The sequence below is a fragment of the Melanerpes formicivorus genome, unplaced genomic scaffold (genome assembly GCF_026170545.1).
Source record: "Melanerpes formicivorus ecotype bairdi unplaced genomic scaffold, bMelFor1.0.p_v2 SCAF_40, whole genome shotgun sequence".
Taxonomy (NCBI): domain Eukaryota; kingdom Metazoa; phylum Chordata; class Aves; order Piciformes; family Picidae; genus Melanerpes; species Melanerpes formicivorus.
The window spans coordinates 1,204,833-1,322,599 of NW_027142392.1; the positions used below are offsets into that span (position 1 = coordinate 1,204,833).

Below are 117,767 nucleotides of genomic sequence, written 5' to 3' on the forward strand. Positions count from 1 at the left end.
GCAATCTCTCAGGTGGAGGTAACACTGTGTAGTAGTTTGGCAAAAATACAAACAAAACTCTACAGGGATGATTTGCTTCATAAAATAAACACAAATACAGAATACAGCATGACACAAAAGTGACTACAAACTATTGTGCCTGAAAATATAAGCTGTAATTTACACAAATAACTCTGTTCATTATTTTGTTCTCACTTGTCTTACTTTGATTTGAAATTCTTTTACTTATACGGTCAGAATATAACACTGTTTCACCAACATAGTTGCCATCAGTTCCCAGGTGTTGCAGAAACCAGTCGTCTGAATGGAAGGGGAAATGAACACAACACCATGACATCTGGGGAGCTATCTCAATTTCCAGTCTGGTTTTAGAAACTCTGAACAATCAAGTGCTCTTGGTTACCTTGCCCTGCTTTTTAACTCCACTCTTCATGCATTAAGAGGAGAGGAATGGCATTTGTTTGTGTCTCATAGCTGGAATGGGGCTGGGCAAGACTTAGAATATTCTTTCTTTAAAAGAAAAGAGTTCTGGAAACATTGTTGATTTGTTCATGTTTCCATCATCTATTATCTCTACTACGACAAAGGAACAAAGAGTGAGCAGACAAGTTTAACACACTTCTGTAATCCAGTGCTATCATACCACCTGGTAGCATTCTACCTCAGTCTGCAGCATCTATTTCCAAAACACTCTTTCACAATTAGAGAATAGTATTCATCATATCATACCTCACATTCCTCAGGGTGAAAGACATAACCTGCATAACCTGTAATTTAAAAAACCCCAAGCTGTTAAGCACTGGGTGAAAATTACCTGTAATGAAAGTACCTAAGTAAGAAATGCAAGTCACTAACATGATACCTAGAGAAACTGCATGCCTTATATTTTACTAGTGCTAACAGTCAGAACTGATGGTTTTCTATCTGTGCTAACAATTGTGTTCCCTGTTTCATATGCAGGCCTGTTGGACTTCACAAGCTCAGCAGCCCAGCCCCAGAGAAATGCTAAGAACACCCTGCCAGTGCAGAAACTCACGCAAAGCGCAGCACTTTCAGCTGTTCCCATTAAATACATGGCTTGAAGAGAAATGAATGCTGCCAGACTTCTGCTCTACCCTAGAAGTTTCCTCTAGGGAGCAGGACATCTGGACTATCCAGATGAAGTTCACATTTTCCATAACAGTATCTTAACCACCAGAAAAATAAGGCTAGGGCATTCTTCGGGGGGGGTGGGTACCAACACCTAAAACAACAACCCTAAACAAACAACCCAACCCAACAAAAACAAACCACACCAACAAACAAGCAAACAAACCCCAAACAAGACAGATATGGTTATCAGCCTCTGTTCTCATGATTATATGAAGGTTTTGTTCAGTAATGGCTTGATTTAAAATATATGAAATACCCTTAAGAGCAAGGACTGGGGACTGGCATAAATTCTTGCTCCAATATGTACCCTAGCATTAATGCATTAATACTCCTTCCTGCAGCCCAGTTTCCTCAGCTAAAAATCCAAAACCTGATGAATTTTACTGCTTTCAGTAACTTACCCAAAATACCTGTGGAGGAATTAGAATGGGTGTTTCTACGCTGCGCTGCACTTAACTTACCAGAGTGCAAGTCACACCATTCAGTTTTAAGGACAAAGGCATTATGACTATTTCTACTTACCCAAGCCTACTTCTGCACTGGGTGGAGTTTTGGTAGAAAAGAGAATCTGAGCCACATTGTCATGGTATCAAGTGTTACTCTAATAACAAGTGACTTATTTTTAAAACTTTTTTTAGGGAGAAAGCAAATTACACTACTCACAGTGCAAGAAAAACAAAGAAATACATCTGAAATCTTTGATGCTAAGGTGCATGATTTAACCACGACAGTTCTGCTCTTTTTACATTAAACAATAGTAATGACCATCTGCCAAATACAGGGCTACTGGAGAGAGTGAGGGGAAGCCACCTCCAATCTCAGCAGAAGTGAATGTCTTCTGATCTTACATTCTTTTTTCTCTCAGAGTGAATAACATCACATGCCTATCCGTCATGCTTTGGATCTCAGTATGCAAAACCACTTGTCTCACCTTGAAATATTTTGAACACTAAACACTCAAACTAGGTAATTATAATTTTCAGAATGTGACCAATATATTTACCCTAATGACTGTACTCTCTGGAGCAAAGTGTGGTGAGAGAGGTATCCTGCAGAGGCTAAAGTAACTGGATCTACTTCCTATGAGTAAAACTAGCGCCATCTTTTCTGTGTCGCCACTAACTGACCCAATTACCCTCACAACAGCACAAATTTTACACTACAACTTCACTGTCTTGAAAGAAGTTTGTCTTCATTTAAGTTTAATCTGAGGAGTGTTTGGCTTCAGTAGCATGAATTCTTCATCCACATAAAAATCAGTTTGAATGTTAAGCAATTTGCCTTTGTCTCTTTTAAAAGAAAAAATAATCATCATCATCTTTTAGCACTGAAGGAAAGTCAAGGAGTTCACTCACTGTGATTATCCAACTAACAGACTGCTTTCTGGACCCTTTACTCAAATGTTTGTTTCTTGGTTTCTCTTTTTTTCTGTTTCCCACTGTTTTACTGGAGGGAAATTCAAAGCACTGAACAAAAAAGTTGTATTTTTCAGGCTTAAGGTCTCAGACATATTTTTGAACACTTGGCTGAAGTTCTCCAGGGTTGTAATAAGCATTACAGTAGTTTATAAAAAGGGAGAACAGTGAAAGAACTTGAGGTGATTATTCACCATCAATTAAGACAAGTCATGAACTATAGTACTGGGATATACTTTATATGAGATGCACTCAAACTTCCAGTCTTCAGTTTCTCTTTCAAGACGTTGATGAGCTTTTGCAAGTGGAAATGATTTTGAGCTTTGAAGACAGTACTTGCTCCAAAGCTCAAATGAGTACAGAAAGACAATAAGCATTGAAAGAAATCCCTCAAAAATTACTCCTAATAAGGTAAGATTGTGAGTAGGTGTTTTGGTTTGGTCTGGTTATTTTTTCAAGGATGGGAGGGTTGAGGGTTTTTTGTTTGGTTGGTTTGGTATTGCTCAGTTGAGGTTTGTTGTTGTATTTTACCTCTTAAAAAGAAAGACAAAATCTGGACATCTCTTGCCTTCCAAGTTAGTACCTGAGCAGAAATAGTAAAACTCAGTCATCTTGTTAATGTGTGTCCCACAGCACCTTTCCCAAGTACAGTATTTCCCTTTCCTACCTCAGATTCCAGACCCATCCATTTCCCCCACCACTCTGACCAAGAGCAAGCTAGCATGCAGCTGGTTGAGTCAGAACTGTGGACAAACTGATAAGTATTCACAGACTTCTTGTTTGACTGATACTATGATTTCACTTTGATAGACGAAGATTAACATCTACTTTCAATGTCAGCAGGAACATCAATTCAGATCTCTTATTTTGGGAGAAATTTTTGTAAAAGTTGGCTAAACTGAAAAATAAAAATAAATTAGGGTGAACCAAAGGCAGGTAACATGACTGCATAAGCCTGGTTTTAGTAATAAGTCAGGCTAAAAGCATTATCACTTTGTTAATCCAAGCAACTTTGTTCTGTTCCACTGAGTCACATTTGTAGTGGGTAGTTTAAAGTACTGCAAACCTATAGAAATCCTGAATAAGCATGTACTGCAGATCACATAAAAGACTGTTAAATATCCTCAGGAAATGAATTGCATCTTCTGGCTCTGTGAAGACTCCGCACAATGCTTTAAAAGCTTAATGCAATGCTCTATGTAACTTTGACCTTAAATGAAAGCAGAACAACGGAAATGCTACGTTTGCAGTATTACCTATTTGACCTGAGAATGCTTTGGGATTTATTGTAAATTTGAAAGCTTCAGAGCTCTAGAAGCAGCTATTAGTAGTTTACTAATTTGCTGTCTTTGGACATATCCGGAAAGGTAGAGATACTCTCTTTTTATTTTATTGCTCAGTCTTGGACTCTCATGTTTACATTGGCAAATTCAAAACCATTTAGGAGGAGAATAAAGAACAACTTTCCAAGAAATTAGTGATGAAGCTCACAAAAGAAAGGGCTAGAGGATTTACCTATGAAGGACTGCATGTAGGATTATTATTTAATTTCCCAGTGAGTGCTCTCTTGAAGAAAAAAAACCAAAAATAGAGTAACATACATGAAGAAATTTTAAGTGTGTGGAGAAAGGAATACTGAAGAACAGCTACCCTTACATACAGTAACACCCACCATCCATAGCTGCTGGTCACAGATGTGAGCTGGTACTTATTTCCCACAGGAACTATTACCATCACTCTCTATCAATTCAGTTCTAGGCTTGAGAATACTTGAACTTTGTATCTAACTCTAGGAGATTATCTCATCCTGGTCTGAACTTTTTGCCATCTAGTTTTGATATATATACTAAATACCTTAACTCCAGTGTGAGAGTTTTAAATATCCCTTTTCTTGTAACAGCAACTCCTACTGTTAGAAAAATCTGCAGCTACCTTACAGTAACTGCTTGCTAAGCGGTTAAGAGGTGTGGATGTGAGTATAAAGACTCGAGTCTCTACATGACAGCTTGGAGTTGCCTCCCAATCTCACTGACAGAAAAATGAGATATATGGTTGTCCATAGAATTGAGTGATCCTACTTTCAACTGTCCTCCTCGTGTAGCAATCACTCATTTTGTACAGGTTATAAGTCAAGACACAAACCTGATCCACAGAACCACAAGTAGCGTTCCTAAAAATAAAAGCACCTTTTTAAGATTCAGTCTGCCTCCTGCTCTGTTCTTGAGAAAATTCTTCCTTCACTGAAAGAGTGGTTCCTGTCAGATCCAATATGTACTTTTCAGAAAAAAAAACTTCACTTTTGTTGAAGGAACATATTCTGGGGGGCGAAATAGTGGAATATTTTCTAGTCAAAAGGCCTAACTTATTCCCTTCAAGGATATAATGACTTAAAGTTACAATATTCATTCCAGCTATGCTTCCACTGTAACTTCAACCTGGAGAAGCTGCTGTTTCAAAAGCGTGATCCTGGGTGACCAAAATTGCTGCCCCAGAGAGAGTTTGCCCATCAAAAAGCCTGTTAAAGCTGCAGCTCCCACCCTCCCTTTATTAAAATGCCTGGTTTTGAAGCTGACGTGAGCAGCAGCCACAGAAGCTGGTTGACACAGAAAAAGTTTTTAAGTGCTCACAGATCTCAGGTATGAGGCATATCCTTCAGTGCCACCTCCTGCCAGACCACACCTTCCTGGTTGCACAGAACTCAGGGTCTCAGGGTAGCTGCCCCTGCCCTCCACAGTGCAGAGCAATAGCAATGGGGCTAATGAGAGCAGGCATAGCCTGTTGCTGTATGTCCCAGCTGCAATACCTGTTTCCATCTAACACAGCTATCCCATAGATCTGAGGGAAATCACAGCAGGGAGGGCTTCCTGCTCTCCCACTGCTTGAGGCAGCTTTCCTTGTCTGCTGCCAGACAAGACACTGAAAAGACCCCACAGAGCCTGCTTCTCTCATCCATAGCTAAGTCTGATTCTGTGCAATTACAAGCTCTTACAGGTTTGTCTTACCTCTATACTCTAGGAAATCTACATGGTTCTATGTGAGGTGCAGACAGAAAACAGCTAGGCTTTCTCTTCAGGTTTATGGCATGGCTATAAGAGTTCTATAAGATACTTGTTCAAAAACCCTATTTTTTGTTTCCCATTGAAAAGTCTCAACTGACTAGTGTGAAGCTGAGCAGAGACATAGCATCACTCAAGTTCAGTCAAAAAAAAAACCAAAACAGAAATGCAGCATACATGTGCAGCATTCTATCACTTTGCATAGCAGGAGATGTAAAACTGCTGCAAATATAGCACTCAGTATATATGGTATAAGCATTACAATGCCATGTAAAAGATATTTATGTGACAGTGGCCTTACTGATAAATAAAATAGACTTGACAAGGACAGGCTTAATGATGTGGCACTCTCATTTGAGCTGCTATTCTGTCTCAGGAAAGTGGGTAGGAATTCATCCATTCTTATATGGGTTCCTCTAGTAAGAGCTCCCATTAACCTCTTGTAGCCTTTTATAAACTGAGGAGCATTAAAAATTGTTCTAAGCCAGCAAACGGTGAAAGTCTGAAACAAATGTTGCAGAAACAAAAATCTTCTGGGATTTACTGCTCAAAATCATTTACCTTGCATGGATTCAGAGACAAGGACTTTCTTTCCTTCATAGTGGAGATCATTTAAGTGACTGATTGCATGGCTGAAAATTGAATTTAATATTATTGAAATATGCTTTAAGAACTCAATATATTTGATCCTCCTTTTGTTTACGGCTCAGTAAGTGCTCCACTAGCTTGCTTTCAAAGATGCAATTTTCCCCCCCTCTGTTCATTGTCAATTTCTCCCTAAAATTATGTATTCAGTTTAATTATTTTTTCCATCTCTTTCAAGAGCTGTAAAATGTTTTCTTTCAAATAAACAAGCCTATATGAAGAAATACTTATTAACACTCCTAGTCAAAGACAAATTCTCATCACAGACTCAGTCCAGTCCATGATTCACAAAGCCTATGGACCTATCACAAAGCATTAAAGATACATACACAGAGATATAATTGTTGTCAGTGAAACTAGTGTTAAAGGAAACTGCAGAGAGCAGAGATCACTCTATACAAGGATGTGACTCCAAGGTCTATGGCTTCATAGAATACTGCTGAGTCAGAGAAACAAAGAAACATTTTATTTCCTTAATTTGTTTTTATTCCCAGGAAGACACTTACTGAACAATTAAACAAACAAATCTGCAAACAGTGGAAAAACCCATTCACTAAGGCTCTAACACACAATAGAAATGGAAGTGCAGTCTTTAAACAGAAGACATATTCCAGGATTGAGATGTCACCGTAAGCAGCTGAGAAGGTGAGAAAGTTTGGGGGTTTTCGCCCCATTTTTCTGACTGGTAGTTTGGGACACGCTGAATTCATTGTGACTGTGATATCAAGTCACGTTTCCTTGTTTGTCTTGATGTGCAGCCTTGTATAAACATTGTGTGCTCTATAGAAAATTCTCCCCTCACAGAATATCCCCTATTCTTATTGCATGCACCCAGTAACTGTCTGGTACCTGGAGCACATAATTTAATTGAATGTATCTAGCATCCAAAGTCAGCAACTGTTGTAAGAGTTTCACACCTACATCTTTTCTCCAAAGAGGGTACACACAAAACCCATCAACAAACCTCAACCCCACCCCCCCTCCATATTATTCTTTGAGCTATCTTTACACAGGTAAACAAATAAAACATAGAATGGCAGCCATATTGTACATGTAAGGATGGCAGAGAACTCAGCTACAAATGATCCTGAGAACAGAACACGATGACTCAGTCCAGAAGACAGAAGAGCTGTGCATCTTCCAAAGTGGGAAGGAAATGTGGAAGAACGTTCCCATCCCTGGGTACTACTGCAATATCATGCCTTCTGTGCATGACTTATTATAGAGTTAACATGCACCACTGAACAAAATTTGCCCATCTGTTAGAGAACTCCTGATATGCACATCCTTGTGGCGTTGTAACAAGTCCTCGAAAAGAGGATGTCAAGTAACTTTGTCTACAGGCACTCAGAGAAAATGCCCAACTCAAGAATTCATTTGTCTTTATTATTGTTTAATGTTGTGGGAATGGAGATGTAAGTCAGCCTAATCTCCCTTCAAGATGTCTACTGCTCCCCCCTCCAGACAGTTGGGATGAATCTGTCTCTGCACTCAGCTCCCCAGTGGTACTAGTCGAAGACACAGCGAAGAAATGATAAACAAATACACTACAGGTTACTTGACAACACCGTGTCTGAGTTTTTAAATACAGTGATAATTGTCAAAAGAATCCACTTCCAAATTGTCATTTTCAAATTCATTGGGCAGGTGTGCAACAGAGTGAAAAGGAGAGCAAATAAAATACACAGCGGAATTAAGAAACAATTAACACACCACAAAGAGTTGTCAAGGAAGTGACTGATGATTTGGAGCCTGCTATTTGTTAAAGGCTAAAGCATAGCAGGTACCTGAGGTTATTGTATTTTTCTGTCAGTGAAATCTGGTTTCTTGGCAGATGAAAAGACAATTTTAGGCTACTGAATCCAGTGAGAATGCACAAACTCTTCCATATAGTTCATCCCATAGGACATATTCATCTCATGTTACTGTGCTACAGAGCAGCAGAGGAAAATATGCTTGATTCTAACAAAACAAAAAAGGCTGGAAGAAACTAATCTCTGTTTAAAAGCTTGTATATTCCACCATGAACTGTTTATCTCATTTAGAAGTGGCAAGATAGAATTTTCAGTCTACATGAAAAGAGACTGAAAAGACATGACCTGATCTTACCAAACAGGCTGCTCCTGTGAGCTCAAGACTATCTGCACACTTCAGAAATATTTGTTACTATTTTCATGATCACCAATACAGCTGAGCGTAGGAAGGTTACATTTTTGTCCAGCTGACAGTGCCGCAATTATCTGACAATTTCTCCATCACTGATGCTTGAGGGCACCACTAAAGAAGACATAGTACTGAAAGCAGAGCTTGATAATTTGTGAGAAATTACAGGACATGTCAGTAGTTTACCTGCAGCCTGTGCACGTTTTCAGAGCAACCTTGGGATAAAGAGATCTCTAGCCAAAAGTTTGACGAATGTTTAAGATTAAGTTTGATTAATTTCCAGAGGACCATAAACACATCTCCCAACTGCAACAGTGAAGCAAGACCTGATGACACAAGAGTCCTCTTCTTGAACAATGTTATCTCCTCAAATAAATTAATACATGAACATTTTAAAGTACTCTCCCAGCAGGAGAATAGACACTGCAGCAGGAAGCTCTAGTTCTAATTTAATTGCAAATTCACCAGGCCTGGCTGCTAAGCATTCAGGATTACAATCACAAAAGTATTTGTGCACCTTATACCAAAATGGTCATTTAGTATTTGTTGACTTTAAAGGGAGGTAAGTAATGAAACAGCTTTGTAGATCTACCACTTAGATGCTACCAAAGGCTTGCAATTTACTGGTATGAAAGAGGATGCTACAAATCTAGTCTTCTATTGAGGCTTTAATATTAGATTCAAAAATGATCCATGTATGTACTGATAGATACTCTTCAGCTCATTACTTTTGATCAGTAAGCAGAAAAACAACACCTAGTGAACCACTGTTGTCTCTTGTTGGCCTAAATTGTGATTTGTTTTGTACATTAGAAGTGTAAGAAGCTTTACTGACCATTAAAGGTTGGCAGGGTACTAGCTATTAGAGCACCAACTGAGACTCAAAAAAAAGCATCACCATCAGCTTGTACAGGCTGTATTCTTTATGACAGATATGGCAGAGCAAAAGAAACTACAGATGCTTAATAGACAATTATTCAAGAAGCAGGTGAAGGAGATCTGCTATCAGATCTGCCCTGATGATGAAGATGCAATGTGGGAGCAGACCAGAGCAGCAAGAGAAGTCTAGTGGTCTCAATGATACTGGATCTTGGGATGCTCTAGTGTTGGCATGGTAGGAATAAAGATAAAGCACCTAAGAGAGTATAATACTCAGTGCTTGTAGATGAGATGAAGAAAAATAGAAATATTTAAGAGCCATTTTGCAGAATGAGGAAGAAGGGAATCTTGGAGCGTGTCCAGAGAAGGGCCACAAGGATGATCAGAGGGCTGGAGCACCTCTCCTGTGAGGACAGACTGAAGGAGTTGGGGCTGTTCAGTCTGCAGAAGAGAAGGCTCCGAGGTGACCTCATTGTGGCCTTCCAGTATCTGAAGGGGGCCTACAGGAAGGCTGGGGAAAGACTTCTCAGGATCTCAGGTAGTGATAGGACTAGGGGGAATGGAATGAAGCTGGAGGTGGGGAGATTCAGGCTAGATGTGAGGAAGAGGTTCTTCACCATGAGAGTGGTGAAGCCCTGGAATGGGTTGTCCAGGGAGGTGGTCGAGGCCCCATCCCTGGAGGTGTTTAAGAGCAGGCTGGATGAGGCTCTGGGCAGCCTGATCTAGTGTGGGGTGTCCCTGCCCATGGCAGGGGGGTTGGAGCTAGATGATCCTTGTGGTCCCTTCCAACCCTGACTGATACTATGATACTATGAATGATTACACAACTAAAAATTAATACCTATACAATTGATAGGAAGATAATGGAATTTCCAGAGCAAGTTTTGCTAGCTTAAAGGCATTTATTTCTCACAATATACAGGGGCTGAGGATGTAAACGACCAGTTTAACTGGAGGTACAAGTTGATTCCATCCTCCATGTTCACACATGTGCACATAGAATGGGATTATCCAGGATCTCACCGTGCAGATGCCCTTAAAAGTAAGGGGTCTTTGCCAAAAGCCAGACAGCTATGTACAAATAAACAGAAAGGTTATAACTAAGAACTTCTCTAGGATTTCATCTGAAGGAAAACTGACTACTGGTCTTCTGCTTTACAACTCTGGGGGGAAAAAAGAAACCACCCATAAATTTAAAGAGACATAAATCTCTCCTTTTCCCTGGTAAAATTTACTGCTCTTCATAAACCGCTTAATCACAGACTTACTAGTGCTTTTGATTAATGACTGGGCAAAGAAAAAAAAGCCATATTTTATCTGAATAAGAAATGGCTGTTTCGTAGCAGTGAAAGCCATAACCAAGCCAAGTCTATAACAAAAGGGAAATGGCTTCTTTCCAGTTTTCACAGCACAGATAGAGCTTTTAAATGCTAAATAAATCTCTTCTCCCACACTGATAAAAGTTGCATTGTTCCAAACCTAAGCAAAGTCTAATAAACGAGGGGGAAGAAGTTTTTACTTTAGTCTCTTCTTTAAACTTTCCAGATGTGCTGTGGGTTTTTACCCCTCTGTCAATGGAGCTAGACTTCCAGCCCTACTGACCTTTAAGAGAAAATATTCTCTTGTACCTTACCACCAAACACCTATCTAGGTCTATAATGAGTCAGCAGTGTGCCCAGATGGCCAAGAAAGCCAATGGCATCCTGGCTTATATTAGAAACACTATGGCCAGCTGGAACAGGGAGGTGATCATCCTCTGTACTCAGGACCAGTGAGGACACACCTCAAATATTATGTTCAGTTCTGGGCCCCACACTACAGGAAGGACATTGAGGAGCTGGAGAATGCCCAGAGAAGTGCAGCAAGGCTCTTCAAGGGCCTGAAGCACATAGCCTATGAAGAGTGCCTGAAGAACCTAGGGTTGTTCAGTCTGGAAAAGAGGAGGCTGAGAGGAGACCTCATTGCTCTCTACAGCTACCTGAAGGGAGGTTGAAGGGGGCCAACCTCTTCTCCTTGGTGTCAAGAGACAGGGCTATTAGGAAATACTTCTTCACTGAAAGGGTTATTTAACATTAGAATGGTCTGCTCAAGGCACTGGTGGAGACACCATCCCTGCGGGTGCTCAAGCTGCATGTGGACCTGGCACTTAGGAACATGGTTTAGTGTTGACCCTTTAGTGCTGGATCAACGGTTAAATGATCTGCTTGGAAGAGACCTCACAGATAAATTCTGTGCTTCTCTGTTCTCCAGCATACAGTGCTTCAGAATCCAAAACACTCAAGCATAACACCTAACACTTAAGAAAAAAAGGCTTCCAAACACTTACTGATATGGTAAACTTTTAACAGGAATAATTCCATCAGATAATAATTCCATTTCTTTCCCCTCACAATTTCAGTGAGGGAATTTCCCTTTTATGAAGGTAGGAATCTCAGCCAACCCAGAATCACAGGGCAGGACAGCTGATGGCAAGTAGAAGAATCACTGGTGTAAGTAACTGGTGTAAGTAACTGGTGTAAGTAACTGGTGTAAGTAACTGGTGTAAGTAACTGGTGTAAGTAACTGGTGTAAGTAACTGGTGTAAGTAACTGGTGTAAGTAACTGGTGTAAGTAACTGGTGTAAGTAACTGTCTTGCACAATTGTTGTATGTGTATATACAGGAATCACTCCATTTGTGTGGGGACACAGGAAATAAACTGGTATTGAGCCACAGAAAGTTAACTTACCCTTCTTAAGTGTAGGGTACTGTACCTGGGGAGGAATAACCCTATGCAGTACAGGTGAGGGCTTGACCTGTTGGAAAGTAGTCCTGCTGTGGAATTAGGAGTGCTGATGAACAACATGTTCACTATGAATCATCAATGTGTCCTCATGGTCAGAAGGCCAACGGTATCCTGGCGTACATTAAGGTCCAGGGTGGTTCTGCTCTCTCCCCACTGCCCCAGTGAGGCCACATCTAAAGTATTGCGCCCAGCTGTGGGCTTCCCAGTTCAAGAGGGACCAGAAACTAATGGAGAGAGTCCAGCGGCTACAAAAGATGAGGGGATTGGTCTATCCTTTATAATAAGAAGCTGAAAGACTTAGGAATGTTCGACCTGAAGAGAAGATAGAGGGGACCTTATCAATGTTTAGGAATATTTAAAAGGCAAGTTAGGAGAAAGGGCAGTCTCTTTTCAGTGGTGCACAATGATACGATATGGGGCACAAGCACAAACTAGAACACAGAAGTTCCACAAACCTAAAGGAAAACTTCTTGTGAAGATGATGGAGCACTGTAACAGGCTGCCCAGAGACATTGTAGAGTCTTTTCTAGACACTTTCAAAAGCCACCCAGATGCATTTCTATGCAACTTGATCCAGGTGAATTTATTTTATCAGGGGTTTTAAACTAGATCTCCAGAGGTCCCTTCCAACCCTGTCCATTTTGTGATTCTGTGTAATAGTGCTGCTCATCTACACAAAAGGTCATTATAATACAGAGAAAAATGGGAGCTGTGATTGTGAATTCCTTTTTCTCAGAGGTCAGAACTGAAACCAGGTCCTGTATTTGACTTTAGGCTAGAGCCCACCAGAGAGTCTCATGGAAATATTCTCACTACTCTTTCATAGGTCGTTGGGGTACCATCTCTGGAGGTGTTTAAGAGCAGGAAGGATGAGGCTCTGGCCAGCCTGATCTAGTGTGGGGTGTCCCTGCCCATGGCAGGGGGGTTGGAACTAGATGATCCTTGTGGTCCCTTCCAACCCTGAATGATACTATGATGAAAGACAAGAAAAGAAAGAAGCCAGTACAGCACTCTGAAGAAGTTAATCATGCTAGATACTACTTCTTGTGTGAGTAGCCTGGTTCACAAAAGTAAATGTTTGCCTAACATCTGGGTTTGTTGTTCTAATACACTATCTCAGAGTGAACTAGCTTGTTAATTTGCATTAGAAGTGCCATTAGTTGCTTTCCCTTTCTCCAGAGGTTGCCCCATCCACACAACCAATTTGGCATTCATTACAACTGCAAAACCATTTAAAAAAAAGCAAGCTAGAATCAAATAGATTGGTCTCAAACCATGCATGGCAGGGATGACTCCTCAGGCAGCAATTACAAATCTACCTTTGAGTAGAGAAAAAAACAAACAGGGAAACTGTAGATGGTGACAGACTGGTCGAAACTGGGGCTAGTCCCAGTTCAGCACTATCAACTGTGCTTTTCTATTCAGTGCTTTTTCAAATGAGCTCCATATTTAAAGTGGATTTTTAAGAGTTTGGCTTTTTCTTCACCAAGACATTGTTTTCACAGTGCTCAGTTCTCCGTTGCTATGTTGTTGTCTAGATTAGGTAGGTTGTGTTGGTGGCATGCTTTAAATATTTGTTAGAAAAACGGAGGCTAAACATTGCTGCAGTCAGAAGCTGATGCTCTGAGGACAGGCTGAAAATATGATGGCTTTAGGGGAATACATTACATGCTTCATTCTTTGCCTAAATTTTAAATTTCATCTTCCCAGGAGAGATGCAATTTGTAACCAGATTTCTAGTTCCATTTCCTTCTGACAGAAGTGTTAACATTATACAAGAGTTAAACATTACTGGAAGTAAATGCCTTAAAGGCATCACTCCTTCTTCCTCTGCTCTCCACAAGCATCATGCTTACAGGAGCGTATAGGAAAGCAGTGGTCACAGTGCCATGGGTTAGCTGTTTGGGTGGGTTGGATTGGTTGATGGGTTGGACACGATGATCTTGAAGGTCTCTTCCAACCTGGTTTGGTTTATTCTAATAAAGGTGTTTGTCTTTCATGCTTATTTCTGCATCCCCACAGATGCCTGCCTCACACCTCTGGGTCTTTTTCCTCTTCCAAAGCAAGCCATGTGTTCAAGTCCCCAGTTTCTCTTCAAGAAAATATGTCAAGCTTTTATAGCTAAAATAATTAAAAAGTAAGACAGTGTGAGGAAAAAACCCAATAAAATAAAAGGACATTTGATTCTATTTCTTAAACTTCTCAATTTTTAAAAGGAAGCTTCAAAGCCTGCAAATATTGGCAACAAAAACCTATCTCTGTCTTGATCATGCTCAGATTTTTTGGTGTAAATTTCCTCCTAAAACTCTTTTCCTCCACCCTCATTCCTGCAAGAGAATATAATTGAGGAATGTTGAGAGGATATTGGTCAGGCACCAAGAATGAGATTATATATTGAACGCATTCTGAACAAGAGATATCATTTTAAATGGGTTTGAGTTCCAGAATAGAACAGGTTGTAGACCTCAATGTTCCCAAAATTTGAGCTTCAGTCATGGTTCAAGAATTTATCCACTTTTAATATACATTGAATTTTCCTGAAGTGCTCACACATGAAAGTTGAACTGTAAGCAAACAGGTGAGTTTTATTTGAGAATTAAATTCTTTCCCTCCACTCCATAAAGATAAATACTACCACCCTCCATGGGTGTTCTACAAAACAGAAACGATGAGTAGCTGTTTAAAAAGTCAGGCATAACCAGTGAGTCATGTGTGAAATCACATGGAAGTGACGAGAAAGTAACTTACATCCTAGCTTTGAGCATAAAGTTATATGGAAAACAGTGGTTCTGAAATGGAATGGGCTGCCCGGGGAGGTGGTGGAGTCGCCCTCATTGAAGGTGTTCAGGAGGAGACTTGATGGGGTACTTGGTGCCATGGTTAGCTGTTTGGGTGGGTTAGATTGGTTGATGGGTTGGACACGATGATCTTGAAGGTCTCTTCCAACCTGGTTTGGTTTATTCTAATAAAGGTTTATTCTAATTTTTATGTTATAGAGAGGCTAGAAAACAAAGCATCAGAGCTAAGTCTTCAATTCAAGGATTTGGGGTCTTGGAATTTTACCGACCTTTTGGCAGCCTAAGATTTCAGGGTGTGCTTGCATGATTCAAACAAGATTTTACTGATCCTACATTTGAAGGGGAGGAGCGAATTTTACTGAAATGACTTACTTTTCAACCTCTTGATTGTAAAGAGCCTTCAGGTAGGAAAAAGCCTAACTTGTCCAGTGGTTTTCAACAAAAATATGGTGCACAGTCAGCCCATGCAGCTCCACACTGTACCAGCCCTTTCAAATACAAAGGCTGTCTGCCCTCCCTGCGACTTCCTACTGAACACATTCAGCAGAGGAGCCTTGCCAGCTTCCCTACTGTGAACAGCTACAGTCCTCATTCACAAAAATCTAGCAGTACAAAACGATGCTTGAGTTCATCTCATATTCTAGGAAACTAGCACTTGAACTTCATATGTGAACAATTCCATTTTCCTTAAAAGTGGTTCATGTACACAGAGGGCTTCCCATGGGAAATACCCAGCAGACCACATACAGGCAATTTCCCAGCTGAAGTATATGGCAGACAACCTATTCCCTTCTGTAGTAATCTATTCTTCTCCATAGAGACACATGAAAAAAATGGGAAGAGAAGGTGCACTATGACCTCAGCAATATAAGACTACTAAATGACTAAACGTGGCATGAGAGAACTGCTTCTTAAGTTGTTTTTCTTACAAGAATAACCTCTTATACATTCCAAATCAATACTGCTTACCAACTAAGGTAGTTAGGAGACCCTAAATTGCCAGTTTGAGATTATCTGGTTTTTCAGAAGACCTGCAGGAGCCCCAATTCTTGCAGTGATCTAGCCCCTGTGTGACACTCCTTCAGGGATATCTCACAACCACCTTTCTTGAGGGTTTGTTCCTTTATTCTTCTAGGTCTAAAGACTTATTTTGGGTATTCATTTCAGTGAGAGAGAGACAGAGACTTTGAGCACTACAATAGATGATACAGCTTTCTATGTGATGAGTCACATGAGCAGTAACATACTGCTACTAAAAGAAATCCTGCCCGAAAGGACACACAAGAAATCCAAGTAAAAATGCCTAGTGGTAGTATCTTTGTCCTGTGAAGAAGGCATACCTAGCTTTCTCCCACCTCCCCCTCTGAGGGAAGTGTACTTTCTACTAGTAGAGAAGTTTGCCCCATATTATTATCCTGTAGACCATGGCAAAATTAAACATAAATGGGCTTATACTTTTCTTCCTTCTTATGCCCCCTTCCTTTGGTTCACATGTTACTTTCAAACCAGGTCACTAGCAAGAGACAGCATCAGCCATCACCATTTTGGCAGGCTGACAGTCAATTTTATCACCTTCTCCAACCCACCCATCACATTATGGCCTGATGATAGTATCACACTCGCAGCTAGCCAAAATCTGGCGATGAGTCCAGAAAAGGAGTGTTTAGGATATGACTCCTGCCTTAACTAAGTAATTCTATATAGAGGAATGTGAGAAGGAATAGGAAATATCAGCACCCTGTCTTTTCCAGCCTATTGCCACAGAAGTGTTCCCATCTGGCTTTTATGTAAGCTGAACAAATCCTGTTTATTGCAATTGACATATAAAACTGAATTTGAAAGGAAAAATTAAGTCTGTATTCCTTGAAGGCAAAACCAATCAAGATTACTTATTTACAGATTTTTCCAGACTGACTTGACAGGGTGCTTGGTTGCATGGGTTAGTTGATTAGGTGGTGTTGGATGATAGGTTGGATGCGGTGATCTTGAAGGTCTCTTCCAAATCTGGTTTATTCTATTCTAATAATAGGATGCAGAGGCTCATTCTGGTACGTTTGTGCCAGTATATAAAAGTGCAACAGAAGAAAACCTTATGAATAAGTACAGAATTAGCTAAATAGAAATAGCGAGAATCATTGTTTCAGTAGTGTCTGTTATTACTGAAAATACCTCACTGAATGCTAAGTTATAATGCATCTGACCATGGCTGCTTAAGGACATATCTTCCCATTACTTAAATATAGCTTTAAATGGGATGTTGGCAAAGAGTCCTGCCAATCATTTCCACTGCAATTACAAATCAAGTGAACATAAGGCATTTAGACTACTTCTGTTTCTACAGACACCTGCTGCATTTCATGAAGAATAATCTCTTGTGCAAGTTTAAAGCATAAGACACACTCTGCAAGTGCTTTGTTTCAAATTCACTTTTGAGTAAACTGAAAATCCCTCAAAGAACATGTTATCTAAAGTTTCCTTCAAGAGGAGGAAAAAAAAGACAAGTGCTACATCAAAAAGTCCAGGTTGCACCCTCAACTGTTTCTACAGAACATATGAGACAGGCTTGAAATCCCTGTACCTTAAAGCCCTCTAGGGTTTACCATAAATACAGCATATAGTAAGTGCCGGTCAAAGCCAACCTAGCTAAGAAGCTAACTGGATACAGGCTATCTGCTTTGCTGCTGCACTCCTAATCTTCTTACTTAAGAGTGCATCATTATATTCAATTAACCAAAGTGCCTTTTGCATGTTCAGAGCCCGATAAAAATAACTACAACGCCATAGAACATGGAGGAGAAGTGAAATACTGAAGCAGATTAATCATCTTACCAGGGTCAGGACATAAACTTGTGCCTCTGTTGGCATCAAAATATTAGCTTTGCTTTGGTCTGCTTATTATTTACAAAAGCACACCATATGAAAAAGTTTCAAGCATTTAATTAGTCACAGATTAAACCAATAAAACATTGATTAACTGCAGATGTCCATAGTTATTAACAGGTTCTTTATCATAATAAGAACCAGTTGCTCTCAATAAGGCAGTCTGCAGGTAGTTTGTATGTGGCAATTGATATTAGCCAATTTAATCCACTAAACTTTAACCAAGAACTTGTTTTCTATGATTTCTTCTGAGATTTTTCTATTATAAGCTAATGTAAAAAGAGCATGGAGGAAGATTTTCACATCAAAAAGCAGCTATTATCCAGGCCTCTTAAAAATTAATATTTAATTGCTTTCACTTATTTATAATTTAGTTATTCATACACTAAGCTCAATCACAGAGTGAAGCACTAGCAAGAACTGCATTGCTTTTAATGTAAAGCAAAATGCAGACCTTAATAAAAAGAGAGGTTCCAAGCTCTTGCTATGAAAATCATGCATGGGGGAGGAGGGCTCCCCAAGTACAAAGCTTAAGTCCAGGAAGCTATTATAAGGCCTGACTCGTAAATGTCAGTGCAGAAAAAAAGGATTTGCAAAGTGGGGAGAATTCTGGGTTCATTTTCACAGTTACCATCACAGTAGAGTAAGAATTCAAACCCATTCTTGCCAGACACTGGAAGCCCCAGGGAAGCAGCCACAGAGACATTTCTAATGCTTCCATATAAGTGCTAAATGCATAATTACGGTGAGAAAAAAAGGAATAGCTTTGTGTATTTCTTGATAGCCAGCATAAATCAATTAAGTTGTTAGTTTAAATGCAGATTTTTGCAGTGAAGGCATAGATTTGTAATAGCACAGAATTAAGGACAAGAGAGAAGTGAAGATTGATGCTAAGGACAGTTGAAGCAACATGGTGCCAAAGGTATCTGAAACTGGAGTCTTAACTATAAGTAAAACTATGCTTGATTTTATACAGATCTATATAGGACAATTCAAAGCCCATAGAATCTCAACTCTTATGTCCTACTTATAAACACTTTGAGGGAAATCTTTTCAATGTAATTCACTCAAAAAAAACCAAACCCCAAAATAAAAACCAAATGAACAAACAAAACCCCATAATACACACAACCCAAACAAAACAGCAACACTTTAAAGATTTCAATATTGCAAAGAAAATGAACCTCTTGATCTCATGTAATATACTGAATAACTGGTGATTATTGGTCAACTAATCCTTTCATTTTCCTGGTTGAACTACAGATGTCTTCAGGGCTTAGTTTCACTTCTAAATATAAACTAAATGCTTAATATCCAGTACATAAAAGATTAGACACTGACTTTTCCTGACCAGGAACCATTCACAGTGCACAAAGAGTTGAGTTTGTATGTAGTGTGATCATCAAAACTAGAAATAACTTTGCTTACAACATAAACCAAAAGTACTCATGGTGAGAAAAAGCCCTCAGTGAAACTAACTGTGCAAGAAATTTCCTTTAAGGCATTAATCAGACCTAAATCTGATTAGGTGTCTAATTGGCTTGATTACTGATGGCAAGAAAGCATGTGCTATATTTGTGTTCATGGTAAAAGAGTTAAGACACTGCAGGAAGAGCTGAATGAGTACAATGTTTAAAAAAGTAAAAATACTGTTTTCTAGAGCAAAATTAGCACCTGAACAAGTAGACTGCAAGAATCAAGATGATCCTCCACCATCCAAAGCATCTACAGGACAGGTATGATCTTTATTCTTTAGTATAGGCTCAGTAGTACTAGCCTAAGATGGCATTCACTTACATAAATACTAAAGGTTCTTTTCAAACTGTGCATTGTATCAAGCTTTATTTGGCAAATAAATGCTTTTATTCCCCTTCTCTTTCCCACCTTTTCTTTACATAAGACAAAAAGGAAATCCTCATTTTGCAAGTTGCTTTTCAAAATAAAGCTAAGCTGAAAGTACAAAGTTATGAGATCTTGATCAACACTGCAAATGTAGAATTGCAAATATTGGTATAGCTGCTTTTGATGTGTTGATGTATTCATCTTGCTCCCCGCTGGAGGAAAACATCAGAAGCAAAATATCCTTTCCTAATAGTGGGATGGCATAGAGGGATATATGAGCCTGCTTCTAAGCATCTGTTGGAAAGGTAGAGTAATTGAGTATTTCTAAGAACTATTTTATTTGCTTCAGTTTTGCCAATATAATTCCTGTTTGAAAAGAAATGCTATTTTGTGCATCCCTTTTAATCTATATATGTATTAGAAATTAAGCATGAAATTCTCTGAATAAAAGCAGACAGGAAAAAAAGTACGTTGAGAAAAAGGCAAACCCCAAATTCATCTCAAATTCAAGGAGAAAAAAAAAAGAGAAGGAAGTATGCATGAAGACCTGGAATCTCCTAAACAGAAATAATTTTCTATATGCTTATACCATTATCTTTCCCTGCTAATCAGCATGATAAACACCAGGCAGGGTCATTCTCTCTGGGATAACAAATGCTCATGAGCTTGTTTAGCACTATGCTGCTACACAGTATTGTGCACCTAAGGCTTCCCATGCACTTAGCACTCCCTCCTTCAAGGCTCACTGTCAAAGCCAAGACAAATCAAAGTACAGGTACGTGACACATTGGTTACTGAAGCTAAGCTAGCGGGAGTGGGAGGAAGTTCATTTTTTGCAGTGAAAGTTGACACTGTCTCTGGATTTTGTAGACTAAGATTTGTCACCATGGTTAAGGTAGCTCAAAACATAACAGGTCAGTAAGCCCAGCGGAAGGTCTAGACAGGACTAAATCAGAAATGCAGACTGGCTTGTGAGTGGCAGCACTGAACAAGTCAGCCCTGACAACATGAGAGGGAGACTGCAAACACACAGCAGCAGAACTCCAGGCTAAGTAACTGTGTTTGCACAGCAGATACGAAGACATCCGTGTTTTATTTCGGTATCTAAGTCCTTTTGTCAACCTATCTAGAAAGCCTTGTCCAAAAACACAAAGAGAACATCCAGAAACAAAGCTTGGTGCGAATCAATGTGATTAATCAAACTCTTAGAACAGTGTTGCAGAGCAGACATTGAGCCAGACTTATTTTCAGCAGCAAGCAGACAGTTTCTAATCCTATTCATATTTTTTTAAGGGTGAAAATAAAAACACAGATGAACCACAGAAGGCAGAAGCCAATAATAAAGCAGAACCAGCCCCAAAGCAGCAAGGTCAGTAATAAGCTATGAGTATTCCATGTTTATCTGGATAAAATATATGCACAGTATATAGGGCTGTGAATAAAATTGTTCTTCCTCCAAATGCTGATCTTGTTTTACAGTTACAGAAGAAATTAAGAACTCCAAATTCTCATTGAGGCCAAGCCAATTATTTGTTACAGAAACAGGAGCACTATCCAATAAAAATAAACGGCAACGAGCTTTCAAACACATAATCCCTTCTGTAGGAATAAGCCAACAATGGAAAAAATACCAAATCTGCTGTTTCATGGCTTTTTAGCAACATTAAATCACAGCTGCTATCCCATGAGAAGGTGAAGTTATTGTCAAAAATGGGGTAGTTTCCATCCAAAATCTGATCTAATTTTACATATTAATGTAATTTTAGTCTGTTTTGGGATACTAAGCTACTAAAGTTGGTTTTTTCCCCCTTGTAAAATATAAAATAAATAGAGGTTGTATAGAAGTAACAACCTCATCAATTACTTTAGAAAAAGTATTACACCCTAAGCTACATTGGTTGATTGGGTGTTTTTTTAATATGAAGTTTTCTGGAAGGTGATTCAAGTTTCCTTTTCAAACAGCCACAAGAAATTCCGCTTTTCCATACGGATATGAGATAGACAACAGCTAACCAAGCCACCAAACCAGAGAACTTACACAGGCAGAAAATGCTGATAAATTCCAGCACCCTGTATGCAAGCCATCACCATGCAAGCTAAATAAGGAACTCATCTCTGAGCAGAAAAAGTAAAGCTGCTCTCAAGCAGTCCGCAGGAAAGTCTAGATAAAGAATCCTGCAAAACCTGGTGGTCTTTCTAGCTGATCTAAAATCATGTAGTCAGCTGCTAGAAGAAGAAAATAAGAACATCTGTGGGTAACCAAAGAACAAGAGACCAAAGAAAGCTTTTTGCAGTGCACATACATTTAGAGAAAATTATTAGAAGCACTGCCAGGGCTCAACCAACACTAGTTAAGGGAAATCCTGGAACACAGGAAGTCCCACCATAAGTCAACATAAGGAAAAACTTCTTACTGTGAGGGTGATGAAGTACTGGAACAGGCTGACCAGAGAGGTGGTGAACTCCTTGTCTAGAGACTTTCAAAACCTGTCTGCATGTGTTCCTGTGTGGCCTGCCCTAGGTGATCCTGCTTTAGCAGGGGGGTTGGATTAGATGATCTCCAGAGGTCCATTCCAACCCTTACCATCTTATGATTCTAGTACTAAAATGAAGTCAGAAACTAGTTAGAAAAAAAAACATTTCCAATATTTCTCATTATTTTCTTTGGAATAATCAGAATAAAATAGATCTGTAAAGCCTCTAATCATAGTCCCATTTTGCAGCTCTATAGTCCTGAAAAACAAACCAACAGACAGCGCACAGCTTATTTTCAGCCCCATACGGCCAAATCCAGCCACTTCCTTCTCCCTTTCTCCTAGCACCTCCCAAGGCAGTATGTCATTCTCAGCACAGATGAAAACTCATCAGGAAGCACAGTTGGAGTCCCTTTGGTTAAAACTTGGCAACTTGCACTACTCAGCAACATCGGGTTCTGGCATTTTTGTTGGCTACTCATGACTTCACCTCCACTTCCTCAGTTGCCCTCTCTCATTAACTTGCTCTGTTCTCTGCATAATTAGTTCATTCTCTAATCAATTCTCTGTGCTTAGTTTGCTCCATAATGGATTAATCTTTTAATTTATGCCCTGCATTCCTTCATGTAAAGTGTGATTCACCTACACAACATCATAGAGAACATGTGTTTATCCAACTGCTAAAATTTATCTGCATACTTAGCACTTTTCATAACTGCCTGGCTATAAAAATGCTTGGTTTGTTCTGTGCACTGTTCAGTAGCTCTTTTGATTGCTATACTGTTTAGAAGGACACATCCAACACCCACCTGCTAGCTGGTGTCCACATTGCTATCATCCATATCACAATTTCTTTCATCCTTCTAGAAGATCTTGCCGATGTGGTAATTTCAAACTCATCTCCTGCCATGCTTCCTTCTTTCTCTAAATACTCTTAGCACTACATTCAACTACTACCCTTCTGAAGTTCATCCTTATCCCCTTCCCACTTTTCCCTCACTGGAAACTAACCCCATTTCAATATTCTGGGTTTTGTTCTTCCCACTTCTACTAAACCAATAATCATCTCAAAGATTTTTGCTGGATTCATGCACATAGTTTCACAGTCCATAGTGTCATCACTTCATTCTTGGTAGGACCTGAATAAGCAAGCTAGACTAAAACTACCTACAATTGCACCTCTTGGTCAGAAACTAGGCTGAACTTCCCACCTGGGAGTCCACCATGTTAATTTTCAGTGATATTTAATCTGTCCAGTGCCTAAGTGCTTTGGAAAGAACACAAAATAGAAAAGGTGATTTACATGGATTAAATGGAAGTGCCATTCTCTAGCACCAGAGATTTAAGTACTTTTTTACAGAGGAGGATCACAAAATTTCACAAAACCAAAGAATTTTAATCATCTCCAAATGTGTAGCACCTCAAAGGAGGGGAAGCTCAAAGGTAACTTCATTTCACTACAAACTTGCTACCAGTGACCACACTTTTGTTTAGGAACTTTCACTTTCCCCACTAAAAGGTCTAAAATATCAAAGCAGCAGAAGATGCTGATAGCAGCCACCTTTCCCATATCAGCCTATCTACTTTCATAGAAGGGGAATTCAAACTCCTGTCACATTTCATTAGTTTTTCCAACCACCCACAGAAAGTCTAGACTAGGGAGATGTAAGAGGAAATTCTGTGACCTTCCTAATTGCTGGGCTGTCATGCAGAGAAGAATGCAAAAATGTGTGGTCTGAGAAGATAAAGTACAACATGGAGCCTGGAACTAACCTAGCAGTTAATTGAAACACTAAGCTTGGAGGAGGAATGAAGAACTTTGATGTCAGTGGGCATTTGCACAATCCTGAATATTCTAGAAAAGGGAAAATTCTCACAATAGAGGCTGATCATATTGCAAATAAACAAGGCCCAGAGACAAAATAGCCTCTTCCCAGAGGAAAGCTTTGGTCACTGGCTTTACACAGAAGACAGTCACTCTTACCTCCTATAGGTAGAAATATCTTGAGTGTGCCAAGCTCCTGTTGCTGGGAAATCTCTGCTAATTAGGGTCCAACTAATTCTACCTGGGCTACCACTGAGTTAAAAGCACCTAGAAAGACAGATTTGCATTAAGCATGACATTTTTTGCTGCTGAAACTTGCTTTTGGCCTCTTAGGAATCTGACTCTTAAGCTGCTTAAGAAAACTTGTCCCCTAGAACCTCAAAATCCAGGGTTAAATAAGTAGTTTGTGTTTCAAAAACACAGATCAAGTATTAGCATTTTGATAATGTGCTGCTGCTCAATGAACCAGACCTGTCAATGCAGACAGACTTAAAGAATATTCTTATTCCTTGTCTTATCCTTTATACTCTTCACTGGTACTCAGTCAACAGGCAGCCATTATTACCATAAAAAAGTATTTTTTAAAGCTTACCAAGAACTTGAATATGTTTAATGAGTTTGCATCCACTCCTGCTGATGTGAAATCTTTTAAATTCCTTGCAGATCTTCATTTCTCACATGAGTGACAGGGCTAAATGCTAGGAAAACAAGCCCAGCTTCTCCATACAAATCTTTCCTTACCCAGAAAATAAACTTTGCAATGCTTTTGTTAGGCACTGAAGACTAAAATGAGCATAGCTGCAATAAATGTGCTTTTATACAATCAGAAGCCCAGGGAAATATTTGCTTTTCATATAAGGGCTGTAAGTAACTGACCTTTAAAAGGTCTACCATGACATATATGCAACCAGTCCAGAAAAGGAGGGGAAGCAGAGATAAGATACTGGTCAGCCCTGTTAGTACAAGGCCATGGAGCTGGCTGGGAATTCTAGGGAAGTCCTTGCTTTCTGAAGCATGGCAAAGCAAAAGCATTTTTCCTGTTCTGCACACAGGAATAGATTTAACTGCCACTACATAGCTCCTGACATTGACATCTTTATGTTTAAAAACTAATCTACTTGACTTCTTTTGCATTAAGGATAATACATTTGTGATGCTGAAGGGCAATTACAAAGGCTGTGGAATGTGTACATGGAAAAAATTGATCCAAGAAACAGAACTTTTAAAGCCAGCCTAGTCACTGAGAGATTATTTTTTTTATTAGTTCCTGGAAGAAAGTCCCTTCAGATTGTCTGACCACCCCAGAGGCACACCTCTCCCTGCTGATAACCACTAAGGTTGGTGGTCTTCACAGCACAAAGTGCTTTCTTTCCTGCCCCCAAACTTCCTGCCGCTGTTCAAACGAACACAAGTAAGGGTCAGATAGGAGAAAAAACCTTGTTTGCTCAAGCAATCTCTTCTTTTGTTCTGAACAGCAGACAAGCAGCTCAGCACCTCAGTCTCTATGATGACTTGACACACAGCTAGAAGTGGTGCTAGGCCACAGCAACCTAATGCAAATGAGCCCTGTGCTGGTCATGGAGATTTATGAACTCTAAAAAACTTACAAAGGTTTGGAATATTCACAGGATTACAGTGTTTTCCATCAGTCTGTGTCCAGTCACCATTTAATGGTTGACATGGGTTCAGACCTCAGGTTGAATACCTTGAGAGTATCCTAGCAGGCTGAGAAGCCATTATCCTTCTGCAAGGGGATGCTCATGTGCAAGCACCTTATTTTTTGTACTTTGTGGTCTTCCCTTCCCATACACATTTGCACTCCAGAGACAGGTTTTCTGCACCGGCACTTGATTTCAGATGAAGAATGTCCTTGTGAAATAAATCTGATTGTCCCCTACTGTGCTCTGTTTCTTCTTCTTTTTTCCCCCCACAAAAATCCTCTAGGAATGGATGACTGGATTTCTTTACAATAAAACTAAGCCGGAATTAACACACTGAGTCAATCTATTTTACTCACACTGCTGATAATCATTCACTTCAGAGTATCACAATAGACTTGGCTTGAAATCCCGTTGCCTTCAGCACCATTTCACTGTTTTGATTATTCCTATCAGGTTGCATTCTCTGCTAGCACACATGTAACTAGGGGCAATTATTATAAAAAAGAGATTTTCCCAAGTGAGATAATTACAGAAATGTTGAGATTAACCTTGCTGTCACTCTTGAGTACATGGCAATCTGGCTGTGGGAATCAGGGCAGGGGGAACTATAGAATAAAAAGACAGTAGAAACTGCAACAAGAGGTGATATTTTTGGCTGGTGCACCCTTTCTCTGTCACCACAAGAGGATTCTGTGCCAAGGAAAGCACAGTCAGTAGCATCATTGGTAAAGATCCACTGGGGTAAGAGTTAAATAGAATTTTAACAGGTTAAGATTCAGTAGCAATACCCACAAAACAGTCAGTTATATATATAGGACCAAAACTCCCTTATTTTCTGCAACTGCAGCTCCTCTGCTATTTTCTTACAGAGGATGAAATTCCTAGGAAAAATTAATTATTCCACTGTGTGAATGTATTCACTGTGCTAGAAGCCTGAACCCATTTTAAAATTCCTCCTTCATATAAAAGCCTTTTTGACAGGAACTTGCAGAAAAGCATTTTGAACTCTTGTAACCAAATGGTAAGAAATGCTTCCATCCTTTTCTGAACCTTCCTGGGATCAGCAACAACAACAGTCCTCTTTGGAGTCCTCACTTTCCAGAATGCTTGCTATCCCACACTTTGAATATTACCTGACAGATCTTCTGGTAAAATGGAACATTCCCTAGTGTTGTATTCTCAACAGACTTTTCCTCAGGATGGTACTGCAATACTAAGTGCAGCAAAAAGAAAATCTGCCTTTGCATTAAACAATCAAGGCACTGTTATCAATTTGAGCCATAAATCCAAGTGAAAAATCAGTGTTTTAAATGAAATTCCTCATGAAAGTTTTCCCAGATTATAGGTGGTGTGCAGTACAAATCCTGCACCCTGTCTCTCCATACTCAATAGCACGTTTCTACAAAAGGCTGTTAGAAAATTACACCCTAAACTTGCAAAGTCAAAACTCAGGTTCTGACCAGCACATTTGGGAACATCAATTTATTCACCTTTTCTTCAGTTCCTTGTCTGACTCTGGCTTGAGTATTTCTGGTATTCACAGATACCTCTTGTCTAGGTCTTGTCTTAGATCCTATTTAAGAAATTATTTCCTCCACAGCAGGGCTCATACAGTGCTTCAGGTTTAGGCTGGAGGTTAGGAAGAAATTCTACACAGAGAGAGTGATTGCCCATTGGAATGGGCTGCCCAGGGAGGTGGTGGGGTCACCATCATTGGAGGTGATCAAGAAACGACTTAATAGGGTGCTTGGTTGCATGGTTTAGTTGATTAGGTGGGTTGGATGATAGGTTGGACACAACAATCTCAAAGGTCTCTTCCAACCTGGTTTATTCTATTCTATTAATCTAAATACTACAAAAAAGATGCTGGAAATATTCTTCTGGTCCAGTAATCAATTCTCTATCCAGTAAAAGTGTGAAAGTCAGCTCAAGAAACTTAGTGTCTGTTCTTAATAGATGAGCTCTGTACCAACCATTGTGGAGCTGGATAGATGAATCTAGTTTAAAAACCACAGAAGTGTTACATATTCTTTAGGGCATACTCATCATGAACATGCTCTATACAGCTGGCACTGAAACAGACTTATGCAGGAAATAATTCAAGGGACAGGTCTCAGAGTCAGTGCTGTGTAGGGCTTGCCTGATGAGGAAATGATGACACCCATGTTGTGATTCCTTCAAAAGTATTATCACAATCCTTTTAAAAGTGGTATTCAGAAACTAAAACGTTTTTCCCCCCTAGATACAGTACCAGCAAAAGCGCCTGAGCCTTCAAACACTGAAAAATCAACTGAACCAGCTAAGACAAAACAAGAGGAGCAGTGTCAGCTCAGTGATGGAAAACAAAATGCTGAGTGAGTAAATACAACTAAAAAGAAAATAAATAATAAAATTCTAAGGGTTTTTTTTTCCTGCCATAACATTTCTGTATGCCATATATCAGTTACTTAAAGTCCTTCCTGTCCTGCAAGGATCTGAAGAGATTTATTTCAATTCCAAGACAACCACATATAGGAGGTATTCATTTAGTATGTGGGCTTGCTAGTTTGTTGCATGCACCACTGTAAGTTTCAGGAACAAGGGAAAATATTTGCTCAGCTATACTTACATACTAATTGTAAACAATGACACTGATCAGCTATTGTTATTCTACTTTACCAAACCAGCAAGTCCCAGGACACTGCCCTGAAAAGCTAGAATGTTTGTCACATCATTCTGACTTAAGAGCTTTTTACCCTGCACATTTCTCTTGCTGAATTACACCATTAAATCAACATTAGTCTCTGCAACCAGAGGACTAGGTCTGTCTCTTCCTGAAAAGAAATAAGTTGAACAGTAACATTCATTCAGGAGAATACAATGTTATTCAACCCTTGAAAAAGACTTTGGTGACTATTTTGCTAGCATAGAACTAAACAGCAAGTCCAAAAACAGTAATCTTGGAATATTCTGCATTCATTGGAAAAGTATAGATTCAGAGATTGATATAACCATTTGGCCAGGAAGAGATCCTTCACAGACATCTAGTCCAACCCTCTTCCAATAAACAAGGACATCTTCTACCACATCAGGTTGCTCAAAGACCCATCCAACGTGACCTTGAGTGTTCCCAGGGATGGGACATCTACTGCTCCTCCAGGCAACTTGTTCCACCATCTTCATGACAAAAAAATTTCTTCCTTATACATAGGCTGAATCTGCTCTCCCAGTTTATCCTTTGGACACTATCCTTTGTCCTATTGCAACAAGCCCTGCTAAAAAGTTTGGTCCCACCTTTCTTATAAGACTCTTTTAAACACTCAACAGTCACAGTAAGGTCTTCCCAGAGTCTTCTCTTCTCCAGGCTGAACAACCCCTAGTCTCTCAGCCCTTCCTCATATATGAAGGAGAGATGTTCCAACTCTCATTATTCTTCTGGCCCTCATTTTATCCTGCTCCAATAGATCCTTGTCTTTCTCCTTATTGCAGACATGCCCCCAAAAGACAGCAACAGCTACCCAAAAGTGTGGTTCTATTGTAACCAGAACTACTCAGCGCTCCTTCTGACACAATAAAATTGCAAGTTCAGAAGCATGTCAGCAGTTTACTACTACACAACCAGCTGAGCTTTAACCCTGGGCTTCAACACATACACTTCCAAGAAAAATAAACCAAAATGTGAGTGCAGTCACTCACAAAGTGGAAACTTCAAACTCAAGGGTACCCAAAGTACGTACTCACCAAAGCAGGTGTGAGGACTCAGTCTGCAGAAGTATCCTTAGATGGCATCCTGATCTTAGGGGAGAAAACCAGACTATAAAACTGCTTGCTTTGAGAAAAAGCTTTGCAGCAGGACTCCTTTTATGCCCTAAGTCAAAAGTGCTCTGTGGTCAATTCTAATTAGATGGAGAGCCAAGCCCACACAGAAGCAGGATAAGAGCCTAGACCAGGAGGCACCAATTGTCTGGGAGGTACCCAGCTGATCTTTTATCAGCCTTTAGCAAGCCTGGGTGTTTTGTCAGGTGTCTGTCATACTGTAAGGTTTATGTCAAGGCACTATGTATGCCACACCCGTGCTGAGTACTCTAGAGCTGAATGCAGTACTCCAGGTGGGGTCTCACTAGAGAGGAGCAGAGAAGGAGAACCAACTCCTTCAACCTGCTGGCCACAATTGTTTTGATGCAGCCCAGGATATGGTTGGCTTTCTGGGCTGTGAGTGCCCACTGTCAGCTCATATCCATCTCTTCATCCACTAGAATCTTTCTCTGCAGGGCTGCTCTCAATCCCCCCATCCCTCAGCCTGTACTGATATGGGCATTGGGGTGGGTTGGGGTTGCAGGGGAAAGTTGCCAAGTAGCAGGTGCAAGACCTTGCACTTGACCTTGTTGAACCATATAAGGTCCATATGGGCCCACATCTTAAGATTGTCCTTATCCATAGTATCAAGTTCCTCCAGCGTGTCAGCTGCACAACTCAGCTTGGTGTCATATGCAAACATGCTGAGGCTGTATTTGATCCTACCATCTATGTCACTGACAAAGATATTGAAGAGTCACAGAGTAGCTCAGCTTGGAAATCCTGCTAAATGCACAACAAATTTAGCACTGCTCTCAGCCACCTGAACACTACCTCTGAAAGAGGAGGTACAAGAATGGCAGTGCCAAGGCGCTGAATTACAACTGAGTGACCGAAACTTTAGTATCTGTTTCCTAATGACTTAGATAGGATTGCCCATAGTCTGCCCTGTCTGCCAATATATTGTTTCTCCCCTCCATCCTTAATGATAACGTAAGAAAATGACAGGCAATTTCCATGAATAGCTATTTGCCAAGCAATAATAACTTCTGGAGGGAAGGGGTAAGACTAGAATGTATTTCACAGCAAGAAATGAGGGAACAGAACAACATTCAGGAGCTAATTTTCACTCTAATGGAAGACAGTGGAGTCTTATTAAAAGGTAACCAGCACCAAAAAAAACCCAACCTCAAAACAAACATCATTGTAGCCTTTATAATATAGCAAGGTTTCTTTCTGTTGGAGAAGATTCATAAAAGCATGTCTGTGTGAACACAGTCCTGCACTTGTTTAAAACATGATGGAAGCATTTTGCATGAGGTTCTGCCCAGGACTTCAACAAATGCAGTGCATTACCCACAAGCTGCAAGGACCAGCACTTGCCTGAGGGACAGGGAGCTGCTCAGCCCTGAGCCAAGTTGTAGCATCCAAGGCCAACCCAGAGACCACATCACCAGTCAAGTCTGTGTGACAAAGCAGGTCCAGGTCCAGGATGGGAAGGCAGTCAACCAGTCAGTGCCCAGTGAGGGGAACTGGGATCAGCACAGCCCCAAGACAGCCAGACAGGGCTGGCCTCAGCCAGATGGGATGTCAGGCTGCAGGTGTGGGTCAGGATCAGTGGGACCCATATCAGGTCCCATCTGCCACTCAGATGGGTCAAACACTACAGCCACCATCTACCCACAGAAAAGGTCTCCAGACCTCTGCAGAGGAATGCAGCCATTTGTACCTAAGAGGTTTTGTGAGGGTTCTGCTTGGCATAAAAATTCTAACAGCAACCAAGTTAATAAAAATTAAACAGATGTGATTTAGATCATCACAAAAGTGACATAGGAGAAGCACATATGAGACCTCTGTGTGACCCTACACTGAAGTCTGAGAAGCAACAGAGGGCCAGTCCCAGGTTGTTGTTGAGGAAGAGTGGGCCTGTATAAATTATTTGGCATGTAAGAGTAGAGGACAGACAGATGCCTAAGGAAGAAGTAATAGTGGATGTCTGGCATCAGAGGATGAGACAAAAATGTCCTAGAAAGGGTGGAGTGTGGAAGAAAGGTAGACAAAGCATTTGAGAGCATAGATCAGAGAAAATGGAAGGATACAGAGCACTTCCATAACTTCTTCTCTCCTATGTGCCTTTTAAAAGCCTTTAAACCTGGCTGAAGTTGTGTGTTTCATCTTCCCAGATTATCAAGGTAATTACAATGTACTATTTATACTGAGGCAGTACTCTGACACCTCAGTAAGGAATCATGAACTCTACTCTGCAAAATGCTGTGCAAAATGACAAACCATACTTGCAGGCTACTTATCAAGAAGTAGCTAAAGAAAAAAGTAACAGTGGGTAGCCAGGATGCTTTTAAATTTGAGGTCAAGATCATACACATTGTGGTTTATGTTCAGAATCTAGGTATTGTGAACAATATATGTTCAGAATGACCAAGTTTTGTGATCCTCTCTTGCCTTTTTCATAGGCAGATTGCTATTACATACTAGGCTATACCAGCCCTTCCCAGGTCCATAATGGACCTTTCACACCCCACCCCCACCCCCACCCTCCTAATCTGGCTGAAAAAAAAAAGAGATTAAGATCCAATTTGCTATGTGGTGCATAGCCAGGTTAATAAAGAGAACTCCTACTGGTAGGATGTTCTTAGTGAGTAATGCATTTCATTTAACCCAATTACCTCAACCAAGGAAATTACCAGGCTTATTAACGATTGCTATTCTCTAGTTGCAACACATCAATTCACTAAGCAGACACAACTCAGAGAAACTATGTCCTATTAAAAGAACAGAATCTCAGCATACTGGTGAAACAGACCCAGTATCAGCCTTCTGCAGAGTCTCCAGAAATCCTTGACTACTGTAGTAATGCTAGGGACCCATAAACGTGACACCTGTGGCCCTAAACTTGAATTGATTTCAGATACACAAGGCCAGTGGTGGACAGTTCAGGAAAAAAACCCAGTATAAACATAGTTATGAGCACATTTTATAAAGAGGCTAATACTTTTCCTTAGTTGTTTCCAGCTAATTAGTGTGGTATTTGAAATTGTAAACAGATGGAGCATATCCACTACATTTGTAAACCTGGCTGAAAAGACACTAATGTATGTAAAAAAACCAACCCCAAGTACTTTTCTTGGGGCTTACATTCCTTCTACTTAGGTCTTTCTTTCAGAGCTCAACACTTTTAGTGCTTGGAGGTGAATTTCTGCAATGAATAAACCTTTATTTCGAATAAACCAAACCATGTTGGAAGAGACCTTCAAGATCATCGCGTCCAACACATCAACCAATCCAACCCACCCAAACAGCTAACCCATGGCAATGGTTAAACTGAGAACCTGCAAATCAAATAGGAAAGTGATGGTGTGCTGCCTGTACCAAAATGGATTAAACTTGCTGAGGTCATTGCTGAGGTGGATTTTCCTACAGCCTTCAGGTTGTATCCATTTTGCAGGATGCAGTCATCCTGCTATTTAAAGGCACTCACTCTGCATGACAATCAAATAAGTAGCCTGAAGTTTAAAATGTAGGAGATTCAGAAGTTTTTTCCTTGAAAACTAAATGAAGAAGCAAAGGGACAGGAATGTCATTCTACTGACTGAAATGCTGCTGGGTTTGGTTTTCTTTCCTGACATTAATTTACATTACCTATTTATTTATATTAAATTCTAAGTGGCTGATTTTTATTTTTTATTAGATATATGTAAGAAAGCAAGGGTTTAGTTTGTCAGACTTTGCCACTGACTTATTTCTTTGAAAGCATTTTGTTTAAGTCCTCCATTGACCTCACACTTTTCAAAGATGGAGTTTTCTTGTGAAGGAGGAAATGATCATTTTCTCTCTACTATGATCTGTTGAACCAATATTCAGGGGGAAAAAAAAAAAAAGGAAAGCAATGAAAATTGTGACAGCTACACCAGTGTGTTTAATATGACATATTTATTTTTTAATTGCATTTCCATTTACATTACATTTACACCAGACATTTGTCAAATACACTACATAATGCAGAGCTCAGTTGCTAGTGCATCAGACCCTTAATGGGAAGGTCGTGAGTTCAAAGCCTGCAGTGGGCAGTAGTGTCCTCCCTACTCTAGTCATGAGGTCTGGGGTGACAGGTTGGACTCGATGATCTTTGAGGTCCCTTCCACCCTTAGGAATACTGAATACAGTTTGAAAAACATTGTAAGAATGTATTTTGCAAATGGTGGGATCATCAGTTGCAGATAACAAGAGGATACAGATCTGAGTTTTAGTTAACAGCAGTTATGTGGCCTGTGAGCCATAGTGTAACCTGGCTATAAAAAGAAATGGTGGAAACATAACCATAGAATGCATCTGATATTGCCTTTGAAGGATGATCATGGTGTATAAGCCAATGGTGGGAATTATTCTGACCACTCCAAAAGTGAATACCCATAGAAAACTATATAAATCCTCTTAGAATAATCAAGGTTGCTGGGAACATGGCTTTAAAAGGCTAGCCATAGAGATTTGAGAGGCAATATGATTGTTGTCTATAAAGATTGTTGTCTGTACATTCAAATTTTGGTGGAGAAGTTGTAGAGAAAAGAGGTATTTGAGCTAAGGAATAGCAGGAAACCAGGCCAGAACAAGGGGACACAGTCTCAAGCTGCGCCAGGGGAGGTTTAGACTCGAGGTGAGGAGGAAATTCTTCACCGAGCGAGTCATTCGTCATTGGAACGGGCTGCCCAGGGAGGTGGTTGAATCATCGACCCTGGAGGCGTCCAAGAGAAGATTGGACGTGGCTCTTGGTGCCATGGTCTAGTCATGGGGTCTGTGTTGATAGGTTGGACTCGATGATCCTTGAGGTCCTTTCCAACCTAAGTTATACTGTGATACTGTGATTTTAATAAGAATAAATGTGAACAGAAACACTGTGAATTAGTATGAATTAAATACCAACACATCCAGGTCTTTCTTAATAAACCTGAGACACATAAATCTAAGATAGAATGCTTATTATTGTTTAGCAAAGGAAAACTGATTCTTACTTCATCGCAAGAGCTCAGTATTTGTGCCTCTAATTACTCTTGTCCAACAGATTTTTTTAAAGCATAATGTCTGTGATTATCTACTCATTTTCCAAATATCAGCCACTTCAAATGAAAACTTCCCATGCTGCGCAGCACAAGAGGAGAAAGGAAGAAACAGACAGAGGCAGAGAGCAGATGAGAAATCAAAGAAGTCTGGCATCCCAGTCTTATTTGTTGCCCTGGACAAATGATACTCTGGAGGAGATGTGTGATGATCTGTTGTCTGCAGGGAACGTGCCCACTCTGTTTTTTTGAGTTTACAAAATAATCTGGTAGGAGCCTGCAGGAAGAGTAAAGATGGTCGTAGATAATAGTAATTGGAAGTCATCTCAGAGGAACGGGTCTTATCACATTTCTTCATGATATGGGAAAAGCTAAATGAACTGAGTTCCTACACAGGCAGCTGTATAGGAGTTTACTTCTAACAAAAGCAGAATTGCAACAAACTTGGGTGCACCAAGCTAACTATAACACATGGCATGAAGTTCAGTATATTGTGAAATTCTGTCAGGGTTCCCAATAGTGGTACAACTTCAGATGCCATACTAGCTGAATCCATGTTTTCACTTCTTTTCCTTTTATTTTCACCCTTGCTAGTTGAATTAATGCTTCCTGAAGCATATAGCAGCTAAAAAATTCTTATTCAGGTACTCACACCTGGATAGGAACCAGTCCTAGTTTTTAAATGTTCCAAATTCAATGCTCTGTCAAATATCATTAGTACACTACTACATTTTGTACCAAAGTCATCAAAGAAAATATCGAAGCTCACTCTTAAAACTCCATCAGCTTCCTGCATGGGTAAAAGAGAAGGATAGGCACCTTTGACAGGCAATTCAGAGTAGAAACGTATCTTAGTCCTTCTGAAACTCTTCTCAGAGCAGCCTTCTAATGACTATAAAAGGAGCGTAATCAGAATAGCTAGGGTAAACGTTTTTTAATACCCCTGTTCCTGTACCAAACAGAAGACTAAGGTGTTTCTTACAGAGAAACATTAGATTCCTTAGTCATTTAGGATGTGCGAGCTTAAGCTTGCAATCTGGGACAGATAGAGGACACTAATTTCTATAGCATTACCCACCCTGGGATTGTCAGCCCAAATTCATAGGTTCATAGACTCACAGAACACCAGTTTGGAAGGGACCTCAAGGATCATCTAGCCCAACATAAAAGGGTAAGAATATGGTTTAAATGAGACAGCCCAGCACCCTGGCAAGCTGGGCCTTGGAACTGTCTAATGTAGGGGAATCCACCACCTCTCTTGGGAATTTATTCCAATGTCCAATAGTTTGAATAGTGAAAAAAAAATTTCTGGCATCCAGTCAGAATCTCCCCAGTAGCAACTTGTATGCATTACTCCTTGTCTTTACCGTGTTGCTCTGTAAAAAGGGAGTCTCTCTCCTCCTGATAGCTGCCCTTTAGGACACAGTAATGTCATGGCATGTTCCTTCAAGGCCATTTTCTTCCACTGTGCTGTAAATGTCTGAATCTTTCCTTCTGGCCTGGGGAGAGTTAAAGGATTGTAATTTCATTCACTAAACAAACAAGCTTAAACCTTCAAGTTGAAAATATATAATACCTACAAATCAAAACCACAAGAACCCTACATGATTATTATACTACTTTTATTACATATGTTGCTATTGTTAAACAAAATACATTCGAGGTAATAACAAACTGCATGCGTAGTACATGAGTAGTGATGCTGTTTTCATTTCCCCAGCTACATGGAATTATTACTTCTGCAGGGAACAGACATTTTCCCTCTGTAAAGGACTGTATGGTATAGTAAGGAATATAGACCTAGGCATATTGTAACATATTGCACAAAGGTCAGAGATAAATTTCCTTTAAAGAACATTTCATGTTAGAGACAAATCCTGGCATCACCTAATGTTAGAAACAAAGTTTATTGAGCGTGTTTTTGTCAGGTTTGAATTAGCCAAAGCAATTCAAAAATACATCTCCACACAAAGCACAGGTACAATATGGACCTCCAAATTAGCAGTGTGTGACATGGAGCTTCTTCCACCTGTATTAAGCAGAGCAAATTTAAAGTAAGAATTACTAGGGAATAATAGGAGAGGAGACAATGCAAACCCAATGACAAGCATGGCAAGGAAAATCAATTTCTCATCAAGAGTGGCCAAATAACTTCAAACAAATTCACAGCATCTAATCAGCACTGAGTAACATGGTTTCTTTAGACTACATTGCATTGATAAATCACCAAATTTATGATAGAAGAGACTTTAACTGTTATTGGAAAGGCTATTATAACAAGAAAATCACAAGCAATTTATAGCTTATCCCTAGAAAACAGATAGAAGGGGCCTTGAGCATGAGACTTGTTATAAGAATAGTTTGCTGTAAGTTAGCTAATGCCCTAAGCAAATACAGCAACAGCAAAGAGTAAGAGTTATTACAAAGTCTTTATATAGAATCTGAAAAACTGATTGTGACATGTGAGCTCTAAACAAGAAAGGATTTCATTACACTGCAGATGGCCTGAGCACAGGGAATGCATGACATAAAAGGAACTGTGATGAGATTACAAAGTATATCAGAACTGGTTGATTAACCTTCTGCCTGGTGAGTTTTAAGAAACAGACACTACAGAAGACCTAAATTAGAGGAATAATAAGCACCTACTTCCAGACTTCTGCTTCTTAACAGCTTATCTCCATTTCATCCCATTTCTCAAGAATTTTCTCTTCATTAAATTATCATTCCTTGAGCACCATGATGCATGTTGTATCTCCAGAAAACTGTGCTTCTCGAAAAGCTACCCGCATCCCACTCTGACACTCTCTGTTTTTAGCTACAGCTCCTTCTGTTAGGAACTTCAAAGTAGGTTTGGGTCTTGAGCAGTCATGATGTTTATTCAAAGATCACTTTCCAGTGTTTTCCATTTCTTTCCCTACCCAAGTTGCTGTCATATCACTTTCCCTCTACTCACCTTTGAAAAGGTCTTCTCAAGAATCTGGGAATTTCAGGAATGCTTCACTGTTTTCTGCCTTTTCTCTTGATGCAGGATTGTCATCTCCAAGGTATTTGGGACAAAGAAGAGAAACTGTTAAGAAAGAAAGAATAGTTCCCTGATCTGCTCTTTTTATTGTGTGTAGCTGGCAGGGCTTCAGTATAGTGGTTGCAGCTGTGACCTATGTGGAAGGAGGCACTGAGCTGTCCTGCATCAGTCATAGCCATTTCCAAACTGCTCTAACATCAATGTGTGACATCAGACAAAAAGAGTTTAGTCTAGGATACAGAAGAAATATCCCATGGTCCATGCATGGCCCCTCTGTCACCTGGGTGACATACCAAACTAGCCCCAGCTTGCATATGCAGGCAACAACAAATAACTGAACCCAAAAAGAGTCGATCAAGAATCACTCTCACCTAGATTTTCTAATTGACTATGCAGCATGAATAGATCTCATTAAAAGGATTCCTTTCAGTGCAGAATGTGAGTTCACAGGTATTTGAAAATAGATGGTCTTCAGGTTTAAAGAAAGGCTGTGAGCATTAGAATTTTATCCCAGTGATACTATTACCCTGAGTAAACTACTAATGGAAAGAGAAGAAACTACAGCAAAAACACCAGTGTTTTGTTTTCACTTAGAAGAACAGCTGCATTTTCTACCTTGTGTTAGCCTACACCCGTAACAAAACCTAGATGAAATCAATTTCCACAGTATTAGAAAGAATGAGTTAAGCAAAGTCTCTTTTCCCTCACCTGCACATCAGTCTTTCATTCAGTTACATCCAGACATCATTAGAATGTTTCTATATAGAAACAAGCACATTTTTATGCACAGATGTGAAAAGCATGCCTTGTATCTTAGTGAATACATAAGCTCCAAGCCTTACATAGCCACAGTAGCACTTGGTGAAAAGCAGCAGTGGGAAAACACTTGTGTCATGTGCTGTGCAGAGCACAGAGTGACCCAGCCTCCTCTGTTTGAAATATTGTGTAGGCTGCTGCTGGAATAAGGAAGGACTTAGGTGTCTACTTACTGTGAATTCATGATGTGAATGAGTGCTGTGGCCAGTAAGGATCCAATCCTAATGTCTGACTTCCTTCCACTACTTTCTAGTATACTAAGCCTTTTCCTCCCCCTTCCCCCCACCTTTTTGTCTTTTTTTCTTTTGTTTTGTTTCCCAATAAGCACACAGAATCCAGCCCCTGCAGATGTACAAATCAATGAGCACGCTGAAGCTTATCTCAAAGAGGTTGCTAAAAAACTGCGGGAAAGGTCAACAGCCTTTAAGGAAAAGCTGAAGGACCCAGTGCTGTCCTCCCCCGAAGGCAGTCCCACGTCTAGTAAGTAACTCTAGAAACAGCTGTGCATTGGTTGAGTTTAAAGGTGAATATTAGTTTGTGGGAACAGAAAATACTGTGACAAAACTTTCAAGTATGTATAAACTACTAAGTGTGTTTGCCTACTGAAATGGTTCAGTTTGTGCCCACCGCAGTCAGTGTATCCATAGTAGATACAGTAAGTTCAGGTGTTTAAGGATTTATAGTTATAGTTATAGTTATAGTTATAGTTATAGTTATAGTTATAGTTAGTTATAGTTATAGTTATAGTTATAGTTACAGTTACATTCAGGGTTGGAAGGGACCACAAGGATCATCCAGTTCCAACCCCCCTGCCGTGGGCAGGGACACCCCACACTAGATCAGGCTGGACAGAGCCTCATCCAGCCTGCTCTTAACTCCCTTTGAACCCAACCACTGAAGAATTTGGGGGGGGTGGGGGGAACCCAAAACACAACAGTATCTAGAATTATCCTTTTCTTTTAAAAAAAGGAGTTTCCTATATTCTAAAAGAGCTTCTAGATATGTTTATTCATAAAGATGGATTTGAAACAGATGAAGAATCATACATACCCTATGTGCAGAGAGTAGTCACTCTGAGATTAGAGTTTGCTGTGTAAAAGTAAATAACATTTTAGCCATGGCAGCAATCTTCTGTACACACTGAGGACTCTCACTTCGTGCTTTGAATGGAGCAAACTCATCTGAAATTAGTTAAACATTGACCAAATACAATGCAAAAGAGAAACATATTTTTCCTCTTCAGAGGAAAGTTTGATTCTTTTTTTTCCCTTTTCACAAAGAATTAAGTGTGATGATTTTATATTCTGACATTTTCAGAAGCTGTGTATGGCTTGTCTGTTTTCTAACAAGCTGTGAAAAAAAAAAAATAGTGCCTGAAGTATTACAAATGATACCTGATACCTGACAGCTGATAAAATAATTCCTTTTCTAGAAATTTACTTCCTTGCCCATTTACCTCTTCTGTTCTCTTTGTAGAGCTTATAATCATTTATGTCCTAAATCATTATAGATACAGTTTGCTAGTTCACTCCTAAGACCACTCAGAAGTAAAGCCACCAGAATTAAAGGGATAAATGCATGGACACATTTGTCCAGCCCAAAGATGAAAGAACTGGTTCAAAGGGGTGACTTTTGTAAGCTTGGAAATGTACAAAACCATCATTTCCTATTAGTTTTGCCTGCTGTGTGCCAGGTCTCAGGAGAGGGGAGAGATCATCCCATGTCGTGGATGTCTTTTCTTATCTCCATCCTAACTGTATGGATTATTTGCAACAATCCTGCAAAGACAAATGCCCAGTTGCAATAATGAATGCTGAATTATTAATTGCCTTATTTCTTGTCAGTCTTTTATGGCATTAGTGTGGGCGCTGTCCAAGGGCACACTGTAGTAATTGACTAATTGAGTAATTAATTAAAATGTCACCCTTGTGCTGCATTCTATGTGTCTAGCACCTAAAAAGAAGCCTCCACCCCCACCAAAAGAGGAAAAAAAAGAAGAAAAGAAAGAAGAAAAGAAAGAAGAAGCAGAAGCAAAGCCAGAGGAGGATCACTACTGTGATATGCTGTGCTGTAAATTCAAAAAACCTCCACTGAAAAAATACAAGGAGTACCTGCAGCTACCAGAAAGCATAGACTCATACACAGGTAAAATCAAATGCTATTCAATAGAAGGGGTAAAGGCATATTGAAGTGACTTAGTAATACAGAGCACCCCTGAACCACCTTAAGATCCACATCCTGGTTTGCAACGAAGAGTAACACACATAAATCTTGTCCTACAAAGATTTGTTCCAAACAGGGGAAAGACATGAAAAGTGACAACAGCCATAAAGCTGGTGTGTAAACAAACCACAACAAAAACCCAGGTCTTCCAATTCTTGATCTAGAATTTGTCCCATTCTCTTAGGCCAAATAATTCTTCTGCCACTTATAATATGCACCAGAAGCGTACAAAATATATTAAATGTCTTCAGCTGCATTAAAGTCTGTATGATCTCCTAAACTGATCTTTCTACCCTTTTGAAAATTCTTCATGTAACTCCTAGTTCCGACCTATAGAAAGACAGACAGTAAGCTACTTGACAGAGTCCAGCACAGAGCCATGAGGATGATTAGGGGAATGGAACATCTTACGTATGTGAAGTGACTGAGGGAGCTGAGGGCTCTTCAGCTTAGAGAAGGGGAGACTGAGAGGTGACTTCATCAATGTTTATAAATATGTAAAGTGTGAGTGCCAAGAGGATGAAGCCAGGCTCTGCTCAGTGGTGCCCAATGAGAGGACAAGGGGCAATGGGTGGAAGATGAGGCATAGGAAGCTTCATGTAAATACGAGGGGGAAAGAATTTCATTGTGAGGGTGACAGAGCACTGGAACAGGCTGCCCAGGGAGGTTGTGGAGTCTCCCTCTCTGCAGATATTCAAAACTTACCTGGATGCATTCCTGTGTAATATGGTGTAGGTGATCCTGCTCTGGCAGGGGGGTTGGACTGGATGATCTTCTGAGGTCCCTTCCAGCCCCTGAAATTCTGTGATTCTGTGATATAATTTTAGCAGCCTGTGCCATTGAAAAAGGGAGAGTGGTAGGCAGAAGCAAGCTCAGAGGCTGCAGCAGAATGAATATGTCTAAAAGAGCAAGGAAGCATTTGAGCTTTATGCCTTTAACCTCAATGTCATGTCTTTCAGATCGCCGTTACGTGGCGTGGCTCATGCTGGTGACAATCGCCTATAACTGGAATTGCTGGTTTATTCCTCTACGCTTCGTGTTCCCATACCAAACCCCCAGTAACACAATATATTGGATTACCATAGATATAATTTGTGACATCTGCTACCTGTGTGACTTGCTGGTTTTCCAGCCCCGTGTGCAATTTTTAAGAGGTGGAGATATCATAGTAAGTATTGGATGTTGCATCTTCACAGGCAGTGGTCCTGTGTCATAGTACAATAGAGAAATTACCTCTAATCTGACATTTTTCCTACTATGTCAAACATGTCTGACTTCTTTATCAAAGGATGCCTATGTTCTTCTCCACTGACTTTCCATTATCTTATTTTGAAAGAAGGAAATGCATCCATTGATTACACTCTTAAAATGAAAAAGAAAATGCTTGACAGTAACAGATGAGAGCAGTCGGAACAGACATCAAGCTCTTTCTCACCAAGAGTAAACTAGGGCAGCTTCACCAGAATCCATGATTATATGCCTGATCATATATGACATGAGAGTGGTGAAACCCTGAAATGGGTTGTCCAGGGAGGTGGTCGAGGCCCCGTCCCTGGAGGTGTTTAAGACCAGGCTGGATGAGGCTCTGGGCAGCCTGATCTAGTGTGGGGTGTCCCTGCCCATGGCAGGGGGCTTGGAACTAGATGATCCTTGTGGTCCCTTCCAACCCTGAATCATACTATGATACTATGATACTATGATACTATGACATACATGATATACATGCTTATATATAAACATCTGTGAAACTTTCAACTTTCTATTCATCTTGTGCAAGAATCATAACTGAAGACAGTGCATGTTCTCCTATCACTGTACAGGACATGCATGTTCTGTTACAGATTGGCAGATATGTTGTTTTCCCTGAAATCAGAACAAATCTTTGTCATTTCTGGATGCTTTGAAAGTAATTTGATACATTTTATTTTGGGAAAACATTTACATTCAAGTTTGATTCTTGCTACTATTTTTTGTCATCATGTTATAGAAAAAAATGCAAACTAAAACTCTAAGCAAGTATCTGAAAGAAGGTAAAGTCTTGCCCTTAACATATCAAAAGGGCATGTAGTACATCAACTTATTCTTTAAAATCTGCTCTACTTTTGATTCTTTAAGTTTTTTATAGGAGAAAACCTAATGTGGAACAAATTTTTTGATATCTTTAGTGTGGCACTACTGTGCCCAACAAACAGAATTCTAAATGATATAACCTCAAATGTAATTTGAAACAAACTTTAGGTCAGTGCTTGTACATAGAATTTTACACATTATGCATACAAGATATTACAGATACCTTTACCAACAAAACTGCAAATATAGACTCATAGAATGGTTTGGGTCAGAAGGGACCTCCAAAGGTCATCTAGTCCAACCCCTCTGCAGTGAGCAGGGACAATCCCCAACCAGATCAGATTGCCCAGAGCCCCGTTGAGCCTGACCTTGAATATCTCCAAGGATGGGGCCTTAACTACCTCCCCGGGCAACCTGTTCCTGTGTTCCACCACACTCACGGTAAAGAACTTGTTCCTAACATCCAATCTAAATCTACACTTCTCTAATTTCAAACCACTGTCCCTATCCTATCACTAAAGGTCTTTGTAAATGGCCCCTTTCCAGACTTCTTGTAGGCTCCCTTCAGGTACTGGAAGGTCACTATTAAGTCTCCCCAGAGTCTTCTCTTTCCCAGGCTGAACAACCCCAGCTCCCTCAGCCTGTCCTCATAGCAGGGGTGTTCCAAGCCCTTGATCATTTTTTGGCCCTCCTCTGGACCTGCTCCATCAGGTCCACGTCCTTCTTGTGTTGAGGGCACCAGAGCTGGGCTCAGTACCCAAGTTGAGGTCTTACCAGAGCAAAGTGGCAGAATCACCTCTCTTGATCTGCTGACCACGCTTCTTTTGGATATATAGTTTGATATTAAAGGCAGTGCAGTGTAGTGTATTTTTCCATGCCAAGACAGTCATTAACTAGCAATCTCTTATAAATCCTACAATAATTAAATCTTATGAACAAAGATAAAACTCCAGCATAGGAAGCTTACCTTATTATTTTTTTTCCTTGAAGCTGTTGGCACAATTCAACCGATTTTAGTGTGTAAAGAAATTATTTACTGCCTGATCTCCTGCATTCATTTCAAAGATATTTTTAACATGCTGGTGGTATCAATAAAAGAAAGTCTAATAATAGACTCATTTATTTAGATGCTAGAGATTACAATTTCATATGTATTTCATTTCAATTTCATTACAATTTCATTATAAATTCATTTCAAATTCATTACAATTTCATATGTATAAGTTATTAGCATCAGTTCCCATGGAGAGAAATGAAAAAAAAACCCAAAACCAAAACCCAACCAAACAACAATACACTGAAAAAAAAAAACCCTCACCAGAAAAACCAAAAACAACTTAGTAATTTCTAATGGATGCATTGTTGATTATTATAATGGTTAATAATGGTAGCATGATAACGCTAGCTTTCAAAGAGCTAATTTTGCACAGCACCATCAGAAATGTTCTTTGCATTTTGATTTGAACCACTGAAGTCAAATGGAGTTTTAGCCATGAAATTGAAGAGGGTTAGTTCAAGCACCAGCTAATCTAGGTGTCTTGACAGAGAAGGTTGTGGGAAGAATGCAGAATACTTTGCTAGACCAACAGCCAAAAAAAAAAAATCAAACTCCAAACCTGATTTTGTTCAAGTAGGTCTAATAAAATCTGGTCTAAGGAAAGTACTGTTTCTTCCTACAGGAATTTCTCCATTCAACTGTCATTATCACTACTATCTAAAGAGAATTATTGTTGTTGAGTTGCAGGAGCTCATTGTTAGAATCACAGTAGAATCACAGTATCACTTAGGTTGGAAAGGACCTCGAGGATCATCGAGTCCAACCTGACACCGCAGACCCCATGACTAGACCATGGCACCAAGTGCCACGTCCAATCTCCCCTTGAACGCCTCCAGGGTCGATGACTCAACCACCTCCCTGGGCAACCCGTTCCAATGACGAATGACTCGCTCGGTGAAGAACTTCCTCCTCACCTCGAGTCTGAACCTCCCCTGGCGCAGCTTGAGACTGTGTCCCCTTGTTCTGGTGCTGGTTGCCTGGGAGAAGAGGCCAACTCCCTCCTGGCTACAACCACCCTTCAGGTAGTTGTAGAGGGCAATAAGGTCACCCCTGAGCCTCCTCTTCTCCAGGCTAAACAATCCCAGCTCCCTCAGCCTCTCCTCATAGGGCTTGTGTTCAAGGCCTCTCACCAGCCTTGTTGCCCTTCTCTGGACACGCTCAAGTGTCTCAATGTCCTTCTTAAACTGAGGAGCCCAGAACTGGACACAGTACTCAAGGTGCGGCCTAACCAAAGCAGAGTACAGGGGCACTATGACCTCCCTGCTCCTGCTGGCCACACTATTCCTAATGCAGGCCAGGATGCCATTGGCCCTCCTGGCCACCTGAGCACACTGCTGGCTCATATTCAGGTGGCTGTCGATCAGCACACCCAGGTCCCTCTCTGTTTGGGAGCTCTCCAGCCACTCCGACCCCAGCCTATAGCTCTGCATGGGATTGCCGTAGCCAAAGTGCAGCACTCGGCACTTGGACTTATTGAAAGCCATCCCATTGGACTCTGCCCATCTTTCCAGTCGGTCGAGGTCCCTCTGCAGAGCCTTTCTACCCTCTAATTGACTAACATCTGCCCCTAACTTTGTGTCATCTGCAAACTTGCTGTTGTTAACTTTCTGTTCTTGACTGTACCTTTTTGTCCTCTAGTCAGACAAAGTGGAAATGAAGAAATTCTACTACAGCTCTCTGAAGTTTCGGGTAAGTAGACCTCAGGCTACTGGTGTCAAAATGTAATAATAATAATAATAATAATAATAATAATAATAATAATAATAATAATAATAATAATAATAATAATAACAACCACCCAGGTTGGAAGAGACCTTCAAGATCATTGTGTCCAACCCATCAACCAATCCAACCCACCTAAACAACTAAACCATGGCACCAAGCACCCCATCAAGTCTCCTCCTGAACACCTCCAATGATGGTGACTCCACCACCTCCTCCGGCAGCCCATTCCAATGGGCAATCACTCTCTCTGTATAGAACTTCTTCCTAACATCCAACCTAAACCTCTCCTGGCACAGTCTGAGGCTGTGTCTTCTTGTTCTGGTAACTTCTGGCTGTAGGATTTCACAGGATTTTTTTTCATTCCCTTAGAATCATTGCTGGTTTTAGAACATCACCACAAAACAGTGGCTTGATGGCATGCCAACGCTGACCAGCTGAAGATTGCCATTGTCTTTAACAGTGTTTAGCTGTAAAACAGAATAATTATTAATTCTGATAATTACATTAATAAAATAGAAGTAGTAAAATTGTTTGATGAATCTGCATGAGGTCATACACACACACACACTGAAAGGCAATAAGAACAGCTTGCCAGAGATTCATAAGCAACATAAATCTTGAAGCTAGATGATAACTGTATTGGGTGAACAGTTGTGAAGAATCTTGTGGTACTCACACAACAAAAATTCAGACTAAGACTTTTGATGATCGTTGCACATTGTAAAAATAAAGATGCATTTTATTTAGGGAAATTGTTCATTTTGTTCCTAAGTATTGGTTTTGCCTACAGAAGACAGGTAGTTATTGAATTCCTGATGCATACGCAGCTCTGTGACACTGTCACCACAGCTCTGACATCTCAGTTGTTGCTCCTTCCACTTCTGTAAATACTTTTGCACTTGCCTTGCTTAGCAGTTAAATGTATCTCAGTGTCTCTGATACCACTACTTAAATACATGAAATTGAGATATTCAAAAGTGCAGCCTAGGTTTTATAGCCACAGGACTTCCAATAAGTGCTTGTGGAGCACTTATGGAGCACTTATGGAGCACCCATTTCCACTCACCAGTCACACATCTACCATTTTAGCCTTGTCATAACTAGACAGAATGTATTAGTAAACAAATTCCTGAGAAACTGTTAATAATCCCCATGAAACAGATTAAAATCTCAGGCACAGGGGACATAAAAGCAGGGCAGAGTAAAGCCGTTGGTGCTTTCAAAGAAATAATCTCGCCTGTCAGTGTTTAGAACGTTATGGGGTTAGCATGATGACTGCTTAAATATGATACTCAATCCAAATAGGTTTTTGACTGCAAGTAAATGCATTATGATTCTTGTGAAGTTTAAACTGCCCTCTCTGCTCTTCCACAGCTTGATGTGGCATCAGTATTGCCGTTTGATGTTCTATACTTCTTCTTTGGATTTAACCCAGCATTTAGAGCAAACAGGATGCTAAAGGTAAGGTCTTTGTTAGTGATGGATGGCATGTAAATACATATAAATGTTTTAACAACCCAATGAAACATTGTTATAATATTTAGAAACAGAAACAATTGGAAAGTATAATGAGGATAAGCTAAACATCAGTAAACAAATCAACAAAAAATACAAGATAGCAGACTAGTCAAATGAAATCTTATTCTCTTATTTTTCTTCTGGCTTATTATTTCTTACTTTCAAAAGGTGTTTTGTGATTAAGACCAGTTTCTTCCCATTATTTAAATTAGATGAATTTTAAATTACTTGTTTAGTTTTCAAAGTTTTATTTAAAGAAAAAAAAAAGTTTACCAGTTAGTGCCAATATTTTTCCCCTTCTGTTGCTAATGCCAGGCACTTAACAGGAAAGGAAGGAATTTTAAGGACAACAGAAACAATACACAGCATATTTACTAAACGTAAACTCACTTCTATTATCAAGTCCAAAGATATCTGGAGTTGTGTAATGAAGGGCCTGAGGAGGGATTAGACAACAGTCCTCAAAGCTGGAGGGAAACACAAGAACTGTAAGAATAAAATGAGGGCGCTCCTCACTTCAGTTTTCAATTAAAAAACAAACCCAACACTGAATAACTCAGAATCAAAGCAGTATTAATGAATGAAAAGGTAGATGCAGCCTCATATTGGGCAAAGACAGAAACAGAGAAACAAGCTATGTGTGAATATTAAGGGCTATAGCTACAAGTAAACTACAAATAATTAACAGCAAGAGTTCAATACAGCAGTCGATACCCTACATGGAATCATCTAGTAATTGTTTATTGATATATATAATCACTTAATTGAGAATTACTGGAATTTCAGAGAGACAAAACATGGATTTTTATGCATCTGATCAAGTTGCCCAGTAATCAGGTATGTTTGAGGAGGTAGAAGTCATTCCTCTGCAGCAGTCTGACCTAAGCAGCAAGGTGATTTCTATATTGAGATTAATGGTACACTCAACACCTAAAACAATGTTAATTAAATGTTCATCTTTACTTTGCAGTTCACCTGTTTAAAGAAGGAATACTGAAAAAAAACCCCACCAAAATCCAAAACATTCTTTTTACAATGTATATATGAACTAATGTCAGTATTACTCTATAAAGCTGTATAGTGAGGACTAGTGCTTGGATTACTTTTGTTTGTTTTCCATTCAGCATAACACATTCTTTGAGTTTAATGATCGTTTGGAAGCTATTCTGGACAAAGCCTACATCTACAGGTATGTGCTTATTAAACCCTAGTAACATACAAAGCTTGGCACAGAACGTATTTCACTTGATTTCATGAGTTGTCAGTGAAGCACTGGGTGGAATATGATACCTCTTTAACTGTTCAACTTCAGATTTATTTATTTTTTATACATCTTGGTTTATTGTAATCATTAATATAATAAATGTAAAACTTCACTCACACGTGAAATCCAGCTCAGTTCGGCTGGCCTGGTTCAAGCAAAATGCTCACCAAACTGAGGCTCCTGCCAAAATTTAACTGATCAGAAGCATCAGAAAGAAGTTTCTTTAATGAAAGACTATATGTTACTATATGTTGCTAATAGCAGTGCCAAACACTCAGTAACTGTTTATTTATACTTAATAAGAGTTATGAGCTTCAGCTTATGTCAACATTTTTAGTCAAGTATGCTCTCAGCATGAACCTGATGCATACAGATACTTGAGGCTCCATTGAATTGACTAAACATGGAATGAGAATCAATTCAGCACAGACCACAAACAGTGATTGTAACTGTTGTCCACTGCACTATGTTCTCACCTTCTGCACTGACAGAAAGAATTTTGGACCTTACTTGAACAGTTCATGGATATGGTTGTAGCAAGTTCAGGAGGTCTTTCAGCTGTCAGTGATGCTGCTAAGACCCACGCATCCAGTTACTGTGCACTGCAAAATGCATTGAATTCTAGCTGCAGGAAATAAGCTCTTGAGCCTCCCTGTGTTTAGGTAACTGCTGTACTTTTCCTGCTTACTTATCCCTTGCCTGTATGAATATTTGAAGGGAGAGCTAAATCCAGGAGATCTTTCTTTTGATCCTCATACACTGAACAGAAGATACACAATGAGATCATTGTTGTATTAAACAGAAAGCTGCTTGGTTCTTAAGTAGTTCGTCTTTGGTGTTCTTCAAAGAACTGGCCATAAACATAAGAACTGGGATTAGGAATGATATAACTTCTGCTGTAGCCACTAAATCACACTATTTAACAGATCTGTGCAGGCTCTCTAGCACAGCTCTTGTAAAGCAGTTCATTTCTGACCTCAGATATTTCTTGGCTTTGGTTCACAAGTTTAAAGGATATCTTGAACTGTTTGGCAAAGACATTAATTTGTACCTTACAGCCTCATTAATATAGCTTCAAATTTCTGTAAATATTCATAGTCAGTTAAAGAAGTGGATTACAAAGCCCTCAGAGGACCATAATGTAAAAATTACCCTGTGTCAAATATTCTAGGAAAGTTATTTATTTGACCTTGGACAAACAGGAGAGATGTAACTGCCAGCTATTTTTTGTCTCAGAATCAGTGCAGGTGGGGAATGACTTAGTAGATGTTTTAATGTAAACACCATTGATCCAAAAAAAGGAATTAGTTCCACATTAAAAGGAAGGAAAAATCTAAGTTGCTTTACAGGAATCTGCTGGCTTTTATAGGGTCATTCGAACAACGGGATACTTGCTGTTTATCTTGCACATTAATGCATGCCTGTATTACTGGGCTTCAGACTATGAAGGACTTGGCAGCACCAGATGGGTGTACGATGGCAAAGGGAACATGTAAGTCCGTTTCTCTTGCAAGAGATTTCTGTTGCTTTTGCTAATTCATGCATCCCCTTCTTTTCCCCATACTTTACGAGTGCTTGGATAGCAAAATTTTAGCACCATGACTGCTGATTAGCAGCTTTCATTACTAACACATATTTGGAAGGCAGGTGCAGCAAACAATCAGTTTACCACTTTCAGCTTTTATAGGTTTATAAGTCAGTGCTAAGCACCAACTTAATTAAACATTTAGAAAGTAACAAGGGCCATAAATAAGACTCACCGATTGCATATGCACATGGGAACTCTTAGAAGGATTGCAGAACAATCCCTCAAAGGGATCAGAGGTGTAGATTTTTATTTGCTTGCTGTCACACAGCATTGCCTCACTAACATGCAGCATTTTAGTCCTTCTAAATACCATGGTGATTGGGCTGAAAAACCTCCACCCACTTTCTCTGACCTTTTGGAAAGGTCATGCTCAAACATGTGTCTCCAGTGGGAAGGACTGGATATTGCCACACTCTTCCATAAACTCCTTGTGACAGCACTAGGCTGAGTAAGGGTCAAGTAAGGGACATTGATTAAGATGATGGAGAGGAAGTAAAATAAAACAGCAAAGTCATAACATACTTTGTGTGCAGTTACATAAAAACTTATCTAGTGGGTTCAGATGTGGGAATGTCCATTTCTTCCAGAGGCCACCATATAGTTAAAGTCACAGAAGCTCAATTTGTCCATTAATTCCATGCTTTGCAAAACCACATACAATATAATCCTGCTATCATAAGCCACCCTTGAAATGACTTCTCATATTTCTCTTGGAGACATGCTCCTTTTACTTCTAATTTTGTCAGACTTCATTCGTGAGTTTGGCGTGAAGTTATTATTTCGAAGGACAAAAATACAGTTTGGGGGAATAAAACATACTTTCTGTAAAGTTGCTCCCCTTTTTTTCTTGTTTTGTAATTAGGGCTCTCTCTCAAAAAAAAAATTAATCAAAAATCTGGCATGGCTGAAGTTTCTGCACACCACTAAAACACACAGCTTGAGTACTGTAGTCAGACACATGCAAGCAGGGCCATGGAGCTCAGTGGGACCACTTAAAGTTGTACACATGTGTTTTATTCACAGCATCAAGGCTTCCAGAAATCTGACAAGCAAAATGCAGAATGAATTTCCATTATAGCCATTTTTGTTAATGTCATCCTTGGGACTACTTGCACTCTCATTAAAAAATGAAGTCACTAAGACTCTGCAACCTGAAATCTCTGTAATCAGAGCACTTAGTCTTCAAGTTTTGAACGTGTCTTCAGAACAGCCAAGAGAACTGGCAAGAAAGTCTTCCTGTTTTTCATGGATGAGATTATTTTACATTTCACTTAAGGAAACAGTAAAAATTATTAGCTGACTTGATCACAGGCACTGCAGTGATGCCCACAATCATTGGTTGTGCTTTAGTCTTTTTGCGACTCCTTTTCCATGAAGAGACAAAAGCACTTCTCAAATGGTGTCACACTAAAATCACATCAGATTTAGGGCATATGCCTTTATGAACAGTAACGAACTATTAATTCAATACTTGTCCAAAACAGAAATGCTGAAATAAAATTAATATTAGGATGTATTCATGTGAACCTCATTAAGCCATTAATCTACCTCATCTTGACATTGGTTGGAGAATATATGACTAGTGTTTTGCCTGTACATGGTCCCATGCTAATGGAAACGCAAAGAGTATCCCACATTGAGCTGCATTTCTTAAAGCATAGCTTAGTATCTCACTAACTTTCTTTCTATATGGGATAGTCATTGTCACAGAGAATCAGACATGACATGTTATCTGACTGTCCAGTATCTGGGGCATTGTGTGAACATAAGCTATTATTGGAGATGCAATGTGAATTTAAATATATCAGACAAGATACTTCTAGATATATTCATTTCTTTGAAAACTGGGAATTAAGAACAATACAGGGAAAATCTGTCAGAAAAAAAAAGTGACCAGACATTGCAGTATATATAATGGCCCAACAGTGTAGATTTCCCTTCACATAGCAGTCAGCCTTGACAGTGTTTGAAACTCAATGCGTCATCGGTCTCACATAGAATGGGAACACATTCAGAAGAGAGATAAGATGAACACAGCTTCTAAGATAACCTTTAAAATGGCACAAAGCAGTTTAACAAATAAATCAAAATTCTATTGGTCTCAGATTACACTGACCCAAAGCAAATGATCTGGCACTGATTTAGTGTTTCATGTAAAATGCCTGCTGTGTCCATAAAATGGTGCTAGTTATGGCCAAAACCAGTTCTTAATGTCAACCCTTCTAGGATCCCCTTTTCCAGGCTAAAACTAATACACAAACAAAGGTTTCCCTTATCAGTTTGATTGTATAGATGTTCCTGAGCAGGCATCCTATGGCTTCATAGTTTTCACCATTCTGTCTGAGATCATCACACCCATATGCACCTGAGGAACGAGTCACTCAAGGAAGAGGTACCAAGAAGGAGGTTATAAATGTACCAGTTGATGAAGGCCACCTTTCTACTGTGCTTAAAACCCATCCTGGCTGCAATCTAAGAGGAGTCGAATGTGATAGCTCTGAAATACTTCCCTGGGCAGAAATGAGCATGTGAATGCCACATTAAAATTCACTGTGTTAACCAAAACCATGTAAGAAGTTTATCATATTCTGGAATGGACTTCTATGGAAAAGATATTTCTATTGGCAAAGTATTACAAGGTATTGTTTCTGAATGTTTTCATACCTAGGACATACCTTAGGGAAGAAATCTAGTAGTTTGATTGCCTGAAGGATAAACACACTATCTGTGTTGTGCACAGGGAAAATCCCTTACTTGTCTCATGTTGTTTGCTTCAACAGTAACTTTAGAGCAGGCTAGTAAGATGTACGGTAAGCAATGATCTTTTCCACACACTAGCTAGTAGAAAGCAGAGCTGCTAATACTGTTGGACTAGGAGTCTGTTTTTTTCTGGCTCTCCTTAAACCAAATTTACAATCTCATTTCTCCCCTTCTTAGGGATAAAAAGCTGCTTTATATTTCCACTCTGTAACTTTCATTTCAGATTAAAATAAAACCAATAAAACAGTGTAAATGGAGAATATCTAAAACCTGTGCCTGAGAGATAGTGAATACCATGTGACTTTGCCAGTAGAAAATTTCATTTGAAGTCAAATTACAGAAGAGTATACAGTATTAAATACATCTTCAGAAAAGGGTGGGCAGATCTGAAAAAAAAATAAAACCACTTCACACCTTTTAGATACACAACAGTGCAAAGAGGAATGTGACCCTTAAATTCCTTCAAGAAGCTGCTTTTACTCTTTGCAGGCAGTCCCAGAACAGAGATTATATCGTCTCTCATGGAAGGCTTAGTAAGCTTGACATCCAAGGTAACTGTGGCTGAGGAGTTGGTTAATTGATTATGTTTCCTACAGTAACTAGCACAAAAGTAATGTTAATTTCTTTACTTTCATATTAAGAAATTATACACATTTCAAGCACAACTACGTTCTCAGTTACAGCAAGTGACTAGCATAGCATGTTTGCTATGAGCATTCCTTCGCACAAGTTAGAGACATCATTTTCTGCCTAAATTCCTTCAAAACAAATCTGAGGGTTTTCCTTAATGTTATTTATACTACAGAACACCTAAGAGAAAGCTGACACTTCTGCATACTTGGCTGGAAATGTACCTGGATGACTTTTTTTTTGTGAATCCAAGTGCAATGATTGATTATTGCTCACCGCTAGTTTTGGTTTCTTGATCAAGATAACTCTGAGAAATCAAGAGAAGTCTTGAAAGCTATTAACAAGGTGGTTTTCTAGCCATTGTTGGACAGCTAGCTTTTCTGAGGATTGAAGGAAAGCAGTGAAGAGGCAGGAAAGTGTTTAAGGCAACAGAAGGTGTAGTGGAAATCCAGCACTAGGAGAAGTTACTACAAGAGTCAACCTTTCAAGAACCATGTAATCAAAGCTGTTTGGAGAAGCTGGATTGGCATACATCTTGTGGAAACTTGTAACATCTGTTTGATAAAGGCTAGGAAGCAGAGTCATGGAAGGGTGCTCAGAAGCAGAGTGGGAAGAAGACCAGTGTCCCTAAAGGGGTAGGAAACTGAATAGACCTGAGAACCAGCTTTGTGCTGGTTCATTGAGTGAAGCCGTGGAAGAGACTTTCATATATATGTGCCTCCAGTATGCTACAGACAAACTGTGGAAGTCTCTAACACTTTAACACTGCATTTGACATCACTAGTAGCATCCTAACACTGTAATGGCCACCTTGGCAGCTGCTGCATTGAGTTACTGGAGAAGAGTAAGTAGTTGCTGCATTTCCCATACATTCTTATTTTGCTCTCAGTGAGAACATACAGCTCCATTCCCTTCACAGAACTGTATCATTTGTAAAATCATAATCCTTTGTAAAAATAGAAAAACCTGAATGTCTTTTGGTCTAAAAAGCAACAGAAAGGTCCAGCTCAGGCAGGTATATGCTTAACTTCAACCATAAATTAGCTACATTCAATAACAAACATTCTGTCTGTATTCACAGGTATCTGAGGTGTTACTATTGGGCTGTTCGTACTTTAATCACCATCGGTGGCCTTCCAGAACCACTAACTCTGTTTGAGATAGTTTTTCAACTGCTGAATTTTTTCTTGGGTGTCTTTGTCTTCTCCAGCTTGATTGGTCAGGTACAGAAAATAATAAATCAATAACTGGATACACTCAAACTGCTGTAATCATAGTATCATAGTATCATTCAGGGTTGGAAGGGACCACAAGGATCATCTAGTTCCAACCCCCCTGCCATGGGCAGGGACACCCCACACTAGATCAGGCTGACCAGAGCCTTGTCCAGCCTGCTCTTAAACACCGCCAGGGATGGGGCCTTGACCACCTCCCTGGACAACCCATTCCAGGGTTTCACCACTCTCATGGTGAAGAACCTCCTCCTCACATCTAGCCTGAATCTCCCCACCTCCAGCTTCATTCCATTCCCCCTAGTCCTATCACTACCTGATGTAGTGATGATATATTCAATTTAATGGAGCTTAGTTCTGTGAAGAAGTTTAGCTTCTATCTGAATGTTCTGTGAAGAAGTTTAGCTTCTATCTGAATGTTCTTCTATTTAGATGTCATCTATACTTATTCTTCTGACAGATATATGTGTTTAGTCAGTTCTCAAGTTTGTAGCCCTTTTGCACACAAGCTGATTCAAAGCCAAGACTTTGCAGGACACAGGTGATTCTCGAAACTCTGTGTAATTCCTTTGTTCTTCCTCACAACCAAGGAGGCAGCTCCCTGATATTCACATCGTACTGTTAAATCTGATATTGAAATTATAATTGTAGGTATGATGTTAATATGTAAAAGTTGTTGCATAAGTCACGTTTGGTACTGCTGCCAATTAAATACTGTTAAGCCCATTTGTTTTGCCAAACTGGAATTCTGCTCTCTTCTCAGTGTATTTCTGAACCTGAAAATCAACTGTTTTCTGTTTCTCTTGGTTCTCATTTGGCAGGAGGGAAAAACCCTCAAAATGCATAGCACAGCAAAACAGCTGCATTTCCAAGTGAATAAAACTGAAATATTACTGGCTTGTAACTATTAAACTCGGGCATTATATTCATAGGTTTTAAAATACCTTGCCTACAGAAAAACAAATACCATGGTTCCTAGCTGAGACTGTGTCTAAAGTGGAATAGAGTGGAATAGAATGGAACAGAATGGAATAGAATTAACTGGGTTGGAAAAGACCTCTGAGATCATCGATTCCAACCTATCACCCAACACCATCTCATCAGCTAAACCATGGCACCAAGTGCCTCATCCAGTCTCCCCTTAAACACCTCTAGCGATTGTGACTCCACCACATAACAAGTGGCTTTGCTTCTCCACATCTGAATTAGGCAGGGAACTTCAGCCTGTCTGGTCTCTCTCATGCATGAGCCAAGCCCCATCCAAAGAGTACTTCCTAGCCCAGGGCAGGGTTTTCACAGTTTTCCCTGCTAGAGTGTATCTATCTAACCTGCATAGATACTCAAACACGTGCTGAGAGAGGCAATGAGGCTGGGGAGAGGTCCTGAGCACAGCCCCACGAGGAGAGGCTGAGGGAGCTGGGATTCCTGCCGAAATCATTCCATACTTTTTGGTTTATACTTGTGTGTCATTGGAAGAATTACCATGATAAATAAATAAAAATTAAGCCAGAAAATTAACTTTCATTTTGAAGCCAGGACTTGAAAAGCTCAATCAGTTAAAAACTGCACTTCTCTAGTTGTTTAGAAGTGCAAGAGGAAATAGCCGTTATAAAACAGATTCTTGCCTGTAGGATCCACAAAGAAGAATTACCAAACCCAAAGTAGCTCATCTAAAAGATTTCTCCTGGAAAACATTGAATTTGGGTATATTGGAGCAATGTTCAGAGCTTGCATGTTTATAATTGTACCCTAAATTGATACAACTGTCAAAGAAAGCACCATTCCCCAAGATGATTCTGCAGATTATTTTTGTCACCAGGATAGTCATTTGCAGAAAGAAACCTCCAATCTTAGCACACAAACAGCTTCACTGCAGTTTGTTACAGCTCTGGTTTACAAAGGGCTCATAAAGTTACTGAGTTATTCCTGGTTTAGCATACTTGCCTAAAAATTGTTATTCCCACTGCAATCAGTTGCATCTCTGTAATAAAGAGCAAGATTCAGCCCACTGGCACAGGAATCCTTGGCCACTGCAACATGAGCCCATTCTACTAAAAACATCTCTGTACAGATGTGCTTTAGAAGGAAGAATACATATGAACATAAAAGTGTCCACTTTACAAAAACTAAATTCATTTTGATTTGGAATGTTACAAGAATTTTCTGCCCTAAAACCTTCAAGGCCACCTTTCAGCTCAAACTGCATCTTTAGGACTAATCTAGAATCCCTTAACTATTTAAACAGAGGCAGGATCTTCACTGTAATGGTGCCAGAGGCTATTTAGTCCAGTTTGCTTCACTTCTGACCTCCTCTGCACACCAAATGCAGAGTGGTTTCACTACACATTTTTAAGAAAGGTATTATCTATAGTTTTCATCCATGTCCAGAAATATAAAGAGAAGAATAAGCCAAACCCCACAAATGATTAGTTTAAAACTATGTAGCCTTTCCAAGACAATTAGATCAAACCTACAGTGCTTCTGGAAAAAGCAGGTGAAGCACCTATTCCTTATTGTGGCCTTCCATTATCTTAAGGGAGCCTACAAGAAAGCTGGTGAGAGACTTTTCAGGGTGTCAGGTAATGATAGGATTAGAGGGAGGCGAACAAAAGTAGAAATGGGTAGATTCAGATTGGATGTTAGGAAGAAATTCTTCATCATGAGGGTAGAGAGACACTGGAACAGGTTGCCCAGGGAGGTGGTAGAAGCCTCATCCCTGGAGGTCTTTAAGGCCAGGCTGGATGTAGCTCTCAGAACCTGATCTAGAGTGAGGTGTCCCTGCCCATGGCAGGAAGGTTGGAACTGGATGATCCTTGAGGTTCCTTCCAACCCTAACAATTCTATGATTGTATGAACACAAAGCTGAGGTGGTAGAAGCCCCATCCCTGGAGGTGTTTAAGACCAGGCTGGATGAGGCTCTGGCCAGCCTGATCTAGTGTGGGGTGTCCCTGCCCATGGCAGGGGGGTTGGAACTGGATGATCCTTGTGGTCCCTTCCAACCCTGACTGATTCTATGATTTTATGAAAATCAATCAGTGGTTTTATAAACAAGTGGTTTGTTCTTTTTATACGTTGTTGACAAGATATGCAAATCAAGACTGTTTTTGCCAAAATGTGTAGTAATGACACCTGATGTTTGCAGATGAGAGATGTAATTGGAGCAGCTACAGCAGGACAGAACTACTACCGCTCCTGTATGGACAACACTGTCTCCTATATGAACACCTATTCTATTCCAAAACTGGTCCAAAATCGTGTTCGAACCTGGTATGAGTACACATGGGACTCTCAGGGAATGCTGGGTAAGGCTTCTCAATTCCAGTTACAAGGCAGCTCCAAGTATAGATAGAAGGTGAAATTCACATCTCTCCTCTTCTGAATTGCTTATGAGAAGTGAGAGGAGGGCATTCAGTTTACTTTACAAAAGAAAAAACAATTCCAAAAGACTATGATGTACTACTCCACAAATTCTATTCATTCATATAATGTTCTGGTTATAACTTTAGACAAGATATATTGCTTTAACGGACAGCATCTGAATAAAAGCATATTAGCAGCTTCCTCATCTGAACTCATAAATGCTACAATAGCTCTGTTATTTTTCTTTACCATGTTAATTTGATGATATTCATTCTTTTTTCCTTTATAACTAACAGAGCATTTTTTTTTTCCCCCTCTTTTCTTTTACAGATGAATCAGAACTGCTGGAGCAGATGCCACTCAAAATGCAATTAGCCATTGCAATTGATGTGAACTTTGCCATTGTCAATAAAGTTGACTTATTCAAAGCAAGTAGCTTTAGAGGAGAATGCATAAATGTGTAGTGTTCCTGCGACAGAAATCTTGCTCTGTGCATCCTGCAGCACTTCAGGATGTGCCTGTTAATATGGAAGGCAAAACAGGTCTAAGAAATATCTCAATTAATAGACATGCCAGGACCTGCCTTTGAGGTTTTTTGTGTCAAAGCACAGATTTTTATCAAGAAAGCAAATGATATTAAGACTCAATCCTGTTAGATTTGCATACTAAAGCTGATGTTGTCATAGGACTGTAAGGGATTTCAGGGCGTAACTCACCTTAGAAGTCAGACATAGAAGAATGTAGTTTTTAACACACCCTGCCCTGCTGAGATCATGAATGCTATGTGCTCTGGCAGCAGACCTTTGACACAGGAAATGCTACTTTTTAGTAACTTCTTTTTTTTGTGCTTACTATCATGAGAGTTTTCCAGAGATACAACTTAAATGTGGTACCTAAGATTGGATTTCTGCCAGCAAACCAGGCACTACATTTTGAGAAGTCTTGACATGCAGTCACAGTATCACTAAGGTTGGAAGAGACCTCAAAGATCATCGAGTCCAACCTATCACCACAGACCTCATGACTAGACCATGGCACCAAGTGCCATGTCCAATCCGCTCTTGAACACCTCCAGGGACGGTTTCTCCACCACCTCCCTGGGCAGCACATTCCAATGACGAATTACTCTCTCAGTGAAGAACTTTCTCCTCACCTCCAGCCTAAACTTCCCCTGCCGCAGCTTGAGTCACCTTCATACTGATTTATTTGCTAGGATAATTGCAAGAAATATGTGATATCTCTGTATAAACATTAAATAGCTGCACATTTTCTGCCACATTTGCTGAAGACACAGAGTTTATAGATCCGGACCAACTTTTTGCCCCTGGAATATGTTTTAGAAAATGAAACAAAAACCAACCAACCAAAGAGAAAAACACACAACCCACTCAAACCAACCAACCAAACCAAACCAAAATACTCACAAACAAACAAACAAACCCCACCCAAACCAACCAACCAAACCAAAAATATCCCAACCAAACAAAAAACCAAACCCAATCCCATGAAACACCCATAAAGCTCTGAACATAGCATTAACTGAGATTCCACAGCAAATTTAGCTGTACAGAAGCTTCCTTTGTAAAAAATGAGATAGAGTAGAGCAGAGTAGAGTAGAATAGAGCAGAGTAGAGTACAGTAGAGCAGAGTACAGTAGAGCAGAGTACAGTAGAGCAGAGTACAGTAGAGCAGAGTACAGTAGAGCAGAGTACAGTAGAGCAGAGTACAGTAGAGCAGAGTAGAGCAGACCAGACCAGGTTGGAAGAGACCTTCGAGATGATGTTTAAACCAAGGAGAACTTTCTAAGCACTTGAAATTAGAATTCTTTCAGTCTTAGCTCTTCTTTAAAAGCTGATCCTTAGGATGTTTTGAGCTTGCATTCCACTTATGAATCTTCAGATCATTCATGTGCTGTCAGATTTTGATGCCCAGTGTAAGCACTAATAGGCACTTGTGTTACTGAATTAACAGAGCAATCAATTCTGACTGTTTTAACAGGGGTGTGATACTCAGATGATCTACGACATGCTGCTAAGGTTGAAATCCATTGTGTACTTACCTGGAGACTTTGTATGCAAAAAGGTGAGTTTTATTGTCTCTTGCAAACAATAATGATAGCATGCATTATAAGAAAAAGGGTTCAGATATCGGTCAAGTGTCCTTTAGATAAAATTAATCTTCAGTGGATTAGATGGTATAAACATAATTAAGGTACTTGGTGCAATAACAACAAATGTGCTCTCAAGTTTCCACACAGAAGATGACAGTATGGATTTCATTAGTTGTATTATCAAACAGAACATTACAGTAAGATGGGAAAGTATTTAATGTAAACATGGCTTGTGTAAAGACACACCATGAAGTTTTAATATTTAAAATGGAGCAAGCTTAGGGGGTTTTAGACATATACCCATACAAGCCTAGCCTACAGATCTCAATCTATGATGTTGTGCATGTGCTGCATTCATGTATTCAGAAACTCTTAAGTGGAATTGTCCAAGAATGCAAGAAATACACCACATCCCATACCACAGTTTACACCAGAATCTGATCTTGCCCTGCCTTCATTCTCAGCTCCAAGTAATCTCTAGATGTCCAGCTGAATGCTGTTGCACTGTCCCTTAGCAAAGGTGTATAGCATCCCTTAGCATTTTGGCTCAATGATAGCCTTAGAGTTACACAGCTAGACAGCTCACCTTCTGAGCAAGCAAGCCCACATCTCTCTTCAGAAGGCAAATAAACACACTCGTAGGCAAGTTGGATGCAGTTAGAGCATGGAATGGAGGAAGTAGCAGTATTGTTATTGTTCTGACAAGTGACCTAGTTCATACCATACTCAGAAAGTGACCCTCAGAATCCCTTCACTTATCTTTGGCAGTCCTAGTCCAGCACATTCACTAAGAACCTGCTCCCTCCAACAGTTAAGCATATCATCCTCTTCTCAAATGCTGAGCTAGTCCCATTGCCTCCACAGTGTAGGACATTGAACATTTGTGGATATACTGAAGGATCAGGTGTGTCTCTTCAGAGACCAACCCCAGAATTACTCTGGGCTAAGAAGGATGGAAGTGTAGATTGGTGTCTCTGCCTGTACAGTGTGCAGTATGCATGAAAGGATCTCAGACTGTGGCTGGGACTCTGCTACAACAAGAAATAATAAACAACAGTAGCAGATTCTAGGTCTTGATACTGCAATCAGTTTCAAACAGTCCACATTAAGAATGGATGACAGGATACAAAAAGTAAATCTTCTGTGAAAGAGTGGAAAGCTATTCACAGAAGAGCCTACCAGATTATTCTATGAAAACAAAACAAACAAAAGACCCCAAACACCACCAACAACAAAACAAACCACTGCCCTGCTAAAATACTGAACCTTTATGTGTTTGTATGCCCAGGGAGAGATTGGCAGAGAGATGTACATCATCAAACAGGGTGAAGTTCAAGTCCTCGGAGGCCCTGATGGTACAAAAGTGCTGGTTACACTGAGAGCTGGAGCTGTATTTGGGGAGATCAGGTAGGTTCATCACAAATTTTAACACTTCCTTTAGAACTGGTCAGATAATCAATGGCTGTTTAACTTCTCTGTGGCAAGCATGACAGCTACCACAGAGAGGCTAAGGAAGTGGGTAGGATCAACCAGGAGCACACAAGGAGATGCAGGGAACTGAAGGAAAATACAATCAAAGCACCTGAGACTAATCTGGCAAGATCTGAAACCATATGGGGGGCGGGGGGCAGTTTACCCAGGAATACACAGACAAATTTCTCCCTCAGCATTTAAAAGAGCACATTTTCCCATTCTGAGGTCTGCAATACATCAGGCCCAAAGGCATTTTATTGCCTGCACAGTGAGACTAGGTGTCCTTACACAGCAGATGGTAAAAATTGTAATTACCAACAAAAGAGATAACAAATCTAAACCAGAAAACAAAAAATAGTTCATTTAGGAGCTGAAGCAGGGACTAAGACAGCAAAAATTAGGCATCCACGTTTGAAAATGTATTTCAGAGCACACAAAATAAGAAAAAGTCTGACAGACCAGATTTTTGAGTCTGAGTTTATCTAGGAGAGAAAATTTTTCCCTGGTGGCTACAAATGTTTTTTATATTTTCCATGTGGTTGCTATGCAAAACCCATTAACTCTTCTATGCCATGTTCCCCAGATAGCCAATCAACAGCTAGTTTTTAGGCACTGCATCCCCTGCTGAGGTTGGCCTGAGGAAAAGTAATGAAATACAAGTTCTGCTGTATGTGATAAACTGGAGCCTTGATTTCTTCCAGCTGCCTTCCTGTTATTGTTAATCCTCGTGCTGGTAGCTTTGGTCTGCCTTTTGAAAAGTGGAAATCAGCTCTGTGCCAGGTTTCCATTTATCTTCTACTTGTCTCTCCCTTTGTAGTAGAGGAGACATTCCTGTTCATGCAGTAATGAGCACAGAGAGCTCGCTTAGACCTCAAGTGGAAAACACCTGATATGTCCCATAGATACAGACCTTTTACATTGAGTGGGACTGAAATTGTATTAGCTCTTTCAGAGAAGGTTACTTGAAAGCTCTTTCTGTGCCTGAGCAAAGCCACAAAACAAAATGCTGTATTGTAAGTTATGTGGAATGGCTGAGGATGGTTTCAGTAATGGTTTCATTGTTTTCCATTATTTACTACATAGCCTTTTATTTGAAGAAAGGACTTCAGTTTTTAAACTGAGAAATGCTAATGATTAGTTAAAAAAAAAAAAACAAAGAAAGGATTTTCAAGCTTTTGATGGAATCGAGGTGAGCACTTGTTTCCATGTGAGAGCTACACAAAGGCCTTTAAAGATTCATTTCCTGGTACGTGTTACTCTTTACATAATTACCAACATGCCCAGTAAAACCCTCAGCAGTGCTGTAACTGAATGCTTCAAGTCTTGTTTTATTCATCACTGACCTACTGCAGCAGCAAACCCCTTCAGACATACCTAATTTGCCTATAAATGTCAGGCAGTGGATGAATATCAACTCAAGGAGAAAAGACACCACAACTGGCAGACATCTCCAGAACTGAAGAAAAGCAAAGAGCCGAGGCACTGAGTTTATCAGTAGAGATTTATCCTCTTCCTTGTGGAAGTGTTAGAAAATAATGAGTTTGTAAAGTGCCCTTCTACAGAGGTTTTTTCAAGGTCTTCTAAAAACTGTGCAGCAGAAGCAAAATCATCTTTAATGGATGAAATTCTGCTTCGTTTAGGAGAAGATTTGGATGTGCTCAGTATTCATAGCATGTTTATCACCAGCTATCAGACAGATTTCCTTCTGATTTCTGTTTCAAGACTTGTTTAAAGAAATGTCAGCTTCATTCTGAGTGCATGATTTCTAAGACACTTGCTATTTAATCTCACTGTTCAAAATCCATGTTAATGATGCTTTAAAAGTCTGGGAGGACAGAGGTGTTGAAGAAAACCGAAGTGTTCCAAAACAATTCTCTGCTTTATACTGGAGGACCAATGCAAGACTAACGTTCAAACAAGCCCTTTGCCAATGTCAGCTTCTTAAGTTATTACAGAGAGAGATTAAATAATAGGTATTGCCTTACAATTAACATCCTAACCTCATTACTGCCTTCCTGTATAGATAGTATTGGTTTGGGGAAGAAAAACACCATCAGAGGCAAACAGATTACTGCCTCAACATGAGCCTGTCTGTGCAGACAGTTGAGAAAGGAAGAAATACAGCTATAAGACTTCATTAACCCAGAGAAATTTACACTTTAAGCCAGATGTCCTCATTCATCCCCTTGCTGATATTTCACTGGAACTATTTGCTATCAGAAAATGGTAATTCTAGAAAAATGAAAATATTTCTCCACTATAGTTACATTTTTTGATGGGGACATTTGTAATGTTTGGTCTCAGCTTTAGCCTTTCAGCTATTTTTGTAACTTTAATTTTTATTTTAAACCCCCAAACTTCAGGGAGTATTTAGCTTAGCTCTGGGAAAGACTGCATTTTCCACTTTGGCCCAAGTGGCAGCTACTGCTTTTCAATCAGCCCTGCCCTTTGGTGTCTGACATCCTGCTCAGAAGCAAGATCCTGCCTCGTTTCCCTTTCCACACTTTCTGTTTCCCTTTCCAAACAAAGAGGTGCTGAGCTGAGTCACCACAACCCTGATACTTAACAGCTAATACATGCACCATTCCTGGGATCAATTTGCTAATTTCAAGGAGCAGCAGCTTCCTACAGATACCACCTATTAAAGATACATACCTTGAGTATTGTGTCCAGTTCTAGGCCCCTCAATTTAGGATGCTGACTTGCTGGAACATGACCAGAGAAGGGCAACAAAGCTGGTGAGGGGTTTGGAGCATAAGCCCTGTGAGGGAGCTGAGCTTGCTTAGCCTGGAGAAGAGGAGGCTCAGGGGAGACCTTATTGCTCTTTACAACTACCTGAAGGGAGGTTGTAGACAGGCGGATGATGGTCTCTTCTCCCAGGCAACCAGCACCAGAATAAGAGGACACAGTCTCAAGCTGCGCCAGGGGAGGGTTAGACTGGATGTTAAGAAGAAATTCTTCCTAGAGAGAGAATGGACTGCCTGGGAAGGTGGTGGAGTTGCCATCATTGGAGGTGTTTAGGAGGAGACTTGATGGGGTGCTTGGTGCCATGGTTTAGTTGATTAGATGGTGCTGGATGATGGATTTGATGTGTTGATCTTGAAGGTCTCTTCCAACCTGGTTTATTCTATTCTCTATATATATACACCCTAAACAGATAAGCTGAGTCAGCACTTCAACAACTTCATACTTCAAAATCAAATTTGCTAACACATGAATTCAGAAGCCTATCATCTCATTTCAGACTAACAACTGGAGTATAGATACTGCATTACAAAGAGAAATGTAGTGCTTTTTAAATTTGGTCTGTCATGTAATCCTTTGCACACCAGCCAAAACAGATTCAATGATGAAATCCATTACCTTGCCCTTAGTCAAATATGCTGCTGTTGAAGCATGGACTACCTTGTAAAATTCACCTTACATCATCCCCTTAATGGAAAAAGCTGATCTCTTTAGTCCTAGTCTGCCCTGACAAAATGAGCTCTCTCTTAGGAAAGCCTGGAAATGATTCTTTTGTGACACGTTGAGAGTGATTCATCAGAACTGGAAAGTTCACCATTTTCTTTAGCTGCTTTTCTTAGTTTGGAAGTAGTTCTGTTCTAGCTGAGGAGTTGCCCATCATTGTTTAAAAAGCAGATGAAATACTGCATTTTCAGCTTCAGTTCATATATCTCAACTGCTGCCTTGGGCCGCAGAACAGCCTGGTGGGTGTGTAAAAATGGCTTTGTACAAACAGTGTCAAAAGTCTCATAAGAAATACCACTTACAGTATTAAAGTATCTGTATGATCTAATATTTATTAATATTAAATACTTTTATGGAAGATATTTAAACAAATAGTTACATATCTGTGACTAATAATTTTAATCAGTGTTAGTTCATATTTTCTGGGGTCCAGACTTTCCTTTATTAACAACCTTTAAATTTAGAGATAGCTAAATATCTTCTAAAAGTATTAGCACACTGGGAAATAAGTTAGGGTGTATCTCCCTCAACAGAGTGATAAAAGCAATTTTAGCACTAAGAGCAAAATGCAACTTCTTTTGCTTATGACCACAGCTGAGAAATGAAGCTTTTAAATTTCATTTGCTACAAGACAAACATTTGCATTTTTATTTGTACAACATCTAATCTGTATGGGGATGTCCTTCCTATGGCCAATTGAGGCTTGATAAACTGGTCCAATGCCTTACTTTCAAAATAAAATAGCTTCCCTTTTCTAGCAGACACATTTATAACTGTCAGCCTGAAGGATCTTCCTAATCCATAGCGTTCAACCTGTCAACATTCAAATGTGAGGCACAGTATGCGAGAAAATGGAGAAGCAGAGGGACACATAAGTTACTCACTCAGGAGAATGAAAATTCTTGGAGAATTATTCATTCATTTTAAGTAACTCCTAATAGGGGACTATGTGCTGCTCTACTTCTGATGTAAATCATTTTCAGCAATGAAACTGGGGAAATGTTCCCATGAGGACTAAACCAAATGCTGTCCTGGCAGTGAGTGTCTCCTGGGGAAAATGTCTCTATCTAGGAAGACATTTCACAGTCCTTAGCATCTACATATACCTGACTAGTAGTGACAATTTGCCCTCTTGAGGCAAGAACATATTTGTGAGCCCAGCTGTAAAGAGCCTTTAGAGAACACCAGATAGAACAACTGGATGCATAAGTGAGCTTTATGATTAGTTCAATGGATAGTCACCAGCAAAGAGATTCCTCACTAAGGAAAGTTACAACGTGACTGACAATGTTTGTTTTCATTCCAGCCTGTTAGCTGCAGGTGGAGGAAATCGCAGGACTGCCAACGTGGTGGCTCATGGTTTTGCCAACCTTTTCATTCTGGACAAGAAAACACTCAATGAAATCTTGGTGCACTATCCTGACTCAGAAAAACTTCTCATGAAGAAAGCCAAGTATGTTCTAATAGTTTTCAAATTACATGATTTAGCAGCAGAACAGGCAGTTGTGGTTTCTAGACAGATTTGCATTTCTTTCTTGGAAGAGTAACAAATGTAAACACATTTGTGTTCAGAAGTCAGATTTGCCTGGTGCTACCTAGTGGAAGTCATGATCTTGGTAGAGATTCCAAGGAGCATGGAAAAGTGGCAAGTAGAATGAAGTTCTGAATGCAATCGACTAGATATAAGGTTAAAACCAAACAAAACCCAACCAAATGAACAAACACAAAACCCCCACCAAAACAAACAGGAGATGCAGATGGGTATCAGGACTCCTGCCCTTGTATGTCTCCAGCAATGGGGCATCCACCACCTCCCTGGACAACCTGGTGCAGTGTTCCACCACCTTTATAGTAAAGAACTTCCTAATGTCCAATCTAAATCTACCCTGCTCTAGTTTAAAGCCATTGCCCCTTGTCCATGGGTACTTGGTGCCATGGGTTAGCTGTTTGGGTGGGTTGGATTGGTTGATGGGCTGGACGCGATGATCTTGAAGGTCTCTTCCAACCTGGTTTGGTTTATTCTATTGCTCCACAACCTTGTAAACAGTTGTTTCCCCCTCTCCCCCTGCCCCACAGGGGTACAACTACTTTGTCAAAAGGTCCAAATACTCAGAAACACTTTGCCTATATTAGCATCCTTCAGCACTCTTACTGTTCTCAGTTGTTGCCTTACATTGCTATCAAAGTCTGCAAGGTTGCTTGAAATTGCAGACCTGAAATTCCATCAGACTAAATGTAGTACCAGAGTGGTATTTTATTAGGTGGAACTACAAACTGGTGATTGCATTCACCTGTTTCAACAGTCCTGGTTGTCAAATGACAGTACCTTGAGAATTACTGTGTCCCTAAGGAACTAGATACAGAGTGGGCCGATTGCCCAGTTTTCAACAGGTAGAAAGGTGAAACAAATCCACCATCTGCTGGTCCTCAGAATTTATCTTTCCTGACTTTTCTCCAGCTTCTTTCTAAACAGTCGTGTGACCATCATTCCTTGTTATTCCTGCCTCTCTGTCCCACACTACCACCCTTCTGCTTTTTTGCCACCCAAACCATTAAAAGCAGCCTGCCTGAAAGAAGCATTCTCAACTGCAGAAAATTCAACTTTCATATCCCATATCTGCACTCCCATTTGAGTGCAAAACCCTCTCTAGATTACAGATTACACAGATACAGCACAATCTCTTTAGTTTTGAAGAATCACTGTGCCTGCCCTGCACTGCCATGTGTTCTGCTCCCCTGCCTAGGCCTGCACTAATGCTTCCAAAACTCCCATGCTTCATGTATGGTCACTCAAACCTAGAAAAACTAGGCACCAAAAGGGGTTTGTGCACTGTTTGGTAAAGACTGCAGTTAGGATCAGTTTTGGAATCCAGTTACCAGTTGCTCTGCTCTTGAAGGTTTACTTTAAGAGTTCTCTGTAGGATTGCATCGGCCACCCCACACCTTCAAAGAGCTCCTCGAGAAACTCTGAGGGTTTATTCAATCAAGAAATTTGTCCTCTTACCACCTGCCTGAGAGCCACCCAACAGTCTTTACATAACACACCCAAGCAAGCTGCTTAAGTGTATTTTTAAATTTATGACAACAACTGGGGTGGGGGGAGGGGGCGGAAGTACTATCTTCACTTCTGAAATATCTTGTACTACAAAGTACAAGATGTGGGAGAAAAGTGTAGCATTATGAGATTTATTGTACTTCAGACTGCAAGTATAGAAAGTTTCCTTGAAAACTGCACAGTAAGCCAACAGAAAGTGAACACATGGGAAGCCTCTGCTCCTCTCTGGTTCCTTCTATCTCAGAGCTGTTTGAATCTTTACCCTCATCACTCACTCTCACTTCTTGTCGTTAAGGCTGCAAATCAGTACAGCTAAGGCTGCAAATCAGTACAGCTAAGGAAGAGTGTGAAAATCCAGTCTGCCACACGATTGGCAGTCATTTTTGTATCTGCAGGGTGTCTTCTTATCTGAGAGATAAGCCATGCTGGAAGTCAGTTTAGTAAACTAGCACTTCCACAAGCACTGGCTGAACTCCCAGCTGAGCACTAAATGCTCTCTGAATTTGTATCTAGAAGGCTAGGTAAGAAAATACCACCTCAGGTACAAGGCAGCTGTCCCCCTCCACATAACATCTCATCTTGTAAAATTACCCTCTGCTTTGAAACACCTTAATCTGAGCTTCCAATTGTTTACTCTCCAGGATGCAGATAAACAACTCCAAACTTCAACTCTGCCTCCAACTCTGCCACAGCCTGGGGTAAAATCCTTACCCTCTACAGCTTTGCTTTTGCCGCTTGACCTGGGACAAAAAAGGGGGGGAAGTTGCCAGATTTTCATCCATGACTATGACACTTTGCCTTGGCAGGAATTTTGTTCAATTTCATAGTGCTGGTCAATGCTCTTGCTCCTTCCTGTCTCTAGGGTGCTACTGAAGGAGAAGGGGAAACCTCAGGCAGGACCACCAGCACCACAACCACGGGGCTTGGCCAGTCTCTTTGGGACAAAGCCAGAAACTCCAAAATTGTTTAAAGCAATGCTTGGAGGAAAAGGAAAAGAAGGTCTTGCTAAGCTGCTGCAGCTGAAGAAAGAACAAGACACTCAGGTAATGCCACAGAAAATAGATAGTTCCAAGTGCTGAAAAATACTTGGCTTGGGTAAACAGAGTAGATGAAAATGCTGCCTTACTGCAATCAACAGCAAAAACTCCCAGTAGCTGAGATATAATCCACTGTACCTAATCTCACTACTTCTAAAGGTTACCTCAGTTCCTGGACCTGTACTCTCTGCAGAGCAAACAAAAGCAAAGAAAAAACAAGGGGGGAAAGCAAGCAAACAAAAATCCTCAAAAGTAGATTTTACAGAGATCCTAAGGGCATCTGATCTTCTAGTTTCGTGTAAACACCAGTAAATGCACAAACATCTCAACACAGCAATCTGATCCAACTGACTCAAGCATATGGTGAACTTCCCAATTCCAAGTCCAGTCTCTGGTTATCACAAATCCTAAAGACACACAGCTAAAACTGATTAAATCTCTCCTATGCAGCACTTAGGAGAAAATTGCTATTTTGGTTGGTGAAAAATAATTCCCACCCGACGTTCTGAGAAACATTAGTAAGAACCTGCTCAGTTCTACAGCTTAACCCAAAGGTGGCAGAATCCTTTTCTATCTCTACAGCTGGACTAGCTATATTTTTATTTAAGCTAAAGAAAAAGCTTTGCTTGTAACAAACTCATGATTTGAGCAGAAACATTGCTCAGTTTAAGGTGCATTTGTAAACTGCACAGCAAATAAGTTTGGCCAAGGAATTGGGGCATGAGGCAATATGTCTAGATTTATGTAACACTTTTTCTTTCTGTACTAGTGTAAGCACAAGGGAAGGCAAGACCTAAGGGTTAGATGCCCCAAAATGTGTCTGATTGTGCTGTGTAACCAAGAAGTAGACAATATCACTATCTCCAAGATTTTCTGAGGTTCTGTGCTGACATTCCAATTCTGAAGTTGCACTTCTCATTTAGAAACTGATTTTCAGCATCTAAAACCCAAGTGTATGTTGCACACCATTAACCACAGCATATACAAAGCTACTTCCTGAATTTCTTCTGCAGCCTTAGAAAACATTTAACTTTTGTTTCTAGAAACCTCCAGCTGATGCACAGAATGAGCCTCCACAAGAGGAGAAACCTTCGCAACCAGCAGCCTCATCTGCGCCCCCTGCACAAAACAAAGAACCAGATGCAGCTGATAAGCCTAAACCTGCAGACACACAGAGAAGAAGCTCTAAGGAGTCTCTGATCATTAGTATGTCCCCATCCCCCAGAGCAGGAGAAGGAGAGATCCTTACAGTTGAAGTTAAAGAGAAGAAACCCAAGTAGATGGTGCTTTGGGCTGCAGTCCCATCTACTGTCCTGCTTAATTCAGAGGGCTTGGGTGGCTTCATTTTTGGGTACAGAGAATAAAAGTAGAGGCAACTCAAGCGAAAAATCTACCCCAATTCCTCTTCCTCTCTCCCTCCTCCTCTGACACAATTGGACAAATAATTTATGTGCTTACCTCTTAGTCTTGAGGCTGAAAACGTTTGTTGCAATAGGAACTAGATTGTACTTCAGGACCATTTGTTTCTTGTTTGATCCATGCTCTCCCTTACCTCTTACTCTGTCTTGTTCTTGCTTCTCCTCTTCCCTCTCCTGTTTATCCTCGCTTTCTTACTGCTGTTCCTCTTGCTCTGTTTGCTCTTAACTTTTGTGTATATTCTTCTCTATTTTCTTTTCTGCTTTCCCATAGTGATCCTTTTTCTTGTTACTGCCCTAATGCTGCAGAGGCTCCTTGTGTTTCTCTCAATCCTTCTCTTCCCTCCTCTTATAATCAGTGACCTGCTTTTGTGACCAGCGTGGCTCAGTGCAGAACAATGTGATGTTAAATGTCTCAAGATGGTTTAGCTTGAGACAGAGGGCTACAAAATTAAACCAGTCAAAAAACAGACCCACCAAATCTGCAAGGGGAAAGCAGAATTAGTGGCAGCCCTCTGAAAGCAGAAGCATCTGCTCCAGTTGTCTTTAACTCAGGTGAATAAACATGGTAGACATTTAGATATTGCCCTCCCCATCCCAGGAGTGTCCTTTAACTTTGGGCTACCAGTTCACACACTTCATCTTCTCAACGGTTGGAGGCGTTGCTCTTTGAGGAGTACTCAGTTGATATGGACTAAAACTTTGCAGAATCTTGGGATCTAAATTGGGCACTTCAAAAATAAAGGCTCTTTTACAATAAAACCAGGATTTACACTTTCTAACTCTGGTGCATAGTTTCAGTCAATGTTCCAGCCATCCACCCCCACTCACAGACCTCAACTGATGCTGCACAGCAAGGTCCATGCTTCAGTGGGGCTGAGCTACATCACACCTGTGAACCCAAACACATCCTTAATGAGGAGCACAGCCGGGAAGGATACAGATCCCACACTGTCAGTCTTCTGCAGCGACCCATCACAGGAATGAATGATGTATTAAACAAAAGGCTGAAGTGGTGTTTAAAATTTAATTTTCAACTACTTTTTACTTCTCCATGGGTCTGTGTCTTTTCTCTCTCCTTTATCCTCTTTCTGACCTCCCTGGATGATCAGTTCTGGAAAACAGAACTATTATGCAGAGAGTAAGCCAAGCTTCACAGCCCCTCGCCTGACTAGCCAACCAAGGAAGGCACCATGCCTAAACTGACCTTGCACTTAGCAGCTATGTGGGATCCAGAGAGCTATGCATTCTACAGGCAGATTCTTTAAAGCCTTTCAGCTTCTCTAATCACAAACAAATCTGTCAGCCCAAGGAGAATCAGTGGGAGCCTCGCCTGAGTAAAAGCTGGATGACAGAATTTTGCATGTTGTATATTCCACACATCCTCTGCCATGACCATAAATCAAATCTTATTCAAAACAAAGTTCTGCTGTGGTAGTAGTGAGGTCAAGGTTTAACTGCTGCTTAAGAAGAACCACCTTTAATTGTATGCTACTTGTTGTTTGGTGTGTAAGATAAAAACGATGTCACAGCAGAGGTAGAGAATGCCAAGATAGATCATGAAAGTATATTTATCTATTGCACATCCAGAGATATCTCAACACAATCTCACAACTAGAAATATTGCAAAACTGCTTGACAACTGCAGCCTTCTGAGACTATTAATCTATGAATTGATTACAAGATATGGGTCTCACATCTGGACCTTTTTGGTTGGTTTTGGTTGTTTGGTTTTTTTTTGGGTTTTTTTTTGAGAGTGCTGTCAAAACATTATGGAAGTGGGGGGGGAAGAAAAGAATCACTGCAAATCAAACAACAAAGAACCAAACACAAACAATCCCCCCCTATTTTAACTTTGTTTTATTAGTAACCAAAGTTTTCCCTCCCTGCCAAAGATCTGACCCTCCTCCTGCCTACACAAATGCAGGCAGCTTCAAACATTTTCCCTAGTGGGACATTAAAGGTCATCAGTCACATACTGACATGTGTTACAAGGTAAGGGCTGAGGCTGTAGAGTTACTCTGCAGCTCTTCACATCTCAGGTCCACAGGTAAGAAAGCTTGTCAGTTCTGTCTGCAAAACTACCAAGTGAAGCACAGCTCACAAGTTCCTTAAACCCAGAATGAAATGTGTCAGTGGCAGCAGAAGATCATGTCCACACATAACTAACATCCATCTGGTTTTCTTTGACATCCTACTTGCAGTTGTTGGAATACTTTTCCCCTTTCCAGAACTCCTCCATTTTTAGGGTTGATCAGGGGCAGGAAGGATCCCGAAATCCAAACTGTAACTATTTACAGGGTTTTCACCAGAAGGAACAACATAAGTAAGGTCAAGAAATGTACTAAATCATTTCAGGAAATAATTCTACTGTGTGGCCACTTGACTGGTAGAAAAGTCCTGAGCACTTAGAACAATCAACTTCCAGTGTGGAAGTTCACTCAGGTTCTTTACAGCATCACTGCCCACTGAAATGCTGTGGCTCTAGCGTCTCCATTTCCCTATAAAGCATCTCAGACTTCATTCACTACATGAATATAATGAAACTGAAGGGTTGAGTAGGACAATGGATTTGAAAACCAAAAGTATCATAGTATCATTCAGGGTTGAAAGGGACCACAAGGATCATCTAATTCCAAACCCCCTGCCATCGGCAGGGACACCCCACACTAGATCAGCCTGGCCAGAGCCTCATCCAGCCTGGGCTTAAACACCCCCAGGGACGGGGCCTCGACCACCTCCCTGGACAACCCATTCCAGGGTTTCACCACTCTCATGGTGAAGAACCTCCTCCTCACATCTAGCCTGAATCTCCCCACTTCCAGCTTCATTCCATTCCCCCTAGTCCTATCACTGCCTGAGATCCTGAGAAGTCCTTCCCCAGCCTTCTTGTAGGCCCCCTTCAGATACTGGAAGGCCACAATTAGGTCACCTCGGAGCCTTCTCTTCTGCAGACCGAACAGCCCCAACTCCTTCAGTCTGTCCTCATAGGAGAGGTGCTCCAGCCCTCTGATCATCCTTGTGGCCCTTCTCTGGACACGCTCCAGCACCTCCACATCCCTCTTGTAATAGGGGCTCCAGAACTAACCAAAAGTAACCAAATCCCTCTGTGTATCTCTACTTAAAATGCAGATACTGATCAGACAAAGTTTTGGAAAATCTGGGACCTGAAATGGGATGCACAGGAGGTCTCTCATGGGGGAAAGAACATCAAGCAGTCACTGCCCAAACAGCCCACTTTCAGAATACCTCCTCAATAGAAATCACTATGAGATGCTTTATGAAACATACTCTGCATCTTCATAAGCACTGAGTGAAAAGGCATTTCTCCTGTCTTCTGATAACACTTGTTATGAATCCAAGCTGCTCAGCCTGCGGAATACTTACCACAAGAAGCACAAAAGCAGTGTTTGTTGACACACAAAAAAATGCAGAACACAAAAGCACAACAGCAGAAGAGGATACTGAAATGATACCTTTAATTCATAGGCACTGTAAATCTGTTAACTTCATCGGAATTGAAATACACAGAAAAGTAAAATTTTCTGGTTACAGGTTATTTTTCTGCCGCACTTCTACTACAATCAGTAAAGGGCAAAAAGCAGCTGATCCCGGAGTGCTATACCTCCTCTTTGGCACCAGGTGGCGCAAGTGGCCTACAAGCACATTCACAAAGCTGGCAGTATTTGCTTTGCCACCCTCAAGCTAATAAGGCTTTTTTTTTAACATGTAAAAATGAAGAAAAAAAAGTGGCACAGCAACAGTCACTCCCTTTACCCTTGACTCACCATCTGCTTTGTTCCTTTACTCAGAATATTGCTGCAGCTTAACTCAGAAGTTTCCAAAATTTTCAACAGGCATTAAGCTGAGCACTTCTAAGTAACTGGAAAATGTTTCTTGCTGCTGTCAGTTCTGAGAGACATTTACATAGAACAGGGCATGCCGAGAAGCAGGTGTCTCTGATCTGCTGTTGAATTCCCTAAGCTTAAGGAACATGGAAGCACTTTTCCAATACAAGATAATGATTTGCTGCTGTATGTAAAGGCTGTGTATAATCAGCGTTTATGTATGGAACACAAACAAAACATCAGGCATTATTTTAGATGTAGCAGATACTGGGCATAATACCTATTAACATACTTAAATGCATTTAAATAGACATCCATGGCAACTCAGAACTGGGAACAGAACTCAGAATTGTTTCTTGGCAGATACTTCAAAGGAGATTCAGTAGTATCCTCTACTCCTATCTGTAGCACTCATTCACTTCAACCAATTTAGACAAAGTACTAATGCTGCTCCCATTTCTCTGTGTACATGGAGCATGCTGCTGTGAAACAGTTTACTGTTCCAAGAGCATTCAATATCCATTTCCTGCATTAGGATTTAGGCTCATCAGAACTACTTCCTTGATATTCATATTTTGTGTTGTGCATCTGGCATGACACCTCATCATAATTTATATCTAAGGCAGTAACATATTTGCACTAGTGATAAGAAGATGTCTGCAGATTATAAAAAACAGACATGAATTAAATGAAAAAGAAGTCTGGCTTAATATGAAACAAAATCTCTCTTACTTCATACTCTGTTACTGAAACTATTCAGGAACCCTTCTACCAAGGAAAATGGAGTGGAGAGTAACACATTGTCATGACTAATGACTGTCTGCAAAACATTTGATATGTTTTATAGGATGTAAGGACAAAGTAAGTCCATGTCAATACATCTACCTTTCATCCATTGATGTTAACATGAATTCAGATTTTTACCAGGATTATACATTTTTTGGGGGTGGGGAGAAATATAAACAAAATAAACCCCTCAGAGCAGCTCCAGCAACTAAAAACAAGTCACATACACACACTGGCCTGGTGTGATCTTGAGTGTCCAAGTATGAAAAGTTCACTGTTAGTGCACAATGTTTGTAAGCTAGACTGTCCAGAACCAGATCTGTCAGACACTGACCTCTAAACCACTTCAAATGCAGACCTGCAAAACTGATGTTCTAGACTGGCACTCTGGAAGTGGTAAATTGAGACCTTTCCATCCTCTTACCTTGCACACACTGAGAGGATCAGAAGAGATCCTCAGCAAGCAGTATGCACTGGCAGACAAAAAAAGGTTCATCTGTCCACTACGCAAACACAACATGATTTACATTTGGTGCAATGAAGACAAAACACAAAGCAAGAGAATAAACCAGAAATTGTGTGCTCTAGAGAAACACAGCATGATTATAAGATTGGAACTTAGAGACTTTATGTTATCCTGCTGGAAGGGAAGAGGGAAGATTGTTTTTTGCAGGCACTTTTCATTAATGGGCTCACGGAAAAGACACATAATTCCAAATACGAGAACAGCAATACAAGCAGCACTTTCAAGAGCTGCCTATGCTTGAAAATATGCACCTAGAAATCAGATAAAACTAACTAAAAGTGAGTTCTCACTTCACAAAGGGCCTTTTAAAGATCAATAGTAATTACTGGTTTCAGGGCAGGGGGCAACACCAAAACCCACCAAAAAAATCTCACCAGAACAAAACCTCAACTAAAAGATAATCTGGAATTCCCAGCCTTTACAGAAGTAGCTTCCAAAGGCCATTAGTATTCTTCTGAGATTCACCCAAGTTATTCCTGCACTACCTTAAGAGAATGTCTGCTATAACAGTATATAAGCTTTAATGACTTGTTTGGCTCGTGTTCACACAGCCCTGAATCCCAGGCGCTGGCCAAAGGCTCTGAAGAGGCAAATAGGAGGCAGAGGTGCAAGGAGGGCCTTTGTGCTCTCTTCTGGCACTTGTATAGTTATGAAGCTCCTGTGATAAAGATCTGTGATGGCAGACACAGAAGCCTGAGGTATTCCAGATTTGTTGCAGCACATACAGACCTTTACCTGTTTGGTGGGGAGAAACCCTCTTTTTCACTTCAGACTGGTTTTATGATCACTGAGAAACTGCAGTCCTCAGTACTGATCACCACATAAGTAACTGAACACTCCCACTGGCCGTATTTACCCAACAGACAACTGTTCCAGTTCCAGCTGTTCTCCCCCTTCTGTGTGCATATTCAACTCAAATGAACACCAAATATTAACACAATTACAATCTTGTCCCTCAAAAGGCAGACTTGGGAAAGTGATTTGCAGGCAAAGCTAAGAGAGGTTACCATACAGGTATAGCTGTACACACACAGGTGTGTATGCATCTATGCAGAAGTATCTCAAGAACCAGCCTGTAGAGACACCAAGTGAAGTGAGGACAGTCTCAGCTCGTCTGCTCAGTCCCTTCACTTTGCAGCAGGATTCTGAGGAGGTTGCAGTTTGTAGGTGCTGAAATAGTTCACCACTTGCTGAGGGACTTCTGCCAGGACACACTGCGCCAGAGCTTCTTTTGGAGCCTTATAAAAGAAAGAACACCAGGTTTCAGTTTCTACCAACTCCTAGCAGAAATCCTGACAACTAACAAGCACCTCCTCTCTACCAGTCCAATTTAAAGCCTGACATTTTACAGAGGACTTTAGACACTGCCCTTGTGGGACAGATGGAGGCTTCCCTGACATCTTTATCTTCCTGCTCCCATTATCAGGAGCCAGCTGGCTGCCTTGTTCTACTGAGGTAGTAGAAGATGAATGTATAAAGAGCCATGGCTGAAGGTACCTCCTGTCACATGAAATACACATGCCCCATGCAGACATCAAACCTCACCACTGTAAACACACTTCCCCTACGTGCTGAAGACAACCTTTCAGGGTCATGCCTCATCACCTGCAACCTTGTGCACCAAGTCTCACCCACAATAACTATGGCTACAGAGCAGCTGGAGATCCTGGGTTTACTACAGGCTAAGTAGCCATGTGAAAAAACAAAGTGTCCCTTTTTCTAGAAACTTAAAGCATGTGGACATAATTTTGTACTAAATACTCTAAATGCAAGTGCATAAGTCATTAAGTATATTTGGTATTTATTTTCCTCTTTCTCCTTGCAGTTTGCCTGAGCTGCTCTGAGATTCAAAGAACTTGCATCAAAAGTAAAAATACAAAGGCAAAATATGAAGGGATAACTTATTAACAGTGTTAATACTAAGAAACAAAAATGAAAACATCTTAGGATAGACATAAAAATATTGCTCCTATTTTCCCCATCCTGAGGAAATATGGTCGTTTTGTTGGGGTTTTTTATTTCATTCAACTGTTTTTCAGCAATATGCCATTATAAGTGAGACTTATATTAGCCTGTACATATTTTATTGGGTTCTACAGCAAAGAATAAAAAGTAAATAAATCAAGGCTCCATTCTTTCATTGCCAATTTTTAAATATACATTTCTTTAATGAAAATGAACACTATCACCACTATTGTGCCCCCACACAATTTCTCCTGATTACAACCTTCCAGATTTAGCCCTGGATTTTAACGCTGCACTAAAACGTGAGACTAATCCACGTCTACAAGTGGGTATCCACAATAAAAAACCCAGAACAGAACACTTCAACATAAGCACAAAACCACAGTTAAGTTCTTCCCTGTGAATGAATAACATCCCCATCTGTTCAATCAGGTCTGAGGCATAATTACAAAGGTCACCATTTCCCTGCAGCAGCTTGTCAGAAATGGGGTGCTGCAATCAGAAATGGAGCTGCTTTGAACGTGACTCAGCTCACCTAAAACAAATTCTACAGATGAAGTTTTCTGTCCCTTTTAATGTTTCAGCATTTCATAAAGACTTCTCAGACATCAGAGTCTCTTGTCAGAGATGCTGCAAAAGCTTAGGACTACATTCAGGATGTCCCAGGAAAGCCAGCATACCTCTACATTATTTTTTAAGCATACCACTAAGATTACTTACATTTTGGAACTTCCTGAACGGGACAAACTGTACAATGTCTCTGACAGCTGCTTCTCCTGATGAGGACCTAAGAACTCCATTGTCACCATCAAGAAACTCCATAGCATCAAAGTCTGCTCCTCCAACACCAACAATGATGATGGACATGGGCAATTTTGAAGCATTGACAATGGCAGTTCGAGTTTGATCAAGGTCTGTTATCACACCATCTGTTATGATCAGAAGTATAAAGTATTGCTGTCAAAACAAAAAGCACCAAGTTATGACAAACACAAAACACACAGGCACTCTCCTATATGCAAAGGCTTCAATTAGACTTCAATACCTGTGTAATACTGCAAGAGTTTTGAATAGAAGATACCATAGAAGTGCCATGTCTTTATTAAGTTCATATTTCAATTCTGAAGAGTTTTGGTCAATTTAGGAGAGAATTGTTAGTTAGCTTTTAACTTATGTTAAAATGTTATGAATTATGTTAGAATCAGTTAACTTTTATGTTAAGGGTACGAAACACCGCCAGCTGCCCAAGTAAGTACTTACAAGCTTAAAAGACAAAAGTAGTATTTAAGTCAGAAGGAGGGATGGGGGGAAAAGGGCAGGAAAAACACACATGCTACCATAAAACACTTACAGATGCTGTTTGCTGCTGTGTAGCTGCAGCAGCAAATCTCGCCACGTGATTTATGATTGGAGAAAAATTGGTCGGCCCGTATAACTGCACTTGAGGGAGACAAGCTCGATATGCATCAACAATGCCTTGGACTCCTGAAGAACACAAAGAGAAACTATTAAGTTTTTCATACTAGCTCTGGGGCTTGATCTTCCTAAAATACTGTTATTTATCACTTAGTCAAAGTGGTGATGCAAAGATGTAAAACTAAGCACGATGAAGACAAAAAAAGCTCCATGAGCAGTAGAGGCCTTCAGCTTGACCTGTGCTTAACACACATGCTTGCCATGTCTGGCTTTATGTGAAGACAAAGGCTAAATACTGCATGCTCCAGTGAGTGTAACTGAACTATAACAGCTCTCTTCACCTGGCAGCTTGTGGCAGTCATTGTGGTCAGAGTGTGCACGCTGAACTGGCACTAGAAACATCGTACTCAAACCAGACACCTTCAACACCAGCAGTGAAGCAGAATGAAGTGGGTTTTCAACATGAAAACTCTTCCAAGCTTACCTCCGCTGTACCCTACACCCCTTGAAACCCCTTCCTTCCAAAGAGAGACTGAATGCTATTTCTAGTAACTCAGAACATGGTTCTAAAGTTGCTTATTGGTGCAGAACCAAACTCATTATTTAATTGGAACAACATTCTTCACACTCCTCTTTTAAGTGGTTTTTAGCCCTTCAATCTCAGGCATTTTATTCTCTAGGTCTGATGTTACTTTTGCAGACTTACCATGACAGAATGGGTTTGATGGGTTAAAATTTAATGGGAACTCATGTGACACCTATCAATACACAAAAGACACAGTCAGGATTGTATATAGTATTTCCTCCTGAGTAAGTGCTTCCCCTCGTCTTACGTAGTGCATTTACATATTCCATTACCTGAAAGGTAGGAGGAATTTGTGCACCAAATCCAAAGGCTGGAAACATCTTATCTCTAAAAAAAAAAGGCAATTTTGAAGAAAAAGTGAGTGCCTTCCTTTAAATGATGTCATAGTTCAGTATGTTTGATTAATCTGTGATGGTTTTGATCATTAAAAAAAAAATGTTTTTTACTAAGCAGCAAGCAGCAAAATTAAATGGAATTTTCATGCACAATGGTGGGGGAACTATTGTAGGACCAAAATCAGTCTTTATCAGCAAATTGGCAAGAATGAACTCATTGAAATTAATGTTGCCCTTTACATCACAGATGAAAAGCCTTGCTTGCATGCTGTAAGCACAAGTGCAGTAATTACGAAGTCTTTTTTAGCTCAGAAGTTCCATTCTGATGTACCTGCTGACATCTTCAACACTGATTCAAGAAACTAGGCACAAATCTACATCCATCTAAACAAAATATTTAAACAAAAACACTAACACTTACGTATCATAGTCCTGAATGACCATGCCTACAGACCAGATGGCTGTCAGGTATTCATTCACTCCATTAGGACTGAGGTAATGCAGAGAGTCAGGAGAGCGAGGGTCACCATTGGAGCCTGTGAAATCTATCCCCACCTGCCAAATGCAACATTTACATCAGTTGCAGTTAAAGGCAAAATTACGTTTCTTATCTCTGGCAAAGCCAAGGTGAAAATCGTGAAGGAGTGGTAAACAGCAGTTACCAGGACATCTACAAATCAGGCACAATACTTAGACGTAGGTTTCTTAGAATATTAACACTGTTAAAACCATGGCACTCCAAACACAGCTGCAGCTCTGTCAGCTTTTCACTACTTCCTTTCAGTTACAACTCACAGTAGCTCTTTCAATAGCTTTCATTCTGTATGTTGCCTATATGCACCTTCAGCCTCAGAAGTATGACTAGCAAGAAACCAGAGAACCCTAGAGCCATCTCCTTCTCTAACCTCATTGGGTCTTTCTGCTTTGGTGATGAGGCACTTCAGCAGGGTGAAGACACCTTATTGTGATGTGTGCTGTATTTGGTTCACCAACTACATAACTTAAGGGTCCCAACCCACATGATGGCTTCTGTACGTTGCTTTCATTAAGCAAAGGGCCTTGAAAGCCACCATCAAGGGCAAAAGCAAATGGAAACAGAGAGGAAAACAAAACACAACCAAACCTGCAGTAAAACAGAGAACTACAAAATTCTCATTGGCCTCCATCCACACAGCTCTCTAACTACAGAACTTTGTGCCTTAGCTAAAGAAAACAATTGTTTCTAAACAAACTAAACGGCAAATGGCTTTCCTGCTCCATGCTACACAACCAAAAAAAACCCTAAACACACCACAACCCCCCCTCCCCATAACCCCCCAGAAAAACAATAATCAAATGAAGCACACAGGCAACTAATTGCATACTTCAGTTTGTTCTGAAACTCAAAAGCTTCTTTATATGAATGGTTTAACTTACTGTGAAATTCAGCTGACACCCACCCATGATGTAATCAAGGAAGGTGCATTCCACTATGATCTAGAAGTTAATGAAAAAAATTAGTGCTTTTTTTCCTCTTGAACGAGAGAAAACCACTAAGTATTATTGCAGCAAATTTGGGGATTACAGATTTGTTATCTTTACCCATGCAAAGCAGAACTTCTACTCTACAGATGCCCCCCCCACCCACTACAGTGAAGACTACGTTTATAGCATGTGCCGTCACAGGCTCAGTGCATCATGCTTAGGCCTTGTACAAAGATACAGACAAAGCATCTCCAAAAGCTCCATCATTTACAAAACCTATTATGACAGATTTTAATTCACTATGAAACAGTGCAGTGTCTCAAGAACTGGTAAGCAAATTGGTAAGCAGCCTTTGCCATATAGATGGCAAGACAATTTGAAGGGACAGGGAGGACAGACGTGATTCAGCTGTCAGTCTCCTTATATGAATCAGAGCCCTTAACTATCTGGATCTTCCAAGATATTTGAAAGTTTCTTGATATTTGAAAGATTCTATGATTCTTGGAGCTTGATGGTGAAGACATAGTATCAGTCAGGGTTGGAAGGGACCACAAGGATCATCTAGTTCCAACCCCCCTGACGTGAGCAGGGACACCTCACACTAGATCAGGCTGGCCAGAGCCTCATCCAGCCTGGGCTTACACACCTCCAGGGACGGGGCCCCAACCACCTCCCTGGACAACCCATTCCAGGGTTTCACTACTCCCATGGTGAAGAAATTCCTCCTCACACCCAGTCTGAATCTCCTCCAGCTTCATTCCATTCCCCCTAGTCCTATCACTACCTGAGATCCTGAGAAGTCCCTCCCCAGCCTTCCTGTAGGCCCCCTTCAGACACCGGAAGGCTACAATTAGGTCACCTCGGAGCCGCTCTTCTCCAGACTGAACAGCCCCAACTCCTTCAGTCTGTCCTCACAAGAGAGGTGCTCCAGCCCTCTGATCATCCTTGTGGCCCTTCTCTGGACACATTCCAGCACATCCATATCCCTCTTGTAATAGGGGCTCCAGAACATTTTAGATGTTACAACTGAACACTTGAAAGCAAAGAGCTGTACATTACTGACCTCACAGCGCTTAATGCTCACAATGCCAGAGTTTTTATAACTCTTTTTCTTCTGTCTTTTCTTTTCATTGATGCATTCAAACTCCACCTGCACAAATGTAAACAAATCCAACAAAAGCACTATAAATAATATAATTTAAATATAATTTATGCAACCATGTTTAAAATTCTCCAGCCCAGGACTGATACTTTGGGCTTGTATTGAAAATGCATTTTATGTTAGTATCAAGCAAAATTAAATCCAGTCTATCCAAAATCAGCAAGAAAAACCTCCACTGTCAAAACAGCAATCCTCTCTTACAATTACATTTGTTTAGACAACTGTATTTCAACCAAGGAGATTTCCTAATACTTTCTCTCCAAGGTTTCTGCTAAAAACCTTCTTTTGTTGAAGACATGGTGGGTCAGGCAAAGCATCACTGTTCCCAGCAGCCGTGGCAGTAACATACCAAATAAGAGCACATTTGTGCTTTCCAAAAATCAGTTACTGAGCCTTCAACAACTAAACCAGTACTCAAACCTCCGTGTGCAATCAGCAGCTACCAGGGTTAAGCAGCTCCTGCCATCATACAGTCATAGTGGCACACTGCAGCATGCCTGGTGCATAAGTAGTCTGAGAAGGTATTCCTGACATGCCTTCTGGCTCAGTGCCAGAAACAGCTTCTGTTGCCTTCCTTTAATTATGTTCTAAAGAAGTGATCCTGCAATTAATCTCAAGTGAAACAAAACAGCACTAACAAGGTCAGCACCTGAGAAGGCTACATGCCTCTTGTCTGCCTTGTTTTCTTGTGATATTTCACCACCAGAATCACTTCTGTTTGATGGAAATTGTCTTACAGGGACTTGTTTTGTACCAGGTCAATTTGTGTGGTACTCAGTAGTGACAGCCATGAGACAGAACATTTATAATTTTTCAATTACATTTTGTAATCCTCCAACCAGAGCTCACTAACACCGTGTCACAAGCCTTCAGGGAAGGGAAAAAAGTATAAAAAGTCATCAGTTCTCCAGAGAATGAAAGCCACCCTTCTTCAGTCATATGAGATCAGCTCTCTCAGCAACTGAGAAGAGTCACACCTATACTCACCCCTGCTAAACTTCAAAGAAGTTCTGCCAAATACCCCACAGGTGCAGCTGTGCAGAAGTGTGGGAGTAACTGGGAGCATATAAAGTCACCCTCACCATGAAGAAGTGTCTTCTTGTGTTGAGGTGGAATCTCCTGTGTTCTAGCTTGTACCCATTCTTCCTTATCCTGTCACTGGGCACCACTAAAAAGAGACCATCACCTTCATCTTGACACTCACCCCTCAGATATTTATAGACATTGATAAGATCCCTCTCAGCCTTCTCTTCTCCAAACTAGACAGGCCCAGGCCTCTCAGTCTTTCTTCAGAGGAGAGATATTCACATCCTGCAATCATCCTCAAATTCTCCTTTCAAGCAGGTCCCTGCCTCTCTTGAATTGGGGAGCCCAAAACTGGACCTAGTACTCCAGGAGTGATCACACCAGGGCAGAGCAGAGGGGGAGAAGAACCTCCCCAGACCTGCCGGACACACTTTTCTTAATGCACCCCAGGATACCTGTGGCCACCTTGGCTACAATGCTCCCTGTTCTATTTTTGCAGTCTGTCTTTTGACACACTAATTTCTGTATTTTGATGACTAGTGGCATTCATTTGTGCTGACAGGTATTTAGATATGCCATATAAAAAACTGTAACCAAGATATTAATCCTGCAAAAGTGGATGCACAACATAAATGCTGAGTCAGCCTCAGCTACAGCACCTCTGTTAAGGTGTAGCCTAACACAGCTTCCAAACCTGCAAGTCAAGTGACATAAGTTTTGCTCCACAATGAGTGAAACCACAAAACCACACAGGCAGCTTAGACTGTGCAAGACTTACAGGTGAAGACCGAGATGCTTCCTTCAGTTTTGACATGGTGGTTTGAAAACTTCCTATGAGATCATGAGATCCATCACCATCATAGTCATAGCACTCAACCTACAATGAAGCATCATTCAGCGTTAGTAACAGGAACGGCCCTACCGAAGCAATAGCAGAGTTGCATCTTGAAGTGACAGATGAAGATTAGTAAAAGCCAACACACCCAGTTTCAGATCAAACCTTCACTGAAGTGAAGGAGAAACAAGAACAGGAAGCAGTGTCAGGTCTCATGAGCAAGTAACATCAATTACATAGAACTACAGTTTTGGAATGAGGAGGTGTTGGAAGAGTTGGAAAACAACGTAGGAGTTCTGATGTCATCATGGATTAAGAGACTTTTTTTTTTTTTGAGGTATTAAAGGAAATTTAACTATCTCTGAGCATCCAGCTAAACACTTAGTAAATCAGTCATTCAGCTATCATGGGAGTTTTATTAATACACTAATATTCCTTTATCTTCAAGATAACTCACAATTCGTAAGCATGTGAAAGCAGCTCTAAATCTACAAACCAGACTTAAACTTCTTATTCCTTTCACATTTACACAACCATTACGAGCCACACATTGTGGTTCTGAATGACAACAAACATTTGTCTTTTCCTGTATTCAGTGTTCAATGCTAAGTTTCACTATCCAATCATCGCATCTGTATTGGGTTGAACTGAGGTGGAGTTAATTCTCCTCACAGCATCGTTCTAGTGCTGTGGTTTTTGCAGCAGTAGCTGATAACACAGCAGTGTTTTGGCTACGGCTGAATCCAGTATCCAAGCTGTGTCCTTTCAACATTTCCCTGTCCCAAGAGTACACTGAGGGGTGGGCAAAATCTTGGGAGGGGACACAACTGAGCCAGCTGACTCAGACTGGCCAAAGAGGTATTCCATACCATATGATGCCAGCTCAGGTATAAGAAGGAAGTGAAAGAAGGAAGTTTGGGGATTCGTCCATGGCATTTATCCTCCCAAGGAACCACCAAGCTTAGAGAGTCCTGCTTCCCGAGACCAACCACCGTCCTGCTGATGGGAAGTAGACACTAACATCTCCCTCTCTGCTTTCTTTTGCTTCTGCATGGTCTATTTGCTGTTTGCTTAGTAGTGTTATTAAATTGCTCCTATCTTATCCCCGGCTTCTGTTATATTTTCTTTCCCTTCTTCCCCTGTTCACTTAAGAGGGGGAGCGATAGAGCAGCTTGGTGGGTATCTGGCCTCCAGGCCAGAGCCAAACCACCACAGCATCTTTTCACACCCCAACCCAAAGGTTGGCAGAACAAGTCAAAAACACATTTTTTTCCCCCCCTTTGAGAACTAGCAGTTTGAGTGAGCATAATTTTACCACTGCTACTTTATAACCCTAGTACCCTCCATTTTGTTTCTTTAAAAGCTCAGCTTAGAAAGGCAGTTGGGTCTTTTTTTTATGTAAAAGATGCCTATTTATCTATCATAACATATGCCAATTCCATCCACTTCTGGTATTTCATTTGTTTAGCAGAATAGACATGTAAGCTCATTTAATAATTCAAAATACACAATACAAATAAAAAGAAATATTAATAATAACATTAATAAATCAAAAGCCATAGTAAGAATCCCCCATCATTTGAAATCAAAGTTTACCTCAAGAAAAAAAATTCCAAGTATATATGGCTTAAACCGAGCAGCTATTTTCATGTCTCTATATCCACAATGAAAAAATGGTGCATTTTTGCTCAAGAAAATATTTATCTGATTACTTGGCTACTTCATTTAGGAATAAAAGAAAAGTAACACAAACAACTTCAACACAAATTTCAGCTTCTGAGAGGAATTAGCTTTCTCACAACTCATGGTAATGTGGAAGCACAAAATGCGAAGTGTAGATTGCGAGTTCCACACTGTGCAAAGCATGTCTCTGTTGCAGTTTGCATTAGTCCTGTAACATTTTGGATGCACTGAAATACAGAAATGCATGCACGTGGACTGATTATCAACTGAAGTTTCATGGAACCAGGCCCAGACACAACAGGCTAATGTGCTTCTGCCATGAAATGTGAATTCTTTTGAATACCATAAATTAAGCCAATCAAATACTCAGTGAATGCTTCAGTATCTGAAAGTTAAAACCGAAGACAGTTCCTGAGCCAATAATTTATGATACCTGTTCACAGTTAGCACACTTGTTTTTCCCTTTAGAGCCAAGAAAGTTTGGGTTTATTTAATGCATTTGACACATCTAAGCCAATATCCAATACTTTGTCCAAACAAGCTACAAATATTCCTTTTGTTCCATGTATACTCCCCGCACACACAATAGCGCTGGGGAAACACATGATAAAACTGCCCATGTATTTTTCCCCAGCACAATTAGGCATGCTTGCTCCAGATGAAAGTCTCACATTTTTAACACAGCAGAATTTCACTGACTGCAAACACACTCGCATGGAATACAGAAATCAATGCAGAAGATAAATCAGCTTCGTTTGTGCACCGCTGGGGATACACAAACTAAGCAATTAAATAGGTGAAAAGTCACTCATTACAGAAAAGCTGGCAGGTTTACTTACTCTGACAAATAGCCCATTATGTATTCAACTGTGCACATACAAAAGTGTTAGAAGTACTGCTTCATTCTTCAACAACAACATTGTACATTCTGTCTGCATTTCGATGTTTGAAGTGCTAGAGCCCAGATTTCTAATTGTGACATAATCCTACCGCCTGTCTGCAAAACTAACTGCGCTGGAAATAAACCCACACTGCCCTAAAAATAGAAACACACACCTACACAAGATTTCAAAGACCAGACTCTGTTGAAGTGATGACTTAACTCCACCTAGACACACTTCAACCACTGATGTATAGTTTTTAGTGCAGCTGTTTACTGAAAAGGAGAAACAGATTTGCAGGACGCGGAGATGGAAGAGCTGTCACAGCTCTTCTGAGAAAAAAGGAAACAGTAAGGAATGCAAAGGAAAACATGCAGAAATAGTAAGCAAAGCAGGTTCAGGGCTTCCAAAGTTGTTCATTAGTCTGCTCTATAATTATGTATTTAAAGCCATACAGGTGCTTGTAACACCCAGATCCGTGTGGCTGTTAAGCATCTTTCAGGACTGCCTGAAGTCATATGACTGATATCTGTTACATGCAGATCATGCTCTCATTTTTCCTTCCCAGAGGATGAGTAGCAAATATAGTGGTTCATTTCATGTGCTTTGGTTTTGAGTGCTGAAGTATCAGGTTCCCAAAATGTTCTTAACAGTTTATAAATGGCATTTTGAGCAGTTGTTTAGCTTCAATTTGAGCCCTAAAGGGAATTCCTGAAGAAAAATATTCTGAAGTTAAAGGTAGTTTATACAAGATGAGATTTGAAAATATAAGGAGTTAAAGAGCAGTTGTGGTTGAACTGTCACTTCACAGCTGGTTGACTTTCTGATGGAAAATTAGGTTTTATCTGAGAAGAAAAAGTTTCTGCATCCAGTACCCACAAGACAACTCACCCATATCTGTTACCTCAGCTAGTACATGAAGTGTAATTAATTGTATCAGATAGTACATTAAGAATTTCATCAGCGTTATCTTTTACACCAGTAACAAAGTATTACAAGATCCATAACATGGAACAAAGTGTATTGCAGCCTTTACCATGCAGTGTTTATTGCACAACATCTGAACACCACTAACACTGGCTGATGCAACACTACAAGTGGATGATTTAAATAAACTGAACTGGACATTTCTAGGTTATCTATGTTCAACTGGTGTCCTAGACAGTTCAGCAGTAGAGAATAGAATAGAGAATAGAATAGAGAATAGAATAGAGAATAGAATAGAGAATAGAATAGAGAATAGAATAGAGAATAGAATAGAGAATAGAATAGAGAATAGAATAGAGAATAGAATAGAGAATAGAATAGAGAATAGAATAGAGAATAGAATAGAGAATAGAATAGAGAATAGAATAGAGAATAGAATAGAGAATAGAATAGAGAATAGAATAGAGAATAGAATAGAGAATAGAATAGAGAATAGAATAGAGAATAGAATAGAGAATAGAATAGAGAATAGAATAGAATAGAGAATAGAATAGAATAGAGAATAGAATAGAATAGAGAATAGAATAGAATAGAGAATAGAATAGAATAGAGAATAGAATAGAATAGAGAATAGAATAGAATAGAGAATAGAATAGACCAGGTTGGAAAAGACCTTCAAGATCAAGTCCAAAGACCAACTTTCATCAGATACTGAATCACAAACATGAGGTACATTATCTCCTAATGCATGCATGTATCTCTGTCCCTTTCAAATAAGAAGCCTAATACTTTCAATTCAATTTTGAATAAAAAGCAGCAATAACTAGAAGCAGCACATCTTCCATTTACTACTAATTTTTTTTTTCAATGCATTAATTCATACAGAGATTTTATAAACATTACCTTGATTGATTTATCCATGTCGCTGTAACACAAGGAATTGAGAGAGATTTTGAAGGGCCTCCAAACAGGATTCAGGTTGTTTTTAATTACCTATTAAAGGAAAAAATAAAATATTAAAGAAAATAGAAGAGCAATGTTCACAAGAGTGGAAAGAAGTCACTGGAATGGGTCAGACTTTCACACCATGATTTGTGTAATCAAAGCCACGCTGACTAACGCTGCCATCAATTGCTTCTGGCAATTCAAATCTTAACATATAACATAGAAATAAATTAAGCATACTTAATATGCAATAGTATTGTCCAACAGAGATGGTATCTTCCAACTCCATATTCTTCTAGACTGCACTGTGACCTATTATATCACTCAGCTACTACACTGAAAAAAATTAGATTCATATTTACATGAATATTGGCCTTGTTGCTTGGGTTTTTATAAGCACACATATACACATGAATATCTACATACATGTGACTTACCAAAAAACATGTGGAAAATTTGCACTGGATTTCTACACATCAATGCTTTGGAGATTACAATTTGTTCCAGCCTACGCTTGCTCTGAAACGCCACTTATGGAAGAGTTCCCTCAGGAAATTTCAGCTAAGCTGAAAGTGCATGAGGATAAAAGATCTCTCAAGCTGAAAGCTAAAGAAGTGATATTTAAGAACAATACTGAAGGATCTTCAGGATTAGTCAGCTGGAAAGTCTCTGTAAAATACCCAATCCGCCAAATAATCTTTTAAAGCTCAAGAAACTACACAAGACAAGCAATCCTTAAATAACAGTACTTAACACTAGCAAAACTTAAGACTTGAGGCACTGCAGGAGTGCACAGGAAAATCTCTCTTTTGAGAATGAAAACAGTGAACCATAGTTAGCAGCATCAAAAGTGTTTTAAAATCTGTAACAAACAATTAAACCTCCATCCAGTTCTAGGCTGGAACGGAAAATTCTGAATTCATTACCAAAATTGACCAAAATCTTCACATTTTAAATGAAAGAACCATCTCATGAGAGGAACTGTTTTACAAACCTGACACACAAAACAAAAGGATTTATACTTTTTCAACATCCATGCTTCCTTAACATTAACATGGTCACCACTTGAATTTACACAGTACCTCCATTATGCCTAGGGCTTGAGCTTCCACTACAGTGAGACCTTTTGAACCTACTCTTTCCCTGCCAATTACTGCCACAGGATCTCTGCATCCCATCCTGGGTGGAAAACTGCTGCTGCTCAAACATATTTTCCTTCACTCAGCATTATCCTTGACTTGCCCTTGCTATGCAAGCATTCAGTATAATTAGTCTTACTAGTGAATGGTACACGTAGGTGATGCTGACATTAGAACTGCGGTCACAGAAATGCCCAAGTTCTATCCTCAGAGGAACACTGAGATCCTGGGGGGTATGTGCAGTATCTTCCCAAAACATGTTTGTTCTTTCTTCTAGATTGTAGAAAGTTTAAATAGAAAGTATTTTTCTGATTTATTCCATCCTATTTTAAAACAAGAGACAAGCTTCTTTGTCCAGAAAATCAGTGGAAGAGGTAAGGTGATTTCTTACTCATCTGCATACCAACTACCAGACCATTCTCTTAGGAAATATATCTCCTAATGCTGTGACACACCGGAAATCAAATAACCTTACTCTCTAGGTTGACTTAAAATATCCTACCTCTGTTCTGTGAACCATCACCCAGTTTCCATCTCCAGTCTGCTTGTGGAATTCCAGATAAGGATCTGACTTTCCAAAAAAATCCTGTATTTAAAGAACATGTAATTATTCCAGAACAGCCTGTGCCATTAAATGTCATTAAATGCCAGTTAAAAACACACTCAGATTAACAAAAGGTAAACTAAACATCCGGGGAACAAAAGCTTTAGATGAGGAAACACAAATCTGATTATATTACTACCTGCAAAAGACAGAAATAAAATGGGACATGGCTGTCAGTTAAGGATAGAAGTTGTGTATACACACAATATCTGATAATTCAGGCATTCACATAAAATAATACATATACTAGTAGGTACTGAGATGGCTAGGTAGGGAATGAAGAATTTCATACAGTTACTCTGAAGGAGTCTTTCTAAATTTTATTTTATAGTGTGTGGCCATTTGAGGCTGTGCCTTTAAGAAAAGGGACAGTGCTGGGACACTCTGGCTGAATGTTTTGGTGAAGACAAATGAAAACATCGATATTCTAAACGAATTGCACTGGTAGAATGCAGTTTTAAGTTTTGTGCAGCTGGGATTTTCTCTCAGTTTGTCCCTTTCCTTCCTTCTTCCAGCTTGCCTGCTTCTGGGCTCCTTGCCAGAGAAACCTTTATTAATACCTGCCTTTTTCTCTCTTTCTAACCCGCTTTGGGAAAAAAGGGAGGTAGGGGGAGAGAAGGGGGTACAGGGCGGGAACCCTCCTCCAGAGAAGGGAATTTCATTCCTGTATTCTTGGGTTTTTTTTACTTTGCTGTATATTTCTGTACATATATTGTAAATACTGTATATTGTGTACATATCTGCATTTTCCACATGGCTTGTAAAATATAGCATCCCTTCTGCTTCTCCGGCTGAGTTAGTGGTGGTTTATCTTCCTCTTTGTGGGGGAGAGGAAGCTAGGCCTTCTCTCTCAAACCCACCACATTTTGCAAGGAAAAAAAATAATGGATTTAATTTTATTTCAGCAAAAAATTAAAAAAAGAAAATTTAATGCTTCCTGTTCTGAGAAGGTTCTAATGTTGCTACTTGATCAAAGAAACAGCAATCACTTCAAATACCTTATTGTCCAGTTTCCTTGCTTCCACTTCCAATACAACCACCCGGTTATCCTTCACTTCCTCTGCTGTAATCTAGATAGGCAAACAAAAATCAAACACATTTTTTTTTATTCAATTACTACATAATTTTCTCAGATTTGCAACACTCCTATTAAAAAATATCATGTTTACTTACAAATGGAGCATTAAAAAATGGGATGGGGTGAAGGGAGGAACAATTTGATTTGACAGAGAGATTCACTAGATGAAACTGACAGTGTTGCCCAAATAGTAATAGGTTGGATGCCCTGATTATTTTGGATGGATGCAATGAGACTTGCAGATGGAGAAAGCAGGCTGTTTTCTTCTTGAATGACAAAGAATTGCCAGTGGAGTGGAAAAATCAACACTTTAAAGATACTTTTTATAGCACTGTAGATGAGAGACACTGTGTTAAAGGAACTAGCTAACAAAACCAAAAAAGTAAGCCACAACAATATGTAAGGCTAAATGCCATAGGTCTTACCACAATACTTCCTTTTCCAGCAGGTCTGCCATTTTTAAGCAGTAAGGGTTTTGTTAGAGTCCTGCTAGAAACTATCTGCCAAGACAAAATTTGAGTAGCAAGCATTAATAGTGTAACTTAATGGATTTCCAAAGGAATGAAATGAGAGTGTGAGCTAGTTTCACTTCAGGAACGTCTCCTTTATGATGAAGATGACAGCATTTCATTTATTTCTAAGAGGCATGGGGAAGTAAGTAGGTAATACCCAATACACTTCAAGAGTTTTTAAAACTATATGCAGAGGACCTTCTGTTTCAGGAGAAATATGAAATAAAATGTCTTCTAGTAACATGATGCACATACACAGACAAACATAACACCTGAAGTTCCAAGCTCAAACTGTTGTTAAGTTTTCATACACACCATTCAAATATATAAAGCCATTTTACATACAAGGCTTCAAAAAGATTTTTAGGCACCGTGTTTGTCACCTAAATAAACATAAGCCTCCTCCCTGCAGCGTTTCTACTTGGTTTTATTTTATCCTCTTGAGAGAATGCTTTCTCAGAAATGTCTACTCATTCTACAGGTCCTTCTTTAAGAATGAATAATTAATTTTAAATTGATACTGAATTTCATTTCACAATGCTTCTCTCTTCATAACACACAATAAAAATACTTTATACACAGGGGAAGAAAAATCCCAAGACGACTCTCCTGAGAAGTGCCTTTGAAAGACTTATTAAAAAGAACAAGCTAGAAAGAAGCTGCCTGGCTGTGATAGCACCAACAGCAGAATTTGACAGGGAAATGGGAGTGCAATTAACAGCAGGCAGAACCGAAGCTACTGCTTGCCCCGAGTGGAAAGCAAATTACAAGGTTAACATGGCCTCTGCGAACACACTTAGGTGGCTAAGCACCAATACTCTTTTTATGGAGCATTAAAATAGGAATTGGAGTATTGGAGTAAATAGCAATTACCACTCTGTGCTCCCTGACAGTCACTTTCAGACAGCAACCTGGACAGTCACCATGCTAGAGTGCATGTACACAGATTCACAGATTGCACTGGGTTGGAAAAGGAGCCTCAAGGGTCATCTTGTACAACACCCCTGCATCCGACTAGATCAGGCTGCCCAGGGCCACATCAAGCCTGATCTTCCATGTCTGGGCACCATCTCGAGACCTTTACAAATAAAATACACACTGAACTGAGGCTTGAGAAAAACAAACAAAGGGAATTTCAGTCAACTTGAGAGTACTCCCACTACACACAAACATAGTGATAAGGCAAAAGTGTTTCATGATTTACAGTAACTTATGCTTTCTCACTTCTACGGGAAATCTGCATACTTACTTGTCCCAGTGTACATTCAAATTCTCCTAAGAAGTCATCATCACTCAGATCAAAGGTTTTGTTATCTATGTCATATATTCCAAATTTAAGTTTCTGAACAAGCTCAAAATAGTAGTCGATTATGAATTTCTTGGCAAACTTTGGGTTCAAGGAGTTCTTAACTCTTTCTGTGCGATCAACCTGCAGTTAGAAAGGTATCATTTCATTTGAGCTGGTATTTCACCAACCACACATGCACTCAAACCAAGTAATATATTAGGAATGACTTTGCTATAAAGTACAAAGCCAGATCTTCCCACACACTTTTCATCAAATAACCACATTATAGTACAAAACCCATTGCTGAAAATCAAGATATTTTAGGATCTCTTTTCCTTTGCTCCCTGTACAGAGTATGTTTCTACATAGGGAAGATCAACTTCAAAATGGTATATCATCAAATCATCATAGACTGGTTCTGATTGGAAGGGACCTTAAAGATCATCTGGTTCCAACCCCCCTGTCACGAGCAAAGACCCTAGGCTGCTAAAGACTGCATCCAATCTGGCTCATCCAATCCAGGATGAGACTTTAGTTTTGGAGAACTCTATTTACAAAAGCACACATAAGCAGAAAGAAGACTTACTCTGCTGGTCCACACATGGCTGCAGGAATGATGCTGAAAGCCTGAGAGGTGTAAGTACCTATTAGATACTATTAGTATGCATCCTACTCTAACTATTATAGATATAACCTCAAAGTATTCAGAGGTGCTTTACATAATTAAACTGGTTTAAATAAAAATCATACACTCCAAAGCTTTAAAAGGTCCAACATTTTTTGACTGTTTCTTTAGCAAATTCACGAGAAGGATCACACAGTACCTCATACCACTGCTGACCACTTGTGTTCTGGAGAAGCACACACAGCGGGTCTGACTTGGAACCAACATCTTTATCCAAGAGATTGGTGCAGGAAATTGTTAGCTCCACCTTCGTAACACACTGGGCTGCCATTTGTTAAGCTAGAAAGCAGCAGGACTGAAAAGGAAACAATGGGATTGTTAGATGGTCAGAAGCAAGAACTGAGGCTTCAAATGCAAATTCCAAGACTCAAGATGCACCAATATTACAGCATTAATGTCATGTTCTTGGCGGAAGCCATGAATATGGTAGAACTGGGAAAGGAGTTTCAGTGGGTAACAAGCATCGGTGATCTTGCTCTAGGAAATCTCCAAGAACAAGTGCAGTTTTTAATAATAGGCATATATAATTTTGAAGTCAAGCAACAACTGAGGATTAGGAGGAAGTGCTCTTCCTGAAGGTTCATTTTAAAAAAAGAACAACTGGAAGCTTTCTCACATTTCCTCTTAAGTTTCTCAACCATTCTCTACTGGAACTGAGAATACCAGGCAGTATGACAAACCTACCAAAACACATTAATTACCATTTACAAATCTCATGCTGGGATAATACATATTTGCAAGCCCAATTAGGTCTGAGCAGCAGATTTTTTTTATACTTAAAAAACCCTCTATAAATATACTCCTCAGGAATACAGCTGGTCATTTCTAACATCTCTTCGCAAGTTGAGCGTTGACAGTACAACTACCCTTGACTAAGAAACTAAAAGTTCCAAATCTTTCCACAAGCACATATTTTGGGAGTTCCCAAACCCCCTCTAACTTCAGGCTCTCCTTCTCTACAGGAAGTCCACAGTCTAGTATCACAGTATAAGTAAGGTTGGAAAGGACCTCGAGGATCATCGAGTCCAACCTATCAACACAGACCCCATGACTAGACCATGGCACCAAGTGCCACGTCCAATCCCCTCTTGAACACCTCCAGGGACGGCAACTCAACCACCTCCCTGGGCAGCCCGTTCCAATGACGAATGACTCGCTTGGTGAAGAACTTCCTCCTCGCCTCGAGCCTAAACTTCCCCTGGCACAGCTTGAGACTGTGTCCCCTTGTTCTGGTGCTGGTTGCCTGGGAGAAGAGACCAACCCCTTCCCGGCTACAACCACCCTTCAGGTAGTTGTAGAGGGCAATGAGGTCACCCCTGAGCCTCCTCTTCTCCAGGCTAAACAATCCCAGCTCCCTCAGCCTCTCCTCATAGGGCTTGTGTTCAAGGCCTCTCAACAGCCTTGTTGCCCTCTGGATTAATTCATACTGAAAAAGGAAGGAAAGGTATCTGCTTCTATCTAGCCAGCTCACTCACATTATACATTTACTTGAACATGAACTATACTTAACCCAAGCCAGCTCTCTTCTTTGCACTGCAATCACATGACCTCAGGCGAAAAGGAACAGAAAGATGGAAAAGAGGAATGATGAATTGAGAACAGGAGAAACAAAACACTGTAGTCTGGAGGCTTCCTGTATTCCACTAAGGCACACCTCACACATTGTCACTCCATCTGTGTTTTGCTGTCTTAAGAGGTGGACCTTTTGGAGACTGAAGTAAACATAAGTTGTCTGTAAAGGAACCACAAACACATCTACACACACATTTTTTAAGATACATGGAAATCCTCCTACACCTTTGAAACACCTCAGTGTGACTCCATCTTTGCTTATCTTTTGCTCCCATAACTTTAAAGTTTCAGTCATTATCCTTGAGGGGAAGAAACACACACACAAAAACACCGCAGGGAAAAAAAAAAGGAAACTCTAAATTCTCAATCTTTAAACTGTTTTTACATCAATGTTTTTTCTAAGCTTAGAAAGAGCAGATATACTAAAGCAACCTGACCCTTGTTCCCTGGTTGCTTTTTTATACTAGTATTTTCCATTTCCTATTGCTTTCCTGGCTGCCAGACAAAGTTCATTAACAGTCAGCGGCTTTGCCCACAGAAACCAGCGCAGACCAGTATGCAACTCCTTAACGACTGTTTCCAGAAAAACAGCTTTCTGTCCACTGACAAAACGATCCTCTAATACCAACTGATGCTGCAACAGCAAGGAAAAAGGGTTTTCTTGAAATTGAGAAGAATTCAGACTTCAACTAAGACACACCTCTCAAAACAGTTGACATTGTCTTGCTCTAACTTCCCTGAAGCTTGTTGTTAGGAGTCCCTGGAAGGACTTGTGGCCACATTTTTCTGTTGTACCATTGCCAAGATTGCTGGTAAACAGACAGCAGCCAGTCAGTCTAGAAGTCTGCACAGCTTTTTCTCATGTATGTGTGTGGGCATGTCCCTCTTCTCTTACCTCACAAGTACTTTCACACGTGAATATGCCCATTCTGTTATTCCCTCGCCTCCTCCACATGTCACAGGCATTCCTACTATTCAACTCATGGGGAAAGACCAAATTTAGCAAACGAGGTATTGGGCAAAAAGTATCCTTTAACACACAAAGGAGGAATAAAAAAAGCTGCTTCCCCTCCCTGGAATGCAAATGCTCTTCAGATGAAATAATCATATCCGTATCAGAGAAAAGACAACTTACAAGAAGAACATGTATTCTTTTCTAGGGAAGGATACTCAGCTCGAAACCCAGATACAAAAGCAAAACTTTCCAAATCCTGAAACAGTTCTTTACTCTCTGCAATTCCCAGTTTTGCAAAATAATGCAAGGCATTTTCCTCAGAGGTTTTGAGTATCTTAGGAAGTGTCATTTGTATAATGCATTAAAGAGGTCTGTAATACTTCTAATGCACTTCAAGAAACAATTTTGCTCTTGTACTTGGAAAAAATACAACATAATTATCTGTAATACCATGAGATTGGTAAGTTTTACAGTAAGTAGTTGTTTACAACCTTATTTTTAATGACATTCTAAACATTTAAAGTTAGTACACTACTTATTGGTGAAAAGTCATCCTATTTCATTAATCCAAAACAGTATTTATGGTAGTGAAATCCAGGACACAGACAACAGAGACTGCAGTCATTACAGACCTTGCAGAGGGTACACAGATGCCTCACTTGTGGGAGCTCAGAAGTCTTTTAAACAGGAGTAGCTGTTGGAGCTCTGCATATGCTGCAAACCCCCTCACCCTCAGGAAGAATTACACAGGCTCCACTCAATTCCCTTCACCTCTGAAAACTTATGTTAGCCAAAAATCTCCAAACCAGGAAGGTAGGATTCCTAAAGATGATAAACACCCCCATGGGCCAGAGTCACTATCAGGTAAGAAAGAACACTCTTTCTGAAGACTTGATGGGATAGAGTCTGGTAAAGTGCAGTCTCTTCAGGATGGTGGAAACAAGGAATCACTACCTCTTGAAATGCCACTCTACCACTGGGCAGGGAAACCAAATGCAAAACATTCTAGAAACGAGACTGGATCACTTGCACATTTAGGATTCTTTTATGGACAAATGATATTGCTTGGGTTCTGGTATGATAAGCCTTGACTGCCAGTAAGTTAGATCATATAACAAGAGACTGACTTATTCAAGTAGTGGCTGTTATGAAATTAATAATGTTCCACATTGGCCAAATACAACTAAACTCTCTGCTTTTCTCAAGCTATCAACTGTTTGTCATCCATGCAGGGTACGCCATAAAGTGAGGTAAAGAACACGAGAATGGGGTCAACAAGAGGAAGCCCAACAGCCCTTTTTATAGGAAGAGCTTTTATGTCTGCAGGAGCCCATTTAAAAGACACCAATAATTGTGGACAAAAGATGACTGAAAATTACTGCATAAACTGTACAGCAGAACTTTGGACATCCAGACTCTGAACTGCAGCAATGTACAATCACTTGGTTCCTGATCTGATAGCACATCTAGTCTACTCAAGGGTATGATTAGGTCAACTAAGTATATCACGAGTCCTTCTGCTTGAACTGTCCTTACCAAAGCAAAACTAAGTTAAGGACTAGTCAGGTCTTGCAGTTCTGCTGATCATAGTATTAGTGGAATTCCAGTAATGATTCTGTTGAAGGTAAGTGGCATGCACCAAATAACCCAGACAATGTCTGCTTTCCAACAGAAATTGTAAACATGGCATTCTACTGGAAAGGAACAGATCCATTATCAGAATAATCTTCTAACAGAGCACTTGGGAACTGTCAGACTACAGCAATCCTGTCACTGCTGCCATACTAGAAGTGAATACAGGCTTGCCTTTCAAAGTACAATGGTATGATCATAACTACAGGCCCTTCTAAATTTGACAAGCAGAAATACACAACCACAAGAGGACAAAAAGACTAATGAAGTGAGTACTGCTCTAGTTGGGCTTTGCACCACTGCCTTTAGCGACAAGTCTCCAATCTGGTCTCGTGTAAGCTATTGCTTACACTTCCCAGTTCCTATGAACTACTAATGACAATAAAAAAGCCTGCTTTATAGTTACCTCAGGGCCTAGATGGACACAGGGGAAACAAACAGCAAGGAAAACATTTTGGAGCTTGCTAACAAAGTCTGTTCCTGATAAACTAATCTTCTAGGTACAGTGGTACAGATAATCATCTTATGCACACTGTGTGCCAGACTGAAGGCGGCAGTACCATATACAAGCAGTGCTCCAAACCTCCTTGGATCATTATATATTTCCCAGGAACATGGGCAGGCAACAAGGAAATAAATTATTTAGACTGAAAACTAAAGACTTGAACCAAGCCTAAACCTGGAACAATGCATATGAAGCTTTACTGTTCTGAACATTCACTGCATGCAACAGTTCTGCTCCTTCAGACAGAACTAAGAGTCCATTTCTCTCAAAGTTTTTTGTGGTAAAGATCTCTAGTCCTATACTGCTTAGAATCTCTTCTGTTGCACCTCAGACTAAGCAGTAACAGCACTTTCACAACAGCCTTTCACAAGAAGAGCTTCAGTGAAGAGCTGGCAAAAAGACAGAGAAAACAAAGTATAAATCAAGCTGCGACAACATCCATCTGAGAAGATAACCTCTTCAATCCATGTCAGCATAGTTTTCTAGCATCTCATTGTAATAGTTGCATAGGCAGAAAATGGCAATGTACTTCCAGAACCACAACTGCTGCAAGGATCTGACAACAAAATTATGACAAAGGGGATGCTTCTTTCCACTGCTGCAGCTAGTAGCAACATGATTTCTTGTCATCATGCAGTAGATGTACATAAAAGTGTATTTTAAGAAACCTGGAGATAACCCTTCAGTTCTCAGGGAAACAGACCACCTCACAGGAACTGGTATTTCATATGAAGTTACAAAGGCAAAGACTGCTTCATAGCCTGATTTCATCACTGCGCTTGAAAATTAGACACTTTTCTAAATCCAAATTCTGGCTCCTTCCTCCCCCCCCCCCCCCCCCCCCACCTCTTCACAGGCAACACAGCTGATAAAACTGCCCTGTGGCACGTGCTGACGTGCCAACAAGTTGAGTAACAGATACAGCTCAAAGTAACATCTCAATTTGAATGTTTCTGTATTTGAAGAACCAAACAAAATGTTGAGAGTAAACTGTTTCTTCTCATATTGACTATTTAGGAAGCATGAAGGAATTATATCATTCTTAACTGCTCAAGAGAGATTATGCTGATATAAACCTAACAACCACAGAACTTGTTTTGCTGGGGATTATGCTCAACAAAAATAAGAGCTCGTATTTAAAACACATGAAACATGAGTGTTTGAGAAGGGAGACATTGCTTTCTCTATGTGACATGAATCATCTACTTACACAAGCTTCATCATACTTAAGCAGTTCAAATATTTACCTACTGAACTAGAAGAACACCAGTGCAACAAGTCAGGCAACTACTCGCATATATTTCCTAAAAAAGTCTGTATTAATGACATTGCTAGATATTTTCTTTATTAAAGTAGTCAAAAAAAAACCCACTGCACATTCACAAGAAACTATTAATTTGATTTCTAGGACACCTGTTCAATAGATGACCTAGAAACAGTAATTTCCAAAGTAACCTGCATTCTTTTGATCCAAGTGAGCTAAACTATAAAAGTACTATTGAAAAAAGACTTGAGAAAAACAGATGTTCTGACATCAGGATTTAGCTGTTCCAAGCAGAGAGCATTCAATAAGGGGGAAAAAAAAAACCCACCAAACTCTTTCCTGTAAATATGTTTCATCAAAATATTTTTGTATCAATTACACATCTAGCAATTGTAGTTTATAATGCTTATTCTTCATTGCAATTTCTCTGTGTATAGCCTCTGCCTGACTCTACATAATTAGCATTATCCAGAATAAAGAAAATCCTGTATCCTACTAAAACAAGATGCAAACGATCTAAGGGTCCTCTTCGAGTCTGACATGGTATGAGACTTCACTGTTACAAATAACACTTCTTAAAAATGAGTTTATGGTAACTTACCTCAGAGGTCTGCCTCTGATTATCTCAGCTTCAAAAGTAGGATTAACGTGTGAAATGAAATTAAAACCAAAAATTGTTATGTCCCTGTATCAATGGAAATAACAGGGTCCAATGCATATACTTTGAGTAACTACAGCTCCTCTCAAAAAAACCAACCAGCCCAACAGTTTTATGTGTCCATGACAGCAGCGCTGTAAACAAGACTTATGAGAAACTCAGAGCCTTTGTTAGAGATTAAAGTACAATACAACCTAGGTACTTTTAAAGTGCAGTAAGAAAAGACTTTCAAGATTTTAAGAACAAGTATCAGAGTACCTTCTTTATTCTATTCATTTAATGCTTTTTTTCCCCAAAAGGTGATAGTGTTTTAAAGCAAGCACAGCAACCTCCCAGGTGTGATTTATGCTCCAGGAAAGTTGTGCCTTCCTAAGCTGCTGAAGGCTGCCCAAGGAAAATCCATAAAATCACAACAGTCCAGCATATAATTTTCTATCTCAGTACAAACAATAACACTAACTTCAATCTGCCAATCATAAAATTACACTTCACTATGGCTCAGATGTACTTCAAACCTTCCTATAGGAAAACCCAAAGCTCTCCAGTCAGCCATCCTTCAATTCTGTATCCTAGCAGCTCATTGCATTCTGTGTTCACTGTGCCTAGCAGGCATCCTACATGCTCTGCATATACACAGGCAGCGGTTCTGAACACAGGCTCACAGTAATCATGCTGTCTCCTGGATTACTGCATACATGCTAATCACCTACCATGAGGACTTCATAACAACATTCCTGAATGGGAGAAGCACCAATTGCAAGTTGCCACCACCAGAACTAATTCAGCTGGTTCCCAATTGCGCCTCAGATAAAGCACTGAGTGAACATGCAAACGTGCAGGATGAGAAGGATCTTCTTTCAACACAAAAAAAACAGGATGTAGGAAGGAAGTCATCCAAATCATTAAGACTATTTCCTGATCAGGAGCTTGGACCCAGTATAGTAGCCCAGACCCACAACTTCTACATTCACAAATCCTTCAAATGCTTAGTGTCATTTTCATGTCCCCGAGCAATAGCATCTCTTCTAAAGCAATAGTAAAGATAAACCAAATAAATTAAACACAGAAGAGTGAAAAGCACCAAAATCCCACTTGCCATTTACTTGTGTTCACAAACCACAATTTCAAATGTGATGCTTTATTAATTTTAGCCTAAATGATGCAAGAATAGAAGTAACTTTGTTTGGTTTAACAGGAAATGCTACACATAAATACTAACTTCAATGTGCATTATTTAAGCTGGAAGAGCACCCTAACTTTCACTGAAAAATAAACAGAATTAACAAAGAAGAAGAAAACAACAGGAAAAAAAACAAAAACCCCAAACACCTATCTTTCTACTTGACTCTGTCCCTAAAGGTATTTTCTAAAGGAAACAACAGTAATGACAGCATCTGATTCTTAATCAGAGAAACATAGAGGGGGGAGAATTCATCTCTCCCCCAGCTGATAACATTAGCCTATCCATGGAATTGATAGTTTAGTTTTATTACCCCTGGAAGAAGCATCTTTGGTGTTATTTTGACTACTATGGCTTCCCTCTAGCCTTAAATTCTGGACAAACATTAATGCCTTGGGCATAACACAAGGCTATAAAAATACTGTGGTACAGAACCGCTACCTTGGAACTCTGGCATTTAACAATGGCTTAGTGATTCAGCCTACATAAAACAGACTTTTACTTTCAGCAGCTAAACTAAAATTAGTCTTAACAGTCACATATAATGGCTTGTATAGATTAACTCTGAGATATTTAAACACAAACATGCCTGCTGGAAAAAAACACCACCTTCTTCCCAACACCATAACAGAAAAACAGAAAGATCTCTGTCTGGTTCTTCTCGCTCCTCTACACATCCTTCTTGCTTACTTTTTTTCTTCTAATGCCTGTGGGTGTTCTTTTAAACATCTGACCTCTGACACATCTATAAAGTTAAAAACCTCAGTTGAAAAAAAATAAAACTTAACAATTAAATCTGGGATTATGTTTGACTCAAATCACTTCTATTAAATCAACATTTTTGGTAGTTATCGCAGCAGTATTTTAACTTGAACTTTGAGGGACATAGAACTCTCAATAAAGTAAGCGTAGGTTTGGGAGGTGAGGTGACGCATATTACCTAGAGGATACTTCGTGCACTTTGAACATACAAGTATGGACGTGAAAGTGGTTTCGTACTTTAACTCTTCCCTAGTGGAAGAGCAAATGATAACACCCCACGTGTCCGCTGAAGTTTGTCTAGCGCATATCTTACAACTATAGTGAAGCACGACAAAACAACCACCTACTCAAAGAGCAGCTCTAGAAGAACGGCGTATGGGTTTTTTAGGAACGACACTAGCTTCTAGCAGGACCCTTTCTCAGGGCGAGGGTGCTGAGCAGGATTACACCGCCCCAGAGAGCAGTACTTCAGCGTTCTACCCCACAGTTTCTACCTCATCCAGTTGCGCTATTTGAGGGCCGCCGAAGCAGACAACGATTCCTCGAGCTCCGCCGAAGCTTCCCTGCAGGAAGTTGCCTGTGCGTGGGTGCAGGAAGCGGGCCCGCCACCTAAGGGGGTATTTCACAAGAGAGGACAGTTAGGGTAAGCCACCGCCCGCGGCGCCCGCCCCAGCCCTGCCTGCCACCCCCAGCCCTGCCTGCCACCCCCAGCCGTCCCTCCGTATGAGGCGGCAGCCCACACCTGCCGGAGAGAAGCGCCTGAGGCGGGAGCAGCCAGAAGGAACGCACCCAGGCAAGCAGCGCGGAAGGCATCAATTCCCTTTTCCCAGGTCGCAAAAAGAACAAACCCCGTGGCAAACGCTGAAGCGCACGGACTGCCTCCGAGATGTGGGAAGGCGACGGGGCCTCATCAGACAACGGGCTACGGGGCCCCAGCCCCCAAGCACTCTGCCTAGCCCACGACCAACGCCCCGTCCCGAACAGCGGCACGGCGAACGCCGCTGCCCTGCACTGAGCCACTGCCCCCTTACCCTAGGGCCGGACCCCTCTCACCTGCCGGCGATAGAGGTGCGCAACCTCCGGACCTCTGGCGCCCGCGGCGGCCACACCCACGGCAACCCGGGGCGCCCCGCCCCAGGTCCGCCGCGGGCATTGGGCGCATGCGCGGAGACATTGTGTCCCTCAAAGCCGCCCCCACTCAGGGCTGAGGCCGGCGGTCGGGCGGTGACCGAGGCGTGGCTAGGGTCCCGGGGTCGCTCAATGGCCAGCACCTGGAGCGGCATCTGGCTGGCAGGCGGAACAGCCTGCGGTTGTTCTTGTTTCTCCGCCTCGCCCGGGCAAGCTTGGGGGATGGACTGGTTCCTCCTCTGGTGGGGGGCGGTGCTCGCTGGGGGTAGCTGCTGTCATGGCGGCGCGGGTGCTGGTGAGGTCCTTCCGCCGAGGCACTGCCTGCCTTGGCAGGTCGCTCCGGCGGGAGGCAGGAGGCAGCCCGTGGTGCTGGCGGGACCTCGGCAGGACTTCGGTAACTGGATTGTTGCTCATGGGAGGGTGGGGATTGGCGATCGCGGCCTCTTCTAGGGTCGTACCGTGGCCGTCTGCCCGGGGCCCTCAGCCGGCGGAGAGCGAGGCGGCTGGTGGGACCAGCTGTGGGCGCTGCGGCATCACCAAGTGTAGCGAGGGCATGGCTTCTTTTTGTAAAAGCTGGCGTTTGTCTGCTCGTTGTTCAGTAATACATGTTTTATGATCCCACGCAGGTGCTTAGGAAAAGCCTTCAGGGGGGAGTTGCACTTTCAACAGGGTCTTTTTTGGTATATGGAGCTCACAAGCTGTTCTCTGGACTTGGTGAGGTTCATGCAAGTTTCAAAGGTAATATTTTCATTGTTTTTTAAATACGTACATTATTCTAGTGTGAAATTTGAAATTTTATAGGTGCAGACTTATACAGGCAAATGGCACCATGCTTTTGATTTTCTCCGTGAAGACTGCATGCAGTGTTTCCATTCCAGGATGCTTTTGAGTTGGTTCAGAGTAGCCTTGTAGCACTTGAACAAGTGATTTTTTTTCAGTTGTCACTGAAAGCAGGTCTAGTAGCTCATTCTGTCCAGGATATAACAGATGCACAAGGTATATGGTAACTAGCTTGCTGCCCAAGCTTTAAATTACTACTTTTGAGAGAGATTTGGTTTAGTTATGAATGCTGACCAAAGTCAGCGCAGGTTTTCATTATGAACACACTGCATGGATTCCCATTTAAACTAGGTGAGCAGCACTGAGGTTGCATTTCAGACATTAAGGAATGTCTTGTCTTTTTGCCATGCTGAAGAAGAGTAAGAGCAGCATTGCTTTACCTGCCAGAAAAGAATAGCAAAAGTGATAAAACATCCTTTCCAAGATTTGAATAAAGATAGTCTTGCTACTGGAAAAAGAGTAACACCTTAAAAGAGGCTACTGTTGGCAGACTTAGAACTTGTCTGTCCTGTGGCAAATTAAGGGGTTTTGAGAATTAAGCCTAACTGAATGGTGAACGAGCCTAACTCAAATGATAGAATGGTCTAAGTTGGAAGGGACCTTAAAGATCATCTAGATTCAACCCCTGTATGCTTATTGTACAGGTTAAGTAGTAGTCAGTTCAGATAGCCTGTTTTTCTGTGTCTGAGAGGGGAGCATTGTAGGTGTTTATGGAATAAACATTCAGACAACAGACTTTTGAACAGATAAGGAACTGTTTCATTTGCTGTAAAGGAGCTTCAGTGAATAGATTTATGATAGCTACTCAGTGCACAAGTAAGAAAGTTGCCCATGAGGAACATAAACAACACTGCTTAGTTGCCTCTGGTCTTTTTTAGTGCTCTAACTTGAATCTGCTATTTATGCTGCCAAAAAGAACAATGTTGGTTGCCTTTCTGCATAAGACAAGTAGCAAATAGGTGAAAACAAGTAAAAAAAAGGAAATAACTGAAAAATCCTCTTAAATAAGTAAAGGATTTAATGAACTTGGAAGTTTAAATTCAAGGTTTGATTTACTGACAACATCTGGTGGGAAATATGTTCAGAAGTTTGAGTTCTGAACGTTGGACATGTTAACAGTGTTCAGGGAGACTCAACAAACAGCAGTTCATTGACACTAATACTGAAGATCTACCATGAAGCTAATCTTGACACTAAAATCCAAAGTCCATTATCTTATCTTTTAAATGGTGGATAGAATACATCTAGAGATGGCAGAGTTAATGATTATCCTGCATCCTCTCCCAATCTTCAGTGATTTATACTGTAGGAACTTTTCAAGCTTTTGTGTTTAGCTTCAGTGTTTTCTTCCATGTCAAACTGCTGCTGTGAAATGTGGCCACCATATCCCATAAACAAATATGTTAAGAACAATGGGCACATGGTTCAGACATTGATATTCTAGAAAGCCACATCTGACTGCAGAATTAATTTTGGGTTCAATTGCTTGAATGCATAAAGGTTTCAGTAAAGGAACTATATTTTTTGAGTCATGCTTGTGAAAACCTGAAGGATTTCCATCAGAACACTTCTGGGCTTGTTGAGCAAAATTAGGGAACCCATTCAATCTGCAGTCATATTCTGGCAAAACTATGGAGCCATACTGAGAATGAAGAATTCTTTCTTGTTTTTATTATTACTTTTATTGTTATATTTAATTATGATAGTGAATAAGGTTTGTTACTCTCAGATCTGTTCAGATCTGTACTATCCTTACTGTCCTGGTCATATATTTTCGGTGTTTAAGAGCAGGCTGGATGAGGCTCTGTCCAGCCTGATCTAGTGTGGGGTGTCCCTGCCCATGGCAGGGGGGTTGGAACTAGATGATCCTTGTGGTCCCTTCCAACCCTGAATGAAACTATGAAACTATACTTACTTTGGGGTTTTTTTTCCTGCCCTTTTCACAACAATGACCACAAATTGCTTCTAGAGAGATGCTGTTGAATTTTAAACCCATTAAAAATCCAAAACTCTCTTGCTGGAAGCTGTTTTGCAGCTCCATGTGCAAGATAATGTAGCTTACTCAGTCCTGCTGTGTAAGTTGTTTGGAATAATGGCTTAAAAAGGCCATATTTCAGTTGTCTTGCTCTCAAGTGTCTTGTTCATGATATAATGTCCTAATTACATAAAACTTGTTCTTCTGTTTCCACAATTTTAATTCCCTCTGAAGTGGAAGAAGTTATAGAGCAAGCAGACTACCTGTATGGGAGTGGAGAAACTGAAAAGCTATATCAGTTGCTGGTTCAGCATAAAGACAGGTACTTCTGTGCTCTTCTCTATCAATTTTTCAACTAATCTTCTCATTCTGCTGTGCTAGAGAAACTTGCTTTTGCCTTTATGTCAGTAGGGAAGAAGGACTCATTATCTTTTTCCTCCTAATGGAAATGTGAATGAAGAAAGGACTGGTAGCTGTAGAAAGTGAGGGTTTACCATCAAGCTTTTCAGTCCTCCAAAGAAAAGATTTTTGCTTGTTTGCACATTTTAAAGGATTCTTGGAGTAACAAAAACTAACGATGCATCTACAGACTACTAAGTGAGCAAAGTACCCAGAAGTCAGGTATGGAAGATTTTTGAGAGTGGCTGATGTATTTTTCATTGCTGACTAGCTATTCTTTCTGTTCTTTTGTGTTGTGTTAGAATTTGAGTCTGAACAAGAAAAGCTCCTTACTCATGGAGTTATGTCTTAACTGCACAAAACATTGATAAGTGAAAAGTGGGAAAAGCTGTTTAAGGATAAAGCAGAAAATGCAGAAGAGTCCATTCCTTTGGAGGAGACAAGGCTTCTCACTACTATAAATTTCTTTTGGGCTTTTTGTTTGTTTGTGTTCTCCCCCTTGTTCTTGCCAGTGACACGAGTATATAGCCTGGGCGATTCAATGGAAGCCCTAGTCTATAAGGGGTGCCATGTAATAAGCAAGGTGTAAACTTGGTATGAGGTGTATAACTAAGCCAATTATTCTGTGAGGAGTAATGGTCTTGAGTAGCAGGACTTAACATTTTGTGACTTTGCTGAAAAATGAGTCTACTTGTTCTGTGTTCAGTAGGGCAGGGCTGCTGCCCTGTTAGCAGTCACTCAGTTTTTCGCCAGATAAGGAAACTGGCATTTATTGATACTCTGAGTTTAGCAGCAACTTGTGCTTTTTTCATACTGTTAATTTCTGGTTCAGTGCTTGTTACCTTGGGGTTGTAGATGGCCTAGAGTAACAGATGAGATGATGTTGGTTCATCACCCATGTGAAAGAGTGGTGTCAGACCTCTGCTTGCTTTGTTTCCATCAATGGTTTAAAATGCTAAGAGTTTTCTGTTCTTAACTAGCAATGATGCAGAGCTGCTATGGCGGCTGGCACGGGCGTCACGGGACCTGGCTCAGCTCAGTAGCACTTCTGCAGAGGAAAAAAGGAAACTGGCCTATGAAGCCTTTGAGTATGCAAAACAGGCACTTGAAAAAAATGAATCCAATTTTGCAGCACACAAGGTGAGCCAAGCAAAGTAACTGAAATCTTGTTCTTTGATTTCTGCCAGTGGAAACTGGAACAAATGCCACCTGCTGTTTCAGCAAACTTCAGCATAATTTACCTTGTAGTTGAGAATGTGTGAGGCTTCCAGTTCTCCATAACTTTTTTGCAAGATTAGAGTTCAGACTTTTTGCAGCTAATTTTTTTTCTTTACAGGAAACAGGAGCTGGTTAAATGTGTGCGGGAGCATGAAAAAGAGGTGACTGATCAGATTGCTTACAGCTGATGTAATCAGTTCCTCTTCCTCTGATGTAGCCTTAAACCTGTTGTGTATGCCCTGCATACAGCACACTTTCTCTGCACACTAGTAGGTCTGTGGAGTTTCCCTGGAAATATTTCAGGCTCTGGTTTTCTTTTGCTCTTTTTGTGCTGCTTCTCTCACGGACACAGGAAGCGGTATAGGCAGTTGTGTTGATATCTTGGACAAGAGGACATTGATTCCCTTACACATGCAGAGCAGCAGGTTGCTGTGATGCTGCCTGAGCTGTCCATAATAAAGGGTTTTTACTTGTTGCCGGTTGTCATGGCAGCAGCAGCTCTGGTCTAGTGTTGTTGCAGGGTTATTTTTTATTCACTATTAAATAGCTGTAGTGTTGTATTAAATGTTTTCTTTTTGTTCTTTGAATTACAGTGGTACGGAATTTGCCTCAGTGATGTTGGAGATTTTGAAGGAATCAAGACTAAAATTGGAAATGCCATTATCATCAAAGAACACTTCCAGGTAATGCAAACAGCTTTTGCATACAGAAGCATTAATGCATCCAGTATGTAGCTTGTGTGACTGCTGAGGAAGTGAGTTTTGGCTGAAATCTGCAAGTGTACTTCTGTTCAACTCTCCTGGTGCCACTTTGCTTTTCTGGGTTATTGTAACAATCCTGAATGCCACAGCAACAAGGAGTACAAATTATCACCTGCAGCAAACTAAGTCCACGTGGAATGGAGATATGAAATAGCTGAAATGCTTTTGACACCTTTTAGGACTAAAACATAACTGTGCTGTTGAGAATGGATGTGTGCCTGTGTGGGCTGTGTAGCAGTAAAGGATAAATTCCAGAGAAGATAAAGGACATACCAAAATCTGAACATGCCAAGTCTCTTGTGAAATTCTTAATGACCTGCTAAACAGAAGTGCTTAGAAATCTTGACAGTGACTTCACTTTTTGGGGGTGAGCTGATTTGGGTTGTGCACTGAATAAATACTGCACTGCCTTGAAATTCTGCACATTAGCTTTAATAATAGGATAACAAATCTGTTAAAATGTATTTTAATCCAAATGTGGAAGAACAACTTCTTGTCTTGTGATTTTTGTATTTATTTTTTTCCCTCCTCACTAGAGAGCCATTGAACTGAATCCTAAAGATGCAACAACAATCCATCTCATAGGCATCTGGTAAGGCGTATTTTCAAGCTGAAGTTAGCATGTGGCAGAGGAAAGCAGCAGAATATTAGATGTCTTGCTTAAGTTGCTGAACACCTTGGAATAAATTAGTGGCTTGTAATTAGTTGATGCAAACATGGAAAAAGAAAATAGTGGAGGGGGGCATCATGTTTTGGAAAAACCTGGCTGTTCACAAAGATGAAAAGCAGTTGTTAAGGCAATTGATTTGCTTTACTGTACATAACTATTGCAAACTCACTTTGTAGACATTGAGGTCTGTGGTGATAGGTTGGACTCGATGATCCTCGAGGTCTCTTCCAATCTTAGTTACACTGTGATACTGTGACATGTTTCCATAGCAGACATCAGAGACTGAGTGCTATTGGTGTGTTTTTTTTCTCCTGGTGTGACTGGAGACAAAGCTCAACAGTGAACTCACACTGAACTTCAGTGGAGGCTGCAATTTAATCTGAATGTAGTGGAAAGTTACCAAAAGTGAGGTGTGTTCCTACAATAATTCCATCATTAACTGTCATGATACTGTATTTTAAGTTACATTTATTAAAAGCATCTGACAAGTGTATTAACAAAGGGCTCTGAAATTGAATTTACTGCTGGGTGAAGCTGTAACTAAATGACTGTTGGTGAGCAGGCAGAGGCGCTGGAAATAACAGCTGTGCATCCTGACCAGGGCGTTCTGTGGATACAGTGTGGTTGAAAGCAGCATTTTTTCATGTGTTACTGAAAGACTCCAGACAGCAGTTCTGGTTATTTGTCTGAGAGAGCAAAGCTGCTACATTGTTTTACAGGAAATCTCCAGTATAAGATTGAGAGAGTGAAAATAAATAAAGCCAGTGTATTTGTAGTTTAGGAAAACAATACTATAAACCACAGAGCTTTCTCTCTGGGTTTTTTTCTGGACTCTCAAGTACTGGAGTAAACTACTATCTGTTGCTCCACAGTTGTTTTTGTGTGTTCACAAACTTACTTGGGTTTTTTTCAGTGTCCACCACTCATTCCCACATGGCCTAACAACTGCAACGGTCCAGATTTCTAAACAGAAGTTTGTGCTACCAACTGACTGAGCCTCAAGGGCAGTTTTGAGATAGTAAACTTGTTCTGGAAAATGTTGAAGACATTATTCCTAAGGAACATTAGAAAATATTATCAGAAATGTGAGATTATTATTGCTTATTATTTAATCATTGTATATTTAAATGTTATTGACTCCCACAACATCTTCATCTGGAACTGGGAGTTGGTGTCAGACAGTTCTTGAGGATTCTTCTCCTATCTCTTTCTCATCTGTCCTGAACTGAAACTCTCTGATTGGCATTTCTGATCAGGTGCACCTGAGGACAGAATCATAGCTCAGATATTGCATGCCTTGCCACCCTCTCTTCCAAACATTTCCATGTTTGCATCCACACAGGGACTGTTACTTTGTACTCCTGGTGGGGGGTTACTGAAATGAATAGTATTGTCCAGCACTTCCACCTGGAATGTTCTGCCTATTTGAAATACTTAACAAGTCTTTACCCTTTTCAGCATCTCTGAGATAAGGTTTGTAATTTAGGGGATAGGAAAGCCATGTAGAATGCCTAGCTTAGAACAGTGGTTTGATTCTTGGGTTTATTTTCATTCTTATAGATCAGAGTCTCTCAGGACTGTACTGCAGATCTGCTTTATGTTAATAAGTAAGAAAAAACAAAGTAGCGTTGAGGTAAGGCAATGACATTACTCAGTTGTGCCCTGGTTTTGCAAATATGCTAGAACAATATCAAATACACATCAATTGTTAAAGTCATCCAAGCTCCAAAGCTGTCTCGTGGTTAATTGTCCCCAGTTTTGTCTAATGTAGTAGCAGAAAAGAGAACCCAAGGCTCCTTTAGTAGAGGTACACAGCAGCTTCAACCCTCTTGCTGTTTTGTTGTGCAGTTAGAAGGACTTGCTCACAGATACTGCAATGTGGCTGGAGTTGTTGTGAGTCCTGGAAAGAGCAGTTTTGACATCCAAAAGATTAGAATGTGAGTCAAAACCCAGAGGAAAACGAGAAGGGTACAGACCAATGTCTCCTTTTGCTGCAGGTGTTACTCCTTTGCCGAAATGCCATGGTACCAAAGAAAAATAGCGGCAACACTATTTGCCACACCACCAACCTCCACATTTCAAGAGGTACACTATGAAAATATTTCACAGATTAATACTGTCCCCACAAAGCCTCTGATACCCTCTTACTGATTTTCCTGACAACGCTGACATCTGCTCATGGAATAAGCATCGACTTGTGAGTGTACAGTTGTCTTTAATAAAGTGAGAGTGTAACAGGACAGTGAGTGATACCCAAACCAAAACCAAGTCTTTTTTTTCAGCTGTAGCACACACAGACTACTAAAAATTATTCTATGTACTTTGTGCAGCAGCAAATAACAAGCTATATGTAACCTAGCTTGTATTCACTAGTATGATCTATTGTGGAGAATGTACTATCCCCAGTGCTGATTGATATGGTGGATGTTATGCCAGGTATTTATTTGACAGGAGCATTAGATTCCCCACACACACACCCCCGTTATATTAAATGCAGGAAGCAACAGCTTGCTTTACTTAACACAGACAAATATCTTCTCATCTCCTGACTGCTTATAGTGGAGGTAGTGTTGGTTTTTTTTCAGTTGAAAGTATTTTTTTCCCTTTTGCTGGGAAAATTCCTGCTGCCTTACACCTTGTAACATAACATCCAGATGTGTATCACACAGGGTGTCTAGCACAGACTGCAGCTTATTTGATCACTTACACAAAACATGAAAATAAATAGGTAATAGGAAAGTTCACTGCAGCTGTTTGAATCTTGGTTTGTTTAGGTCAATAACTGGCACACTATTCTGATCTCTTGGGGAGGGGTGGGAAGGAGCCACTCAAAAGTAATTGCTGAAAGCTGCTGGCTGTTACAGAGAAAGCAATTTAAGCTCTGATTGAAAAAGAAATAACATTTGTAATGGAATGGAAGTTTGTCAGTATTCCCAAAAACCACTCTGGGAAGAATACAAGTTGTCAGGGAGGATTTTGAAACCGGAAGAACCCTGCCAGTCCCAGCTGTGTTCTGCAGCACTTGAGGTGGCTGAAGAAGCAAAGCAGTAGCTGAGCCATAGTGCTGAAGCTTCTCCAGGTTCAGTACCAAATATATTTTGTAGAAACATCCATGCTGTTAAGTTCTCTGGTAGTATTTCCCCCCCAACTAATAGCATCAGGAAGAGAGAAGACATTTCTGATGCAGGATGTGAAACTAGTTGAAAAATGTGTCCAGATTTGATAAAGGTTTATGCTCATGTAAGAGGATACTAGCTGGTGCTCTGCAGAAATAGGTTCTCCCTGAAGTGTTTGCCAACATTAATGACCTGAATCACAAGATTCATTTCATCTATCACATTTATACATGAGAGCTGGCTGGGGGAAACCGCAGATCTGATGAGTGGTAGAAATCAAATTCACAATGACCTTGGCAAGTTAAAGAGTGGAAAACTGTGATCCAGTTTGCTAGGGACAAATACATGTATTCACAAAGGAAGTGGTGGGGAGTTGCTGGGTAAGTCCCAGCTCTGTTGGGAAGATGTCAAATCTGATTGCACCTCTCAATCCTGAGAACCATCAGTAGTATGCTGCAATTAATAAAAATCAGATTGTGGGCAGGAAGTCCTTCAGCTCTGTTAAGCATGCACATGAGGCTTTAGTTTGACTACTGTGTTCAGTTTATTCTTAAAGACAACCTTATCTTTTGCAGGCTCTTCATTACTTCCATATGGCAGAGGAAGGTAACACTTCTAGCTTTTTTGAACAGAATGGTTATCTTTGACTTGTGCTAAACCTCCCACTTTCAGTACTATCTTAATAGCATATGGTCTCCTGATAAGCTTGTCAGCTTGTTGTGGTAGCTGGCACCCTGGCCTGTTAGATTGGAATGTTTCACCATAACTACTCAAGCTACTTCTGCTTTTTTTAATTCAGAGTAAGTATTATAAGTGAAGTTTGCATCTTTGTTAGTAAAAGAATACTCTTGCCTAAGGCATTCAACACTAATGCTGGGGGAAAGAAGCAAGCAAAAAATGGGCAATTTATATTCCTTTTCCTTAATTTTCATCAAGGACAAAAGTCCTCTGTATCCTAAACGGAATAACAGAGAAAGCAGACTTTATGATTTCAGAAGCTATTTGGATCAGATTGCCAATCTAACTGGCAGTAAAACTGTCCACATGTAAAAGAAAATATGGGCCTATTATTTCTCCAAGAGTGAAGCCATACGCAAGAGTGACTGGCTGAGAGACAAAGGCAGACAAGGGCAGACAGTGTTCTGTGAAAAAGCTGTGCACAGTTAAATCAGTGAAGTTAAAAGGAAAAGTTTGTTGTGTGTCTTCCCTGGGGTGTCAAGTAATGCAGCTGTGAGCTCAATCTGTGGACTGACTTGATCTCCAAATCTGCCTCCAAAACACCTCTGCATGTTTTGAATCTGGACCTTAGATCCAGCAGCAGAGAGACTATGGTTAAGTAGCAATAGTAGGCAAGACCAATCTTAAATAACAACCAACAGCCAAAGCATGCTTTCTAAAAGCAGTTTCTTATGAACAGTTACATGTAGGTACACACAGTTTTAAGTTTTCTTCCTTTGAAGCAAAAAGCTATGCCTGTGGCCTGAAGCTAGGAAATAGGCCCTCTGTTTCCCTGCCTGTACTTCCTAAGCTGGGTGCATTGCCTGTTGCACCTACTGGGTCCAGAAAAGCAAAGTATCTGCAAAGCCAAGCTGTTCTGCACTATTCACTGCTTTATTCTCTGTGAGGAATCTAGTTTTGTTGTTTGCTAGCTAATGGAGCTGTGTATGAGACCAAAATCTAGCAACTACAAGTTTTACACTGGCTTCATTCTGAACCAAACCCAAGTGCTGTTCATCTTTTCCACAATACTTAAAGAAGTGACACTCTATATTGGCTTCAGTATTAGTGTGCTGCCTGTTCCTATTTGAAGCTTTTTTCTTCTGTCTCCACAGCTGACCCAAACTTCTATAGCAAAAATTTGCTCTTTTTGGGGAAGACATACTTGAAGTTAAACAATAAAAAGTTGGCTCTGCTGTGGCTAAGCAAAGCCAAGGACTATCCTGCACATACAGAAGAGGACAAACAGGTAGGAAATTCAGAACTGTAGTAGTACAGTCATAGATTGCAACCAACACCTGTGGTGTCATGGCAGTGGAGTGTTTTGTGAAGTTAACTCAGAGCAAATGGTAGTTCAGCACCATAGTCCAGGATCACACCCAGACACCAAACAATTCTAGTACAATGGTAACTGTCTCTGAATGCAGGGGTTGGAAATATCCTGCTTATAGTACTGATCTTTCTTCTATCTTCTTCGTGTTTTTGTGGTGCTAACAACAACCCCATTTTAACTGTGGTGGAGATGAAGGCAGGCACCTGCTGACCACTGTGTGACAAGAGGTTCTCTTTTCACATGCCTAAAACTTGGCAGAGCTAAAAAACATACAAGCAGGAAGAAGAAAAAAGCAAGGATGTATCAAAAACCTGCTAGATCTATGAAAATTGTCATCCTTTTCAGCTCCTAAGGAGAGATTCAGACTACCTGAATTGAGACAAATGTCATTTAATGTATCTTTGAAAGCAACTCTCCAATGCTAGGTGATGTGAAGCACTTAATTACCCCTTTGAACTGCTCAGAAGGATCCTGGCTTGGAGAGGCAGGCTCCTGCTTCCTACCTAAACCCACACAGAATGGTTCTAGGAGAGGTAATCCATTCAGTGTGTTCACACCTGCTACTGCCTTCAATGCAAACTACAGCAATTGCAGCTATCTTTCATAAACAATCCTATTGACAACAGAACTAACAAAGTCTGATTTCCAATGGGTTTTTCTTAACAGTTGCTTGACCTCTCATTCATAGTGTGTTAAGTGGCAGTAAGCATTACAGAAAACAGCCAAATGTATTGTGACACCCTGAACATCCTGGTAGGATTTTGCACTTCACACTTCAAACAAAACCACTACTGAGGTTTCCCTCTGTAGATTTTTCTGGTAAGGCTCAAACTGGTTTTCCCAAAAGCAAGGTCCTTCAATATTCTCTTTCAGTGGAAATATGAGTAGGGCTTCCTATCCTCCACTGCTTTGCAAAATGTATAGGAATTCAATAGCCTGAAGTGGTCCCAGGTATGTATGAAATCGGTCAGTTCTTCTGACAGTTACTCACAGCTTGAGGCACCTGTGAAAGCTGCAATCACAAAAGCTTGCCTTTCTCCAGAAACCACGCTGAAAGTGCCTGCAGGGACTTAGAATTTGCTGCAGCCATGCTTGGTCTCCTGGTACAGACATCTGCTTAACTCCTAGAAGGGTGAAGAGCTGCTGAGCTAGCAGAGGTGCTCATATTCTCTCCACTCTCTGGGTGAATGCATAAAATGTAAAATCCCTTGGAAACTACAGTCAGTAGTGCACTAAGAAGGAAAACTGACCTGTGCAAAGGAACTGGAATTCTTGTCTTTGGCAGAGGTAGGCAGAAGTGGGCTTCCTGAACACTTGCTACAGTCTGCAGTGGCTGGCTGACATTGTCCACACTGCTTGGTCCATCAGGACCAGAAGTGTGTTGGCTTTTTATTTTGCCTGTGTTTTTTATCTAGCTGTTTAAGGTAATAGTCACAGTTTATTAGATTTTACCTGGAATCCCTAGGCAAGAGGAGTCTCAGAAACAGACTTCTTACACTCCCTTAGGCACTGTCTAGTTTTGAAATCCCTAGAGGACAACTTCTTGCTACTATTGGACTACAGCAAATCAACTTGCTAGATGTAGTAAACAAATTACATGGAAGGCACTGGCTTAAGTGGTTTGATTTCCTACTCATGTTTCAGGTGTTGACCATCTTGAACTCCAGAAGAAACATGACTAGTCTTAGGAGGGTTCTGAATTTACAGACTGCAGAGAAATGTTTGGGTGCCTGCATGGCAAATTCTGCTAGAAAAACCTGTAGCTGTCTGGCATTCTTTTGTTACGAGACTATATTTATTTATTCCAGGTACAGAAAGAAGCTTTGGAGTTGCTTAATTCCATATAACAAGAAACAAGAGAATGGAAATTCAGTGCTTCAGGGTTGAGCAGCATCGGAAAACGACCTCAAGGAGTTCTTTGGTTGGTTAAAGCTGTTAATAAAAATGCAGTGTAAACCTGCTCTCTGTCTCTCTTTTATTGTGTGATCCTCTCTGTTGATAAAGGGTTAAAGTTAATAAAGGGATGAAGTTAATAAAGGGTATCCTGGAAAAGCAGGGAAGGTGCTGGAGGGAAGGGCTTGTGCAGGGACAGGGAGTAAAGGGGTTTTAATGAATTTTTCTTTTAATGCTGTTCTGCTCCCTGCCTCATCTGAGGAACAGTAAGAAACATGACTAACACAAGCTGTAGGAAAGGTACAGGGCCACAGCATAACAATGAACCTGCAAGTTTTCTTTCTTGGGGGGGGAGGGTTCCAAAGGCCTACAAGAACACTGTTCACTTGAGGAGATGCTCCTACAGATTTCTCTTCAAAGCTGCACTTTTCTCTTCCACTACACTCCAACGCTAATGTTTGACTGCAAAAGGTGGTGTGGTTTAAAAAACAAGGGAAATAGGGAACGTGTAAGAAAATCCTCTTAAGGGTGAGACCATCATGTGCAGTGTGAAGCTCTCTGGAGTCATAAACCAAAACTTTCTTCTTCTTGCTCTTTCAGCAGGAACTGTCACTGGAAAAAAAACAAAGTTAGACATCCAGCACAGAAAATATTCACTGCCTTACCACACAGAAAAAGAGGATGCAATAATGAAAACATGGTAAGCAGTCAAATGTGTTGGGTAGTGCCAGGAGTGTCTTACAACCTACAACAGACTGACTATAAATAGCCAGTATGTACTTGAATAGGATATTGCAATCCACAAGAGAAAAATGAAGTCTGAATTGCTTAGACTAAAACCAGGCTTGTGCCAAGTCAGTAGTAAAAATCTACAGCTGAGAGACTGGAGAGCTGTAATTCTAGCTTCAAACCTCATGTAACTAGTTTCATGAGCTTTCTCCACTTAGGGTAAAATAATTACTGTTCTGCTATTAGCAGAGCATCAAAATTAAAGTCTCAAACATTGGTCAGAGTTCTAGAGCGGATAATGCAATGTTTTAAAGATTCTTCCAATGTTCCACATTCACCCACTGCAAAAACATCTACCATACTTCCCGTAGCTTTGTGGAAGAAGTCCCCTTTACTGCAGAAATGGCTCTGCACAGAGGAGGGCCATGCAGGGACCAAGTTAAGACCATTGAGTATTTACTGAAAAGCAGCTGACCCACTTGCAAGAAGAAAAGGGCAAATGGAACCATCAATTACACAGTAGCTC

General features: G+C 40.3%; 3 protein-coding genes across 7 annotated transcripts; 2 read left to right on the forward strand and 1 right to left on the reverse strand.

The window, feature by feature from the left end:
- The first annotated feature begins 19,326 nt into the window (after positions 1–19,326).
- Positions 19,327–71,280, forward strand: CNGB3 (cyclic nucleotide gated channel subunit beta 3). The gene is made up of 18 exons (XM_068158514.1): positions 19,327–19,508; positions 20,908–20,983; positions 27,817–27,928; positions 38,584–38,738; positions 40,209–40,403; positions 41,441–41,649; positions 45,247–45,297; positions 46,708–46,794; positions 47,976–48,040; positions 49,485–49,607; positions 54,175–54,316; positions 57,468–57,627; positions 58,016–58,113; positions 59,684–59,767; positions 61,084–61,202; positions 66,043–66,189; positions 68,654–68,834; positions 69,872–71,280. Exons 1-18 carry the CDS (start codon positions 19,392–19,394, stop codon positions 70,106–70,108), a joined length of 2,358 nt encoding a protein of 785 aa, XP_068014615.1. The 5' UTR covers positions 19,327–19,391; the 3' UTR covers positions 70,109–71,280.
- Positions 71,281–73,705: 2,425 nt separating this feature from the next.
- Positions 73,706–103,598, reverse strand: CPNE3 (copine 3). Of its 5 annotated transcripts, none has more exons than XM_068158515.1 (17): positions 103,516–103,598; positions 102,957–103,071; positions 94,074–94,229; positions 93,211–93,390; positions 91,875–91,949; positions 91,370–91,441; positions 90,270–90,353; positions 88,587–88,676; positions 84,136–84,234; positions 82,233–82,319; positions 81,122–81,181; positions 80,127–80,260; positions 79,643–79,697; positions 79,491–79,542; positions 78,720–78,853; positions 78,089–78,325; positions 73,706–76,641 (listed from the first exon to the last, which is right to left on the reverse strand). In XM_068158515.1, the coding sequence occupies exons 3-17, from the start codon at positions 94,203–94,205 to the stop codon at positions 76,531–76,533; spliced, it is 1,602 nt and encodes a 533-aa protein (XP_068014616.1). In that variant the 5' UTR covers positions 94,206–94,229; positions 102,957–103,071; positions 103,516–103,598; the 3' UTR covers positions 73,706–76,530. The 5 variants fall into 5 exon arrangements, with proteins under 5 accessions (XP_068014616.1, XP_068014617.1, XP_068014620.1 ...); XM_068158516.1 differs by lacking the exon at positions 103,516–103,598 and adding an exon at positions 103,494–103,513; XM_068158519.1 differs by lacking the exon at positions 91,875–91,949.
- Positions 103,599–103,843: 245 nt separating this feature from the next.
- On the forward strand, positions 103,844–116,574 carry RMDN1 (regulator of microtubule dynamics 1). Its single transcript, XM_068158525.1, is given in 12 exon segments — positions 103,844–103,984; positions 104,217–104,328; positions 106,640–106,710; positions 106,712–106,727; positions 107,785–107,944; positions 108,141–108,183; positions 108,616–108,705; positions 109,320–109,375; positions 111,451–111,538; positions 113,145–113,175; positions 114,402–114,535; positions 116,428–116,574. Coding segments are annotated over 12 exon segments (957 nt in total). The 5' UTR covers positions 103,844–103,867; the 3' UTR covers positions 116,467–116,574.
- Positions 116,575–117,767: the final 1,193 nt, after the last annotated feature.

What these genes read in the sequence shown, in the direction of transcription:
- CNGB3 (XM_068158514.1), top strand. Translation starts at nt 19,392, where the DNA reads ATGAGTACAATGTTTAAAAAAGTAAAAATACTGTTTTCTAGAGCAAAA. An exon ending in AAGCATAGACTCATACACAG is followed by an intron (nt 40,404 to 41,440) that starts GTAAAATCAAAT and finishes CATGTCTTTCAG; the next exon opens with ATCGCCGTTACGTGGCGTGG. An exon ending in GCTGTATTTGGGGAGATCAG is followed by an intron (nt 61,203 to 66,042) that starts GTAGGTTCATCA and finishes TTTTCATTCCAG; the next exon opens with CCTGTTAGCTGCAGGTGGAG.
- CPNE3 (XM_068158515.1), bottom strand. Translation starts at nt 94,205, where the DNA reads ATGGCAGCCCAGTGTGTTACGAAGGTGGAGCTAACAATTTCCTGCACC. An exon ending in ATCAAACCCATTCTGTCATG is followed by an intron (nt 78,854 to 79,490) that starts GTAAGTCTGCAA and finishes TGTGTTCTTCAG; the next exon opens with GAGTCCAAGGCATTGTTGAT. An exon ending in CGTTCAGGAAGTTCCAAAAT is followed by an intron (nt 76,642 to 78,088) that starts GTAAGTAATCTT and finishes TTCTTTTATAAG; the next exon opens with GCTCCAAAAGAAGCTCTGGC.